This window comes from Chionomys nivalis, chromosome 22, assembly GCF_950005125.1.
Source record: "Chionomys nivalis chromosome 22, mChiNiv1.1, whole genome shotgun sequence".
NCBI classification, from domain to species: Eukaryota; Metazoa; Chordata; class Mammalia; order Rodentia; family Cricetidae; genus Chionomys; species Chionomys nivalis.
In genome coordinates, this window is record NC_080107.1 from 47,747,093 (window position 1) to 47,861,659 (window position 114,567).

At 50.3% G+C, this 114,567-nt stretch overlaps 4 protein-coding genes, 1 long non-coding RNA gene and 1 pseudogene across 6 annotated transcripts; 3 read left to right on the forward strand and 3 right to left on the reverse strand.

The window, feature by feature from the left end:
* Positions 1-994: 994 nt before the first annotated feature.
* Ttc16 (tetratricopeptide repeat domain 16) lies at positions 995-19,825 on the reverse strand. The gene is made up of 16 exons (XM_057755088.1): positions 19,706-19,825; positions 18,051-18,217; positions 17,670-17,760; positions 17,223-17,366; positions 15,637-15,737; positions 15,428-15,557; positions 13,685-13,899; positions 12,744-12,988; positions 12,496-12,637; positions 11,323-11,488; positions 10,856-10,998; positions 10,547-10,700; positions 7,143-7,215; positions 5,819-5,846; positions 1,401-1,434; positions 995-1,258 (listed from the first exon to the last, which is right to left on the reverse strand). The coding sequence occupies exons 1-16, from the start codon at positions 19,721-19,723 to the stop codon at positions 995-997; spliced, it is 2,115 nt and encodes a 704-aa protein (XP_057611071.1). The 5' UTR covers positions 19,724-19,825.
* Positions 19,826-20,039: 214 nt separating this feature from the next.
* On the forward strand, positions 20,040-22,564 carry Ptrh1 (peptidyl-tRNA hydrolase 1 homolog). The gene is made up of 5 exons (XM_057754461.1): positions 20,040-20,156; positions 20,609-20,828; positions 21,007-21,106; positions 21,254-21,299; positions 21,398-22,564. Exons 1-5 carry the CDS (start codon positions 20,061-20,063, stop codon positions 21,578-21,580), a joined length of 645 nt encoding a protein of 214 aa, XP_057610444.1. The 5' UTR covers positions 20,040-20,060; the 3' UTR covers positions 21,581-22,564.
* Positions 21,685-28,840, reverse strand: Cfap157 (cilia and flagella associated protein 157). Its single transcript, XM_057755115.1, has 9 exons — positions 28,668-28,840; positions 25,238-25,509; positions 24,548-24,701; positions 23,830-24,097; positions 23,414-23,544; positions 23,132-23,282; positions 22,438-22,604; positions 22,134-22,326; positions 21,685-21,847 (listed from the first exon to the last, which is right to left on the reverse strand). The coding sequence occupies exons 1-9, from the start codon at positions 28,838-28,840 to the stop codon at positions 21,776-21,778; spliced, it is 1,581 nt and encodes a 526-aa protein (XP_057611098.1). The 3' UTR covers positions 21,685-21,775.
* Positions 28,841-32,606: 3,766 nt separating this feature from the next.
* Positions 32,607-94,208, reverse strand: Stxbp1 (syntaxin binding protein 1). Of its 2 annotated transcripts, XM_057754487.1 has the most exons (20): positions 93,993-94,208; positions 68,037-68,086; positions 66,638-66,719; positions 64,647-64,723; positions 63,501-63,579; positions 61,822-61,925; positions 59,179-59,327; positions 56,806-56,890; positions 55,903-56,033; positions 54,106-54,213; positions 52,655-52,715; positions 51,271-51,336; positions 50,562-50,642; positions 47,261-47,399; positions 46,542-46,651; positions 44,619-44,720; positions 41,778-41,863; positions 40,085-40,239; positions 38,409-38,531; positions 32,607-34,321 (listed from the first exon to the last, which is right to left on the reverse strand). In XM_057754487.1, exons 1-19 carry the CDS (start codon positions 94,027-94,029, stop codon positions 38,422-38,424), a joined length of 1,812 nt encoding a protein of 603 aa, XP_057610470.1. In that variant the 5' UTR covers positions 94,030-94,208; the 3' UTR covers positions 32,607-34,321; positions 38,409-38,421. The 2 variants fall into 2 exon arrangements, with proteins under 2 accessions (XP_057610470.1, XP_057610472.1); XM_057754489.1 differs by lacking the exon at positions 38,409-38,531 and having other exon boundaries at positions 93,993-94,207.
* Positions 80,194-80,582, forward strand: LOC130864305 (ubiquitin-conjugating enzyme E2 C-like; annotated as a pseudogene).
* Positions 93,188-109,815, forward strand: LOC130864306 (uncharacterized). Its single transcript, XR_009055974.1, has 4 exons — positions 93,188-93,374; positions 104,611-104,801; positions 104,925-105,249; positions 108,125-109,815. It is a non-coding gene; the product is annotated as an uncharacterized LOC130864306 (long non-coding RNA).
* The last annotated feature ends 4,752 nt before the right edge of the window (positions 109,816-114,567 follow it).

Below are 114,567 nucleotides of genomic sequence, written 5' to 3' on the forward strand. Positions count from 1 at the left end.
TAAGACCCCTCACCTCAAAAAAATAATCTTCAGAAAAAGGATCCCTGTTTCCTGTAGAGACTGACACGTGGTGGGAGAAGGGACTTTTCCTGAGGCATAACAGAATAGGCAAGCAGATGAGGAAGTATGGGCTGACGGTGATCTTAGGTCAAGCCTCAGACCCCCGGAACCTGTTCACCTTTAATCCCAGCACTCGGGAGGTGGGGCCGGCAGATCTCCGTGAGTTCGAGGCCAGGCTGATCTACAGAGCAAGTTCCAGGACAGCCAGGGCTACACAGAGAAACCCTGTCTGGAAAAATATGAGAGACAGAAGGAAGAAAAAGGAAAGTTACATTTTTTAAAATTACCCAGACTTAGGAAATTGCTGCTTTTTAATTTACTTATTTATCCATTTAGTCTGTGTTTGCATGTACGTGTGGATATCAGAGGACAGTTTGCAGGAAATGGTTCTCTCTTTCCAGCAGGCAGGCTCTGGAGATTGACCTCAGGCTTGGTGACAAGCATCTTTAGCCACTGAGCCGTCTCGCGAGCCCTGCTGACTTTCTTCTGAGCAAAAGCACTTAACGTGACCGCATCTCACTGAATATCACTTCCCTGGATATAGCAGGTGTTGTTACATGATGTGTATGGCACCTGACAGGCAGAGTGACGCTCTCAGAAAACCTAAGCTAGCACGCTTTGTTACATAATTTTTTTTAAAGAGCTTGGAAAAGGCGCCCATCAAAGTGTAAGGTTCCGCACAAGTTTTTGTTATTATCGTTGCGTCACCCTCTTCACAATCCTTTATTCTTTCTGAGGTAGGGTGATGGGCCCTAGTTATCCTTGACCACGAAACGCGGGCTACAGCCTCAGATTAGGCGGTTCGCTGGCTCCCCCTGGCGGCCAATTTTTGGTACTAGACCACTCCGGGTTTTAGAGACGCGAGAAAGGAGAGCCGGGAGTTGTAGGCAGTGGGCGTGGCTGCTGCGGAGCGGTGCGCACCGGGAGCTGTAGTTTACAGGTCCAGGCGATGGGCGGCCTCAGGCCGAAATTGGGACTGAACCGGATGGCTGTTGCTAGGCGAGGCTGCTGGCCCCGGGGCTCGATCCTCGGGCTGCTCGGACTGGTCTTTGCCACCGCCACCGCCTGGGACGTGGCTTCTCTGTACTGCAGCTTCAGCTCGTTCTGCGAATGCGACTTCAGGCCGGACTTGCCGGGTGAGGGGTGGGAGCCAAGACGGAGGGGTGGGCAGCCGGGAGCTCGCATGGGGTCGAAGCGGCTGCAGCCGGGGCCGGCGGGGGGTGGATCAGAGAGCCTCCGGCACAGTCCTGAGGCAAGGGTTTGTGGGTGCCCTGTGGAGAGGGGCGCCTGGTGGCTTATGGTAGGCCTCCCTTGAGGGAACTTGTCGCCGGGGGAGAAACCTGCCGGCGGCCCGGATCTGGCCTGTACCTGAGGCTGGCACTCACTCGGGGCTGGTGCAATCCAGGGAACCCCCGCTAGGGGGCGCTGCCGCAAGGCTCTTGCTGAAGTGGCTTCTCGGTCTCTCCTTTGGACAAATATCCCAGAGGCCTCGGACATGCCTTTCCTCTTTGCCTTGATGGTTTTTTTTTTTTTTTTTTTTAAATTATTTTATTGGTGTTTTTAATCCTGTACGTATATCTGTGTGAGGGTGCTGTTGTAAGCTGCCATATGGGTGCTGGGAATTGAACCCTGGCCCTCTAGAAGAGCAGTCAGTGCTCTTAACCACTGAGCCATCTCTCTCCAGCCCCCGTTGTTTTGTTTTGTTTTTTGTTTGGTTTTTTTGCTGTTTTTTTTTCTTTTTAAAAAAAACTTTTTTTTTTTATTGAGCTCTACATTTTTCTCTGCTCCCCTCCTTCCTCTCCCCTCCCCTTCAACCCTCTCCTATAGTCCCCATGCTCACAATTTACTCAGGAGATCTTGTCTTTTTCTACTTCCCATGTAGATTAGATCTATGTATGTCTCTCTTAAGAGTCCTCGTTGTTGTCTAGGTTCTCTGGCATTGTGATTTGTAGGCTGGTTTTCTTTGCTTTATGTTTAAAAACCACTTATGAGTACATGTGACAATTGTCTTTCTGGGTTTGGGTTACCTCACTCAAAGTGATGTTTTCTAGTTCCATCGATTTGCCTGCAAAATTCAAAATGTTATTTTATTTTTTTTTTGCTGTGTAGTACTCCATTGTGTAAATGTATCACATTTTCCTTATCCATTCTTCGGTCGAGGGGAAATTTTTTTTTGTTTTTGAGACAGGGTTTTTCTACATAGTGCTGACTGTCTTGGAACTCTGTAGACCAGGCTGGCCTCAAACTCCCAGAGATCCACTTGGCTCTGCCTCCAGAGGGCTGGGATTAAGGGTTTGTGCCACCATGTCCAGCTGATTTTTCTTTTCCCTTTCCCTCCCTCCCTCCCTCCCTCCCTCCCTCCCTCCCTCCCTTCCTTCCTTTCTCTTTCTTCCTATCTTTATTTACCTTTTTTTGAGGCAGTATCTCACCATGTAAGTCTTCTTGGCTTGGAATTCATTGTATAATCCAAGCTGGCCTATACAGAGATTCCCTGCCTTTGCCTCCCAAGTGCTAGGATTAAAGGCGTGTTGGAACTCACCGGAAGCCCGGGCTAGCCTTTGATTAGCTGGACTGCTGCTGTTTCTGCCTCCCAAGTGTTGAGATTACAGACATGAGTCACCAGCCCTGCCATCTGCCTTGACATCTTGCCTTCTGTGGCCCTAGGTCTGGAGTGTGACCTGGCCCAGCACCTGGCTGGCCAGCACCTGGCCAAGGCCCTGGTGGGGAAGTCGCTGAAGGCCTTTATCCAGAACCCAGCCCCCAGCAAACCACTGGTCCTTTCCCTGCATGGCTGGACAGGCACCGGCAAGTCCTACGTCAGCTCCCTGCTGGCACAGTACCTCTTCCGGGGCGGCCTCCGCAGCCCTCATGTGCACCACTTCTCCCCCATCATCCACTTCCCACATCCCAGCCACACCGAGCAGTACAAGGTACGGTGGGTGTGTCTGGGCCCCTTTCCCAGCCCTAACCCGGAGAGGGCTCCAGACCACACAGGGCTCACTGTGGTGTCAAGGAGGAACTTGTTTTCTCTGATACTGGAGGGGAGGCATCAAGAGAGACTAGGGACCCACAGGGCACATAGTACAGAGTATCTGTGTCTGCATTCTTGGGGCCCCTTAGCTCTTAGCCCCGATTTGGTGCCAGCTCTGATTACTGCTGCTCCTGATCCATCTTAGCTGTCAACACTGTGGGGCAGGTTCAGCTTCCTTGTCATACAAATCAGTAGCTGTCACGAACTGGCAACTGGGTCACTGCTTGCCTGTTAATTGGCTGTGTGACCTTGGACAAGTCTTGGAGCCTCTCTGGGCTACGCTTTTACAATCTGTCTCAAGGGGTTGGTGTTCTCTGGAAACAGATCATCTCTCTGGGGAGTTTTTCTTGGTTTGGGGTTGGGGGCAAGTCTTGCATTTCTTTGGAACTCCTGTTTCTACCCCCACAGAAGGAACTTAAGAGCTGGGTCCAGGGGAACCTCACAGCCTGTGGCAGGTCTCTCTTCCTCTTTGATGAGGTGGACAAGCTGCCCCCTGGCCTGATGGAGGTCCTGCAGCCCTTCCTGGGCCCCTCCTGGGTTGTGTACGGGACCAACTATCGCAAAGCCATTTTCATCTTTATCAGGTGGGTTCAGCATGGGAGCAGGCACAGGGGACACTGGTCAGAGGGTTAGCTGTCCAACTTGGGCCTGTGGAGCCCCTCACACTGTCCCTGGCGACTGTCATCAGAGGTGGCTGACTTCCCTCAGACTTTTAGGTCCCTGCTGCTGTGCGGAACCCCTGCCTGGCCATCCCTCTTTGGTAGCTGAGAGGACACAGGCCTGGGAGAAAAGGACCAGTGGCCCCTCATCTTCTAACCCCAGCCCTGTTCCTAAGCCATGACTCCTTAGGCCAAACTGCTGAGCCTCTTTGAGTACCGCCTTCTGCTTCAGAAGCTCGATCAGTGCTAATGCCCCACTGGCCCCTTGGGGAAAGCTACTTAAAGGGGAAATACATAGACCAAAGGACGCTGTAGCCTGAGTGGGATGGCGCACACTTGTAATCCAGTCAGGAGGATGGCTTCAGTAGCCAGACACTGTCAACCCCACCTCCCATTTGGTCTGTGAATTGCAAAGTACGTGGCACATGCATGCTACAGAGACTTGGTTGTCATAGGAACTGGGAGGAGGAGGACAAGAACCACTCTGCTTACTGAGTCATGTTAGGTGTCACTCTCTAGCCCCTCAATGAGTCTCAGTCTGGTGCTTGTGATTTTAGCAACACTGGTGGCGAGCAGATCAACCAGGTTGCCCTGGAGGCATGGCGCAGCCACAGGGACAGGGAAGAAATCAGCCTGCAGGAGCTGGAGCCAGCAGTCTCCCGAGCTGTGTTGGACAACCCTCACTGTAAGTCAGCTCTGGGACATCCTCGTGGGCTAGACCTGAGTGTCTGAAGTGGTGTCATTGCACCATAGTTGTTCCCCCAGGCCTCTGCACACCCCGCTGTCACCTGAGCACCCCACTCACTCAGCTTGCCCCCCCACTCCATGGGGCATGAATTCCTGACTTGAAAAGCTCACCAGGCTTCCATGCCTACCTGCCCTTCCTGCAGATGGCTTCTGGCGGTCTGGCAACATGGAGGAACATCTGATCGATGCTGTGGTACCCTTCCTCCCACTCCAGCGGCATCACGTGCGCCACTGTATCCTCAATGAACTGGCTCAGCTGGGCCTGGAGCCCCAGGAGGCAGTGGTGCAGGCTGTGCTGGACAGCATCACCTACTTCCCGGAGGGCGAACAGCTCTTCTCCTCCAACGGCTGCAAGACAGTGGCCTCCCGAGTCACCTTTTTCCTCTGAGAACCCAGGTGGCATCACCGCCTCCTCTGTCTAGATGGACAAACAGGAAAGGCCTGGGTCTCCTGAAGGGGTTCTCTCCTAAGCCGACTGGCAAGCGGGACCTCGAGCACAGATGAAGATGAAGAAGGGTGTTGGCCAGGCCAAGGAAGAAAGGCCTAGAAGGCATCTTCACCAGGAAACTCCTGGGCACCCCAGAACCTCACAGCCTTGCCACTGCCCTGCAGCCTGAGCCTTCTCAATGTGAACCGCACCTCAGGGATGACGGCTTGTGGCTGCTCCCACCCACGGCTTTTACCTGCACACCTTGCCGGCCAGGTTCCACGCGAGATCTCAGCCTGTGGCTGGACCTGGAAATCTAGCAAGGCCGGACTGGAATCTCACAGTTGGACCAAATGGAGGGCTCGAGCTGCCACCTGGGCCTGGACTTCAGTTTTTAATTTTATACAAGAGAACAGGGTTAATAAACATAGCCATGGGATCGGAACATTGACGAGGGTTTCTTGTTGCCCTTGGAGGAGGCAGCTTTTCTGAAAGCTAGGGTGTTGAGAAAATCTGTCCTCCCCTCAGCAAGGCCTTCTCATTGGCCCGTTCAGGGGGCAGCAGATTGGCTAGGGGTGGGTGAAAGCTCCGCCTTGCTGGAGCTCAGATTCTGGTCCTGGGGATCCTGGGCTTTGTGGAGCTGCAGGCTCAGCTCCAGGAGGGGGTCAGTCTTGTTGGAGCTCAGGTTCCCGTCCTGGGGATCCTGGGCTTTGCGGAGCTGCAGGCTCGGCTCTGGGAGAGAGTCGGTCTTGCTGGAGCTTGATGTGCTCGTACTGGAGCTTGAGGTGTCCTCAGAGCTGCTGGGCCCTGGACTCTGGTCCTGGACCTCACTGGAACTACTGCTGCTTCCGCCATGGGAAACGGTCTCGCTGGAAGTCTTTGTTGACTTCTGGCTGTGGATCTGGGACCTGGGTTTCCAGCTCTGGGCACGAACAGCCTTGGCTCTTCTGAGCCTCTGCTTCGGGGTCAGGGCAGGCCTGTTCTTTCTAGGCTTTGGATCCACAGTGGCTTCTGTCACTCTGGATTTCTGCCTGGGGCGTTGTCTTCCTGGGCTTTGCATGGCTTCTGCCTTGCTGGATTGGCGTCTTTGACCATAGGCAGGTGTGGTCTCACGCAAGTTCTGGTCTGGGTTCTCAGAGGCCTGGGTGACGTTGGGGGCCCTGCTCAGGCCTAGTTTCTCCCTGTTCTTCCTGGGGTCTGAGGACTGAGGCCTTGAGTGTCCAGACAACATCACAGCTGTGTTGGAAGTGCTCCTATACTCCTGACTGTCTGATACCTCCATTCCCGAGGTGCTCAGGCTCAGGACTGGCAAAGAATGGAGAGCGGCTGTTAGGCCTGCCTGCCTTTCCAGACAGCTCCAGGAAAAGGGGCTTCCAGGCCACCTCCAGGCCGTAGCTGGAGTCTCCCACCTCCTCCCTGTGCCTGGGCTGTGCACAGGGTGAGCAGCTGCCTGCACACTGCTGACCCACCCAGCCGCTCTCCAGGCTCTCCCCAGCCCTGTTCTCCCACCAGACTCTGAACTCTGGTCCAGCAGTGCCCTGCTCATCCCCAGCCCTGCTTATACACAGCTATCTCCTGCCCTTCCTTCAGCTCCTTGAGGTCTACCTTGAGCTCTTGAAAGGTCTAATCACACCCCTGCCCGCTGAGCCCCAGTCCCATGCGCTTGGCTGGCTGTTCCCCTCACTGACTTGGACAAGGACTGGGCCACTTACCCGTTACCAGTTGTTAGGCACAAGCCTGTCTCCGGGCACTTGGAGCATCACAGAGCGGTTTGGAGAGGATAACCAAATGGAATAAAGGGGACTAATTCTACCACCCTGCACCAAGGAGCAGTGGGGACACCCTTTCTGCTGCTACCACCTCACACCAGGGCTCTTGGGAAGCGGCTTTCTTGCTTTGCCCTTTCATCCCCTCTTAGCTGGTGATAGGAAAATTGTTGGGTATACATGAGGTGTGTGGCTCAGTTCAGGGACACACTAAGGAGCAGAGAGGAAAAGGGGCAGGTTTTGGAGGGAGAAGGGGGAAATTGGCCTGAGGGTAACCGGTCCCTGCCCTGTGCCGGACACCATCCCACTGAGTCCTTACAGTGCTGCTTCTAACTGAAGAGTCACCGTACAGGGTCAGAGCTGTCCAGGGCAGAACCCAAGCTTCAGCACTTGACCTCTGACCTCTCTGCTGCTTTGGTCTATTAGGCTGAGCAGGAGCTTCAAGGACTTACTGCTGAAGACTGAGCCCGAGGAGGTCTGGTCCACGTAGCTGTCTGACAGGGATATCACCTTGCGGGGCTTCACCTATAACAAGAGTCAAGCTGGGGAGCTACAGATTGGGAGACCCTTGCTGCACCCACAGCTATGTGTCTGGAAGGTCACATGACAGTCCAGCCATCTCTCCCCCACCATCCCCAAATAGGGTTTCTCTGTGTAGCCTTGGCCTTGAACTCAAGAGAGCTACCTACCTCGGCGTCCACATTGCTGGGATTAAAAGCATGTGCCACCACTACCTGGCTTATTTTCTGCTTTTGAAAATGTGTATGCACGCCCTGCGGTGGTGGCACACACCTTTAATCCCAGCACTTGGGAGGCAGAGGCAGGTGGATCTCTGTGAGTTTGAGACCAGCCTGGTCTACAAGAGCTAGTTCCAGGACAGGCTCCAAAACCACAGAGAACCCTGTCTGGGGTGGGGAGAGGGGGGAAGAGTATGCACAAGTGATTGTGTGTACACAAGAGTGGCAGGTGCCCACAGAGGCCAGGAGAGGGCATCAGATAACCTGGAGCTGGATTTCCAGGCAGCTGTGAGCTGCCCACTGGGTGCTGGAACCCACACTCAAGTCCTCTACAAAAGCAGTATTGACTTTAACCACCCAGCCATATCTCCAGCTTTTTTTCCACTCCAGCACTCTGTCTCCCTGGCTTAGAGTTCCTCACAGACTCTGGGATGGATGGGAGCACCCAGGGGCTAAGACTGCAGGCGGGAGAGTAGAACATCGGTTCACATGGGGCCAGGCTTCTGCAAACTGAGCCCCGCGGAGTGCGTGTGGGAGCTGAGGAGCCTCTGTTTCTCATATTCCATTCTTCCATCCACCCAGGAGGTGCTTCTACTACAACTATTTCTCTTTTCTTAACATTATTTAATGATTTATTTATTCTTATTTTATGTGCACTGGTGTTTTGCCTGCATGTATGTCTGTATGAAGGTATCAGATCCCCTGGAGTTACAGACAATTGTGAGCTGCTATGTGGGTGTTGGGAATTGAACCCGGGTCCTCTGGAAGAGCAGCCAGTGTTATTAGCCACTGAGCCATCCCTCCAGCTCCACGACTATTTCATAGTTGAGAGAACAGAACTCTGAGCACATAAGCAGCCTGCTGTGGCCACTTGTTGCTGCGGAGAAAGCAAGTTTTGTGTCTAGCAGGACCTATGGCCTCCTCCACCCACAGGGGTCACCTGTTGGCCATCCCTTGCCCCTGGGGCTCTCCACTGTGCCCCCGTGAGCATTTCCCACAGACGATGCCCACAATGACGAGTGGGTACATGAACGCACATCTCTTCTCCCTATTTGGGGAACTAGGAAGGACACTGGTGCCGCACTCACGATGGCTGCACAATGTAATTGACTACAATACAGCTGTACTTGATATTTGTGGGCAGCAAAATTGATTGATAGACCAAGTGAGCCATTCCTTAGGGGAACTGTATAAAAGGAACCAGAGATAGGACAGCAGGCCATACTTATTCATGAAAAAAAAAAAAAAAAAAAAAAGGATTTAGGAAGTGGAGCAGCCTTGTGCAGAAGTCGGGAGGGGGCAGGGGCCTAGGAAGATGCATGCACAAAGGGCCTTCTGGGAGCTGAGAATGTGTTTGTTCACCTTGTGATGAGGCCATGGCAGACTAGCCTTTCATTTAAGACTTGTATACTTGAAACTGGGTGTGATGGTTCATGCCTATAGTCCCAGCACTTTGGAAGCTAAGGTAGGAGGATTGCTGAAAGTTTGTGGCTAGCCTAAGCTACATAACGAGTTCTAAGCCAGCTGGGCTACATAGCAAGACACCGACTCTAAAACAGACTAGGGGCCAGGTGTGGCGGCACTCACCTTTAGTCTTAGCTCTAGAGAGGCAGAGGCAGGCCAGTCTCTGAGTTTGAAGGCAGCTTTGTCTATTAGTGAGTTCATGCTAGCTAGGGCTATGTAGTGAGAGCCTGTCTTGCAAAGCAATAACAACAACGGTAGGAGATGAGTGCTTGCTGTGCACGTGTGAGCCCTGAGCGGAGACCCCACACCTATGTGCAGTCTGGGGACGATGGCTGTGTGCGCCTGGAGCATCTGCACTGGAGGGAGTGGAGACGGGAGGGTTTCTGAGGCTATCTTATTCTCAGTAAGGTGAAACATGGTAGAGAAGGAAGGATACCTAACGTCCTCTGGCTTCCACGTGGGCATGTGTCCTGCACAGACAGCATAGATATAACACAAGACACACACACACACACACACACACACACACACACTTTGTATACTTGTCTATGCTACATTCAATGAAAAGACTTTTTTGTTTTGTTTTTTTGAGACAGGGTTTCTCTGCAGCTTTGGAGCCTGTCCTGGAGCTAGCTCTTGTAAACCAGGTTGGTCTCGAACTCACAGAGATCTGCCTGCCTCTGCCTCCCAAGTGCTGGGATTAAAGGCGTGCGCCACCACCGCCCGGCGGGAGGTTCTTATATATACTGAAGGGGCAGAACAAACTCCATTTTGAGAAAGATCTCCATTTTAGACAGGACCTAACCTTACAGTCTGAGTTAGCTAGCTTGTAATCAATAAACCCCAGTGTATTCGCATCGAATACCGGCTCTGTAGTGTGACACAGGCACATGAAGTTGCCTGTGCTCACAGGGCGCATACACCTCAGCCCTTATCACTCGAATTGCCTTTTGCACGGTAGTCCAGCCTTCTTGAGTGAGTACCCAAGAATTTCTGCAGTGAACCTAGCACCATTCCCCCTCCACCTGGCTCCTGCTGCATCCACCATCTCTATGGGGGAGGCCCACGGGCCAGAGCCACATCCTCAGCCCCATGGATGAAGTTCTAGAAGCAGTCCAGAGTAACCCCATAAAAAGCAAATCTGAGCCAGGTGTGGTGGCACACATGTTTAATTCCAGCACTCAGGAGGCAGAGACAGGCAGATCTATGAGTTTGAGGCCAACTTGGTTTCAGAGCAAGTTCTAGGACAGCCAGGGCTGCACAGAGAAACCTTGTGGGGTGGAGGGGTAGAGGGGAAGCAAGTCTGACCATATCGCCCTCCTGCTGCGAAAACCATCACAACCGTCGGGCGGTGGTGGCGCACGCCTTTAATCCCAGCACTCGGGAGGCAGAGGCAGGCGGATCTCTGTGAGTTCGAGACCAGCCTGGTCTACAAGAGCTAGTTCCAGGACAGGCTCCAAAACCACAGAGAAACCCTGTCTCGAAAAACCAAAAAAAAAAAAAAAAAAAAAAAAAAAAAGAAAAAAAAAAAGAAAAGAAAAAAGAAAACCATCACACATCACAACCACAGGGCACCCTTGCTGTGGCTCCCCATCTTAGGTGCGGTCAGCCACACTAGACTCCAGGGCATGGGCCCTAGAATAAGTTCCACTCACCTTTTTATCCTCTGCTCCTCTTCTCTCGAGTTCAGTCTTTCCTTGCAAGGTCGGAGGAGTAGCCAGTTCCTCTTCCAGGTTCCCCGTGAAAGTATATTCCCGATTCCAGGACTCCATCAAGGCTCGGGCTTTCTGACGTTCCATTAACCTCTGCCTGTCAAGTCATGGTCCCAGCCCTGGATCAGTCTCTGGAATTTAGCCTGCTGTCCTCAGGGACCAGACAGTGCAGGCCTTATGAGGCAACTAGACGAGAGGAGTTGTGTGTCCCCACCTGCCTCCCACGGCAAGCCAGAGGTCCCACAAGCTTACATCACAATGCTTTGTGGGTGGATGGCCTTCGGACCACTTTCTAGCATCCGACTTAGCTGGAGCTTGGCCAGTTGGGCCACTTGGCTCTTAAGCACGTCCTCCACAGTCATGCCAGGAAAGAGGTTGGTCATCAGTGGGGCCATCTGCCGGGGTGGCACAGTGAGCAGGGGGTTGGTGCTACCTTGCCCTCAAGGGACCAACAGGGAAGGCTTCTGCAAACTTTCTAGACTGGGGCCTTTTGCCCCTGAAGGAGCAGGTGATCCAGAGAAACAGACCGTTCTCTAATGGGGAGCAGGACCTAACCTCAGAGCAGCTGGGCCTGTATTGAGTCTCCCTCTGTACCTGTGGGTGGATGGAGGGAGGGGATGCCAGTGGGCAGGAGGGCGAGAAGGAGTAGCAGCTCATTGTCACTGATTTCTTTTAACAGTGGCCAGGGTGTGAACCTTCCTGGCCCAGTAGGAGCCCACCTTTGGATAGTTGGGGTTCAGGAGCAACACAGTGGCAACATCCTGGCGGGCCCCCAAAATGTTCTGCAGGAGCTGTCGGCTCTTGGCCCGGTGCAGGTAGTACTGGGCCTTCTCAGGGTTGTGCTTGATGGCTGTTGAGAAGTGGTCCTCTGCTGTCTGGAACTGCCTGAGGGACATGCCCAAGGCTGCCATGAGCTGGGCCACCCGTAAGAGATGGGCACCGAGGAGGTGAAGGAAAAGTAGGGGCCTCTGCTCCTGCCCACCATGCTCCTCCCTCCCATTCCTGTCAGCCACTCTCTTGAAGAACCTGACACTTGCATACTATGACTTTGGTGGACCTAATATCGTTCTCTCGTTCTCTCTCTCCCTCTCCCTCTCTCTCTCCTTTTCTCTGTAGCTTTGGAGCCTGTCTTGGAACTAGCTTGTAGACCAGGCTGGCCTTGAACTGGGATTAAAGGCAGGCACCACCACTGCCTGGCTTTGTTTTGTTTCTCAAGACAGGTAAAACAGGGTCGCACTGTGCAGTCTTGGCTTTACTGGAATTTGATATGTAGACCAGGCTGGCCTAAACTCTCAGATGCACCTGTCTCTGCCTCCCAAGCACTAGTATTAAATAAAGATGTGGGTCACTACATCCAGTGCTAACATTTTCAAAATGTGTATGGGTGTTTTGCCTGCATGTATGTTTGGGAACCATTTACATGCCTGATCACTTGGGACTGGGGTAACAGATGGCTGTGAGTTGCTACGTGGGTGCTGGAAATCAACCTAAGTCCTGGAGGAATCTAGAGGGAGGCTCATGGGCAGGTAGACAGGCCTTTGAAATACATTCTAAGGCTAATGGTGGTGGCACACGCCTTTAATCCCAGTATTCAGGAGGCAGAGGTAGAAAGAGCTCTGTGAGTTCAAGGCTAGCCTGATCGACAGAGCTAATTCCGGGACAGCCAGGGCTACACAAAGAAACTGTCTCAAAACCAAACAAAAAAGTCATTCTGAATCATACATTATTGAATAATTTTTTCATTAAAAAGCTTAATTTCCAATATCATCAAATGAAACTATTTGTGGTGAAGATGTGAATAAAACCTCTGTCCAGAAGACAACTAGCAGGTGGCTTCTGGTGAACCCTGCCTGCCACCCTCCCTGGCCACACCCCTCCCCACCCCCAGACACCTGCGTGTCTGCTCACAGAATCCCATCTTCTCCTGCAGCACACCCATGCGTAGGTTGGCTCCCTCATCCTGCGGGCTCAGTGCCAGTGCCTGCTTGTAGTCCGCCTCCGCGAAGGCCAGGTTGCCCAGCTGGAAGAAGCAGTCTAGGACCCGAGGGCAAGGGCTGAGTGCATCCCCAACTCCTGGAGCTAAACCAGGACCCAATCTGGCCACCTCGGACGTTCTCAGGGGCCTGACCACCCAGCTCACCCCCACGGTTGATGTACAGGCTCTTCTCGTTCTGCTCGTCCCTGATCGCCTTGTTCAGCAGCAGCACGCCCTCCTGATAGGAGCCCTGGGTGTAGCAGTGCACAGCAAAGTCGTTGTAGGTCAGCAGCAGCTGGCGCTGTGCCTTCTGCACCAGGCTGTCCTGGCTGTCAGTCACCATGTCCAGCGCCTTCAGGAAGTCTTCCACAGCTGGGTCAAATTGCTGGAGCCGTCTGTACATGGTCCCCCTATGGTGGTGGACATGGCAGGTAGCAGGCAGACACAAGAACCAAAGCATCCCACTTGACTAGAAAGCCACTGCCCACCCTGGGCCTTCAATCCATGACCTTTGACTATAGCTATGAATTCTGCCTCAAGCCCCAGGTCTGATTTGGTGCTGGCCGAGTTGCTGCCAGGATAACCCAGGATAACCTATTAGTCACCAGCATCTTTTACTTCTTAAGCACAGTTTCCCATTTTGGGAAGAGCTATGTGCAAGCCTCTATGTTCAGGACAACTTTGTGGTCAGTTCTCTCCGCCCACATTTATACAGGTCCTGGGACTTGAACTCAGGTCGACAGGCTTGTTTTGCAACCTACTACTCTACACACTGAACCATCTCATGTGCCCTGTTCAGGCCTTTGTACACACACACTTTAGCCAAGTGTTTAGATGAGAAAACACAGAATTAGGGAGATTGAATGGTACCAAATTCTTGAGGGACCAGATACAACCAACCCCTAATCTCATGCCCTCTGAGCAGGAACTACTCAGCAGGCCTGGCTGGGGTACTGGGAGACCACCTCGATGGTGCCAGGACCCCAGCTGAAGGCAGGTGAAGGTTCTTGGCACTAGAGAGAAACTGAAGCCTGGGGAGGGCCAGAGACTCTTTGGAGACCACACGACAGATTTGCAGGAGGAGCAGCCCCTCTCCACCCTAGTACCGGAAGAGGAAGAGGTTGGGGTCCAGGGGGTTGTTCTCAATGGCACAGCAGATACGCTTCAGTGCACGGTGCAGCTTGCCCTGCACGGCCAGGATGCTAGCGTCTTGAAAGGACTGCTTGGCCTGGTTCACCATCATCTGGAGTAGCCCTTTGGCCTGTGGGTGCTTGGGATCGAAGAGCAAGGCGCTTCGAAGGTCCTGATAGCAGAGCTTGGGCTGCAGGTGGAGGGGTGGCATGCTGGGGTGGTACTGTCCCAGTAGGGGGTAAAGAAGGGCAGGCCTCTAGGTGACAAGTTAGCACCACTCCATCCCTCCTGTCTCCCCTGCAGTATTGGTCTACATTTTTCGCCTCTTGAACGAGGCAGGAAGCACTGGGGGGAAAATCCACCCCCAGCCTCAACAATAACAGCTCCTTTCCAGGTGGAACCTCCTTGACCCCGGACTGGGTACAGGCAGAGCACATCCCTAGGCAGCCGCCTGCCTTCCACTGCTGTGCAGGTTGGCCAGTCGCTCCACATTCTTAGCAAGCACCCCATTCTCCTTTGGGTAACTGGTTGAAGGAGATACTGGGAGGACTGGGCAATGGTGGGAGGGAGTGGCTGATTGGACTCGGGCTGGAGATCTGGCTGTATGGCCTCGCTCAATCATTCACCTTCCTCCAAGGGTTCCCAGCAGTCTTGGGAATGAACCTGGACAAAGATCTGGGTTTGGAAGAGCCGCACACAGGACACGAGTGGAGGCATGAGTCAGCAATAAAGAGTGGTGATGAACACACTCGTGCCTTTGAGTCACCACCGGCACACTGAAGCCCAGCCCCTGACCACAGCCTGTCTGGGTAGCCTTAGTCAGCCATGCTCCCTCCTTGCCAGGCCCTCCCCACCTTGTTGCCAACACCCAACTCACCTGGAATGCTGCCCTGCTCCCTTTTCTCTCCCACTGTGTCAGCACTGCAGGACCCTCTCCTCAGCCCCTCTCCCCTCCTGTAGCACTCTGCCTCCTCGCAGCGGGAGCCATCCCCTAGGGGTTCCCTGCCCCAGGGAACACTCTCTCCCTGAAGACTGAAGGCCCCTCCTCTCTGCCTAGTTCTTCTTAACCTGTGACCCAGTATCCCTTGTCCCCAAGCTGTCCCCTATACTCTCTGTGCCCCTGCTGGGCCCAGCAGGGAATCACGGAGCTTTACAACTTTCCACTGTGCAAATAAGAAAAGAAAGCAGGATACCGGGCATAGTGACCCACGTCTTTAATCCCAGCAGAGGCAGAAGGATCTCTAAATTAGAGACCAGCCTGATCTACAGAGTGAGCTCCAAGACAGCCTTGTCTCAGAAAAAAACCAAAGACCCTCCTCCTTACCCCTCCCCCAGAAAAAAGAAAGAAGGCACAGAGAGCACGGAAGGAAGGACTCTACATCTCTAATGTGTACAGTGTCCTGGATGCCACACATCTGAGGGCTCAGTCAGTAGACGCTTCCTACACAGGCTTGAGGAGCACAGCTTGGATCCCCAGGACCCATGTCTCAGTCCAGAGCTCTGAAGACAACAGGGATAGTGTGACATACTCATTCCCCACCCCTTTTGTGGTTACCATGGAGACTAGTACAGTCTGGCACAGAGCCAGGCCTGAGTGATGAAGGACAGCTACCTTAGCAGGCAGGGTCCCCAGGGATAAGACTTCCAGCTGGCCTTGCCTCCTCTATAATCTTTGGGCACACTGGGGCCACACGTCTGCCCTGCCCACTGTGCACTACCTTCTGGAAGAAGTTGTAGATCCGAGCCCGGAGGATGTAGACATCGGCACTGGCCCTGCCCTGCTTCACCTCCCTGGTGACGAGTGAGAGGCAGTCCTGATGTCGATTGAGGGCCAGCAGGCAGGCTATGCTGGGGGCGGAGGGTAGGGGTGCACTCAGCCTGGGACAGTAAGAGGCTGCAGGGAGGGGGGGCAGTGCGCCACACTCACCAGCGGTAACTGAAGGAAGGGTTCTGGGGCTGGAGGTCAGAGGCTTGCAAGAAGACATACAGGGCTTCCTGGAAGTCACACAGCTCGTACAAGCACTGGCCCTGAGGAGACGGGCACTGTCAGTTCTGCTCCAGCTCTGGGGACTCCACCGCTGGCAGAGGACAGGGAGAGACCTGAACAGACTCCAAGAGACAAGGATGGAAAGAGATGCAGAGCTGAGCAGAGACAGAGCGGGACAGTGGGTGACAGCAGCGGGGCTCGCTCAGAGAGGCAAAGTGACTTTCCCCGAGCTCAGGCAGGAAGTGAGATGGCAGGACAGTTATCTGAGTGCCCGGAGGAGTCTCCCCTTCTTCTCAGGTGTGTTTGTTTGGTTAGCTAGTGTTTCCACACTGGAGTGTAGTACACTGACCTTGAACTCAGAACAAGCTTCCTGCCTGAAGCTGAAGTGCTGGGATTGCAAACCTGAGCCACCTCGTCAGGCCCAATGTCTCTTTTCTATTTTATCTATCTATCTATCTATCTATCTATCTATCTATCTATCTATCTATCTATCTAATCTATCTATTTACTTTTTTTGAGACAGGGTTTCTCCGTAGCTTTCTTCGGAGCCTGTCCTGGAACTAGCTCTGTAGACCAGGCTGGCCTTGAACTCACAGAGATCCACCTGCCTCTGCCTCCTAAATGCTGGGATTAAAGGCGTGCCACCACCGCCTGGCGCTTCTATTTATTTTGTAGAAGAGGGCAGGCCCCTGTTGCAGCACACTTATGGAAGGCCTAGATAACTTGCAGGAGTCAGTTCTCTTACCATGTAGGTCTCAGATATCAAATTTGAGTTGTTAGGCTTAGAGGCAAGCACCCTTACCCGCTGAGCCCTCTCACTGGCCCCAAAGCTTCTTTGTAAGAACTGAATGATCTGGTGTCTTGTGGTATTAGGGCTCTGACTCAGGCCCCTGCTGTACCAGGGAAAAGGTCTACCACTGCTATACTCCAACTCAACTTCTACCCAATATCTGCCCTTCAAAAAAAAAAAAAAAAACCAGACAATGCTGGGTGGAGGTGCACACCTTTAATCCTAGCACTCAGGAGGCAGAGGGAGGTGAATCTTGGCCTACAGAGCAAGTTCCAGGACAGTCAACACTACACAGAGAAAAACCTGTCAAAAAAAAAAAAAAAAAAGCCAAAAACAAAAAACAGATCTTGAGGGCTGAGGGTAGTGAGATGACTCACTGGGAAGATAACCTGAGTTTGATGCCCAGAGCCCACATGGGACAAAGAGACAACTGATTCAATAGTTGGATAAATAATTATAAATGTATAAATAAATGGGAAAGTAAATGTTGAGCAGTTAACCTTTTACTTGGTACTAGGATAGTGCCCAGGGCCCCTGTATGCAAGGCGGGTGTCCTGGCACCGAACAACACCCCTACCGATGCACATAAATTGAATCTAAAATTGAGTTGTAATACTTGCCACATTTTGATAACTCAACATTTCCGTGTGGCTGATGGCGACCCTACTGGCCAGAGGGCAGGCCTATGGCTGGTGTGTGGTGTGCACTCCTCTGTGGGCGGGAGCCGCCTAGGCACCTGTAGGTAGAGTATAAAGGCCAGCCGCTCCAGGTATTTGCTGTTCTCTGGCTGGTAGGTGTAGGCCCTGCGCAGGTTCTGCAGGGCGGAGGAGAAATCGCAGAGCTGGATGAAGGCCTCGGCTCGGAAAACATAGAAGTCTGCCTGAAAGCAGAGAGACCCAAGCTGCTGAGTCCTCTCCATCGTTTGCCCCTTGGCTTAAAACAATTTGCTGGGCGGTGGTGGTGCACGCCTTTAATCCTAGCACGTGAGAGGCAGATGCTGGCAGATCTCTGTGAGGTTCAGCTGGTCTACAGAGCTAGTTCCAGGATAGGGTACAAAGCTACACAGAGAAAGCCCATCTCGGGGGCGGGGAAGGGAATTTGAGGGGTCCAGGGAGGAAGGGTCTAGCAGGTATGTCGTGAGGGAGGGGCTTCCGGAGGCCGCGGTGACTCACCCTCCTCTTACCATGTTGGGGTTCAGGTGGAGAGCGCGGGAGAAGAAGAGCACGGCATTCTCCCAGTCCTCTTGTTCTAGGCACTGATGGCCTTGGTGATAGCTGTGAGGACAGGAGGGTTCAGGCAGTGGGGCTGGCCTTGATCTTGGACCAGCCCAGGATATTATCAGGGCTACACGGGGCAGGTGGGAGGGAGGGTTGAGGTAAAGAGGCTGGAGAAGCAAGCAGTGTTCCGGGGAGGGCAGGCTGGCCTTCTTGGAGCTCTTCAGGCTCTTTTTATCCTTTTATCCATTAGTGTCCGCTGAGGCCCAGAAGGGACAGCAGCCCAGCTGTACTCCATGTTAATGGTTGTGGAAGCAGAAACTGGGGCTGGGGACCTGGAAGTCACTCACTACTCTCTGACTTTGACAGGTACTGTTGATCCTCCTGTCCTTGGTTTCCTATCATTGCTGTAGAACACCTGGCTTGTCCCAAAGATACGTTGCAGGGTCTTCTCTCGGTCTTCAGGAGCATGAACACGTAGCTTTGGAATTTTCTTCGAGGGGGCATTGTCAGGCACCTAGGAACGAATCGGGCAGGAAGCTTGGAAGGCCTCAGGAGGCACCTTACATCACTTCCACTCTTTTCCCAGGGACTTTGCCTGGTGGAGGAGGTGTGGGAACGGCCCCTGGGAGAAGGAACACCCAGTCTGGGATTCAGCTGTGTTCCAGCATCTCTCTAGCCCTGCCTCTCTCAACCTCTCCTGTGGTCAAGCTCAGGGGGATGAGGGTCCTTGTAGCCCCTGCACCTGCACCCTCTGCTCTCTCCTTGTGCTGTATATAGATGTCCATTATTCTCAGCGCCCCAGCTCAGACCCTGGTCCACATCTGGGCTTTAAGGTTCCTTGTAAATCCCCTGGGACTCTCACACCCTGCAGGCCACACTGAGCAAACCCGTCCCCTGACCTCTCACTTCTGTGTGGTTACCCTTCCCATCATCACCAGAATCAGGGCTGGGTGGTGGTGGCACACACCTTTAATACCACTGTAGGTTGAAAAGGGCCTAGAGAACACACCCCGCCCCTGACCAGACCCTCAGTAGACCTGGGCCAAGGAAAAACATCCTGACCTGAACTTTACTCCAAAACCAGGGCTTGAAATCCCACCAATCGCTGAACATGAAATCCCACCAATCCCTGAGCTTGCTCCAGAACCAGGCTACAAAGATGCATCAATCCCAAGTCACCCTGGAAAGTTCTGCTCGCCCCCCAAGAAGCCTCATGTAAACTGTTCCCTGTTCAGTTTTGCGGCTGCCCCTCATCCTAAAGGGAGCCACTTCCCTGGATTTTCTCTTCCCACTCTTGAGTGAGGTTTGTAGTGAGGGGTGACATTTTTACCAGAGCAGAGCCCAGCTGTAACAGCTTTAGTCAGAGCTGGAGCAGAATTGTAACATTTTCGCTGGGGAAACTTCCCCTGACAGAGCAGAGTTGTTACATGGGGTTGGGGAAGGGGTGGGGTGTTACAGAAGGGAACCTGGACACCTAAGCTAAACAGAGCTAGAATACTTGGCTGCAGCAGAACTGTAACCCTTTCACTGCCGAAACTTCATTCGGAACAGCTGTTACACTTGCACTGGGAAAACCTGGAGCACAGCTGTGAACTGCTATGCTTTCCGTGACGTGGTATTCCTTGGCTCCCGACTCCCAGGATACTTTACCATTTGAGCTCCAACACTAACAACCCGAGTCAGAGGCAGGCAGATTTCTCTGAGTAATTGGCCAGCCTGGTCTATGGTCTACGTAATGAAACCCTGTCTATCAAAAACAAAACAAGCAGGGCGGTGGTGGCACACGCCCTTTATCCCAGCATTCAGGAGGCAGAGGCAGGCGGATCTCTGAGTTAGAAAGCCAGCCTGGTCTACAGAGCGAGTTCCACGGCAGCCAGGGCTACAAAGGGAAATCCTGTCTCGAAAATTCAAAACAACAATTAAAAGCCTCTCCGTCCTCTCCTTTGGGAGTAGGCGGCCACATTTCCCTGAAGGGCTTGACCGGCTTCACCCCAGCCCTCACCTGGCTGTGGTCAGTCATGACCGGCTGAGCTAACTCCCTGGTTCCTTGTCTCCGCTGTTGCTAGGCACCTGCTCCAGGATGCCCAGAGGCTCCGCCCATTTAGCTACGCCTCAAGAGTCTGTAGAAAATTAGTTGGGCGGGTCAAGGCCTACGTCAAGCGAAGAACGAGCCGGCGCTCGAGCCGAAGGCTGAGCAAAGGCTCGGGGTGGCCCGTGCCCCGCCTACTTCCGCCCCGCAGAAACATGGAGGCCGCCTAACTCGGTCCGGATTGGTCGTCGCTGGACAGGCTGCGATGCTATTGGCTTAGGGCTGCCCGACGTCAGGGGGCGGGGTCCTGGCCGTGAATTGGGGCGGCATGTTGCGGTCCGGCCTTTTTCGCTCCGGGATGCGGCGGAGTTGGGCTTTGAGACAGTGCGTTTCGGAGGCTCGGTTCCCCGGGAAGCGGTGGCTGGTGAGTGGGGCGTGGGTGACCCGGCTCCGATGCTGCCCCACTGTGTTCCTTGTCAGCCGCCCCCTTTTTTAACATTTAAAATTTCAGGTTACATTTATTTGTGCGTGCAAGTGCCGTATGGCTGTCAGAGGGCAACTTGGGAGTTGGGTCCCGGAGATCGAACCTAGGTTGTCAGGACAGCAAGTGCACTATCTTCTGAACCATCTTGCCGAACTTCTTGTCAGTTTTTCTACTTAGTTAAATAGGTGATCGGCAATATTGACTGACTCCAAACTTTTAGGAGTTCTGCCTCCGCACCAGGGGTGCGGCACCACCAGTTTTGTGGGGGCCTCCAGGAGTTCCCAGGCCCATAAACGCTCCTTCCCGACCCTGGCTCTCTTCTCTGTTTCCTGACCACTGTTTAGGGTCCTATGTGAGATTATCGGATCTGTTTTCTATGGTGTTGCCTGCAGGTGGCTGGCCTGGGGAACCATGGAATGCCTGGCACACGGCACAGCGTGGGCATGGCGGTGCTGGGGCAAATAGCGCGGCGACTAGGAGTGGCGGAGAGCTGGGCTCGTGACTCTCGCTGCGCTGCTGACCTCGCCCTGGCCCCGTTTGGAGATGCCCAGCTGGTACTGCTCCGGCCACGGCACCTCATGAATGTCAACGGGCGCAGTGTGGCCCAAGCTGGTGAGTTGTGGGCTTCATGGGTAAGAGGGCACAGGGAGCAGAGAGAGGTTTCAACTGTGACAAGTGCCTGGTGAGCCCCGCTTACTACGCTGAGGACTTGGAAGCCTGTTTCTCCGTGGGGGTCGTTGTAGTCCCTCTGAGCAGATAGGCAATAACTAGGATGTTTCCGTGTGCCAAGCGGAGCTGTTTGGACTGACTGCGGAGGAGATCTATCTGGTGCATGATGAACTTGACAAGCCCCTGGGAAAGCTGGCTCTGAAGCTAGGGGGCAGCGCAAGGTGAGGCTCACCTGTGCTCAGGTTTGGGTAAGGGATGCTGGCCTCTGTTGGGGTGGAGTAGGGTTGCTGAGCCTAACTCTGCTGGAGGCCTGGGCAAGGGAAGGGGGCTGCCTCAGCAGTACTAACGGTTCCTCACATTCCTCCAAGGGGCCACAATGGAGTCCGTTCCTGCATTAGCTGTCTGAACTCCAGTGTGAGTCTACCCCTCTGCCCTGCCCTGGGTGGGGGTGGCCAGCATGGGCTCCCCAGTTTATGTCACCAAGGCCCCCTCATTCCTCTGGCACCCCACAGGCAATGCTGAGACTTCGGGTAGGCATCGGGCGCCCCACACACCCTAGTATGGTGCAAGCCCATGTCCTGGGCTGCTTCTCCCCTGAGGAGCAGGAGCTACTGTCCCCCTTGCTGGATCAGGCCACTGACCTGCTTCTGGACCACATCCGTGCTCGAAGCCAGGGGCCACCATCGAGCCTCTGAGACCAGTGGACATGTCTGCCTGTTTGACTGCCTGCCGATGCCCCGAAGCCCAGACACAGCCACAGGACTGCTACGACACATGTGGTGGTACCCACTGTTTATATAATTTTTGGGTTGCCCCAGGTCACTTGCAGATTGAAAGAGGAACACTGGCCACCATAGTCTGTTTCTGCGGTGGCTTGGTCTCTCCGTGCACTACTTACGTTGTAGGAAAGGCTTAGGAATGGTCAACTTTCTGAATCTTTTGAGAGCGCCAGATGGATAGCTCTGTGAGATTAAAAGATGCTTGCTTGAAATCTGCAGTCTCCTGGGGGCCGGGGACTAAGCCCTTAACCCATTCCTTACCAATGGGGTGGGGACAGAAGGGTCTCACAAACCCTTTCCCAGTGGTAGCATAGGTATGCCTTAGCCCGTTTTCGTCAGGCCATTTTATAGGTGGGGAGGATCAGCAAGGTCCCACCATGTCCGTGAAGCCACCCAGCTACAGCATGGAAAAACTAGGGCCAGCTGTCCCTAGTTAGCTTGCTGTCCCCAGGGTCCCTGGCACTCCTACCTCATTAGTGTTCTGTAACTGGCAGATCCCCATTCTGGTGACATATGAGAGCAACCTGAGGTCCTGAGGGTTGGGTGGGATGTGGACCCGACGAGGCACTAGCCCTAGATCCCCAGGCTTGTAGGTTGTGATGGTGGAGAGCTTCTGTAGCAGGGACGTGGCCGCCTTCTTGGATACCTGGGTGCTGAGTTGGCTGTGGGAAGGAACTTGGGGTTATCACCTCCATCTCCACAAGAGGAGGCTGAGAATCTGAGAGATTGGAGAGCCGGGGTCTGCTAAGTCCCTAACAGGGCTATCTGCTCACCTCTCTTTGGGTGGGCCTTGGGGCTGCTGGTCCTGGTGGCGACCCACACTGAACTGTGCTTTTGAAAACACGGCTGAGCTGAGCAGAGCCAGCAATTGCTGCAGCATCTCCTTGCGCTGCAGTTGGAACACCACGTCAAAGTCACCGTCTTCTGCATCTGTTCGCATCTGTTGGCGTGATATAAGATGGTTAAAGACCAGTGGCCCAGATACCCACCCTCCCAAGTGCTAGATTAAGGGTGTGCACTGCCGTACCTGGCCTTGTTATTTTAGGACACTGAGTTGCCCAGGCTGGCCTTGAACTTAATCTGTAGCCCCAGTCAGGTCTTGAATTTGGAATTCTGCCTCAGCCTCCTCAGTATGATCAGACCAAACTTTTTTTTTTCTTTTTTTTTTTCTCTCGAGACAGGGTTTCTCTTTGTATCTTTGACTGTCCTGGAACTCAGTAGACCAGGCTTGCCTTGAACTCAGAGATCTGCCTGCCTCCAAGTGCTGGGATTAAAGGCGTGAACCACCACCGCCTGGTCAGAGCCACGTCTTGGATGGATCTTTGAGGTCCAGCATCAGAAAAAGAGTCAGTCCTTGAGTCTCTCAGGAAAGAGGCCCTCTAAGCTTAGACCCCGAGGCCAAATTTCTTGGGGTCAACTTCTGTCCTTGGTCCACTGGCCTCTTGGTGTCTCCTGCCACTTGCTCACCTGTACAATGTCCTGTAGGAGCGCGGTGGCCTGGGCCAGGACTGTTTCCAGGCTGGCCCGAACCTTCTTTTCCTCAGTCAGCTTCTCTTGTAGCAGATTCACCTCCGCCCGCTGGTCCCTCAGCTGCTGTTCTAGCTGGTCCTTGTCACTCCTGGTCCAGGACAAGAAAAAGCCCACAACTGGCCCCATCTGCTGGCAGTGGCCGGCACCACCTCTTCCCTGGGCCCTAAATCCGGTCTTCAGCTTGTCTGATATTCCCCGGCAGGCTTTCACCAAAGTCACCTCAGGGTCTGGTTGTCGTTCTGTAGCTGCTGGAAGTTCTGTTCCAGTTGGGACAGCAGGAGGCGCAGCTGCTCTGCCTCCTCTGTGCCCTGCTTCTGCTGGCGGCACTTCTCTGTCAGCATGAGGATGACCTGCAGCAGTGGGCAGGTGTCTAGCCCTAGATCCCCGGGCTTGTAGGTTGTGATGGCCTCCCCTCCCTCCCTCCTGGAGATACAGCAGGCCGGCACCACCTCTGGACAACAGCTAGGAGGTGGACTCCACTCAGTTATAGGGGATGTAAGACAAACAGATTCCAGAGCTAGGGCCAGCATCCTCACAAGGAAAGCCTGAGCCCTTGCTGCAAACCCTCCCCACCTCATGACTTGGCTCTGGCATGGGGTCCACCCTCATTTCATATGCGGGCATGGTGGTCATACCTTCTGATGGCCTTTGCTGTTTCTGGCCATGATCTCTTGGGTGTTCTCCAGCAGCTCCACCTGTTGGTACAGTTTATCCTTGATGCTCCTGAGCTGCTCATTCTCCTGAAGGAGTTGCACACCTTGCTGGGTCACCCAGGACAGCTGCAAAGTCACACTGTTGTTCTCTAGGATGGCCCGCCTGGTTGTCTCCCACATCTGGTTAGTGGCCACTTTGCGGAACTCAGTGGCCACCAGGTTTACACGTTGGATGATCTCTTTCCTTAGCCTGACCGGGAGGGTGGGATTGGAAGGAAGAGTCAAGCAGATGGGTATACGTCTTGTTACCCCCTTTTTGGGTGAGAATCTAAAAGTACCCAGGCATAGCCGGGTGTGGTGGTGCACACCTTTAATCCCAGCACTTAGGAAGCAGAGGCAGGTGGATCTCTGAGTTTCAGGATAGCCAAAGACATGCAGAGAAACCCTGTCTTTTCCTCAGGGAATCTCTGCACCTTTGGATTTGAACCATTGAAACACACTTATTAAATAAAGGCAATGAAAGCGACACGTGGCCAAGACTGCTCAGTGCTGGGGCCGGGAACTGGCTGGAAGCTCTTTCCTCCTCCATAAATCCCGGCCAGGGTTTTGAGGACAATCTGGGGAGTGTGTGATGCCCTTCTAGAGAGTGTGAGAGCTGGAGACTGCTGTGTGGGCCCCAGCAGGTCCCCAGCCTGCCCACCTGTCCTTATCCAGCACAGACTTCTTCTCCAGGTTGTACACATAGTCCTTGTATTCGCTCTCCTGCTTCCGCAGCTGCTCCTCCAGCACCAGGTACTTGTCTGTGAGCTCCTCTTTCTGCAGCCGAAATTCTTCCAGGGCAGCCAGCTTTCCCCCTACCCATCAAGGGCCACAGGCTGGTGAGGAGCAGCGTCTGAGCGCCATGAGTTACACCCTCCGAGGTCTCAACTTTGTCTGTGTCTTCCTGCCCACCCCTCCCCCCACCGTGCTTTCTGTTCCAACAGGACTAGGCTGCATGCACCGGAGCGGGCCCTGCACACACACAGCCTTTCTTTGGAGCGCCCCCCCCCCCCCCTTTGCTAGTCTCACCAAGCCTTGTTCAGCCCATCTCAAGATACCTCCCCACAGGAGAGTAATGTGGGCATGTAACCGCTGCAGCTGAACCTGGGCAGACAAGTCTCAGTGCCCTCCATCTTTTTGAAGTGCTTCCTCATCTACAGACTGGGGAAGGGACATTTCTGCCCTTGGGAATGTGCGGACAGTTAAGGCAGATAGTGTTTGAAGTAGCTGTAAGCTGTTATCCCCAATCCCCAGGTGAGGCCCCATCTCAGTGACAGCTGTGGCTTTGGGCCTTGCAACCCTCAGTGGCCAATTCACACAGGTGTGCTGGCTGGTCCCCTGGTCCCCTCACCAAGGGCGATGTTCTCTGTGGTGAGCTGGTCCTTGGTCTCCTGGAATTCGTGGCGCACCTGGGCCAGCTGTGCCTCGAAAGCATCCTTCTCCATCTCCTTTGCCAGCTGGAGGCTCTGCAGCTGGTCATTGAGTTCCGTGATCTCATCCACCCTCTGGTTGAGCGTGCGCTTGAGGAAGGCCACAATCTCTTTCTTGTTATTGGCCAGCTGCTCGAACTCCTGGCGGAAGATCTTCTCCTGCACAGCCAGCTCATCCCACTTCCGTTGATACCTGGGGTGGGGTGGAGATGCCGGGTCAGGCCTTGCCAGGCCCGGTCACAGGCACCATCGAACCTGCTCTTCCAGACCCTCCTTTCCATCAGGGGCCATTTGGAGTTTCTCTTTGCATGGTCTGAAAAGAGCTGTGCGTGCGTGCGTGTCCACAGAAACCCTTGGTCGATATTGAGTGTCTCTTTGATAGCCCTCCACCTTTAGTTTCCGAGGCAGAGACTCAGTCTAGAGAGTAACAGTTTGGCTAGGCTGGTGAGCCAGTGAGCTCCAGAGAGCCGCCAGTCCTCTCCCATCAGAAGCAGGGTTTAAGGGACTCTGCCATGCGTGACTTTGTTTTCAAGGCTTCTAGGGGCCCGAACTCTAGTTAGTTCTGCTTGTCAGGACTTCACTGTCTCATCTCCCCAGCCAGCATTTTATATTTATTACCTCACTCAATTTTTTTTTTTTTTTTTTAGAATATATAGTTCTGACTGCCCTGGAACTCACCATGTAGACCAGGCTGGCCTCGAACTCACAGAGATCTGCCTGCCTCTGCCTCCTGAGTGCTGGGATTAAAGATGTGCGCCACTGCTCCTGGTTACCTCACTTGAATGGAAGTCCTGTGGGGACTAAGCCCGCCCTCTGCTCACAGTGGTAACGGATGTTCCTACCTGTGTCTGGTTCACAGGAAGTCTGCATTTGTCCCCAGCAACACAGATGAGGAAACCAGAAAGCGACAAGACTAGAACTTTAGCCCAAGCAAATCTGACCTAGAAGTTAAGGCTTTTACCCATAATGCCTGTCCCTGCAATCAGCCCATTCAAGCTGGCTAAGCCCTTCTGCATTTGGCACCCCTGCCCCTCTATCTCAGGACCTAACAGCTTGGCAGATACTTAAGCACCGAATAACCTTTTCCTGATACAATTTCACCTGTTGTGTTAGGTCAAGGGACATGTGTACATTTTAAGAATACCGTGTTTACTGGTTTCAGTGGGAGAATTAAAGCATTTGGAGAGTTGTTTGATTCCTAAGTGTTTTAAGTATTCATAAGTCTTCTGAATGAATTCTGTGTACAAGGCGTTTTTAGGGTATGGGTTCCTGTGTGGGGAGAGAACTCAGCCTCCTCAGGAGTCAGAGAGGCCAGGGCTGTCACTCTGCTTCCTCCTCTTCCTGGGGTGACTCTGAGCCTCAGGATCTGTCTGCGCTCTCTGCTGGGACTGGAAGGAAACAGGGAGACAGCAGAGGGCTTCCCGAGTGCACAGACTCAGCACCAGCTGAGATTTTTCTGCAGCATCAATCATGAACAGCTCGGCCTTCTTGTATTTCCCTATATGTTTACTTACTAAGATGTGTGGTATTCATGAATGGATGCATATTCACATGTGTGTGTGTGTGTGTGTGTGTGTGTGTGTGTGTGGAGGTCAGAGGTTGACATTTACTGAGATCCCCAATGACATGTAAGGATGCAGATGCTGTGATGATTATACCCATTTTATAGATAAGGAAAGTGAGACTCTCCACTGTATATATTGAAGCAGGGTCTTCTACTTGAACCCAGAACTCAGTTCACAGTCTAGCTGGTTCGTTCCTAGGGGACCCTTTATCTCTGCCTCCCAGGGACTGGGATTACACCTATTCGTTTGTATGGGTGCTGAGGATTCAAATTCCAGCCTTCACATTTGAGTGGCAGGCTGGTGCTTTAGCCATCTCCCCAGCCACATACATTTCTTTCTAAGTGGGAGTGTGACTCTGGCACTGGAGCAGGAGCTTCATAGTCAGCAAGGTAGCTTTTTCTGGCGGTGGGGGGGGGGGCGTTCAAGATAGGGTTTCTCTGTGTAGCCCTGGCTGCCCTGGAACTTACTCTGTAGACCAGGCTGGTTTTGAACTCAGAGATCTGCCTCTGCCTCCTGAGTGCTAGGATTTAAGGTGTGCACCACCACCGCACGGCAGAAGCTATATTTTTACAAACATTCTTATCGTATTTTATTTATTGACTTGTATGTGTATGCATGTGGCCATTGTGTGCAGGAGTTAGTTCTCCATCTGAATCCTGGGGATGAGCGGCAAGTGCCACTAAGCAATCTTACTAGCCCTAAAAACTAGTTTTTTTTTTTAAATTTATTTACTTTTGTTTAATTTCCATTGGTATTTTGCCTTCTATGAGGGTATCAGATCTTGGAGTTACTGACAGTTGTGGGTACTGGGAATTGAACCTGGATCCTCTGGAACTGCAGTCAGTGCTCTTAACCACTGAGCCATCACTTCAGCCCCCAAAATTAGCTTTAAAGTAAGAAAACTGAGCAAATGCAATGTCTATTATTAAATATTAAGAGGGTCCTTTCATACAAACCCAGCCTTAAGTAGAACCCCCCCCTTTTTTTTTTTTTTTGGTTTTTCGAGACAGGGTTTCTCTCTGTAGCTTTGGAGCCTGTCCTGGAACTAGCTCTGTAGACCAGGCTGGCCTTGAACTCACAGAGACCCACCTGCCTCTCTGCCTCCTGAGTGCGGGATTAAAGGCGTGCGCCCACCACCGCCCAGTCAGAATCCCCTTTAGTTCCCATTTAGGGCCCTTTAGTGGTTCACAGTTGTAACCTCAACTTGTGGGAGGCTGAGGCAGGCGGATTAACATGAGTTCAAAGCTACCCTGGGCTACAGAGTAAGACCCTGTCTATAAAACGAAGCAAATACGCGTAGGGAAACAGCCCCAGCCTAGAGAAACAAACACTGGATTTTGGCATAAAGAAAGAGGAAATAAGTGACCTTCTTGGCCACCAGGGGGAGCTATTTCTAATGTATTCCACTAATTAAAATACAAATGCTTAAGATCCTTTCTGAACCGGCCCTTGGGAGGCAAAGGTAGACGGATCTGGTTGAGTTCGAGGCCAGCCTGGTCTACAGAGCAAGTGTCAAAACAGCCAAGGCTACACAGAGAAACCCTGTCTCAAAAAAGCAAAAGCCAATCAAACAAAAAGTTCCCATCCTGCTGAGGTAGGGGCTGAGGGGGTTACCTGGGACGTAACGTGTACAAGCCAAGCGCTGGAGCTGAGAAGGGGTGGGGAGATCCGTTCACCTTCTAAGGTGGTACCTGTTTACTTGAGGCCAGAACCCAGCTCTAAGGCCCCTGTCTGAGCCTGTGTGGGCTTCTGGCCTGGCACACTAGCATCCCTGCCACCCACCCACCGGGCCAGCCGGTCCTCCAGGTCTTGGATCTGTTTGTGGTAGAATTCCTTCAGCTCCTCCACCAGCGTGGACTCCCCAGACTTCACGCCTGCACTTGTGTCCTTCTTGCCCCCTTTCCTCTTCTTGCCCTCAAACTCTTTGCCGCCTTTGTTCAGCTTCTTTTTAGGAGCCATGGCCGATGGCAACCACTGTTTCCAAGTCCCCTTTAAGAAGCCAGGTGGTTGCTAAGGAAGTTGGATCTATACATAGCAACAGCCTAACTGAGGGAGACTGGGTTTTAAAGGGGCACTGTCCTCTTGTGGGCAGGGAGCCTGTATCTGTTCAGGGCCTAGCCTTTCAGAGCAGGGTGCCAGGCTCGTGGGCACAAATTTGTTTTCCATGAAGAGCTTTCCTTCTCCCAAATGGAAATAATGTGATATATTGATTACAGTCATCAAGAGCCCTAGAAATCACTAGCCTGTCACTTTGAGACTTTGGGTAATCAGAAGTTGGAGGTCTAGTCAGGTGGATCCTCCTCATAGACTCTTAGCAAGGACAAGAAGACTTAATCACTGGGCCCCGTGCTCGGAAGCGCCTCCCCTAGACCATCCTGCCAATCCTTTAGTGACACAGCCATAGGGCATCTTCTAGTGGAGGCTCCAAGGCTGAAGTCTTGGGATATCCTTAAAGCTTAGTGGCAGGGTGCATCTGTTCGCTGCTACCCCAGGCAGATGAAATTCCTTCAGTAGCTTTGGTCTTGGCTGTGCTGTGATAGGGAGGGAAAGCCCCTGGAGTCAAGGAGACAGCATGCAAGCATGGGACTGGGGACAGTAGGTATCCAGCTAGCAGATGCCCTGCTGGCCCCTCGGGTCTCTGTTCTTTCAGCAATGAGCCATCTTATCAGTCACATTGGGCTCTTTTCAGTTCGTGTTTGTCTGCTCTTTAGTCCCTAGGCATGTCTGGGGCCCGTCATCTTCAGTGATGACTGAGACTTAGTGGGTTCACTATGAGGGGGGCTCAACTTTGGGGATGTTACAGGAGGGACCATCCATCATAAGCAGAGGACTAGAGGGGATTCCACTCAGCTACGGTCATTCTGACTCGGTGGGTGTGAACGCCTGGTGTCACACACAGCTGGGCACCTGGAAGGACAGGCACCTGGAAGGACAACTCGTGGCCTGGGTTCCAGGGTTACTGGGCTGGTGGCTCGTGCTTTGGCTTGCTGCAGTGTTGAAGATACACTCCAGCTTTTGGAGGAGTGACCAAGGCTCCCTCCGAGCCCTGGGATGCTGGGCACTAGGGCTGCGGCAGGACACAGCACCGCTTTGCTGCCTGGTGGGATTAGGGCAGAGAGGAATGAAAAAAAGCCTGGGCCAAGGGAAGTCGGGGAAAAAAAAAAACAGAACAGAAAACACAAGAGAGTAGCCAAGTGTGGACATGCACACCTGTGATCTTAGCGGCTTGAGGGGTGAAGGCAGGGGGAACACAAGTTCAAGGTCAGCCTGGGCAACTCAGCGAGGCTCTGTCTCAAAATAAGAAAACATGGGCCAGCAATTTGCTCAGTAAAGCATATATGAGCTTTCTGTGCCCAGAACCCCGGTGGAGGAAGAGGGACTCTTTGAAGGGGTTCTCTGAGTGCCTCCTGCACGCCAGTGCACATGCACACAACAACATGAGAACAGCGGCCCTGAAATCCATCAGAAAGAGGCTAAAGAGCCATTCCCATTGTGAGGGGACAGGTGACCCCTGGGAGAAGGAATAATTGGTATTTACTCTGCTGCTACAGTTACTCTGTGTAGAATTCAAGTCCCTTGATCTTATTCCAGGCACTCTGCTGTCAGGACATGCTGGCTGGCTGAAGTCTTCTAGGAGCGAACATTGTGAAACAGTGTATCCCCCAAGCTTCAGCTTCCACACCTGCGAAGCAGCAGGGACCAAGGAACCAGCTAACACATGCCTAGGAGAGGCCTGGCTAGTCTTGCTGGAGCTGGTGGGATGTGCCATGGACTGTCCTCCAAGCCAAACTGCCTCCATTTCAGGCCTGCTTGCAAAGATCATTTTAGCTGAGCTCGTTGACTGTTGACCTTCCCTCACAGGAGGAGATGGGGGGTCACTGGACCCACCTGTGCAGCCACCCCCCCAAGCAGCTGTATGCAATTCTGCCCTAACTGCACGTGGCCTCAGGATCTTGGGAAGGGGCTAGCATAGACAGGCCGAGGAAGAGTAGGCAAGGGCTCCATCTCTGTAGCCTTGGAGGTCATCCATTCCATCTCATTTCCGGGGAGGCTGCTTTGGGTTTCCCCACGCTCTCGTTTGTGAGCTCCGACTCAGGCTCTGCCAGTACGCCCAACAAACTCCCTGGTTCCTGGGGGTGGGTGACCTTTGGTAGAATCAAACTTGGGTTTGTCATTGGGACCTTAGAGACGTGGGTAGTTGTTGCCTAGTCTGATCCCCTACCTCCACCACCCTGGGCAAAAATACTTGGTACATATGCAAGATCTACAAAGTAGCCTTGAGTTGATACATTCCTCCCTGCAGTGAAGGTATCATTTTCTGTTACCCAGGCAAGATAATGTATACAGGGGTTTATGTAGTTGACTTAAAAAGATTTATTTTGTGTATATGGATGTTTTGCCTGAATGTCTATGCGCAGTGCTGATGGATGCCAGAAGAGGGATCAGATCCCTGGGAACTGGAGTTACAGGAAGTGTTGACTCACCCTGTGGGTGCTGGGACTCCAACTCCAGCCCTCTGAATAATGAGTGTGCCTAACTGTGGGGCCGGCTTCCGGGCACTAATTGGCTGCCTTTCACTGTGGTTTGTGGTGCTGGGATGAAGCCTCACACACCAGGCTAATGTTCTGGCTGGCTTTGGACACAACTTTCAAGTTCTTATCTTTCAGTCTTGAAAGAGGGTCTCACTAAGGCTGACTTTGACCTTGCTCTGTAGTCTAGGCAGCCCTAGAATGAAAATTTCTTCTCTCTCAGCTTCTTAAACAGCAGGGGTGGTAAGCCTGTGCCCCTGGGGCTGGCACAGTCAGCTGCTGATGGAGGTCCAGGGCCTCGCACTTGATGGCTGATTCCTGGAGGTGTGAGCGGGGTCTGCTGAGAGACTCGGAGATGGAGGCAGTAAGAGGCCGGGCTTGACTACAGAACAGCCCTCTGGCAGGAACCCAGTACCCTCAGCAACCCAGTCATTTCCCTCCATCTTTGCCAGGACTGCCACCTGAGAGCCAAGCTCCCAGCACATGAATGTCTAGGGACAAGCCATATCCATACCTCAGCAGAGAGCATTTAATGAGCCCACGACTCTGTGCCCTGAGTCCTTGGTTTATGGGTAATGTTGACCTGGTGTCTACTCCCCTCTGGGCCAGCCTCATAGCAGACTCCCCAGGTCACAGGACACCCAGCTTCCAAACTGGAGGAAGCACTTCCTACATGTGGGCGGGGGCAGGGGCAGTGACATCAATGGACATCTCAGTGCTCTAAATGCACTGGGACCTCCACTCAAGTTGGGACCGGGTCCTGCAGTGTCTGAGGCAGAGGCGTTCTAGAAAGGAACAGGCTGAAGAGCAGCTCCCCTCACGTCTAGGCAGGCCTTATTTATTTTTACTTGTTCATTTGAGACAGTATCTCACTGTTGCCTTGGCCGGACCTGACCTGGAACTCTGTAGATCAGGAATTTATGTAGATCTGGCTGGCTGAACTCAAGAGATCCCCCCTGCCTCTGCCTCCCAAGTGTTGGGACTAAAGGTGACTGTTACTATGCCAGCGGAGGCAGCACTGCCTTCCTGCCTGAGGCTAGATACAAGTGTTGTCCCCAATGGGGAGGCAGGTACGTTGTGCTGTGATGCAAGTCACAATCCCCTGGATCCAGCGCACCCCCAAACCACAGCTGTGGGGTGGCCGGCCTCTGTTCTCCCCAAGGTAAAACCAGCTTCAGGCGGCCCGGGCACCATGGTGAGCGCTGATGTCTTTATTAACGCAAATGCTGCGGTACAGGACGGTACAGAGTGGTACACAGCTGCGCTTCCATACTTAAAACACTGAGATTCAAGAGTTTCAAGTTAACAAGTTTCAAGACAGACTAGCTTTTTTTTTAAATATCCTTTTGAGAAATTATTTATATAAATAACATAAAGGAAACCCCACATGTTCGACAAACAAGGTCCTGAAGCATGAGCATTGCTTGACCGGTGGGAAGGGACGGAGAAGCGGCTCCAGGAGAAATCAACCAGTGCTACTAGGGTTGGTCCTAAGGAAGAGGGTTGCTGGAGGGAGAAGGGTGGGGCTGAACTCATGAGAGAGGAGAGAGCACAGGTCACCACATCTGCCAAGACAGCACGAGACACAGTAATACACACAAGTCTGCGGGAGGGGGCTGGGCTGGGACGTTTTTGTGACTTCCACTGCCTGTGTTTCACGACTGCAGCAGCACAGCGAGAGGCGCTCAGCGAGCTGCTGCGTCCTGAGGATGAAAACCATCCTTCCAGCATCTGCTTCTGCAATTTCTGCTTTATAGCTAGCTAGGTTTTATACAGCGATGATTTCAATATAAAGAATAAAATGATCATTTTTCTCATAGAACCACAATGGCACACGACTGTACATTACACAAAATTATGATTGATTGATGAGCCATCTTAAACCCAGGGTACTCTGACTGGTATCACTCGCAGAGTGGGGACTCCATCAGTGGTGCCCCCATGCCTCAGGCCTGCCTACAATCCTTCTCTAGCAAAGCACCCTTTGATCAGAGTACCACACCCGCATCTTCCAGTCCATTCCTGACCCTTGACCTCTATCCAGGCTGACCCCATTCAAGTGAAGCCCGAGGAAAGAAGGCGGCTGGTTGTGCCTAACTCCTCTCTTGAGGAACTGAGGGTGCAAGGCATGCTGAGCTAGGTTGGAGGACTTAACTCAGGGTACAGCACTGTGGACACAGGTCAGGGGAGTAGTGCCAGGCTCTGGCAACAACACTGGCTGGCACCCAGACTGGCTTCCTGTGGACATCCTAAGTCCCCCTCCCCCCAGCTGCAACACCAGGCAAAGAGGCCTGTTTCATGCTGGCCTCTGGAGGTGTCTGCTCACCGCCATTTCCAGCCTCTGTGCCTGAGAACAGGCGGTGAGCAGGGACTGGAGAGAGAAATGTGGACCACCTGGGGCACAGACACCTTACAATTCCCATCAAGAACAGAAATGCGCCCAAACAGGCTTTGAGAAACACCCACACATCTACCTTTCTAAACTCAAGCAATGTGCGCACAGGGCATAGGACTATATACAGTCATGGGGTCATAAATAAGGAGAGAGTCCACTTGGTCTAGAGTTCTGACGCGTCTGCAGTGTGGCGCTCGCATGGGAACATCTTGTGGGATACGTACAGAAGATACTCATTTTGAAAAAACAACACATTACTCTCTTGCTTTTCAAAGGACAAGATAGAATGTCTTCGCACGGGAGAACTCAGCGTGGCAACGGGGTGGCCAGGGCGTGCAGGGCTGGGGAGGCAGCAGAGCAAACGAGGCGTCGCGCTGGGGAGCTGCAGGGCACTGTGGGAAGGGAGCCAGGATTTGAGGGGCAGCTTATGTTTTTAACTGCTTATTTCTTCATCTGTTTTATTCAGCTTCTTCAGCGTGTCCAGGAGTTTCTGTGGGGTGAGAATGTGCGTGGATCCTGGGAAGGCAGAGAAGATAGTAAGCCCACTCACCTACTGCAGCCTGGAGACTTCTTTCCCCGATTCTCCATCCCCCAACCCTCATCTGGGTCCAGTGGAAGCTGGGAGGGGGTGGGATGGAACCCGTGGGCCCTGTCGGAAAAGACTTAAGAGGCATTTAGGCTCAGCTGGGTCCCAGGCTGAACCTAGGAACCACCTCTCAATCAGAGCCCAGCGCCAGCGGCCAGGTGAGGCAGCTCTGTTTTCTATATTATTTCTTGAAGTCAAGATGAAGCCAGGAAGAGAAATTTCAAATATGACAAGGGACAGTGGCTAAGGGCAGAGGCTGGTAGGCGTCTCTGGGTGGAGAGAATGGTGCCTTTTGGGCATGGGGACCCACTGAAGTCTGGGAGGCACAGTGGGGACCTCAGGTGTGAGAGGGAAAGGGCGGGGACCTGAGGCCTTACCTTGTGGAGACCTGCATTGTAAGAGATTAAAAATGCTTGCAAAAGTTTAAGCTAATGGAATCAGATATACTTCTAGAGCAAAGATAAAAAAAAAAACCAACAAAAAAACCATTTAAAAATGAAGGCCTTTTCACAGAGATGTAGGCGCACTAAAATGATGCATGGGTTGAGTGTGTGGACATGGGCTTAAACAGAATGGAGGTGATGGTGGTGTGAGCATGAGGCGTGCATGCACGCAGCAGTGGGTGCAAAGCAGGGTCCTGGTGGGACAGGAGAACTAAACAAAAGATCCAGTCTTGAAAATGTGCCTCCCTGGGGACCTGGAAGCAATAGGCTCTGTGGGAGTGGGGCGCTGAGACCCTCCAGACATCCATTCCAAGGGCAGGCACAAGGCGGGGGGGGTTGGTGTCTGCACCTCTGACCACCACCTGCTCAGTGACCTGGAAGCTTCCTGGTCATCTGGACCAGCAGAAAAGCAACACTTTGAGAGCCATCTCCCAGTGTCTTGTTCCTGCCTGTATTCACTGTTCTGAGCGAGGAGTCCATGCCTGGCTATTTCCCAAGTGTTCTCCCTGTTCTGGGGCTCTACACTTTAAGGCTGTTTTGTTATTCGGCCAACCTGCAGCTCCTTAAGCACGCTGGCTTCAGTGAGCTTGCCAGACTTCCTAGGAGCCCTGAGGCAGCAGGAGCCAGTATCAGAAGGAGGGTCTCCCAGATCTCCACTCCATGCAGTCCGGCTCTGGGTTTCCTTTAGTCAACAGGGAGCATACTGGCCAGAGAGTGCCCTGCTCGCCATCCTGGACGCTAGTCCACGAACCTGGAAGGCTGCTTTGATCAGGCCTATTCCAAAGTGTTTCCCCACTTCTCACATGTGCATTCAGACATTCAGGAAGGTCAGAGAAAGGTCAGGAACCTATGCTCTAGAATTTTCTGATGCTATCATATTCCTAACCATTGGACATTGCTTGTCTTTAAAGAAGAACCCAAGTGGAGAACAACCTTGGAGAGCCAGGTCATACAAAGCCAGTTCCTGACATCTGACAAGCTGAACGTTTCAGTCCTGCAGATGGAGCTTGGTGCCATCAATACTGCAAAGTGGGTGAGACGAGCCATGAGCCGCAGGTTGGTCCCCAAGAGGCTGGCTATGTTGGCCTTCTGCTCTCTCAGTCCACAACTGGTGAGTATGAAATTCAGCATGGCCTCCAAAGATGAAGTTGAGGCCTATTCAAATGACCAACTCATGCATCAAAGTGCTAGGATTAAAGTTATGTGACACCATACCTTGCTTATTTATTTAGCTTTAGACACACTCTGCCTTGAACTAAAGACCCTGGTGCCTGAGGTTTAGGCTGACAGAAGTGCAGTTTTCTGCTCTGTGTCCTATTGACCTGCTTCCAAGGGAAATGCACAGGGAAGGAGTGGAGGTCCAGGGCCATGGCCAACTCAATTTTCTTGGCTCATAACTATTGTCCTGGAGATGACACCCCTCTACTGAGGAAACAGGGATACATGGAGTAGCCTACTGCTTCTTGTTTCAACAGGAAAACCACACTAAGCAAGCCAGCTTCTGGTGCTGTATAGTCCCACTTGGGAAGGGCCATGCCCTGAGATTCAGTAGGAGGATCGAGTGTGGCTTGAGGCCTGCATCTGGCCTATGAATTAGCCTGGCTCAAGGGAGTCTTGGTGCGCTGACCCAGCATCCCTGTGTTCGTATTCTATTGAAAGACCCTACAGAGCCCCTCCTCAGAACCTGTAGCTAGCAGGCTCCCCGGGAGAACGTCCTGTTTGCTTGAAAGATTCTCAGGATCAGCAGCTAGCCTGCTCTCGTGAGAGGAAAACAGGATATCTATAAGATAGGACATCTACAAAGCAAGATGGCTGCAAAGTAGGATATCTATAAGATAAGAGCAGGATGTCTGCTGCCAGACATCCATGCTGGGAGAGGAAAACCATTCATGCCCCCCGCCTCATTCCGATAACCAAGCTTCTGCTTCTGTAAATTGCTTTTTGCTGCCCTCTTTCCTATAAAAAGTCCTCCTCCCAGTCTGCAGGTGCGCAAGTCCTCCGAAAGACTTTGCCGCCCGCAGGTACCTGTGTCTACCTAATAAACCTCTTGCAGTTTGCATCCGACTCGTGGTCTCGGCCTGGTCTGTGGGTCCGGGGTCTCCGCCTGAGGGACGGTCCCTACCGGGGTCTTTCACTACGGCCAGGGAATGTGAGTGGCCACCTTGGTCGCCCAGTCCTGGCTACCAGTCCAGGTCTCTTGCTACTGCTTCCAGGCTATTCCAACTTGCTGTCTCACGGGGTCACATGTCAATTATGGTGAAAGGACATTTTTGGGCCCATGATCAAACAGGTGTAAACACTGGGGAATTCCTAGCACAGGAGGTTCCCAACACACTTAAGGATGGCTAAGGAGGAGGGTGTGGAAGAAGAGAGTCTGGTAGGCCAAACAGACAAGGTACTCCCAAGGAACAAGCTGGAGGGTGTCAAGGGATTTCTCCTGAGGGCTCTAGAGCTCACTAAGAGGCCTCAGTGAGAGAGAGACGCGACTGTTCAACTCTAAAAGATCTGACACTGATATAAAAGCAGTTTCTTCCCCCTTCCCCCTTCCCTCCTTCCTCCCACGCCTCACTCACGGCAGACAAGCAGTCTACCACGAGGCTACATCCCGGCCCTCTTCTTACTTTTTATTTTAATTAAGCGTAAGTGTGTGAGCATGTGTTCATACATGCAGGTGCCCATAGAGGTCAAAGACATCAGATTCCCTGTACCTGGAGTTACAGGTAGCTGTGAGCTGCTGAATGTGGGTACTGGGGACAGAAGTACCGCAGGAGTACTATGTGTCCTTAACCACTGAGCCATCTCTCCAGCCCTCTTTTTACTTTTTACTGTTTACTAGTTTTACTATTGAGACATTGTCCTGTTAAGTTGCTCAGGCTGGTCTGTAACTCCCTCTGTGGCCTAGGTGCCCTGGCCCTGCCTCTGCCTGCTGGGTAGCTGGGATCACAGCCTGCCCAGGAATAAAAGAGTGCACTTTCTGTAGAAAGCAGAGTGTCGTGAGCAGTGGTGTCGCCAAGCCGACAGCACCCGGAGGGTGGCATCCCTCCACACTCATGCCCTCACCGTGCCTCGTCTGGGTAAAGGTGCTCATTCCTCAGTCTTTCACTGGCCTGGAGTCCCTCTGATGCTCCCTGCCGCTCCTTTCTCACATTAGGTGCTATGTGCATCTCTCAAGTTTGGCCTTGTACACATGGCCACCCTGAATGTCACTGGCCTCACTCAGGCGTGCATGCTCTGTGGGAGCCTACATTTCACCCTGGGCAGCAGGCTTGGGCGCCGTGCCTCAGACATCCCTCAACTCCTTAGTTTCACAGCTACAGTCCCTTGTCTTCACCCCAGTGGCCGGCAGCTGCCTATGCAGCGCTCACCCACGGCTGCAGAGAGCGGGCAGGCGGAGCCCAGGGCGTGAAGGCTGGACACATTTTCAATCGGCGTTAAGAACTGCAAGCATTTTCTTGGAAAAAAGAAAAATCATAGAAATGAAAAGAAAAAAGAGAAAAAGAAAGAACGAGTGGCGGGAAAACAAAGAAAGCCCTTCAGAGCGGAAGAGTTTCTTTCTGGAATAAGCCGCTTTTACTTTGTCTCTGCTCTCACTCCACTGTTGGAGCCTGATCCTCAAAAGATACCCTAGAGGACTCCCTGAAGTCGGGGTGTCTCAGGTCCATGAGGAATTTGGTGGGAGTGAGAATGTGAGTAGAACCTGTGGGAGAATAGAGGCCAGCTGAACAGAGGCACCCCTGGACATGCCAACAGAGGCCCCAGCGCCCGCAGCCAGAGAGGCGTCGAGAGGCGAAGCATGCACGGGCACATGCACACAAGCGTGCACGCATGCAGGCAGCACGGTATTGGCATGCGTGAAGCACACGAGGCCACACGGTGAAGGGTGGCTGTCTGCGGGAAGCCCCTCCATGAACCCACACGGGCAGCTCTCTGTCCCCGGGTCTCCACCCTCCCCCTGCACAAGGAACCTTAAGGAAGGTCCAAAGGAGAAAAGGAAAGTCCACACCCACAGCCTGGCTGAGACAGATGCTGTCCAGGAGAGCTGCTCTGAGCTCAGGTCCTCTAACACATTCATGCAACACACGCAAGCAGTGAGCAGGGAACACGCATGGGACCTATGTCACAGACAGAAAACAGGCATGAAAACTGGATCATGGATGCCTTGGAGAGCAGGGACAGGGTGTACAGTCTCCCCCCACCCCAGCTGTGTGAAGGGAAGGACCCTTTCATGCCTGTCTTGGTAAACCCAGAAGCAGCTATGGCACTGCTCTAAGGAGCCTGCCTGCTTGGACAGCTTGGAGGTACTGTGAGTTGGTCATCCAAATCGGATAAACGGAAGTGCCACTGGTTAAGATGACTGAGCTGAGGGAGCCTTGCTGGCTGGGCACGTAAGGACCTCCTTTCCAGCAGTACATATGCAGATGGCCCACGTGGCACTCCAGGGCCCTAAAGAGGATCATTTCCACAGGGTGCCCAGCATACTCCTACACCCACAGTCTCTGGCCTTGCACTGTACCCACAAGTGCTCCCACAGAGGGTGAGCCCAAACGGGGCAGCGTCTGTGACAGCAATCTCACAACTGGTGGCACAACTAACAACCTGGGGTCGAAAGGAAGGCATCTGGAAGAACCCAGATTTCTCTCCCTCAATCGTCTGCCAGCCTTAGAGGCTACAGATGACCCTGGAGACAAGCAGGAAGAGCCTCCTGCTGCAATAGACCAGCTTCTACGAGCTGCTTCTGCTCTCTGGGAAGTGAACAGGAAGCAGGGTGTGGCAGACCGGAAGGTAGTAGGGACTGGCTAAGGAATCCTTATGACAGCTACCAGGCCAGTGGGCTTCAGCAGTATCTATGGACACATTCTCTCCAGCCGAGGGGTAGAGCAGGACAGGCGTGGTTCAAGGCCTTGGAAATATGCAACTCCCCTCTCAGCCCTGCTCTAGGCTGCAAGTAGCTGCTACAAACCCTGAACAGTATGGCTTTGGAGAGGTCCGCTCTTGCTCAAGGTGACTCCACTTGGCAGTGCCAGTGTACAGATTTGAGACTATGACCAAACTCTTTCCATCCCAAGACGCTGTCTTTCAGCAAGAGACACAGTAGGGCAGAGATCCCTAGCTTCTGCCAGTCACAAACTCTCATCCAGGGCTAAGGCTTGCTGTGGTGAGGGAGGACGAGGACAGAATGCGACACAAAGCATGGGATGGAGTGGCAGCGCAGTGGGGCAGCAACTCCTGCAGCATGCATGCCCTGCTCACCTATCAGCACTTCCCATTTGCCGTTGGCCTGGGTCACTTCATAAGCGCAGCGCATCTCATTCAGGCTCACGCCTCCAAGGATGAAAATAATGAGGCGGGGGCCACTTCGGTATTCCCCGGGGGCCTTATTCTTGTGCCAGTGTCCGTAGCGGGCGCTGAGGGAGAGAGAGCAGTTACAGGTGACTTGTCCGTGCTGGCGAGCTGAGGTGTACTGCAGGTGCCCGAGCCATGACCGTCACTCTCTCAGAAACACCGAGGTACCGCACCGGCTCATCTCAGCAGCTGTGCCTATGTGGCTCTCATCCAGATGTCTCTTTCAGATCAGGCCTGGTCCTGAGCTTGCCTGAGACTCTGCAGCACTAAGCGGCATGGAAGGGGAGGCAGAGAGCCCCATCAGGTTGGCACACTGACCGCAAGCAAATGTGCTAATGAGGCCTTGTTTGTGCCAGGCTTCCTGGTACTGTACCCCCAGGGAAAGACAGCACTTGCCCTCCAAGAAGTTAGACTATAGCAGGATGGGAACCGCTGAGTGCCATGGGACAGAACGGCCACAGAGCACTGCTCAGGCCTTACCAGGGAGGGAGAAGGCACACGGCCTGAGCAGCACAGCTCTTCTCTAGCAGGCCTCCCCTGTCCCTAACTTCCTCAGTAGAGACCTGGACTCTGGCACAGGGGAGACGGGTTGTCCAGGCTCCCTCCCTCACGGCAATCCTGGAAGCACTTGGGCACTATTGCTCTCTTCCGCACAGCCGCCTAGCCAGGACAGAACTCGGTGGCTGTAGTCTATTCCACATGGGAAGTGGCCTTTTCAACTTTGCTGCTATCAGATGACATGCCAGTGCCGCAGGAGACACTGCAGACCTCTGGCCCAGCCCCAGGCTACGGGCAGGAGTGAAGATGGAAAGAAGAAAAGCCAGAGACAACCGGAGAAAAGGGACAGTGCTCCTACTCTACAGTGCTGCTGCTCACAGGGGCGCACGGGGGGCGGGGGTGGGGGGAGAGGAAGGCAGATCTCAGAGAGTTCCAGGCCAGCCTGGTCTACAGAGCAAGTTCCAGGACAGATAGGGCTACACAGAGAGACCCTGTCTCAAAAACCAACAAAACAAAACAAACAAACAAACAAAACCCAAAGGAAACTGAACAAGGGCTGGAGGAGTGCCGACCCTGGGAGGCACAGCTGGCGGCCACATCTGCAGCCTCGGCTGCTCTCCAGGCCCCCGGCTCAGCTCCAGTTCCTGGGAGTCACTGTCTAACACCTGTCAGCTGGCAGGCACCTGGGTCGTTCCCACACCAGGCTGCATGAACATAATGGCTGGGAACACTGGGGTCTCATGATTAAACAGATGCTTAGGGAAGATCAAAGAGGAACATTAATAAATGAAGACCTACAGAACAAAGGGGGGCTGCGTAGTTTATCTGGCTGCAGATGGGGTGGGGGTAAATGCAGTAGGCCTGGCATGTTCAAGGATGAACAAGGAGGTAGTGGCGGAGACAGACAGGGTGCACGAAAGAAGAAGGGGGTGAGTTCTTGCAGGGCTGGGAGCCAAAGGGAGGACGGTATGGCCTGCTGTGAGCCTGGGCCTGCTGTACCCTGACCATCATGGGTGATGTGGGAGGGTCCTGATGGCACATGCCAGTCACAGTCAGATCACACAGACTCACAGTGCCCCCTGCTTTCCCCACATCTACCCACCTGACAGCCGTGGTGCTGAAGGAAGCAGAGGAGCGGGTCGAGATGTACGGGTAGTGCTTTGTATCCAGTTTGTCTTCAATAGTGTCCTGGAGAGGAGAGGACAGAGGTCACTGTTTAAAGAGGCTGACAGGAGCGAAGGCAAGAGGATGTGAAGGAAAAGTCAGGCAATGTCCACATCTGCAGCAGGCCTTCCCCATGCCTGCTGCAGCTACTAGGGGCCAGCACAGGCCAGGGGCGATGGCACTTGCTAGACTCCTGGCCCTGCGGGCTACCCCAACTGTCCAACATGACAAAGCACCCATTTTCCCTCATCCGTGCAATGGACTCCAGTGTATACGCCACTGAGTCCACTAAACCCGGCATGTGCTGTCAGCCTGGTGACAAGCGGGTTTAGGGAGAGCCTCCCCTGCAGTTTGTCAAGGGGTCAATTGTCTGGTGGGCGGATCCCTGCTATCTCCTGCCACTTGGAAATCCATACCCCTCTTAGGAGCTGAGAAGCCTACACAGACCTCCTTAGAGAGCAGGTGTGGAGGGACAGAGAAACAGGGGCGATGCACTAGTGAGCTGCTTCCTCAGTCCCAGCACCAGAGACAGGCACTTGGTTCCTGGGTGTTTCACAGCCACCTATCCTTTTGGTTTGCGGGTTTTAAAAATAGGACCCTGACTCACCCTACATAAATGCACTCCTAGGATATAATTCCTGAACCAACTCAGGCAGACGAGACAGGCCTATTCTCTAGCCTCCCTTTTATTTGCCTATCAAGTGAAGAAGTTGAGCAGACTGTCTCCTCCAACCTCAAACACCTCCTGGCATAGGACTCTGCAGGGCTCCCGCTGTGAGGGCGAGGGTTGGGAGTCACAGCACAAGAGCTGTGGCACAGCCCACTGCCTTGCATCCCTTCACAGCCAACAAACATGGTGCCCCAGCTTAGTGTGAGGCTCTCCGTACCATGGACATAGGGCACAGAGTGACAGAATCATCCCATTAGAAGATAAACCCTGGGTGGGCTGGGGGGTAGGGGCATACACCTTTAGTCCCAGCACTCGAGAGGCAGAAGAACTCAGAATCTCTGAGTTCAAATAAGTCCAGTCTACATAGTGAGCTCCAGGACAGCCAGAGTGCCACAGGGAAACTCTGTTTGAGAAAGAAAGAAAGAAAGAAAGAAAGAGAGAGAGAGAGAGAGAGAGAGAGAGACAGAGACAGAGAGAGAGAGAGACAGAGAGAGAGAGGAGAGAAGAGAAGAGAAGAGAAGAGAAGAGAAGAGAAGAGAAGAGAAGAGAAGAGAAGAGAACCCTAGGGGTTGTGGTTCAGTTGGTAGAGTATTTGCCCCGGTTGATCCCTGGCACTGCATAAACTGGACATAGTGGTGTATGCCTTTAATCCTGCACTTTGGCACTAAAGCAGGAAGATCAGAAGTGCATGGTCATCCTTGGCTACATCCTAAGTTCATGGTTAGCCTGGGCTTGAGACCCAATCTCAAACACAAAAGAGGGCCTGCAACCGGGCAGCAAGGATATACGTAAATAGTATTGCTGACCAGAGTCTGGGGATTGGGAACGCAACAGGCTCTGTGATGTCAGAGGGTCAGACATATGGGGGCTGGAGACCATGTGAGATCTTGTAGAGAAGGAGGAAGCAGGATGTGGGAAGTGGAGATAAGGACAAGGGTATTCCAAGGGACCAGTTGGAGGCACAGAGCCCAGCTGTGTCTGCTGGCAGGGGAAGGTATGAAGGTTGTAGCCTCCTGCTGAGGCCTTCCCACAGCTGCCTGAGGTGTCCCTAGCAGAGTGTGTGCTCGTTCCTCATTTGACTTGGCATGCTGACTTAGCCTGGCCCTTTCGGGTACTGTACCCGAGGCACCTTACAGCATGGGACTATTCCCCCGAGACTGCAACAGCGGGCAAATGGATCCTGAGGTCTCCATGTGTCAGTCTTTCCTGGTTAGCTTTTCCTGACAGGAGAGGAGGGAACCCTAATTGAGAAAATGCCTCCTTAAGATCAGGTTGTAGGCAAGTTGATAGGGCATTTTCTTAATTAGTGATTGATGTAGGAAGGGACAGATTTCTGTGGGTGAGGCCATCCCTGGGCTGACATTCCTGGGTGCTGTAAGAAAGTAGGCTGAGCAAGCCATGAGAAGCAAGGCAGTAAGCGGCACCCCTCCATGGCCTCTGCATCAGCTCCTGCCTCCAGGTTCCTGCCTGTTTTGAGTTCCTGTCCTGAACGCCTTTGATGATGAACAACGATAAAGCAAAAGCAAATAAACCCCTCCCTTGCCAAGTTACTCTTATCATGGTGTTTCTTTTTTTTTTAAATTAATTAATTAATTTATTATGTATACAACATTCTGTCTGTGTGTATGCCTGCAGTACAGAAGAGGGCACCAGACCCCATTATAGATGGTTGTGAGCCACCATGTGGTTGCTGGGAATTGAACTCAGGACCTTTGGAAGAGCAGGCAATGCTCTTAACCTCTGAGCCATCTCTCCAGCCCCATTTTTTTGTTTTTTGTTTGTGTTTTGAGACAGGGTTTCTCTATGCAATGGTCCTGGATGTCTAGAACTCACTCTATACACCAGGCTGGTCTTGAACTCACACAGAGCCCCTGCCTCTGCCTCCTGAGTGCAGGAGTGTGTTTCACCACGGCAACAGTGATGCAGTCTCATGGATGCTGATGAGTCCTCAGAGCTGGCTGCTTGGGGGGACTGACAGAGCCCTGAGGTCTGGGTACTCACCCTATAGGAACTAAATGACAGGATGTCACTGCTACCCGAGAACAGGGGTGCTGGAACCTGGACCACCTGAAGAGCAGCCCTGGCTCCTGCTGCTATACTCCAACTGACCTCCATGATGTCCTTAATGACCGGGGTCCATCGTGAGAGCTGGTAGGTCTGCTCACTGATGCGCTCCTTCCGCTCCGGCTTGCTTCTGCGGCGTAGTGTGGACTGAAAGCAAGCACACATTCATCGGTCAGGATCCAGCCAGAACCATCTGGGGCTCAGTGACCTCTGGAAATTCCTTCAAGGACCCTCTTCAGAATTAGCATTGGCAATGAGAATTAAAGGAGAGGCTCTGCCTAGTGTAGCCCCCAAGATGAACCTCTTTAAGAAACTCTGAAAACAAGGGGTACTTGAGAAAATGTGCTTCTATTTTGTTGTTGGTGTTCTACTGTTTTGTTTAGTAACACAGGGGTTCTCTGTGAAACAGCTCTGGCTATCCTGGAACTCACTTTGTAGACCTGGCCTCGAACTCACAGAGATCTGCCTGCCTCTGCCTCCCAAGTGCTGGGATTAAGGATGAGGTATTAAAGCCACCATGCCCAGCTCAAAGCATGGACCTTTAACCATGAAGAGCGGCAAATGGGGCTGTGGTGGTCTGAATCAGAACGGTCATATATTTGAATGCTTAGGTACCAGGGAGTGTCGCTATTTGAAAAACTTAGAAGGATTACGAGTTATTGCCTTGTTGGAGGAAGTGTGTGTGTCACTGACTGTAGCCTTTGCGGTCTCAAGATTCCATGCCAGAGCCCTCCTCTAACTCAGCCCCTGAGTCAGCTACTTCTCCAGCACCAGGCATGCCTGCCGCCTTGGTCCCTGCTATGATGACAATGCACTAAACCTCTGAAATTGTAAGCCAGCTTCCACTTGAATGCTCTCTTTCATGAGTTGCCTTGATCATGGCGTCTCTTCACAGCAACAAAACAGTGACTAAAGCAGGAGTTCAAACATGTAAATGCTGTGACCAAAAACATCTTAAAAATCCACACTGGCATGGTGACTCACACCTGGAATCCCAACACTGGGAGGCCGAAGTCAGGGTATTATTATGAATTCAAGTCCAGTCCTGGGCTACAGAGTGAGACTCTGTCTCAAAACAAACAAACAAACAAACAAACAAACAAAAATGTAGTTAAAAATAATTTGCTAGTTTGGTGGTAGTGGTGCATGCCTTTAATCCCAGCATTTGGGAGGCAGAGGCAGGTGGATCTTTGTGAGTTCGAGGCCAGCCTGGTCTACAGAGCAAGTTTCAGTACAGCCAGGGCTACACAGAGAAACCCTGTCTTAAAAAGCAAAACAAAACAAAATTAGCTGTCTATTAATGAGAACACACTAGTTGGGCATGACTTGGGTTTCCACTTCGTGCCAGCAGCATGACTGCTCTAGGTGAATCAGTTCCACTGTTTTAAGCCTTTGTGACCCAAGTTATAAAGACACCTGCCAGCTGCAGTCACTGTCAGGTGAACCCAGTCCCTCTTAAGATCCCAGTTGGTTTTGCCAGCCCTGCTCCATGAGTTGTCTGCCTCCAGGGGGAGATACACAGTGGGTGCCTACCTTCTGAACCTTCTGCCTGATGTCACTCTCAGTCACCTCACTGACACAGGCTAGTGTGAGCAACGGGCTCACCTGATCAGGTGATGCTGCCACCCTCACAGGGGGTGATGAGGCAAGGTCACATGAGCTGTGACGGGAAACTGGGTGGCCCATTTCAGATGAGTTCAGAGATGGCTCAGTTTAGAGATCGTGTGACTCCCGGACACACGTCTAGTTCCTGACTTTGAATCCATTGTCCTTTCTGCCCTCATCTCTGATTCTGTCTTCCTATTCTCTCTTCCGTCTTCCCCCTCCCTCTCCCTTTTTCCCCTTTCTTGGTGCTAAGGTGGTACACGGCCACATCGTGGGGGCTGTCAATCATGAATGTAGAGAATCCTCTCTGCATTACAATATGCCAACCTCCCACAACCTCCCTGCCTACAAACTGGTCCTTACGTCCGTGACGATGGGCACACCAAGGTGAGCCATGTTGGTGATGATCTCACTGTCCTCCGGGGGGATCTGGGCATGCTGGATGAGTTTGTTTAGGTTCTCCTCAGTGATGCCTGAAAAACAAGACTCCTGTCACACACCTAGCCCTGCCGTTCCACCCAATGGCTTCCCTTCTCCTTCTCAGAGTTCCAGGCAGTGCTCTGCCAGCCATATCTACGGTAGGCTCAAAATAAGCTTGCACCCTACTTCAGCCCCTGTGATGACTTGGGGATCGGCTCCCCCCTCCGTCTGTTCCCATCCACTTGCCTTCCCAGCAGTCCTTCCTCACTTTCACCCTGACCAAAGTCACACGAGGCAAGAAAGCCTCATTACCCATTTTTTGTACAATGGCATGGGTGAACAACTGTTTTAGATAGGGTCTCTTGCCGCCTAGGCTGCCCTTGAACTCCTGATACCCCTGCCTCTACCTCACAAAGGATTGCAGACTTGAATACCAGGTGTTACAGGAAGGTCTCAACTACTAATGAGAGGCCACCTGGAAACACCTGGCAGACTGAGCGCTAGCAAACTGTCAGGACAAGTCAGACGGCTCTGTCTGTGTCACCTGCTTCTTGTGCATCAGGCTGCTGAGCAGGCTCAGTCTGTGATGCTCCTGACCTGGTCCCACTGCAGTTCCCCCGCCCGTTCTCCCCGCCCAGGGTGCCTCTTCCTCCCGCTCCTACCGTTCTTCAGGAAGATGTAGAGGAGGATGATGCGGATTTTGTCATAAGTGCTGACGTTCGCATCCAGAAGGATGGGGACAATGGCTCTCATGGGGTCCTTGATTTTCTCCCCCTCGGCATCTGTGCCCATCGCCAGGTCCTGGAGAAAACACACCTAGCTGGCCCTATTTCTGGTGACAGTCTGGGCAAGTGGTGATTCTCAGAAAGTTTGTCATCTATAAATGCCAACTGTGGTGTGGCTGGGGCAGGCTGTGTGCAGGGATCCTCCAGCAACGGGCTGGCAGAAGCCAGGATGGCTGTGCACAGGAGCCCTGAGAGAGCAGGCTTGGGAACTGGTCACACTGGAGTAAAAGTGTGCTGTTTCCTGCAAGGGGACGCCAGGGGACCTAAACCTGATAGACACCTGACCCTGTGAGGGATTAGGGCTCGTTTCCCACCCACGGAAACTGACATCTCAAGGTGCCGCTACATGGCTGGATTCTACAGCCCGACTCCTGGCACAGAAGAGCACGCTGAGTCATGAGTTTCACCCCGGTTTTCATCTTCATCCAGCTTTTCAAGGCGAGGAGAAAAATGAGGGAAGGACTCCCAATGCTGGGAGGACAGAAAGGGTTATGGGAAACAGACGGAAAGGCTGGAATGGGCACAGGCACCGGTGCCACTCACAGCCCGAGTGTGAGGAGCAACAGGAGCACCCGTTCCTGTTCTTACATAGCCACAGCATGCTCGGTAGCCAGGATGGTACCGGGGGCTCCTTTTCCTCTCAGGACCCCAGGAGTTTACACAAACGGTGACCTCACATTCAGGTGTGGTCTGAGGAAGACAGGACTCCTCTCTCTGGCCTCTCACCAGTGCTCAGCAGGAAGAAAGCAGATTGGGTCTCACCACGTAACTCTGGCTGAACTGGGACTACTATCTAGCCCAGGCTTGTCTTGAACTCAAGAAATCCTCCTGCCTCTCCTTCCTTAATGCTGAGATTAAAAGTGTGAACCATACCCAGTCTCGTTTTTAAACACACACACACACACACTCACACAACACACACTCTCACACACACACACTCACACATGCTCATAAATATGCTCACACACACATGCTCACAGACACACACACTCATATACACACATGCACACACAACACACACACTCACTCATACACACTCACACTCACTCACACACACACACGTTTATGTGTCATGTTAGTGTGAGTGCCATGGTGCACAGTGGAGGTCAGAGGACAGCTTGTGAGGTTCATTCTCCTTCCATCACCTCGGTTCCAGGGACTGAACTCAGGCTGCCAGGCTGGCAGTAAGCACTTCTATCTGCTGGGCCATTCTGCCAGTCCTAGGCATATTCTCTAAGCTCAGGGAAACGCAACTCGCAACTAATTCAATCTTTTTTTATTTTTTAAAAATTTATTTATTAAGTATACAGTGTTCCGTCTGCATGTATGTCTGCAGGCTAGAAGAGGGCACCAGATCTCATTACAGATGGTTGTGAGTCACCATGTGGTTGCTGGGAATTGAATTTAGCACCTTTAGAAGAGCAGGTAATGCTCTTAACCACTGAGCCGTTACCAAATTTTGCCTTTGCTTTTTTGTTTTTTGAGATAGGGTTTCTCAGTGTAGCCCTGGCTGTCCTGGAACTAGCTCTTGTAGACCAGGCTGGCCTTGAACTCACAGAGATCCACCTACCTCTGCCTTCTGAGTGCTGGGACTAAAGGCATGCATTGCCGCCACCACCCGGCCCTTTTTTTTTTTTTTTTTTTTTTTTTTTTTTTTTTTTTAGTTTTTAGAGACAGGGTCTCACTATATATAGCTCTGGCTGTCCTAGAATGCATGTAGACTAGACTGGCCTCAAGCCCATAGAGATCCACCTGCCTCTGCCTCCTGAGTACTAGGATTTCAAGTATGCACCACTGGTTATTAACCATATGGTTATTAACCATAACCAGCTTAATACTTCTTAATATTTTTAAGTACTTCAAAAAAATTGTGCTCCCAAAGTTAATCTGGACTTGCTTTTTTATTTTTTCTTTCTTTCTTTCCCCCTTTTTTTTGATTTTTCAAGACAGGATTTCTTTGTGTAACCCTGGCCTGAACTTGTTTCTTACTGACGAGCTATAATTTGCTTTCTGGATGGCTGAGCTCTTGGGGAGGGGATGCGTTTGTGGAGACTGCCTGAGAAATGGGTGCAGTTGGAGGGAGGGTTGCTTCCCTTCTAACCCAGTCAACACTACTGGACAGGGCATGCAAACCTATACTGCGCCTCTCACACCGAGCCAAGAGGATGATCTCAGCCCCACACTGAGCACGAGATGATGTTTTTCTATAAAATGAGACTCTCAGCTAAGCCTTCAGAATGGCTTTGGTGGGGGTGGTCTCACTAAACTGTCCAGGCTGCCCTGAAACCTATGCTCCTCTTGGCTCAGCCTCCTAGGCAGCTGTGGTTAGAGGCCTATGCCACCAAGTCTGGCACTTCAAATCTTCCAGTGTCCTCTTCCTTCCTTAGAAGCTGACAGGCTAGGAGAATGGCTCAGAGTTCAGGGCTGTTGGTCTATGTGAGACCTGGATCTGAGCTGAGACCGCTAACCCAGTGGCTGGAAATAGAAGCTGGCACAGGGCTAGGAGAATGGCTCAGAGCACAAGGGCTGTTGGTCTTTGTGAGGAGTGGATCTGAGCTGAGACCACTAACCAAGGGGCTGGAAATCAGTGACAAAACAGCTGTCACACAGCTTAGTGGCTTTGCCACGTTTCTGGTTTGGGTACTCTACACAGGAGAAATTGATGTCTGTGCTGAGTTAGCCGGTAGGGAAAAGGATGCAGAGGACACCAAACACACCAGCAATGGCAGAAGTCTGTCTAAACTCAACCCCCAGGCCTGTGACTAGCAACGTTTAGAGAGGACTCAGGCCCTGCTGCAGCATTGGCACCCCAGGCTCCCAAACTGGTCTCATCATAGCGGAACCAGGACGCAGGAGAACACAAACATGAGCTGGCCCCGCCAGGCTCACAACTCCTCAGGACTGTCTTCTGCCATTCTAGGAAAAGCAGAGCCTTTGGAAAGAGCCAGGCATGCAAAATCCAAATGGCACAGCACTCCAGATGCATCTAGGCCCTACCCGCCAGAGTGGAGCCAATATGGCTCCACAGCTGAGACAGCCGGGCTCATAGGCTCTCCTTCTCTAGATCCTATGGTTCTGCAAGATGTTTGAGGTCAGAGGTTAACACTGTGGGGTGAATCACAATCACACTGCAGGGCAGGAGTTCTGCCAAGCAAAAAGGAAAGGAAGACAGCCCTACCTGCTCCACACGACAGAGCTTGTCCACGGTGCCTTGGTAATGCTTCATACAGTCCTCAGCAAGGTGCAGGTGGGTCGAATACTAGGGAAAGCACAAGACTCAGTGAAGGGACAGTCACTGACTCACGGGACACTGAGCGTCCTCACAAAAGACTCCAATGCCCACAGCTACAACAGAAAATGTATTATTGGGAGAGTGGTGGAGTGGGGTAATCCACGGCCTACAGGTGAGAAAGAGAAATCTTTTAGGGGGTGGGGTGGCATGAGGCACACCTCCCTCTAGAAGCAGCTCCCTGAGCACGGGACAGGTGCAGCGCGGGTAAGCGATACGGGTTCACCTTTACAATCAGGACACAGAAGCCCTGAGGCTCCCCTGGCCCTCTCTCTGATCAGCCACTCTGAGGGAAGCCAGAGCTGTGTGAGGACACAGTGTGTCAGCACCGGCTAAGGCCTGTGTGGTGAGGAACTGAGGCCTCCAGTCAACAGCAAGGGAGAAGAAAGAAGGAAAAGAAGAGGGCAGGGACAGGAAATGAGGTTTCAGCCTTTCTTCAGTCTCCCTTTCCTTCCTCTCCTAATGCAGATTTCCATGAATGGACTTGGTCAGCAGGGCGTGGGAAATCCTGCAGCTGGGCTCCTCCCAGTCAGACGGTATGGGCAGGGGTGGGGAGTGGGAGGTGGGGGGTGAGAGAAAGGGGGGGGCGTCTCCATACCTTGCTGAGCTCCTTCTGGTACTGGGGCATTTTCTTCAGCATTTGGGACAGGTCTCGCATGGTGGTCTGTGGGGAAGGAAGCACGGTGTCACTAGACCTAACGGAGCCTTGTGAAGCTGGAGGACACGTGACAGGACAGCAGCCACTTTAGACTCCACAAGGGTCCACTCAAGGACACAAATATTGGCTGGGTGGTGGTGGCGCACACCTTCAATCCCAGTACTCGGGAGGCAGGGGCAGGTGGAGCTCTGCGAGTTTGAGGCCAGCCTGGTCTACAAGAGCTAGTTCCAGGACAGGAACCAAAGCTACAGAGAAACCCTGTCTCGAAAAACAAACAAAAACCAAAACCAAACAACAACAACAAAAAAGGTCACAAATGTAGTCACAACTGTCAACAGGTGGAGAATTAAATCTTGATGTCTAGCTATAAATTTTTTAAATTAGATATGTTTTTTATTTTTATTGAATATTCGTAAAAGATTTATACAACTACATGTCTGAGTGTGGGTTTATGCACATTTGAATTCGGGTGTCAGTGGAGGCCAGAAGAAGGCATTGGATCCTCTGGATCTGAAGTTACAGACAGTTGTGAGTCGATGTGGGTTCTGAGAACTGCATTTGGGTCCTCTGCAAGAGCAGTAAGTGCTCTTAATGACTGAGCCGTCTCTCCAACCTTTTAAGCTATACTTTAATCAGTCAGTCTGTGGCAAGTGCACATACACTAACACCACAGCACACTTAGAGCAATTTGGGGACAGCTTGCAGGAGTCAGTTTTCTCCTGACACGTGGCTTCCACGAACTAAACGCTTAGGTTGTCAGGCTTGGCAGCACGTGCCTCCACCTGCTGAACCATCTTGGTTGGGATTAAAGGCAAGCACCACATCTGGCTGGGCAGGACATTTCTAACACAGTAAAAAGAGGCCAGAGCCGGGGTGACCTCGGTAGGTGAGGTTATGAATTCTAAGTCCACCACAAGCTAAAGCACTCGTGATTCGTCTGGCTTAAGATCAGTTATGCTCCTAAATGGTAAATCCTAATCCTTGGGGTATGAGAAAGCAGCTGTCCACAGACACCGGAAGACAAGGGCTCTTTCAGAAAGATGGGGCCTGTCTGTTGTACTGGAGATCGAACCCAAGGTCTGTGCTGTGAAGCAAGCACTTTATAACTGACCCACATCTCATGCTCCAGATCTCGGTTTTGTTTTGTTTTAAGGTATAAATCTTAAATGTAAAAATAAAGCAGACATTTAGTGAGGGAGAAATATGGCCCTGTCCCCTCCCCTAGTGGGACACAGAGAAGACAGGGACTGACCCTCAGGGTATCTGGGCACTGGCATGACTTACTAACCCTCCACCCAGGACTTCTAGACATGAGTGGGCTTACCTTCTCTCCAGTATTCATCCTCTTGCTGGAGGAAAAGTCCTTCAGAGACCGGGTGACCTCCCTGCAAAATGGGGGGAGGCAGCCATGCTCAACACAGGGCCCCGGGCTCTCTGCAGAGACCACTGAAGCCACATGCAGTTTTCCTTGGGACTAGGTGGCAATCTCTTCCCATTGAGGTATGTGTTTAAAGTGAAGGATACATGTATGCCCTCTTCTGGCATACAGGCCTACATGCTCGCTGATCCTCTAAATCACTGGTCTCCAGAGCAGGGTGTGTCAGACGGCTCCAGGGGCAAGGGGGACAGTGCTGGACGTCCATTCATGTTTATTTTCTTTTCCAAATGCACACATATTGAAACATTCATGTTTTATGTTTGGAAAATACAAATCTATGTAGTATACAACTCATCATAAATAAATTTAGTAACAAGAAATGTCGGTCAGGATTTCCTCCCCAGTATTGGGCATGGTGGCATACATCTCTAATCCCAGCAGAGGCAGGGGGAATCTCTGAGTTTGAGACCAGCCTTGTCTACAGAGCGAGTTCTAGGACAGCCAGGGTTACACAGAGAAACCCTGTCTTGAAAAACAACAAGAAAAAAAATCTCCCCCCATTAAAATACTATTTTTGTGGAGCTGGGGGTGGAACCCAGGGCCTTGTCAATGGCAGGAAAAAGCTCTGCCTCTGAGCTGCATCCTAAGCCTAGAGCTCAGTATTTTTTTCCCCCAAGATTGACTGATTGATTGATTGATTATGTATAAAATGTTCTGCCTGCATGTAGGTCTGTATGCCAGAAGAGGGCGCCAGATCTCATTATAGGTACCTGGGAGGTACCATGTTGTTGCTAGGAATTGAACTCAGGTCCTCTGGAAGAACAGCCACTTAACCTCTGAGCCATTTCTCCAGCCCAGCTCAGTATTTCTTAAGGCTGAGTGACCAAAAAGTTTTGGTAACCACTTCCCTAAACATAACCACCAAAGGGACCAAAGCCTTCCTACTTTTCCTCGTGGATTTCATGAGGATACTCCAGCTGAAGGAGACGAGTGTGGCTTTCTGGAAAGGTCTTCCGTCTCCTTCTAACCGTGTTTACACACAGGAACATCCTGAGCTCTCTCTAGGGGTGCCTCAGTTGGAGGACCAGCCGAGACCTGCCTGGCAGCTCCGGGGCAGTCAGTGTGGCTTCAATACTCCATGTTTACGAGGCGCTCCTCTGAGAGTACCACCCATGCTTCCCCAGGGTCCTCAGAATGCCTGTCCTGAGCGGTGGGTGCTTTAAGTTGGGGAAGGTGGAAAAGCACACATGCAAGGAACAGGAAACCAGTCAGTTTCGACAGCATGTCAGCAGCTGTGCCAAGAGGAGGAGTTCATTTGTCAGGCTGCTAGGTGTCCAGAGCCGCTCCCAGCCCAGGGTTAAGGGCCCACCCTGGGGATGGTGCAGCAGGGTTCTTACTGGGACACCTCTGCGATGTGCTTGTGGCGCAGCGCGATCCACAGGTCATCGTCCTCATCCAGAAGCACCTCCTTCACCCGCGCCTCTCCAATGCCGCTGGTCTCGTATCTGCAGGAGAGAGAACCTGGGTGGCCTGGCTCCCCATGGCACCTTCTGGGCCCCCTCTGGATGTTTTGTTGGTTTTATGAGACATGATTTCGTGTATATCCCAGGCCAGCTCCAAGCTAAAATAGCTAAGACAGGCCTTGAACTCTTGATCCTCGAGCCTGCACCTCCCAAGTGCCGGGATCACAGGTATGCACCACCACACCCAGATGTCTCCTTGGGTTCCTAAGGATAACAACTGTGTTCTCAGCTACCAGCTGATTCTGGGCGTGGCTCATAACATCACTGACCACCTGACAGCTGGCCAGGTCACCTGGGACAACACCAAGAGGGCAATTCCCTGGGCAAAGAGAAAGGGCTCTGCCCAAAGCCAACAATCTGGGAGGAAGTCCGGGCAGGAATCCCAGGGAGATTCCAAAAGAGAGAAGGGCTGAAAGCCATGGATATTTTTAGAATATTCATTTTTAAATTGATTAATTAATTAATTGATTAATTAATTGAGACAAGGTGTCTCCATATAGTCCTGGCTACACACTAGAACTTGCTTATGTAGACCAGGCTGGCCTTGAACTCACAGAGATCCTTCTGCTTCTGCCTCTCAGTGCTAGGATTAAAGGCATGCGCCATCACAGACAGAAGAACTTTTATTTTTTTTTAAAAAGATGTGTTAAAAATAAAAAACAAAGATGTGTTTATTTTATATGTGTTTGAGTATTTGCCTGTATGTATGGATATATGTGTAACATGTGTGTGCCTGATGCCCACAGAGGCCAGAAGAATGCATTAGCTCCCCTGGAACTAGAATGACAGACAGTTTTAAGTCTCTTTGTGGGTGCTGGAAACTGAACCCTGTCTTCTGCAAGAGAAGCCAGTGCTCCTAACCACTGAGCCATTTCTCCAGCCCTAGAATCATTTCATTTATTTTTATTTATTTATTTTTGGTTTTTTGAGACAGGGTTTCTCTGTGTAACAGTCCTAGTCGTCCTGGAACTAGCTCTGTAGGCCAGGCTGGCCTAGAACTCACAGAGATCTGCCTGCCTCTGCCTCCCGAGTGCTGGGATTAAAGGCATGCACCACCACTGCCTGGCTCATTTTATATTTATTATGTTTGCGTTTTGCCTGCATTTATGTCCAGGAATCACGTGCATGCCTGGTGGCTGTGGAGGTCAGGAAAGGGCATCAGGTCCCCTGGAACTAGAGTTACAGATAGCTGTGAACTGCCACGTGGGTTCTGGGAATCGAACTCAGGTCCTCTGGAAGAACAACCAGTGCTCTTAACTACTGAGCCATCTCTCCAGCCCCAGAATCTCTATTGTAAGGCCACTCTTTGTCTTGAGACAGGCTCTCACAGTAAGTTGTCCAGATTGGCCTCAAGTTCAGGACCTTTCTGTCTCAGGCTTCTGAGTGCTGAGATTACAGGCAGGTAATATTTTTATAAGGAAGAAAGCAGTTCCACTGCACAGAACAGTCAGTTAGAAACCCTGTTGAAATATTTTACCAGGACTGGAGAGATGGCTCAGTGGTTAAGGGCATATCCCCCCAAATATGCATATCATTATGAGACGCATGCATACTACGCATACACACAAAGGTAAAAAGTGAAAAAGCCACAAACATATCCTTTTCCTTAGGCAGAGGAATCCCAGTCATCTGCAGAGCTCGTCACTGTGGACCCTGTTACTTGCTACTTACTTGTAAACGTCATTTTCGATAGGCAGCAGGTCATAACTCATAGCCTGAAAAGTCAATTCATGAAGTACAGGGGAGCTGGGGTCAAAGCCACGATCCAGGATCAGGAGCTGGGACCGTGCTTTGTCGGGACCCTGGCAAGAAACAGAGAGATACTTCAAAAGCCACACAACCAACTTGAGTGACTCCAATTAAGGGAACCGCTTTGCTACAGAGCTGCAGGAATTGAGCTCAGTGGATGCTGTGCCTGTGCCCGACAAGAGAACCAGTTCCTGCCGGGGATGTGCCAGTTTACCAAGGGCCTCCTGACACAGCCCTGAAGCTATGGCTGGGGCCAAAGAGAGCGTATGCAACAGAGCACAAGTTCATGGGTGACTAACTGGAGTGAGTACCCAACACTGAGAGGGCTAAGTACAAGTCCACAGCACTAACGGAAGAGTTCTGCGTCTGGGATCCGCTAGGGTCTCACACACACTAAATAAGCATGCACTCTGCCCCCAGCTCTGTATCTCAGCAGCAGCGTTGGTTACACAAAACTCCGTATGTGTTAAGAGTGCAGAGAAACGTGCGTATGTGGAGCACACGCATGGACTTGTGGAACCAGTGAGGTGCACTGCATAGACAGAAGAGACTGCCTGCTGTCAACTAGCTGTCTTTGCTAGTCTGCTACTGGAGAGTTCCCTGAGCATTCAGGGCTGAAGCTGGGAGGACAAACAGGACATTCTGAATGCTTCTGCGTCAGCCTGCCTCAGAGGCTCAGGCACATCACTGGAGATCACAGTGCAGGAGAAGGAGAAGCAGCCCTCATGTTCGCTCTGTGAGCTGCAGGGCTATGCCGGCTCAAGGTCGGCCACGTAAACACTGTTTACTCAGAATGAGGGCCTCCCCATCCAAGGTCAGGCTTACCTCCCCCATTGTGGGGTCATCAGCTTTGTAAGCGTCCAGCTTGTCCTGGATCAGCTGAGCCAGCAAGGCATTGTCCTTGTATTCCCTGACCAAAGGAGAAAGACAGGGTAAGCCACCTGTGCATCTAAATAACATGCCAAGAGCCTCTAGGCGGGACGCCATCAGTGCAGAAAAGGTGGGAGCTTCTTCTATGTTAGAATTTTTACCATAAGAATGGACCCATGGATGTGAGGCATGGCAGCTCATGCTTAGAATCCTGGCACTTGGGAGGCTTGGGAAGAATAGCCACCACAAGTTTAAGGCCAGCCTGGGCTACATAGCAAGACCCTGCCTCAAGAACAAGCAAACCCATATGCTACATATGTAGTTTAAAAAGAAAAAATCAAATGCTCTACTTAGTACCTAGCCTGTAAACGATTTTTCTTGTTTCTTCTTCTAGCTGAAGCAGAAGCAGAAATAATCTTCATTTCATTCAATCCCCTTTGCCTTTTAGAAGACAGGCCTGCAATCTGCACTTTAGCAAACCTCAGTGTCCCTGTCGCTCTGTTCCCAGCTCAAGCTCCTGTGTCAGGAAGACAGGCATACCCAAGCCTCAGCAGACCAGTACAGAAGGGCAGGCTCAGTCCATGGCCCTCAGAACCACTCAGAGTCATGCGCTGGCGGCCCTGGCCTGGTGCATCTGTGGGCCTGAGCGGCACAGAGGCCTTGCTCCCTAGACCATAGTCCATCCTTTCTGCCCAGAGCTGCCATCACTCGAGCCCAGGCCTTCAGCTTGCATCTGGTGACCTGGCTTCACGGCCCCCTCCTGCTTCTCCTTGCCCTGATGTGCTCCTCTGTCCCGACCCCTCAGGAGGTCTCATGATAGTAAACCTGTTCTACATGGCTACTATGCCACACTACACGTGCCCTTTGCTTGTGCCAATAGCAGAGTCAATGCCCTCACCCTTTCTTACCCACCTAACTTGCAAGCTGAACCCACTCTTAAGACCTGCCACATGCCCACTCTACAGCCCTACCCTGTCCTAGGCTGGAGGCCTTTGCTCACTCTGGATGCCCCTAGCACTTGGGTCTGCTGCTTGAAGGCACTGGTGAGCAGGGCCTTGGTTGGTGAGCACGTCCCTCACTTACTAGGATCCATCATTACTTGCTTGCTGATCCTCGGGAACATCTAAAAGTGGAACTGTGTCTTTAGCTCTAAGGCCCCCAGCACTCAGGAAGCGACGAGTCAATGATTTTATAAAACCCACAGACTGGGGACTATAGAGATGGCTCAGAGGTTAGGAAGGTAGACTTCTCTTCCAGAGGACTCAAGTTTAATTCCTAGCACCATATACCCCCCCCACACACACATACACACACACATATATTATTATTATTATTTTTTTGAGACAAGGTTTCTCTGTGTATGCCTGGCTGCCCTGAAATTCATTCTGTAGACCAGGCTGGCATCAAACTCAGGAATCCACCTGCCTCTGCCTCCCAAGTGCTGGGATTAAATTAAAGATGTGTGCCACCACACCCAGTACTACATCTTTTTTAAACATTCAAAGACTGGCTGGGCGGTGGCGTACACCATTAATCCTAGCATATGGAGAGGCAGAGGCAGGTGAATCTCCAAGTTTGAGAACAGTCTGGTCTACATAGTGAGTTCCACGACAGTCAGGGCTTTGTAGAGAAACCCTATCTCAAAAAACCCAACACATATATATGTACATGTATATATGTGCATACATATGTGTACACATGTACACACACACATATCTCCAAAGACTGTGCCCTTGAGAGAATTATTCACTGTACCCATCTCCCTCCCTCCCTCCCTCCATCTCTCTCTCTCTCTCTCTCTCTCTCTCTCTCTCTCTCTCTCTCTCTCTATTTTGAATCATGGTCTTATGTAGCCCAGGCTGGCCTCAAACTTGCTGTGTATCTGAGAACAGCTGTGAACTCCTGATCTTTCTGCCTCAGCCACCCATGTGCTAAAATTACAGCTGTCCCCCGTCATGCCTCATTTTGTATTTCACTTTCAAAACCTCTGCAAAGATGATGTTGGATCGAAAACATTCCAAAGAGAATAGAAACCAGGAAATGACTGCAGTGGCACAGGGGTTTATATTTTGATTATTCAGTAACTAAATATACATATGCTCTTTTCTGGGTGTGCTAAGAGGTAAGAGAATTGACAGAATATTTTCATTTGTAATTTTTGTGATATGTGCGTGGAGGCATGTAAGCATGGCGCGTGTGTATGGGTGTGAAGACAACTTTGTGGAGTTGGATCTCTCCTTCCATCTGCTCATGGGCTCCGGGGATTGAACTCAGGTACTTGTGGGACACAAAATACGCCCCCCAGAGCAGCCCAGCATGCTGCCTTACCCCCGATACCGCACAGCTGGGTACTCCTTCAGGGTGGCACACAAGGTTGCAATCTGCTCTGCCAGGCGTTCCAGGATAGGATTCTTCATCTGAGCCTTGTGGGGGCTGTAGAAGCTTTGGAAAGAATCAGCAGAGTCCAGGGAATACACCTACGAGGAAAACACACGCAGGGGCTGTAAGTCCTAATATTGAACTGCTGGAGCATCCTCACCCTGACGGCCTGCTGCCTCTGTGTACCCCAGTGCCAGGTACTTCCACTATTAGTGAGCAAAACATCCCTGCTTCCCGGGAGTCGGACACATACTAGGGGAAGACACATTAAACACAATGAAAAGTAAATTGTATGAGGTCGAGGACTTGATATAAAGTTGAGAAAAGAATGAAGCACGTGAAGGGTGTACTGGACAGCTAGAAGGGGAGGGTGCCTGGACCCATGCAGGAGGATCTCTGAAAAGGGTTTCAAGGAACTGAGGTGTTTCTTGCCAGCAGAAGACTTCCGTGAGGAGGGAAGTGTGATGCCAAGGATCTTAGGGTGTGTGCACCTGGGGCATCCGACTACAATGTTGGGGGAGGTCACTGCAAGGGTTCATAGGTCAGTTTGAGTTTGCTTTCAATAAACAAAGGATGAGCTGGAGATTGTGCCACAATTGTGGGCAAATAAGGGAGCTTTTTATAGGTTTAATAATATCCTGTCTTCGGCAAACGGCTCTAAGTACTCCCTCCTTCTCCCACCCCTTTCGGTGAAGGCTGTGGAAGTGAGAATTCTCTTTAAGACAGAGCATAGCAGCTACCAGAATACTCCCAAGTTCTTACTCATGTAAACTACCTGGACTTCATTTTAAAAGTGGTCACTGTTATTATTATTTTTATTACCATTATTGAGACTAGGACTTGCTCTGTAGTTCAAGATGATTTGGAACTCACTACTTAGCTCAGGCTGGTCTTGGATTTAAGGTAGTTCTCCCTCAGAATCCCAAGTGCTGGAATCATAAGGATGAGACTGTTTACCTTAAATAGTGATTTCATTCACTTATTTAGCTTGAGACAAGGTCTCTCTATGCAGCCCTGGCTGACCTGGAACTCAGTCTATAGACCAGGCTGGCCTCAAATTCACAGAGATCCGCCTGCCTCTGCCTTTAGTCCTAGGATTAAAGGTGTGGGCCACTATGCCTGGCAAAAAAAATGATTTTTTAAACTTACTGTTTCTCTGCTGGGTGGTGGTGCATGCCTTTAATCCCAGCACTTGGGAGATAGAGGCAGGTAGATCTCTGTGAGTTCAAAGCCAACCTGGTCTACAAAGTGAGTTCCAGGACAGCCAGAGCTGTTACACAGAGAAACCCTGTCTTGAAAACCAAATGAAACCAAAAAACTTACTATTTCTCATGTTTTCTGAAATAAAATATGCTGTGTGTGCTAAAGCTGGATTCTGTTTAATTCAGTGATGGTGGGGTTTGAAGTGAAGAGAGTAAATATACACAGCTCTCCAGCAGGAGACAGGCTCAGGACAAGCAAAAGGGCAGTGAGCCAGCTCTACCTCTTCCTGTGCGCGCTCTGTCTCTGTCTCTGTCTCTCTGTCTCTCTGTCTGTCTGTCTGTCTGTCTCTCTCTCTCTCTGGGGCTCATGAAGCCCTGACTCACCTCAAACTTGTTCTATAACTGAGGATAACCTTGAATTCCGGATCCTTCTGCCTCCATTCATGTCCCCAGTGCTAGGAACGCAGACCTGTGGCATCACGCTCAGCTTATAAAAACCCAGTTCAAGGCTTTCTGCATTCTAGGCAAACACTACCAACAGAGCTGCGCCCCTAGGCCCACAGCTCTCTAACACAGGCTCCCCTACAGTTTTTGCAGCTGATCCATAAAGATTCATTAGACATCTTTCATCACCACAGGACGAATATAAACCCTGTGGCTTCTGATGCCTTTTGCCCGGAGGAAACATCTAGACAGGTCCTAAAAATATTCAAATAGATTTTATATCTGCTCTCACAGTCAGCTTCACCTCTGTGAACCTAAAGGCTTCGCTGCTGCTTTTCTTCCCCCCAGGGGAAGGACCTTGCTGTTGGGACCTTTGGGTGAGGCTGAGTGAAATGCTAACAGCTGATGACGGAGGTGACCATCTGTTCTCTCAGCACATGACAAGCTGGGGCTAATGCCAATAAAAACAGACTCCTTTGCGGCAGATGGGTGCTCTGCTCTCTGCCCCTCCTCTCCTCCCTCTTTTAGGAATGGCTACTTTTTTTTTTTCTTTTGGTTTTTAAAGACAGGGTTTCTCTGTAGCTTTGGAGCCTGTCCTGGAACTCCCTTTGTAGACCAGGCTGGCCTCGAACTCACAGAGATCCGCCTGCCTCTGCCTCCCGAGTGCTGGGATTAAAGGCGTGCGCCACCACCGCCTGGCTAGGAATGGCTATTTTGGGTTATTCAAGGAGTCAGTCAAGATGAGTGAGTGGTGATCAATGGTGACAAATACAAGGAACACAGTGACCATTAGCATCAGCAACGGCAGGTGACTGAGGTGACGTGTTGGGCAGACGCATGGAAGGCCATTTCCCTTAAACAAACACCGCACAGAACACCACTTGCTGATTCAGAAAACGATCCCTTCCCCTCCCAACAGACAGAATAATGAGGAAGCAGACCACACCTGGGACTCATAGGGCAGAAACGCAATGTTGATTTCTGTCAGTGTCTTGATGACTTTGGCTGCTCGGGATTTCACCAGCTCATTAAACAGGGCATCTGGACACGCTGCAAGAACAAAGACGACTGTGGGGTTTCTGTCCGTCTGCTGACCCAGCCAACAGCAGCGAAGTCACTGCAGCCCTCGTTCTACTCAGACTTTTAAAAAGGCACCTAGTAAGTTCATCCCATCCTCAAGATATCAGCACCTTGAGGTGTAGAAGTGGAAAACCACCTGCAGGCCCAGCGAACAGACTGAGATATGAGAGCTAACAAAAACTATTTGGGGATCCCGTGGGCAAGAAAAAACTGAGGTCACTAAGAAACGGTGAGGAGGAAAGCTCCCCAGATGGCAGGGGTATGGTGAAGGAAGAAGACACAGGGGCCAAGAGCAGCAGCGCAGGAGGCCCCTGGTGGCCAGCATGCCCTCTAGACCGCAAAGACAGCTGAGGTGCAGGGCATCTTACTGGCTGACGGTCCCCAGTGCTGTCCCCTGCTTCTTTGATCATCTCTAGGTTCTGTTCCTGGCTGCTCCCTTGCTGTATTCTCAGGGTGGCCTATGGGGTTATCCTGAGGGGAGGGTCTATCTGGTGAAGCCTGCCTCTTTATCTCAGTAGCTACTTGGCTCCTGACAGTTTATTAACATACACAAACCGGCACAAAATCAGAAAGCCAACTCTGGGGCGACCACAGCTGCAGAGACAGCAGAAGGGCTGTCTAATGAAGCCCCAAGGTACATTCTTCTCGACAGGAAGCTCTTCGTTCTCAAAGGAGCTCATCACAAAAACTGCCTCTTTTGGTAGAGCATGTGAGTGTGTGAGAGTGTGTGTATGTATGAACATGTGCATGTGCATGAGGAGTCATGTGTGTATGAACATGTGCATGTGTGTGAGCAGTTATGCGTGTGTATGAACACTTGTGCATATGTTTGTGAACGTGTGCGTGTGTGAGCAGTCATGTGGGTGTATGAACATGTGCATGTGTGTGAATAGTCGTGCGTGTGTATGAACATGTGCATGTGTGTAAGCAGTTGTGTGTGTGTGAACACTTGTGCATGTGTGTGTGAGCATTCATGCATGAATGTGTATGAACATGCGCATGTGTGTGAGCAGTTGTGTGTGTGAACACTTGTGCATATGTGTGTGAGCACTCATGCATGTGTGTATGAACATGTGCGTGAGCAGTCATGTGGGTGTATGAACATGTGCATGTATGTGAGCAGTTGTGCATGTGTGTATGAACACGTGCATGTGTGTGAGCAGTCGTGTGTGTATGAACACGTGCATGTGTGTGAGCAGTTGTGTGTATGAACACGTGTGAACAGTCGTGTGGGTGTATGAACACATGCGTGTATGTGAGCAGTCGTGTGTGTATGAACACGTGCATGTGTGTGAGTAGTCGTGTGTGTATGAACGTGTGTGTGAGCAGTCGTGTGGGTGTATGAACACGTGCATGTATGTGAGCAGTTGTGGCGTGTGTGTATGAACACGTGCATGTGTGTGTCTTCCACCGCTCAGTCTCTCAAGGGATAACTAGATAACTACGGTACAGCACATTTCTGCTGCCCTCTTCTTTCATGGCTCGCAGTGGAGCTGTGAGGAAATGCTAACCTGGGCCAGCAGGAGCAGCTCACGAGGTACTTACAGTCTGTGAAGAACACATGGGCGGCCCGGTATTTAGCAGTCGGTGGGTCTTTAAAGTCACTGATGAGGGAGTGGACGGACTGTGAACAGGAACAAATGCCATTCAACTCAGGTTTAGAATTCAGAGTCACCGCTACCTGACCGAGCCAATCTGCACTAGAGCAAGAGCTTCTGACATGTGACCCAGGCACTGAGTTTGATCAGAACCGGGCTCTGAGCATTAAAGGCAGGACCAAATGTTCCAGAATGTGGCTGACTCCAGAACAACAGATCAGTGCCATTGGGATCTGGGCTCCTGAGAACAGACCATGGAACCCTTCAGAACCTTCCAGAAGATTCATGTAGATGACACTCTGGCACATTGGCTACAGAAGCTTACTCAAAAGCCAGTGTGGAAACTAGGGGACTTTTTAATATAAAGAGCCCAAGTCTAAGGGTTTCTATGCTGTGCTGAAACCCCATGGCCACAAGCAGCTTGGGAAGGAAAGGGTTGTTTCAGCTCACTGTTCCATCACTATCTACCGCTGAGGGAAGGAAGGCAGGGTGGGCACCTGGAGGCAGGAGCTGAGGTGGAGGCCATGGAGGGGCGCTGTTGGCTGCCTGCTTTGAAAATACATATTATTCAGGACCACTTGGGCCTAGGAGTGGCACTGCCCACTCTGCGCTGGGCCCTCCCTACAGACTTGCCTATAGCCATCAGGTGGAGGCATTCTCTCAATTGAAGCTCCTTTTCCCAGGTACCTTTTAACTTGCATCAGACTGACAGAAAGCAATCAGTCAAAAGGAGGGAGATGGTGCTTGTATGGATCTGAGCCAAGGAGGACAAATTTGAGTACTAGCTGGATACTGAAGAAATAAACCCTGAAAACAAAGACCAAAGCCTGGAGGTAGAGCTACCTGGAGAGAGCGTGAGGGAGACTAGAACATCAGAGGCGGGGTTCAGAGTCAGCTCTGCCTGCCACTCTGCACCTCCTAAGGCTCAATTCCCTCCTTCTCGCTGCAAGAAGCCCCACCCCACCCACCTCTGACCAACGCTTAAACAGACCAGCGCGTCAAATGCTTACTTAACCTAGAAATGTCAGGCGTCCCATGCCACACAGCCTAAGCCCAACGTTTCAGCCTGAGCTGGGAACACTGGGGGATTTACCTTCTCCGACGGGGTAATGAGGTACACGGCCTCTAGGCTGGGGAGCGGCTCTCTGCGCTTGTTGATATCTTCCACAACTAGACAAAGACACAGTCCACCGTGATTAGGAGAACTAGAGGCGATCTGGCCAGGCCCTCGGACCAGCGCAGGTGACAGCAGACAAGGAGCCCTTGCCCTTCCCTAAGCACCACGTTCCCTGGAGAGGAAGCCCACTGCTTCACTTTGCCTGAGACTTCAGGAACCCTGAAATCTCACCACGGAAGACCCTCCCATCCAGCTTGCGTTCCTTGGCTCATTCTGTGAAGGACAGACTCTCTGCCCCTCCTCATCTAAATGGTCCCCTTGAACTCCATGACTTCATCTGTCAACAACTTTGTTGAGCTGGAGCACAGCCCGGCTGTGCAGAGCACTTGTCAAGGACACGTGTGGCCTGAGGTTCACCCTCCAGCACTGCACACCAGGCCACCAAGCTGCCCTTTCCTGTGTGTCCCTAATGAGGCACGCAAACACATCTCCCACGTGACTGCATTTCCTCCAGCAGCCTCAAGATGAAGCGCAGCCAGAGACTTTGGTTTTCTTTATAGGCACAGGGCAGGTAATGTAGACCAGGCTGGCCTCGAGTGCAGAGATCCTCCTGCCTCTGCCTCCCAAGTGTTGAGATTGTAGATGTGAGCCTCACACCAGGCTAGCCCAGATTATTACGCAGCCGGCACTTTACTGACTGAGCGTCTCCAGCTATTTTCCTTCTATTGCTTGTGTTCATCAGAAGCAGCAGCGCAAATGTGAGCGGGAAGAGGCCACCTGCTGCCACTGCTGAATGGTATGGCCACACCTATTTAACCATCCTACTTTTTGTGACATAGCATCTCACTCATAGCCCAGGCTGGTCCCAAACCTCACTACATAGCCCAGGCTACTCTTGAATTTATGGTAATCCTCTTGATTTCTGAGTGTTGAGATTACAGACATGTGCCACCACATCCAACTACCCAGTCTCTTCTTCTTCTTTTTTTTCTAATTGTTTTATACTTGTCTATTGATCGAGCTGGTATGTGTATGTGTGTATGCATGCATGTGTGTAATGGAAGTCAGAGGAAAACCTATGCAAGTTGGTTCTCTCCATGTGGGTACCAGGAATCAAAGCCATTATCAGACATGGCAGTAATGTCTGTACCCACCAAGCCGTATCACCAGCCCAACCTTCCCATACTTGATAGGTTCTGGCGGCTTTCACATTGGCTCCTGTGAGCAACAGTCTGCACACTCCTGTGCATGTTTGTGGGGCACACGCCTGAGCTGGTTCAGAACACACATGTAACTCTGAGCCTGCTGGGTCACAAGGCATGCATACCTTAAACTTTATCGCATGCTGCCAAGTGCTTTTTAGAGCAGCTGCACTGACAGGCATTCCTTTACACTGGGGACTACATTCTTCTACCAATTCACTGACCTTCGACCCTAATCTGGAGCGCCCAGGTGTCTCACGGCCCTCATCAGAATGAAGGTGAGTTCTTTGCACCCCTGTATCAGCTATTTGGGTCTCTTCTTTATTACATATTTAGGGTTTTTTTCCTATTTGGTAGAGTGCTACCTTGCTTTTAAAAATGCTTAGTTTTAAACAACATATATAGGTGTGTGTCTGTGTGTGGGTTTGTGCACATGAGTGCAGTGCCCATGAAGGCCAGCAGAGGGCACCAGATCCCCTGGTGAGTCACCTAACGTGGTGCTGGGAACTGAACGTGGATCCTCTGAAAGAGCAGTACACACTCTTAACCGCTGAGCCATCTCTCTAGTCCCAGTCTGGCCCTTCTATTTGACATTCATTTAACCTATGTTTAAGGAGCACCCAGCACTGCATTCTGTGAGCTTCAGACACCACAGGGGCTTCCAGTCTTACCACACAGGTTGCTGGAAGCATCTAAATTCACAGGACAGTAACGAATAGGGAGGGTACAGCATGCTGCAAGGGAAGCGGAGAGTGCTGTGCTCACTTGTGATTCCCTCGGTCATGATGTCTGTCATCTTGCAGCAGGAGGACAGCATCCTCATGCTTAACTGGTCCACCACCAGCACCTGGAAGGAAGAGAACCAACCGCTCAGAGCTGCACAGCTTCCGCCCCCATTCTCTCACTGGCTTCCTGTAGGAGGCCATTCCCTGGGGCCTGGAGGTGAGCCAGGGCACACACTTGCCTTCCCTTCCTGACCTCAGCTTCTAGACACTGACTCAGCTTCAGGAACTTTAAAATACTCAGAGGCATGTTCACAAAATCAGACAAAAAGAGGAGGGAGTGGCGGACGGCACCGACGCTCAGAGGCCATCACAGCCGTGGTGTTTTCAGGGGGTAACTTGCTCTCACGGAGACTGAGCAGTGTGCACACGTACAGTGGGTCACAGGGCCCAGTGCAGCTGCCATCAGGGTTCCTACCTTCATCAGCATACATCTGTCCAGACTAGATGCACAAGAATGTTCCACATTTTTCCTAAGTCCCTCCACCCCAGTAGAGAGAAGGAGCCAACCGTGAGAGCAAGGCCTTTCTTCTCCTTCATGGTATAAAGCAGGAGGAGACCACAAGCTGAGCGAGCAGCACAGTCAGCCCTGAGCAGAAAGCTACTGCCGCACAGCAGCCCGAGCCTCACCTGATGAGGAAATTCCCGGGGCTGCAAGTCCTGCCTGATGGAAAGGGTGAAAGAGAGACATGCCTACGAGTTCCCACCAGATGTCCTCTCCTCTAGAACTGTGGGGATCAAAACAGAACCCACAGGGCCATATCTGGGCTTCAATGTCCTTCTGTGCCAATTAGCTCCCAAGTCAATGAACGTGAGCATGTGTGGGCTCTTGACTCCAGGGAAATGCCAGGTTCCAAATGGACAGTGTAGACCCTCACCAGCACGAGGAAGTTCCCGGAGATTCATACCACCTCAGAGAACCTTCATCCACTCAGGTTCCACAGAAAGAGCCTCTGGACCAAGATCACACAGGAAGTCATGCATGGTCCCATGGGATGTTCTCAGTCCTGCCAACTACCCTCCAACTCTGTGTGTAGGTGGGGGACTGTGTTTGCATGTGTGTCTTCATGTGTGTGTGAGAGTGCACATGCTGATGCCACGTGTCCTCTTCAATAGCTCTCCATTTTATTTACTGAGGCAAGCTCTCTGGCTGAACCCAGATCTCACCAATCCTGCTGACCATTCTAGTTAGCCAACTATCACCCGACTGCTGGGGTCGTAAGCACGTCACCATGCTGCCCAGCTTGCTTGTGTGGGTGTGGGTGTGGGATGTGCACGCTGGTCCTTACCCTGGCACAGCATGTAGTCCATCCACTGAGCCATCTCCCCAAACCCTTCACGCAAATGAACTCACCTTTAGGGTCACAAACTGCTCTACTTACCTTCCACTCCCCCTTCTTCTTAACTTTCTTGATCACATCATGCATGATCTCTAGAAAAGGGGGGAGGGGGAGTAAGAGACAAGGGGAGAGGAAGGGAGAGAGAGGGAGGGAAGAAAAGGAAGGTAGAAAGACTGTTACTATAATTTCAAAGACTTTCGTGCCTGCCTATTGGCCTGGGGCATGTGCCCTAGGCCTTGCTCTCGTCAGTTCTGCAGTTCAGTCTGTGGACTGAGACACAGCCACCCACCACAGAGGAAGTTCTCTTCCTGCCTCCATAAACCACTGACTTATAGACGCTTTGATCTCACGGCTTCTTTATGATTCCCAAACAAAAGACCCCAGAGGTTATCTGTACGGGGAACTATCTGCTGGCCTCCAGAGCAAAGCCGAGCCAGGCGTGTGCACACACCTGGAATCCCAGCGTGTGGAGTCTGAATTAGAGGCCAGCCTGGGACTCAAAGGTAGCAGAATGTCAGCCTGGACAATGAAGGGAGATGCTGTCCCCAAAACAAAGTTAAGCTGAGAAGAATGCTCGCCGATTCCCTTCAATAACAACAAACCAGGGCGCAACGACCTGAGTGACACTCTAGCGGATGAGCAGTAACTGTTCTCTCAGTCAAAGAAATCCCAGGGAGAATGCTGAGGTCTACATCTTTGTGGCTCTCCTTAATGTCTGGCTTCATAGCGGACAGCTGTCTGTCCCTTCTGCTTCTGAAGCCAATCTGTCTGGAATCAGGCGACATTGGGAAAGGGCTCAGAAGAGCATGAAAAGGAGAGCAATGACCTCACAGCCTTCCTATGGAGACAGCTGTGACCCGAGTCCTCCCGAGGACGCTAGACTTGGAAACCACTGTTCTAAGTCATTAAAAGGCCTGATCAGGGGGGCTGGAGAGATGGCTCAGAGGTTAAGAGCATTGCCTGCTCTTCCAAAGGTCCCGAGTTCAATTCCCAGCAACCACATGGTGGCTCACAACCATCTGTAATGGGGTCTGGTGCCCTTTTCTGGCCTGCAGGCATACATACAGACAGAATATTGTATACTAAATATATATATATACACACACTTTAGCCGGGTGGTGGTGGCGCACGCCTTTAATCCCAGCACTCGGGAGGCAGAGGCAGGCGGATCTCTGTGAGTTCGAGGCCAGCCTGGTCTACAAAGGGAGTTCCAGGACAGGCTCTAAAGATACAGAGAAACCCTGTCTCGAAAAAACCAAAAAAAAAAAACCAAAAAAAAAAGGCCTGATCAGGTCTCTGGCCCCAGAGATCCCTTCAAATGCTCCAGTCAGCAGGGGCCTGAGGTCTTTCACACTATGAACTCATCTGTGCCATGCTCTCACCCATTGTCATATTGACACACATGTCTAAACGGCCTAGAGGCCTCACACGCAGGTCTGAATGGCCACAGAGGCCTCTCACACGTCTGAATGGCCACGGAGGCCTCACACACATCTGAATGGCCACGGAGGCCTCACACACGTCTGAATGGCCATGGAGGCCTCACACACGTCTGGGCAGCCACAGAGGCCTTGTAGGAAACAGGGATTTTGCTGCTCTGATATCAACATGTAGAAGAATTTGAAAATAGACCCATATCTATCACCATGCACAAAACTCAAGTCCAAATGAATCAAAGACCTCAACACAAAGCCAGCCACATTGAACCTTATAGAAGAGAAAGTAGGAAACACACTTGAACGCGTTGGCACAGGAGATCACTTCCTAAATATAACCCCAGCAGCACAGACACTGAGAGAAACAATTGATAAAATGGGACCTCCTGAAACTGAAAAGCTTCTGTAAAGCAAAGGACACGGTCAACAAGACAAAACGACAGTCTACAGAAAGGGAAAAAAATCTTCACTAACCCCACATCAGACAGACATCTGATCTCCAAAATATATAAAGAACTCAAGAAACTGATCACCAAAAGAACACATAATCAAATTTAAAAAAATGGAGTACAGACCTAAACAGAGAACTCTCAACAGAGGAATCTAAAATGGCTGAAAGACATTTAAGGAAATGTTCAACACCCTTAGTCATCAGAGAAATGCAAATCAAAACAACTCTGAGATTCCATCTTACACCTGTAAGAATGGCCAAGATAAAAAACACTGATGACAATTTATGCTGGAGAGGTTGTGGGGAAAAGGGAACACTTCTGCATTGCTGGTGGGAATGCAAGCTGGTACAACCCCTTTGGATATCAGTGTGGCGATTTCTCAGAAAAATTAGGAAACATCTTACCTCAAGACCCAGTAATACCACTTTTGGGTATATTTCCAAAAGATTCTCAATCATGCCACAAGGACATGTGCTCAACTATGTTCATAGCAGCATTATTTGTTATAGCCAGAATCTGGAAACAACCTAAATGCCCCTTGACCAAAGAATGGATAAGGAAAATGTGGTACATTTACACAATGGAGTTCTACATAGTAGAAAAAAAAATCTTGAACTTTGCAGGAAAATGGATGGAGCTAGAAAACATTATTTTGAGTGAGGTAACTTAGACACAGAAAGACAATTATCACATGTACTCATTCATAGGTGGTTTTTAAACATAAAGCAGAGAAAACCAGCCTACAAACCACAATCCCAGAGACAACAATGAGGACACTAAGAGAGACTTACATAGATCTAATGTACATAGGAAGTAGAAAAAGACAAGATTTCCTGAGTAAATTGGGAACAAGGAGGGGACCTTGGGGGAGGGTTGAAGGGGAGGGAAGAGGCAGGGAGGGTAACAGAGAAAAATGTAGAGCTCAATAAAAATCAATTAAAAAAAAGAAAAACACAGATGGATCAATTTAAAATACCACGTATTACTTTAAAACAAGCACATAATGCTTGTTTCAGGAGGTTGAAGTAGGAAGATGGCATGTCTTTAATCCCAACGCTTGAGAGGTAGAGGCAGGCAGATCTCTGTATACAACATTCTGCCTCCATGTATGCCCACACGCCAGAGGAGGGCACCAGATCTCATTACAGATGGTTGTGAGCCACCATGTGGTTGCTAGAAATTGAACTCAGGACCTCTGGAAGAGCAGCCAGTGCTCTTAACCACTGAGCCATCTCTCCAGCCCTATACTAGCTGTTTTTACGTAACTGAGATCATGTTTCATATTTCTCTTTTATTTATATACTCATTTTCCTGTGCGCATCCTGTGCCGGGCGGTGGTGGCGCACGCCTTTAATCCCAGCACTTGAGAGGCAGAGGTAGGTGGATCCCTGTGAGTTTGAGGTCAGGGTTTCCAGGATAGCCAGAGAAACCCTGTCTTGAAAAACCAAAATATTAATTAATTAATATAGGAGAAATACTTTTAGTTCCTGGAACTTAAATGTCTGTGTTGATTTGGGGAATTGAACTTAGGGCTCCATATACTCAAGGCGAGTGCCCTACCACTGAACTGCAGTTTCAGCGGCTTCCAAGTATCTTAAATAACAATGGTCCACACTGTACTCAAAAACATTTCCAGGCTGGGCAGTGGTGGCGCACACCTTTAATCCCAGTACTTGCAAGGCAGAGGCAGGCTGATCTCTGTGAGTTCAAAGCCAGCCTGGTCTACAGAGCTACAGAGAAACCTTGTCTCGAAAAAAAAAAAAATTCACCAAGTGATGGAGTAAATCAGGTTATATTCCTGTAATAGACTACTGTGCACCCACTGGAAATAATGATATGGAAAACATACACTTATGCCTTCACTCCCTCACTCACTAAGCGCTGGCTGGGGACCCCCACGGTTCCAGATGGGGACCCCCACGGTTCCAGACCTTGTACCACACTGGAGGAACAACACAAGCTCTGACCAGCTCCTGTGGGCTCATGGGCTCATGATAGGAGCAGCACCCAGAGCTTCTCCTATGTGCCCTGAAAATACATGAGGAGCCAGGACAATACAAACAGGCACAGAACAAGGCCATCCCGAGGACACTGGGCCTGACTAGGAGACAGCCACTAGAGAGAGGAGAAAGGAACGCTCACAAAAGCTTGTAAGGGACAAAGAAAAGACACTTGACCTTTGTGAGCGGCAGACGACACAGGGTCCCTGGCCAAGGGTATGATTTTATTTGACGGGTACTGTGAAAGCACGGGAGGTAGGGAGGTAACTGCTGTGCTGTGATGGAGGTGGCAGGAAGCGGGCAGATGTGACACAGTATCTACCAAAACCCCGGTACCAGAAATGGTAACAGAAACCGAGGCAGAGATTACTAGATGGGTATACTAGGAATTCAAGGCTAGCCTGGTCTACGTAGTGAGTTCCAGGAACAGCCAGAGATATGTAGAAGACCCTGTTTTGGGGGGATGTGGAGAATAAGGGGGATGAGAGACAACTAAGGGGGAAGTTTGGGTAGGCAGTCAGAGATAGCGCCCTAGTGTAGAAGAATGGTCTCAGCAGCAGTTACAAACTGGGGAGTTATACAGAAATAGGAGGGGCCTGGAAAGATAGCTCAGCAGTGAGGAGCACTCCCTACTCCCAGCACTCACAAGGAGTGGCTCGAGCAGGGCGGTGGTGGCGCACACCTTTAATCCCAGCACTCGGGAGGCAGAGGCAGGCGGATCTCTCTGAGTTTGAGGCCAGGTTGGTCTACAAGAACTAGTTCTGGGGCAGGCTCCAAAGCTACAGAGAAACCTTGCCTTGAAAAATCAAAACAAATAAACAAAAAAACCAAAAAACAAAAACCACAAGAGTGGCTCACAACCTCCAGTAACTCTGGCTCCAACAGATCAGTGCTTTCTTCTGGCCTCTTCAGGCACCTGCATGAACATGGCACATACATACATGTACATGCACACAGGCACAAATAAAAATAAAAACCAAAGTTAAAAAAAAAAAACAACTACAGAGAGAGAAATAGGAGGTAAGACTGGAGATGTGAGCTTGGCTCTCAGTGAGAGAGAGAGAGGATGGTTGGCAGATAACCTTGGAAGACTTGCGAAAAAGGAGAACAGATAAACTAACAGGAGAGATGGGAATGCAAAGGAGGCTTTGTCTGCTCTGAAAGGTGTGAGAGAAGCAAAGCATTGATGCGGGCAAAAATAAACAGAAGAGAATCCAACAGAGAGGACAACAGGGAGACTGACTCCCTTCTGGGGATGGAGGGATGGAGCCGGGGCACGCAGCACCTGACCTGATGGGGGAGGAGGGACAGTGAACAGTGTTGGTGAAAGAAGGAGCCGTGCATCTTCCCAGAGACCAGCAGAGTGAATTCCTGCATGTTAGCATTTCCGGACAGCTCTAAAAGCCAATTTGGTTTGTGACCACAATTTCAAGTGAAACCAGGAAACCTGGGCAGATTTTCATTTTATTTTGTGAGACTCGTTATGTAGTGCAAGTTGACCTCAAGGTTGCAATGCTCCTGCCTCAGCCTCCTGGGTGCTGAGATTAGAGGGTCGCCGCTGCACCTGGCTTTCCCTCCATCTCTAGAGGGTTCTAGGGGTAGAATTCAGGTCAGGCCACTCAGCCATCTCTCCAGCCCTACAGCTGCCCCACCCCCAATTAATTAATCAGTTAATTAATTATAGTAAATGAAATCACTAGGGCGTTATAATTCTATCTGTTTCATTGAAGGTTAGCATGCCCATGCTCCAAATGCAAACACAACTTGTTTTTGTTGTTGGTTTGCGATCTAAATGATTTGTTCTCTCTGTTCCTTAGCTCCATACCTTCCACCTGGGAATGACTGAGCTCTTGGGAGACTCTTGGGCTTTTTAATTTTTTAATTTATATATTCATTTTGGTATTTCAAGAAAAGGTTTCTCTGTGTAGCTCACAGAGCTCTGCCTGCCTCTGCCTCCCAAGTGCTAGGATTAAAGACATGCACCACCACTGCCTGGTTAATTTATTTTCTGAGATTATAATATTACCTCATTTCTCCCTTTCTTTTCCTCCATCGAAACCCTGCCAAATATCCCTTTGGCTCTAGTCAAATTCGTGGCCTCTTTTTTTCTTTAATGTTGTTACATACAACTGTTTTTCAGAAGCATAGACAAATTGGGAAAATGTAGAGCAAATGTTCTTTTTATGAAATAAAATGATTAGCTTTAATTGCTGATGTGTTCCGATGTCGCTCCATGCTTCTACTAGGAGAAGACAACAACAAAACAAAATAGAGAGGAGCGCTCTGGAACCACTCTGGGGAGGACTCGGCCGCTCTTCTCTGCTGTCTCTGTGAAGAGAGCTTGGGCGTGTGCAGGAGCACGCACGGAATGCACGGTGTCCCGGGCTTCTGTTAAAGCCAGCAGAGCAACCTCAGCTGACTGCAGGACTCTGCCACCAGACAGGATCCTGGCTCCCTACTCCAACAGAAAGGTGTGCTTCCCTGCAGCTGCCTTGGTGCCGTGGACAGCAAGTGCTCTGCCACTGACCTACACACAGTCCGGCCCTCTGCTTTATCTGAACTTAACAAATGACTTGGGCTGGAGGTATCTTTTGCTACCAGTAATTAATTTAAATGCAGTGGAAGACTTTGCCCTTGAGACGTTCCAATTGGGGAAGGTAGTGATACAAGCCAAGCCCAGGTGTTCAAAGTCACACCAGCCTCAGTGACTGCAGTGTGCTCCCTCCCCATGCTCTCGGAGCATATATTTGTCCAGGGTATTCTTAACAGCCAATCCCAGCCCTGCCCTACATTCTGTAATCCAATACCAAAAGGGAAAGATGGATTAGAGCCCATTTTAGCACCAAGAGTCGGTGGCCCAGGCTATTTTCTAGCGTATAATCCCATCTCCGCCTCTACTCTGCAGATCTCCTCTGTGCAGAGAGACCAAGAGCCATCTAGAGCTGGTCAGCTACTCAACCTCCACCTCGGGCCACACAAGCACAAAGACCTGAGCCTGAACCTCTGCAGCCACATACAAAGCCAGGCATGGTGGCATGCATTTGTAATCCAAATGCCGGAAAGACCGACGGGACGGGCTGGCTGGGGCTTGCAGCCTGTTAGTCTTGCTTAGGTGAGCCCCAAGTCCTAATCAGAGACCATCTTAGAAAGACGGTCAGCTCCTGAGGAACAACACCCAACACTGTCCTCTGATGTCCACGTGTGCCCACACACACCCCAGGAGGATACACATACAGGCACGCTCTTACGTCTGTACCTGCTCACGCTGTAATGAACTAGAGTGTGGTTAGGGTTGGGGCTCCGCGGGAAGCATTTTTCAGGCAAGAAAGCAGGTGCAGAGTTGCAGTTAAGATGGAGGGTAGAGGAGTGAGGGACAGACCAACTGGTGAGCGCCATGGAGCTCTGGGAGGACGGCGCAGGGCAGCTCCCTTCCTGTCTGGCACCTCCATCCCTGTCCCATTCATGACATCTAATATGGCATGACAATTTGGCAAAATGCCCACACAGAACCTTCTGGCACAGACGAGTGGAGTTCTGTGATCTATGGTGGGCCTCATAGCTGAAGGGGGTGGCTTGTCCAAGGGTTCTCCACTCTCGCACTGCCCCAGTGTTCAGAAGACCCAGTTCAAATCCTGCCTCTTAAACAGAGGGTTCAGAGGTCTTCCCGCAGAGCCTGCTGGGGAGATCTGTCTCCATTCTTGAAGGACAATACAGGTGAGCAGTGGCTGTCCTGCAGTACAAGCCTGCAAAGCAGATGGGTCAGGAAACTCTTCCCTTAGTCCTCACACAGATGCAGTGAGGACTGTGCGGCCGTGCAAATGCAGAGACACGAGCATTCAGGGAAGAACAGCCACCCGCCATCTTAGAATGTACTGCCTTGCTGGGCTGTTGTTTTGCCCTGGAGACAGATCCAGGATCTTCTGTATGATAAACTCATGCTCTACCCCCAAACTGTACCCCAACACACACACACTACTTTTTTAAGACAGAATCTTACTATGTAGCCCTGGCTATCCAAGAACTCACTATGTAGACCAGGCTGGTAGATCTCTGTGAGTTTCCAGGCCAGCCTGGTCTACACAAAGAAACTCTGTGTTAAAAAATAAAATAAAGTCGGGCAGTGGTAGCACACGCCTTTAAATCCAGCACTTGAGAGGCAGAGGCAGGCGGATCTCTGTGAATTCAAGGCCAGCCTGTCTACAAAGTGAGTTTCAGGACAAGCTCCAAAGCTACAGAGAAACCCCGTCTCAAAAAACTTAAATAAATAAATAAATAAATAAATAAATAAATAAATAAATAAATAAATGTCGATCTGCAGGCACTGATGGCCCCTGAACAGTTTGTGGCTGTTCTTCTGCCTGTCTTCGCAGCGTCCAGATTGGATTGGGGAGTACATCTTACATCTATATGGTCAGAAAGTGACAGATTCATGCTGGAAAAGCTCTTATGTAACATCCTTGTCTTGAAAAAAACAAATTGGAGATTATACTGGACCAATCACTTGTCACCAAAGCTGGCTGCAGCTTACTATCCATGGGACACCAGGACCGAGAACGGTGGTGCTGGTCACCAAAGCCGGCTGCAGCTTACCATCTGTGAGGCACTAGGACCGAGAACGGTGGTGCTGGTCACCAAAGCTGGCTGCAGCTTACCATCTGTGTGGCACCAGGACCGAGAACGGTGGTGCTGGTCACCAAAGTTGGCTGCAGCTTACCATCTGTGTGGCACCAGGACCGAGAACAGTGGTGCTGGTCTCAGCCTGAGCTTTACTTTGGCTGTGATTTATTTGAAGAGGAGACACTGTGGTTTTAAGAAAAGATGTGTCATGTAGGTTGTCTAAAAATAAAGTGTATTAACTTCACTTGGAAAGAAAGAAAAAAAGGAATAAATAATGTGGTTTTTCTTAACATGGGACTGTCAGTCTTCAGATGATGCCCCTCCACTTGCCCTATAAACAGCATTTACCTAAGATTTTAATTTACTATTTGTATCTCAACTGTACTTGCAGATGCAAGAGAAACCAAAATAGAGACCACAAATCATCAGTGACTGCAAGAACATGATGCCCTCTCTGCAACTGCTGAGTGGCTGCAGCCCAGCCATTTACATTTGATTCTGGGGTGGTAGGGAATGGGAGGGAAAAATGGGGCCCAAGGGTGTGAAAGCTGGGTTGATGATGGCTTGATTACCATGGTGAGCACACCCAGATTCTGCATAAGACTTGGATGCCCAGCCAGGCGGTGGTGGCGCACGCCTTTAATCCCAGCACTCGGGAGGCAGAGGCAGGCAGATCACTGTGAGTTCGAGCCCAGCCTGGTCTATAAGTGCTAGTTCCAGGACAGGCTCCAAAGCTACAGAGAAACCCTGTCTATATATATATATAGAAAAGGCGATGACATCCATGACATGGGCCTGAGAGGAGTGCATGCCAGAGAACGTCTGCCATCGGATAGGGAAGCAAGCCCTAACCAAGACCAAAAGGGTGCCAGGCCAAGTCAAGTTACAGAAATGATTTCACTTTCTCTTTCGAGAGACATTCTCCTTACATTTTCCCGTTTCATGAGGTTGAGAGCCAAAAGTTCAAGAAGGTCTCTCAGGCCGAGGATGTCCCTGGGGGCACGGACACAGCCCTGGCTTCAATAATTAGTACCAAAAATAATAGGAGACACAATGATAAGTAAAATAAAGAGAGTGACCTTGTTCTTCCTATGGTCGCCTAAACACAGTTCCCTTGGATAAAGGGAACATTATAAAAATACACACAGGTGGGAAGATCAGCAAAAACAGAAACTACAACAATTCCCATTTTCTTAAAGCCTTATTTTGCTACTTTGAACCAAAATAAAACAACAACAACAAAAAACAAGGAACGCCTGGGTGGAGGGGGCACACCTATAATCCTAATCCTAGTTACTCAGCAGCTAAGGCAGGAGGATTGCAGGTTCCACGCCTATTAGGAAACATACTCCAAGTGTCAACACGTAAAGGGAGGCAGGGCAGCTTAGTGGCCCAGGGTTCAGTCCCTAGCATTATGCATACACACACCGGAGGGGGCGGGGAGAGAAATGGAAAAATAATAACAGTGCCACGGGAGGCAGTTTATATCTGCCCTTCTCTTGCACCACCAGCAGGGGCGCTCATGTACCAATGCCTATTTGGTCTCCAGTCTGAATGCATTTCTCTGCCAAACACTGAGGTCCTTTCAGCACAGACGCTCTGTAAGTCAGCGGAACTGAGATGTGGCCAGCAGACGCATTAGAAGTGGCATCTGTATTTCCCAGAGAGCAACATGAGGGGGAGTACGCTCTGAAGACAGGGAGATGGAATGGAGTGCTTCCTCGGATCTCAGAAATCCGGAGCGGATCGGGCAGTCCAGTGCTTTGAGACAGGGAATGAATCTGCCCCCCGGGGAATATCTTGGCCAGGGAGTGCTAGTAACTGCCTACAATCTGGTCCAAATACCAACAGTACCAAGTTGAGAGCAGTGCCCTAGCTCATCTGATCATGGACTGACAATCCTTCTGGAACCTTCAATACAGACTTTTATAGGTATCACACTGACATGAGAGGGAAGCAGTCTCCCACCAAGAACAAGCACACAGAAAGCTCCGGTTTCAGGAGGACTACTTCCTTTTCCTCAACTCTTACATAAGATACCAGGAAAAGTGGGGCTGGAGCGATTAAGAGCATTTATTGCTCTTGCAGAAGACCCAGGTTTGAGTCCCACAGGATGGTTCACGATTGTCTGTAACTCTGGTTCCAGGGCATCTGAAGGCCTCTCCAGCCTTTGCAGACACCAGGCACACATGTTGTGCACAGACATATACACGGAACACCCATACACGTAAAATAAAAATTAAATAAAGATTAAAAAGGAAAAAGATACCAGGACAAAGAAACATCTTATTTGGGTTGGGGCTTACGATCGAGCTCAGGAAAAGGTGGGGATCCAAGGAGAGAAGATGCTGGCAAGCCAAGAGAAAGGGCGGATGCTCGCTTCCATGGAGTACGCACACCGAGGGATTCTCCAGGCGGTCTTCTGTCTCAGAGATCCTTTCCTAGATTAGCAATGGTACTGTCTGCCGAGGCCAATTCCACTCACTCCTATCTTCATGTTAGCTTTCCTTTAGGCTCTAAGGTCATGATCTTCACAGCTGAGGACACTTAAAATTGCTTTCCCTGCATGTCTTCGTCCAGAACAAACTGGCCTTATGAGCCTTTGCTGTAAAACACTTGCAGACGCTGGGATTGGGGGGAGGTGGGAACGATCTTTGGCTACATAGTGAGCCCTAGGCCAGCTGGGCCTTTATGAGACCCTGTCTCCAAAAACCCAGGAGAGGAAAACCAAACAATTTGTTACTGTTTTGGTTTTTTGAGGCTTTCAAAAAACCGGTTAGTTCCAGCTCAAGGTGTGCACCACCATTCTCCCCCAAAACAACATATTTTTTCAAAGTTCCTACGCAGACATTTTATTGTTCTTTTCCACTTGAAGTGATGGAGGCAGAACTCTGACTTTACATCAGCCGTACGTACTTCCCCAAGTACCTAGGCAGGACTGGAACATTCTGCTGGAGTATGCAGTGGAGGCTGGGTGCTGAGGTGGTCCTGGCTACCTGCCCTCAACTGAGCAGTGGGAAGGTGGCAGAGACTGCCTGTGGAAGTCTCCACACTGTGTGACTGTGCTGAGACGCTATGCCCAAGACTGCTTTGTTGACAATGTACCTTGGAGCTTGGGAAGCTGGCTCGTTATGAGATGGCTGAATTTGGCCTATCTCAAATACTTGCGATTTTTTTTTAAGTAAGTAATTTATTTATTTATTTTTGAGACAGAGTCTCACTATATAACCCTGGCTGTCTTGGAACTGCCTATGTAGACCAGGCTGACTTCAAACTCACAGAGCTCCATCTGCCTCTGCCTCCCAAGTGCCAGGGATTAAAGATATATGCCACCGCACTGGGCCCAAATATTTGTTTTTAACCTGTAGTCAAGCTCTTGCTTACTGCCCACATAATCAGCCCTAAAATGCTGAGATTTATGACTGCTTTATAGGGAGAAAGAAAAAATTACTGGCCAAAGAGTCTGCACTTGCTGTTAGGGGGCTGGGGTATGGTGGATGCGACATCTGTCTGACAGCCCCTTCCTCGTTCCTTTATAGACGGCAGTTCTCCTAAGTGATGTCTCATTTTACACTGAATCTATAGTCTGATTTTTTACAGCAGACACACTAGCTGTCTTTGTATCCATGGAAGCTAAGACCATCCTAGGGCCACGCGGGCAAGAGGCTACAGCAGGAACTGATGACCCCTGTCTGGTGACAAAGGGATGTCCACCTTCCTATTCAAATGGGTAGGGACCAGTCCACGGAGCAGCCGGCGCAGTATATGAAGACCTGAGGTGTAAACTCTCACTAGAGCTCCCCAGTGGCCACCCTTACAACGTACCCGCCATGAAGTTCCTCACACCCTGCTACCACCCCAGTGCAGACACCCAGGGCAGCATCTGCCTGGACATCCTCAAGGATAAGTGGTCCTCACTATATGATGTCAGAACCATCTTGCTCTCTACCCAGAGCTACTAGGAGAACCCAGCATCAACAGCCCTTTGAACACACATGCTGCTGAGCTCTGGAAAAAATGCCAGTGTTTAAGAAGTGCCTGCAAGAGACCTATTCAAAGCAGGTCTCCAGTCAAGAGCCCTGACACAAGATGTCCAGCTTCCCTCTGTGTTGTCTTGTTCCTTAGATGGTCTGTCCTCTCCTTGATTTCCAAGCTGTGGTGTTATTTTTATTTGCTTTTTTTGGGGGGGGGGGCGGTTCGAGACAGGATTTCTCTGTAGCTTTGGAAACTGTCCTGGAACTCACTCTGTAGACCAGGCCTACCTCTGCCTCCTGAGTGCTGGGATTAAAGGTGTGCGTCACCACTGCTGGGCTATATTTGCTTTTTAAATTAAGTTTGCTTGAGCCCTTACAATGTATGTTAAATAAATACATGTTGATTGTTTTTGTATAAAAAATTTATTTGGGCCGGGCGGTGGTGGCGCACGCCTTTAATCCCAGCACTCGGGAGGCAGAGGCAGGCGGATCTCTGTGAGTTCGAGACCAGCCTGGTCTACAAGAGCTAGTTCCAGGACAGGCTCCAAAACCACAGAGAAACTCTGTCTCAAAAAAAAAAAAAATTATTTGGAAGGCCGGGCGGTGGTGGTGCACGCCTTTAATCCCAGCACTCGGGAGGCAGAGGCAGGCGGATCTCTGTGAGTTCGAGGCCAGACTGGTCTACAAGAGCTAGTTCCAGGACAGGCTCCAAAGCTACAGAGAAACCCTGTCTCAAAAATCAAAAAAAAAAAAAAATTCTTTGGAATTCTGATAGAATACAACAGCGGAAACAAAAACTTAAGGGAAAAAAAATACAGAATGATAAATTTGAGGAAACCTAGAAGACACAGTGAAAGCCAGGTAGATAATTGGAAAGAAAAGGAAGTCTGCGCACCATGATGTGGAACAGCCAAGGTACGGAAGCTCCTAACAATGTCTAAAGGACCCAGTGGTGGTGGCCCATGCCTTTAATCCCAGTACTGGGGAGGTGGAAGCAGGTGGATTTCTGTGAGTTTGAGACCAACCTGGTCTGCAAAGTGAGTTCTCTGTTTCACAGAGAAACCCTGTCTCGAAAAACCAACCGACAAGCAATCAGAGTCTAAGGGTAAGCTAAGTGGTAAACTCATGAAGGCATGACTGCTTCATCTTAAAGCCCCAGCCTCTACGCCCGAACAAGGTGAGTCTGCAGGTGGGGTTCTTTATTGTGCACATGTGCCTGTTGCGTTCACACCACAGCACACAGAACTCTGGCTTGGGGGCCAGCACTCTTATCTGCTGAGGGCAAACAAGCTTATAGGTTAAAGACCACAGTGTGAAGTGCAGCCAAATCAGAGCAACCCTTTGCCCAGTTCCCATGCTTCTTTTTTCTCCCGAGAAGAAGAGTGTGTCTCTGGACACTGTCCTGGCTATGCTAAAGACGAAAAGTTAGTTCAGAAGACACGGCAGGGCTTGGTCACTCGCTGCTCCTGAAAACCAACACCTTTAAGTTCTTCCCTCTCTTTGCGCTGCCAGGTAGAAGCAGCTCCGTTCCTCCTGCCATTACAGTGAGACCAGGGGATTGTGCGACTGGATTAGAATCACTAGAAAATCCGACAGATGCTGTATCTCAGCTCAGCGTAAGCTGCCTTTCTGCCCCACTGCCGCAATCCTCGTCCCGGCTCCTGCTTGTCCTTGTGAGTCTGCTGGCATGAAATATGAGTATAGTGCTGCCTGTCCCCAAAGACACAAAGAAGGAAAAGGCCTGGTAAGGCGATCCACGCAACAGACAGAAGAATCTGAGCCCCTACTCTGGGTGAGGGTCCAGTCTGGGGCTTTCTTGATGCCTCCCAGAGCCAGAACCCCATGGCCTGATACCATGCTCACCTAGCACAAAACCTGTCCTTCCTGACACTGAAACTATCCACACTTCCTCCTCTAAGAAACCATAAGCAATGAAGTCAGCACAGACAGCTACTGATCCTAATACAAGGGAAGCACCAGGAGGTGAACAGCCCTCAAGTGACCTGCTACAAAGCCTCCTTGCTGGAGAGCTTGCCCCTGAGCTGAAGAGCTGTCGCTGGCTCTAGATCACTGAGAATTAAGCTCAAGGGTCTGTGAGTGAAGAGACGCAGACACTGCCCGACAGACGAGCCTCCCTGCTGGCTGCTCTGGCGGGGCCTAGCTGTCAAAGTCAGTGTCTCCTTCCTCCACTTTCCCACCCTCTCATCTGACTGTCCCCAATAATTTAGGTCATCTAATGGCCCCCAGCCTGCACCTCTATCATGACTTCTCCCTTTGATGCCCCTACCCACTGGCTCTCAGCACATTCTTGAGACGGTACATAGGTGCCTAGGGAAGCTAACGTTCTCCCAGATCTGTTGTTTCTCTTGCTCTTCGTCTCCCAGAAGGCTAAGGAAGTCCAGCACCCCTCCAGCTTCTCTGTGTCTCCCCTTCCCCAGCTTAGCTATGCTGGGTCCCTCTTTCTTGCCAACCTCAGCTCTTCCAGTGTTTGTTTCTTGGGCCCACTGATACCACCTTCTGCTCGGCTAGCTTCTCCTCTTACAGGCCTCCTTGTCCTCACCTGCTTCCCATGGGTCCCGACATTATCCAGAGTCCCAGTGAGGCAAAGTCACTGCTGTGCTGCTACCACCGCCCTGGACCCCACAAGAACCGGGTCTCCCTAGGTTTGGAAGTACAGGCCTAGAACCCCAGCACGGTGGAGGCCAAGGCAGAAGGACCAGGTTACTCATCTACCACCTTGCTGCATAGCTTCCAGCACCAATATTCTGTCTATATGATGATTAACAAACAAAGCACTGGGCTCCAGACCCCTTGGAGGACACTGAGCGAAACCCAGGTGTGTCCTTAAGTTTTCTGACACCTCCACAGGCCACCATAGAAACACTGGCTTCTGGAGACCAATCGAGCCTGTACCTTCACAACTAGGCTCTGTTGGGAGTTTGTTCTTACTGTTGATTGGTGTTTTGGTTTCTTTTTTGGTTATTTATTTATTTGTTTATTATTGCTTTTTTGAGACAGGCTTTCTCTGTTTAACCCTGGCTGTCCTGGAACTTGTTGTGTAAACCAGGCTGGCCTCAAACTCAGAGATCTGTCTCCTGAAAACTGGGATTAAAGGCCACCACTTTAAGCAGCGCAGGTTGTGTTTGAACTTACATTCACTTATTCGTGTATGTGGGTAGGCACTTGTGTCACAGCGTGCATGTGACAGCAAAGAACAAACTGGGGAATTGTTTCTCTGCAATACCAGATGGATCCAGTTCTGTACAGTGATGGCCAGTGTTATGACCTGTCACAGTGTCTGAGGAGGAGTCCACCACTCTACTCGATGAGCTCATGACTAGAAAAGTGCAGACCCCTTGGTGCTGGCGTCCTGAGCCCCTGAGTGCCAGTGACTTAAAAACTGAGCTTTAGACCTAGGGCTGATAGCTCGGGGCCTGAGAACTGGAGGCTCAGAACCGCAGGTGTCAAAACCAGGGACTTACAGCTCTCATTGCTCAGGTTAGAGTAAGCTCTAGCCCTTCCAAGTTGGAGGTCTATGGTTGGCTCCTGGCTGGAGATGGACATTTCTAGGTGCTCAGGTTAGAGGCTTATTGCCCTGGGCTGGTGTGGAGGTCCTTCTGCCTAAAAAGAACTGATTTGAGCCTATGGCAGGGAAGAACAGAGCTAGGCGGGGAAAACTAAATGGAATGCTGGGAGAAAGGAGGTGGAGTGAGGAGAAGCCATGGAGCCGCCACTGGAGATAGATGTGCTGAAACTTTGCTGGTGATATACAGATGAATAGAAATGGGTTAAATTAAGATATAAGAGTTAGCCAATAAGAAGCTAGAGCTAATGGGCCAAGTAGTGATTTAATGAATACAGTTTCTGTGTGATTATTTCGGGGCTAAGTGGCCGGGAACCAACAGGCAGCACCCTCCTCCAACACTGGGCTTTGAGTGCTAGCAGCCCTGCAGCGGGAGTCACAGCTGCAGAGCTCACTGCAGGTGCTGGAACCCTCAGCTCAAACCACTGATGCTCTCTGAACGCATCCAGCAACCAGGACTTACGGCCTTGGCTCTCCCCAGGCTCTCCCCTTCTACAGTCTCGGCTCTCTGATTCCCCTCCACACACACACACACACACACACACACTTCTGCAGCTGTAGCTTAGTATCTCAGCTCAGCTCCCAAGTTTCTGGTCTTTGCTGCTCTCTACACCTTGACTACTTTGCTGCTGCTGCTGCTGCTTCCATTGCTCCGGCTAAGAGCCCAGGCTCTCACCTGTCACCAACCCAGTCCATGACAACGACCACAAGTGGGGCCTGGCAGGGAGGTACACACTGTAATCCTGGCACTGGCTGCAGGCAGGAGGATTAGGAGCTTGAGGCCGTGGCTGGCTAACCATCAAAGCCAAGGCTAAGCAGAAGACAGAACATAAACAGACTGCTGGGAGGAGGCCTTTCTGGGCCTAACGTTACAATCCCGGGGTTGGGTCACAGGAAAGCAGTTTCCTGGACTGACCAGAAAACAGAGAGAGGCCGTACCTCACATGCTGTATACAGACTGACCAGAAAACAAAGGCTTTGCTTGCTTAAAGACAGCCGGAAGGTGGGCATGAAGCTTCACAAAGCTTCTACTGTCCACAGCCTTGTTTGGACACGGCTCGGGGTTCCAATCACAAGCCTCACTTCTGCACCAATCACAAGCCTGTCTGGACATCGCTCATCAGCATTCTGCCCACTAGCCGCTGGAGAGGGACATCCCCTCCAACCCTAACTGAGAATAGCTCACCGAGGGTCGTGTAGAGGTCACAGAGGCTACTCACAGCAGCACCCATTTCCTGCTCTTCCTTGTAAGTTGTCTGGAGAGGCTGTGCCTAAGCAAGGCCTCCTGAGGTAGACTTTCCTCAAGTTTCCGCGAACTGTTCAAAGCATCTGGGCTGCTGAGAATCTGATTGATTGACAGGGGAAGGGTGGACACTTGCTCTTAACAGCTTCAAATACTCAAAGGAAGCATATTAAGGATGCTTACCATAAAGATCCACCCTGCAGTTAGCATCTCAGTGCATTTCCCAGGGCTTTACCTCTGGCCAAATGCCCTTAGGAGAGCTGGGTCCCTCTGGTCGACTTCAAAGCTGACATCCTGAAAACTGTTCTCCAAGAACAAGCTCAGGACCACCAGGGCTGCTGAACTCCCACAGGTAACTATAAAATTGAGCCTGATCGCTTTGCTAAAGAAAAAATACCTCATTAGCTACCAAACACCTGTGTGTCTCAAAAGCCAGAGGGAAAGCTATTCAATGGACAGCCACCCAGCACTCGGGAGGCAGAGGCAGGCGGATCTCTGTGAGTTCGAGACCAGCCTGGTCTACAAGAGCTAGTTCCAGGACAGGCTCCAAAACCACAGAGAAACCCTGTCTCGAAAAACCAAAAAAAAAAAAAAAAAAAAGATAGTCAATATAATGCAGACAGACAGACGGCAGCCCTAAACCACGGCTCTGGGAAATTCTGCCCCAACTTAAACTATAAATCACATCATTATAAGATGACAACCAGTTCAAGCAAGGAGGGTGATATCTAGAAATAAGCACCACGAAGTTAGGCATAGCTGGATGTGGTGGCACACACCTGTAAACCCAGCTGGTAGGGAGGCTGAGACAGGGAAATGGCTGTGAGCCACACAGGGAGACACTGTCTCAAAGTTTAAAAGTAAATGATAATAAATAAAATAAACTGGGAACAAAGACACAATGAGATCATCCCAAAATATATTTTACAGTCAGGCAATGATGGACATACCTTTAATGATGACACTTGGGAGGCAGAGGCAGGCAGATCTCTGTGAGTTTGAGGTCAGCCTAATCTACAAAGTGAGTTCCAGGACAGCCAGGGCTACACAGAAAAACTCTGTGTTGAAAAATCAAAATAATAATAATAATAAATATACTTTTTACATTTTAAATAAATGTCTAAAAAGACATGAAATCATAACTATTATATCAAAAAAGTTATTTTTATTTTTAAAAATATTCAAAGAAAGGAGAAGGAACAGTTGAGCCTAAGAATTGAGTTTAGCCTGGAACAAATAGATCCTATCAAAGAATAGAAGGGGAGGAGGGGCAGGGGAGGAGGGGAGCAAGCCTTGGCAGGGGATTTGTAGAACTTTAGCCTCAGACACTTGAGGAAAGGGGAGCTGGTGAGGCGGTGCAGCGGCTTTGGGGGCTCTTCAGGAAGTTGAATTCTGAGGGCTGGCAAGACATGGTGAAGAGTTGGGGATTGAACTGGGATTGTCAGGTGTGGGACAAAGCACCTTTACCTGCTAGGCACGTAGGTAGCCATATCATAGCATACAATCCATCAATCCTAACCCTAGGCACGTAGGTAGTCATACGATATCATACAATCCATCAGTCCTAACCCTAGGCACGTAGGTAATCATACAATATCATACAATCCATCAATCCTAACCCTAGGCACGTAGGTAGTCATACGATATCATACAATCCATTAGTCCTAACCCTAGGCATGTAGGTAGTCATACGATATCATACAATCCATCAATCCTAACCCTAGGCACGTAGGTAGTCGTACGATATCATATAATCCATCAGTCCTAACCCTAGGCACGTAGGTAGTCATACGATATCATACAATCCATCAATCCTAACCCTAGGCATGTAGGTAGTCATACGATATCATACAATCCATCAATCCTAACCCTAGGCACGTAGGTAGTCGTACGATATCATATAATCCATCAGTCCTAACCCTAGGCACGTAGGTAGTCATACGATATCATACAATCCATCAGTCCTAACCCTAGGCACGTAGGTAATCATACAATATCATACAATCCATCAATCCTAACCCTAGGCACGTAGGTAGTCATACGATATCATACAATCCATCAGTCCTAACCCTAGGCATGTAGGTAGTCATACGATATCATACAATCCATCAATCCTAACCCTAGGCACGTAGGTAGTCGTACGATATCATATAATCCATCAGTCCTAACCCTAGGCACGTAGGTAGTCATACGATATCATACAATCCATCAATCCTAACCCTAGGCATGTAGGTAGTCATACGATATCATACAATCCATCAATCCTAACCCTAGGCACATAGGTAGTCATACGATACGTTCACAGAAACATCTGTGGGTATATGTCAGCGAAACGGCTCAGTGTTAAAGGTGCTTGTCACGAAGCCAGATGACCCTAAATTCCCAGGACCCACATGGTGGAGGGAGAGAGCCAACTGTGGACTTCCACATTTGCCATGGTATGCATTTACACATATACACACACAAAGTAAAATAAATAAGTGCGATAATTTTTTTAAAAATTTGTGGGCGATTGCTTAACTGTAAATAACTCAAAGGTCCTTGATCTGGAGGATGGAGGACATCCATATGAGTCAGTGATGAAAAGCCAAACACCAAACACACACAACACAGCAGTAAAGGCAATGCACTATGCGAAGGAAGTCACTTAGGGAAGACAGGGAAATTATGACAGGGGAAGTTGCGACAGGGTCTCACGTGGCCCTGGCTTGCCTTGAACTTTTCATGCAGTTTAGTGTAGCCTAGAACTTGCTGCAATCCTCCTGCCTCTGCACCCTAGTGTTGAGATTGCCAGCATGTACTACTACCACACTGAGTGAAAGAAAGTTTTTAAAAATGTATATATGGACCAGGCGGTGGTGGCGCATGCCTTTAATCCCAGCACTCGGGAGGGAGAGGCAGGCGGATCTCTGTGAGTTCCAGGCTAGCCTGGTCTACAAGAGCTAGTTCCAGGACAGGCTCCAAAGCTACAGAGAAACCGTGTCTTGAAAAACAAAACAACAACAACAAAAGTATATATGTTGTGTATACATGTTTGTGTATGTACAGTTGTGCGTGAAAATACATGTTTGTATGAACTGGAGCCAACATTGGTGTCTCCTGCTATTCCTATCTCCCTTAACTTGTGGAAGAGTTTCTGTACCTACAGCTCAGATTTAGAGACTGCCTGGCCAGCACGGCCCAGGGATCCAAGTGTTTCCTCTACCCACTCCCTTCGAGCTAGGGTTACAGACACACGTGACCACACCTGGCACTTTTACCCGGGTGCTGGGATCTGAACTCAGGTCCTCATGCTTGCACCGCAGGCAGTTTACCCACTGAGCCATCTAGTCCCAGAAATCACATTTTAAAAGCTGGGTGAGGTGGGGCACACCTTCAGTACCCACACTGGAGGCAGAGGCAGGAGGATCTCTGTGAGTTCAAGGCCATCCTGGTCTATATAGTAAGTTCCAGGACAGCCAGGGCTACACAGAAAAACCCTGTCTTAAAAAACAAGACAAAAAGCCGGGCGGTGGTGGCGCATGCCTTTAATCCCAGCACTCGGGAGGCAGAGGCAGGCGGATCTCTGTGAGTTCGAGACCAGCCTGGTCTACAAGAGCTAGTTCCAGGACAGGCTCCAAAACCACAGAGAAACCAAAAAAAAAAAAAAAAAAAAAAAAAAAAAAAAAAACAAAACAAAAGAAAAAGAGCTACATGTTCTATCCCATTGACATGGTATTCTAGAAGGAGCAAAGCTAAAGGTAATGGAAAAAGTTCAGTGGTTGCCAGGAGCTGAGAGTGGGAGAAGAAACTGTCCATAGGGAACAGCACGAGAAAATTTATAATTTGCTGGGGTTTTTTGTTTTTTGTTCTTTCTTTCTTTTCTTTTCTTTCTTTTCTTTTTCTTTCTTTTTTTTTTTTTTTTTTTTGATGATAGGGTTTCTGATGAAGCTGGCCTTGAACTTACAGAGATTCTCCCACTGGAATTTTTGTTTGTTTGTTTGTCTATCTGTTTACTGAGACAGGATCTTCCAGAGAACCTGCATTTGATTCCCAGCGTCCACATTTGGTGACTCACAACCAGCTGTAATTCAGCCCAGAGATCTGACACCCTCTCAGGATTCCACAGGCACCTATACACTCAGGCACACAAAAATAAATCTTAAAAAAAAAAAGTTAAAGGGGGCTGGAGAGATCCCTCAGAGGCTGAGAGCACTGGCTATTCCTCCAGGGGACCCGGGTTCAATTCCCAGCAACCACATGGCAACTGTCATAACTGTCTGTAACTCTAGTTCTAGGGGATCTGACATCTTCACAAAGACAAATAAGCAGGCAAAATATGAATGTATATGAAATAAACATAAATAAATTATTTTTTAAAAAAAGAACTGAAAACCATAGCCCTGAGTTAGTAAGATGGCTCAGTGGACAAGGGTATTTGCAGCCAACCCTGACCTGGGTCTGATCCCCGGGACTCACATGGTGAAAGAAAAGAATGATCCCTGAAAGCCCTCTACAAGCCTCAACGGCACACTTGCTCCCAAACAAGTAAATAAATGTATTTCTAAAATTAAAGTCCTGAAACAAACAAATAGAAAGATAAGAAAATAAATAAATAAATAGCCCTATAGATTCGGGAGATGGCTCAGCTAGTAAACCCTTGCTGGGCAAGCAGAAGGCCCTGAACTTATCTCCAGTAAAAAGCTGGCACATGGGCACAAGAACCCATAATCCCAGCAGGCAAAGGGTCTGAATTTTCCCCACAATTCTAGCTAAGTCTATTTTCTTTCTCATTAGTTATTGGTGCAGCATTAACTGGGTGCCAGCCCCAAATCATGCACTGAGGACAGACATAAGAACAAGACACCTATACTCTCCCCTGAAGAAACTTAGGACTGGTTGGGCAAGACCGGCATACACAAGTGCAATAGATTGAGCGCATCCTGAAGTGTGCTGGGGAAGTAACAGAAAGCTTCCCGGAGGGCTGTCTGTCACAATCGTGTAACTATTTTGCTGTGGTTTTGTTGTTTCTTTCTGAGACAGGGCCTCACGATGTAGCCCGGCTGGCCTGAAACTTGCAGAGATCTGCCTGTCTCTGTCTCCGAAGTACAGGAACTAAATAAAGGCATGCGCCACCACGCTTGCTTGGCGCAGACCCATGTTTAATTCAGTTTCCAGCTTGAAACGCCATAGCTCGAGCAAGCTCTAAACAAATGTCTGTAGAATAAGTTGCCAAGTCAAGCCACAGCCTCTTCTGCCCACAGCTGTGGGCTATCCGAAGATGCTCAACTCTGAAGGGACTAGGGGGGCACTGGGACTGGCACAACGCAAGTGCCAGACTGCGTTAGATTGGGGCAGACGACAGGGGAAGGAAGGGTTCAAACTACATTTGTTTACTTCGATCCTTTCTTTGTTTTTTGTTTTGTTTTGTTTTTGAGACAGGGTTTCTCTGTGAAACAGTCCTGGAACTCACGCTGTAGACTAGGCTGGTCTTGAACTCACAGAGATCTACCTGCCTCTGCCTCCCAAGAGCTGGGATTCAAGGCATGCGCCACCACCGCCCAGCTACATTTGTTTCCTTTTATTCATAACCTAAATGACATTGTTCATTCAGCAAATGTGGGCCTCCCCCAAGCAAAACAATCAAAGAAAAACAAACAAGATCATTTTTTACTTATGAACAGCTGACAGTGATGGTGCTGGCTAGTCTTCGATCAACGCGGCACAAGCTGGAGCCACCAGAGAGGAGGAGGTCTCGATTAAGAAAATGCCTCTGATCTGGGCGGTGGTGGACACCTTTAATCCCAGCACTCAGGAGGCAGAGGCAGGCGGATCTCTGTGAGTTCGAGGCCAGCCTGGTCTACAAGAGCTAGTTCCAGGACAGGAACCAAAAAGCTACGGAGAAACCTTGTCTCGAAAATCCAATAAATAAATAAATAAAATAAAAAAAATAAAGAAAATGCCTCTGATCTGGGCGGTGGTGGACACCTTTAATCCCAGCACTTGGGAGGCAGAGGCAGGCAGATCTCTGTGAGTTCAAGACCAGCCTGGTCTACAGAGTGAGTTCCAGGATAAGCTCCAAAGCTACACAGGGAAACCTTGTCTCGAGGGGGTAGGGGAGCAGCTTTAGGTGTAGATGTAGAGTAGAGGGTAGAGGCCTTGGGGTTCAATCCCCAACATTGCTTAGAATGAAACCCTCCAGAGGCTGAAGGGGATCAGTACTTAGTTCATCCTCAGCTGCCCAGGTTCACCTGGGCTACGTGAGTCTCGCGACTGCTAAAAAGAAAAAAAAAGCCTCTTTATTTCACTCTTATTGTTGGAAGAAAAAAGTCGAAGTAGAAACCTCACCAAAAATTAGGAGGCAGCATTAAAACAGGATTCAAGATGCATTTTCCTAAAGCACACGCCTAACTCAACTGTCACAGAAATAGAAGCCTGTTCACACATTCACAGGTTTTTTTGTAAAACTGCGTTTATTTTTGTACACCACGGTTTCACTTTGTTTCAAAAGAAATTCTGGCCATATTGCATACTGATTTTTTTTTTTTTTATCTTGACGCTTACTTCTAAAAGAGACAAGGCAAGGGGTTATGGTGACAATTGACAGGGGTCTTGGCAAAAGGATGCAAAGACCCTGCTTCTGAGCTGGGTATGGTGGTGCAAGCCTGTATTCCCAGCATTTTGGTAGACTGAAGCAGGAGGATTACCATGAACTCAAAGCCAGCTCGCACTGGGTAGTAAGTACCAGGCTAGCCAAGGCTACAAAATGAGACCTTGTCTCAAACAAACAAACAAAAAAGATGGACGGGGTGACTCATACCTATAATCTCAACATTTGTGAAGCTGAGGCTGGAGGATTAAGATAAATTTAAAGCCAGTGGAGGTTACACAGTGTCTTCTGGCCAGTAGCTTGGACTACAGAGACTCTATCTTGTGTGGGGGGGGAGGGGTGTTCTATAATAAGTATTTTATTTTCGAATTAGTATTCAAATATAACACCTGGACGGAGTGAGGCATGACATTCCACCCCACACCTCTAACCCTTGAAAAGGAGGTATTAAGAGGAAACTATACATAGAAAGCAAGGGAATTATTTTTTACTTAAGTTGCAAGAAAATGGATACCAGGTTTTAAAAAAATTAATTAGCAATGATTTCACCAAGTCATTTAACTGCTCCAAACCTCAATATCTTTCCCATGGGTGAAAATGAAGATGTTGACATTAGCAAATCCCTGTGGATCCTCCCAGCCTTAAACACTGACTTCCCTCAGCAAACAGTTCAAGTAACCTTGGGTGCTAGTGTGAGCATTTAAAAAAAAAAAAAAATGTCCACTTTAGGTTTTTTGTAACAATTTCTTCTGATATACCCAAGCAGGAAACGCTGTACACGGCTAGATTCCACCAAGAGTGCTGTCCATATACCACTCAAAAAATAAGGGGAGGGCAGCTGCGCCACTCAACAGTTATGCTGCATGGGGGGAGGGGGGGAGGAAACTATCCTGAGAGGCTCACTGAAAAAGGAAACTGTAAATTTCCACCTCTCCTACAGGGAAAAGGCACTTTCATTTTCTCTTACTCTAAAAAGACAGCGAAAGCCACACAACCCTCACACGTTTTCATTATAAAAACGTGCCAAAATATTGAAGAGGCACTATTTTTCTACCTAGGTCACCCATCTTATTTGAGAACGCCGTATTTAAATACCCACAAGACACTCTCACGTCGACGCTCACCGTTCAATAAAAATAAATTGAAAAATGTCTGCTGGGCCTTTCATGCAAACCCATAAACAACCATATCTTTTCCGCAGCGACGCCCGGGGCCGAGCCCCGCAAGCAGCGCAAGCAGCGAGACTGCAGACTGCGGCGCTGGCGGGGCCACTCCTCCCGCGACACTATGAGGCTCCTTTCTCCCTCCGGATTTCGAAGGGTTCCGGACCCCGCTAAGACCCCGCCCTTGAAGTCCAGCCCCGGGAAGGGGAGGCGGAGAGAACCCCGCGGCCCCAGTCCGGCGGGAGCAGCGCCGCAGGAAAACCCTGCGTCCCCTCCCCAGCTGGCAGGAGTAGCCCCGGCGGCGTGCGCCCAGCAGCTCCCAGGTGGGTCTCTGCAGCGGGGGACAGCGCCCTGCTCTCCGGAGAGGGAGACAGGGAGGGAGGAGGACACAGGCCAGGCTTCGTTCGTCACGATTCACGAGGGAGGGTGGGAAAGAGGGAGGGATTGGAGACAGGGGGGTGGAAAGGGGAGGGGGAGCGGAATCAGGAGCTCTGAAAATGCAGAAGGCAAAGAAGGGAGACGGGAGAAAAGGAATGAGTGGAGAAGAGTTGGGTGCAGAAGGGTGATGCTGCAGAGGAGGCTAACGGGCTGGAGGGGATAAAGGTGCGGATGGGGGAGGGAGAGACGTGGTCTGGGGTGAAGAGGCAGAGAGAGGGGACGGGATGGGATGAAGGAGACATGGCGTGATGGAGATAAAAAGGAAAACGGGATGTTTATGAAGGCGAGGTGTGAGGTGGAGGAGGAGGGACGGGATGAAAATGAGATGGAGGAATAGAGACTGAGGAGGCGTCTAGGGTGAGAAGGACCGAGGTGAAGAGGGGATCGGGGAGAAGCGTGAGTCAGGGAAGCCTGCTGGCAGCAGCAAGCCAGAGGAGCTTCCCTCCTGGGAGGGCGACGCCTGGCTAACGGGTCCCACCGGCCAGCACCCCGATGCCACTTACTCTCTCCGACCACCGCCTTAAGGCCAATGGGGGCCATGGCGTTGTGCGAGTCTCCGGGCTCCGACGCTCCTCCCGCGACACCGTCACCTCCCCCGGGCCGCGCGCCCCGCTGTCTGCAGCTTGTCGCCCCGCAGCCGCACTGGGGACCGACTGACGCGCGGACTCGGCGCGGGGGCGCGACTCGGGCCAGAGCGAGGCTGCCTAGCGGCCACGGCGCGCGGTAGGGGCGGGGCGGCAGGGGCGGGGCCTCGCGTCAGCCGTCATCGTCACCCGCCGGCGCCCGCCAATCGTAGCACGGCCCGGGCGTGAAAGCCCCGCCCTCTAGGATGCGGATGGGCTCCAGGCGCGTCCTCCCCTGCGCTTTATGCGCGCTCCCGGGGCTCAGGGTCCTAAAATCCCCTGCATCAGCTCTGCCCTGGCAGCCAGGCCATGGGAATCTCCGGAAAGCCTGTGATGCTCTTTCTGTTTTCTGGGAGCCTTCCATCTGAACCCATTTCTGGCCACAACATAGGCTCACGGTATATTGAAACTATCCCTGTGTCTATTTACCCATCATTGATGGAGCGCTAAACTCTGTGCCACGCACCTTTCAGGCAACATTTCTTTTTTTCTTTTCTTTTCTTTTCTTTCTTTCCTTTTTTTTTTTTTTTTTTGTTTTGTTTGTTTGTTTTAAGACAGGGTTTCTCTGTGTAACAGCCCTAGCTGTCTGTCCTGGAACTAGCTTTTATAGACAAGGTTGGCCTCGAATTCACGAATGCTGGGATTAAAAACATGCGCCACTACCACCCAACGAAGATTGCTTTTGAAATATAAAAAAAGAGTGGGAGATGCATCTCAGTGTAGGACATTTGCTTGTTATATGTAAGGCCTCGAGTTTGAGGCCTGACAGTGAGAAATAAAACAAAATGCAATGGGCGTCAAAGAAAAACTTAACAAGCCCAGCTAATTTAAAAATTACAAAGGATGGGGCTAGAGAGATGGCTCCGTGGTTAAGAGCACTGACTGCTCTTCCGGAGGACCTGAGTTCAATTCCCAGTGCCCACAAGGTGGTCACAGCTGTCTTTGACTGTTGTCTGATGGTACCTAATACATACCCTCTTCTGGTGTGCATACATGCATATGAAACACCATATACAGTACATATATAAATAAATCTCTTTTTTTAATTTTTAAAGAAAAAGAAAAATCACAAAGAGCCTGGTGTGGTGGCACACACCTTTAATCTCAGCACTTGGAAGACAGAGACAGGAGGATCCCTGAATTTGATGTCAGCCTGTTCTACAGAACAAGTTCCAGGACAGCCAGGGCTACACAGAGAAGCCCTGTCTTGAAAAACCAAAATAATAATAACAATAAATATATATCACAAAGCTAGGTATAGTGGCGCACGCCTTTAATTCCAGCACTTGGGAGGCAGAGGCAGGTGGATCTCTGTGATTCCAGGACAGCTGGAGCTACATAGATCCCGTTTCAAAAAAAAAATCACAAAAGAGCAGCCTTTGAGATGGCTCAGTGGGTAAAGGCTCTTGTCATCTAGTCTGACAATCTAAGTTTGATCCCCAGAATCCACTTGGAGCAAAGAGAGAACATACTCCCACAAGCTGCCCTCTGACCTACACACACACACACACACACACACACACACACACACACACAGGCACTTGGTGCCACACACTAAGTAAATATAACAAAATTTTTACAACAGTTCTCTGGAACTGTTGTGCTATAGCATGTACACACACAACATACTCGTATATACACAATAATGACAAATTAATTTTTGTTTTTGTTTTTCAAGACAGGGTTTCTCTGTGGCTTTGGAGCCTGTACTGGAACTAGCTCTTGTAGACCAGGCTGGCCTCGAACTCACAGAGATCCGCTGGAATTAAAGGGGAGCACCACCACCGCCTGGCCCAACAAATTAATTTTTTAACCATAAAGGAGAGCTAGACATGGTGGGAAACATCTGTAATCCCAGCATCTAAGAGGTGGAGGCAGGAGACTTTCTGTGAATTTTGGCCAGCTTAAGCTACATGGTAATCCCCTGTCTCAAAAAAGCAAAACAAGTGGGCCTCCCAAAGTATGGCTCAGTGGGTAAAGGCATTTCCCAGCAGACCTGATAACACCGGAGCCCACATAAGGAGACAAGGTGAGAAATGACTCCACAAAGTTGTTCTCTGACCACACACCATGACAAGCATGAGACTCTTCATACATGATAACAATAAACACAAGCCAGCCAAAAACCAGGAGACACAGGAGTGAATCAGGGAATGTCCCATCAATGTAAACAGCCCTGTGATTGGGCCCTTTCTGCAGATCACTCAGAAAACAAGTGATTACTTCACCAACAAGGGGGCAGGAGAGATGGCTCAGCAGTTAAGAGCACTGGTTGTTCTTCCAGAGGACCAGGATTCAATTCCCAGCACCCACATAGTGGCTCACAACTGTCTGTAGCTCCAGTTCCAGGGAATCAGGCAGTTTCACACATGCTGGCAAAACACCAAGGCACATAAAAATAGATAAAAATCTTTAAAAAAAAAAAGACAGACAAGGACCCAGAGATTCAGAGAAATTTCATTGAGTAGTGACCAACTAGTAGCCCAAGTATTTTTAAAACAAATATTGTATTTATTTAGACAGGGTCTCACTATGTAGCACTGACTGGTCTGGAATTTACAGAAATACACCTGCTTCTGCCTCCTAGGTGCTGGGATTAAAGGTGTATACTACCACCCCCTGACATGTGATAATTTTTTTTAAACGGGGCTCTTGTAGCTCAGGCTGGCCTTCAGCTTGGTGTGTAGCTCAGGATAACCTTCAATCTCTCAGTCTCCTGTTGCCACGTCCCAGAAGCTGGGATTATAGGCCAGCACCACCATACCTGATTTACGTCACACTCAAGAACAATGCTACTGGAGAGATGGCTCAGCGGTTAAGAACACTGACTGTTCTTCCAGAGGTCCTGAGTTCAATTCCCAGCAATCACATGGTGGCTCACAACCATCTGTAATGAGATCTGGTGCCCTCTTCTGGGGTGCAGGTATGCACACAGGCAGAACACTGATTACATAATAAATAAATAAATCTTTAAAAAAAAAAAAAAGAACAATGCTAAGCAATCAGTTGACCAACTGAGCAAGAGCCCCTAATAATACAAGGCTGTAATTTGAATTCCGCACCACTGTCCCATACTGTACAACAAGAAAAGAAGCTAAACCCTAAGGAGGAATGTTCTAAGGTCATAAAGTAAACTGTGGCTAAACCTAAGGGACAGTATGTTCTAGTTCAAGACACCAGTGCCAGGGTGAGATTTGACCCTGTGCTCATATAGTGTTGGTAGGATCATCTTGATTAGGTTGGCCTCTGGGCACGCCTGTGACTAGTTTAACTGATATGGGAAGGCCCATGTTGTAGGGAGGCCAATAGTTTGTTTCTGGGCCGCCTGGCAGCTCAGACCCGAAATAATCACACAGAAAATATTAATTAAATCACTGCTTGGCCCATTAGCTCTAGCTTCTTACTGGCTAACTCTTGCATATTAATTTAACCCATTTCCATTCATCTGTGTATCACCATGTGGCAGTGGCTTACTGGGTAAAGTTCCCCAGAGTCTGTCTGGGGCGGGGAGGGGGAGGATATGGTTTCTCTCTGACTCTGCCTTCTTCCTCCCAGCATTCAGCTTAGTTTTCCCTGCCTACCTAAGTTCTGCCCTATCAACAGGCCAAGGCAATTTCTTTATTCACCAATGGTATTCACAACATACAGAGGGGAATCCCACATCAGGCCACCCACTGTGGGTGGCACCATCCCGTAGGCTGTGAGCTAAGGGCAAATATTCACTGCTTTCTGCCTCCTGGCTGTGGCCACAATGTGACCAGCCATCTTTAGCTCCTACCATTTTGCCTACACTGCCCTCATGGACTTCCCCTTGAATTGAGTCAAAATAAATCTCTTCCTTAAATTCACTTCGTCAGCTATTTAACCACAGCAACAGGAAGAGGAACCCAGACATTTGGCCTCTATCCTTAAGAACCTTTTCCTTCCTTCCTTGGGGGAAGGTACAATATGTCTTCCCTCCAAGTCTCAGTTCTGCTTGGCTTACAGAACACATTGGTAGATTGTGGGTGCATCTGGAGAAGGAGATAGTGTGTGTAACTTGAGGGAACCCCGGGTACAGTTGTGAGACCACATGCTCCTTCCTTAGCCAGCTGGCATGGAAACGTCACAGTTAATGCGTCTACCACAGAGGCATGAAGTAGAAGCTTGAGAAACCCTTATTCTTAAGGAGCAGGAACGTTGGGACTCCACTGCCATTCATCCAGTCAAGTGGGCCAGTAAGGGTTAACTGAGAGCCATCAGATGCCCAAGCCAGGTGCTGTACACGAGGCGAGGCGTGAGGCCTGCCCTTGAGGGACTGGTGGCAAGGACAGATAGCATTGGAAGAGTTCGTGCATTCTGAAAAATGCTGGAACAGAAACAGTGTCTGTGACCAAGGAACTGGCGAGGCTGCAACCAGAGTGGGCTCCCTGAGCCAAGGAAAAGGGAGGAGGGGGTAGGAGAGCATCCTGGCAAAGGCACGGTAGGTGCAAAAGCCCAGCAACAGAAAGGAACTTGGCTTCTCCAGGAAAGGGGGGTCTGTTGTGACTATATCAGAGAGTTTGAGGGTCAGGCTGGAAGGCGGAGCTCCAGGGGTGGACCTGGCTGCTGTGCTCAGAGATGTCCAGGAGGCGTGGTCTTCTGTGCCAGGGACCTCCTCAAATACGGCAAATAGCTCCTTATTTTCCATAGGAGGAGAGACCAAAAAAGACTGTTCTCTGCAGGTGTGTATACCTGGGAAGTCACTTGGTGATGGCTAACGTCAGAATGGGTGCTAGTTTCAAAATGATAGTTCAAAGGGCAAATGGAAAGACAAACTGTAAACTCCCCAAGGAGCCCTGACTTTGGTGGGTGCCGGCTCCTATAATCCCAGCACTTGGGAGGTGGTGGAGGCAAAGGAAGGGAAGAAACAAGAGTTTGGGGTGATCCTTTTATTCTTGGCTACATAGCAAGTTTGAAGGCAGCCGGAACTTATATACAATCCTATCAGAAAAATAAAGATCTCTACCCTGACTTTGAGATCATGCTGAACATAGAATCTATCACCTGGCCACGACTTCCTGACATCTCTGAGCCTCAGTTTCCCCATCTGTGAAGCCTCTCAAGGCGCCTCTGAGGATCCAGGACAATGACAAACACAAAAATGTCCAATCAATCCCAGGCAGACAACACACACTCTATATTTAGTGGGGAGAGTGTGGAGACAAAGTCTCCCTAGGTAACCCAAGCTGGCCTCAAACTTCTGCTTCAGGCTCTTGAGGCCTGGGATTGTGGACCCAGCTGTCTGCATTCTGCGTTGGCTGAGAGTTCCACACCGCACAAAACAGACTGGTGTCCAGTGGGGCTCTGATCCTGTGGCCCCGTGGAGGACTGCAGAGCCCAGAACGCAGTCCCAAAGCCCTAGCGGAAGCAGGGGTTTGGTTATGCGGGCAGCTTGTTATGAGTTCATCAGCAACGACAACCAGATCACCTCGGGAGTTTGGGCCCAATTAGCTTCACTGTCCATCGCTTCATCTTAGCCCTGGACCAGACCGGGCTGATTCCGCGGGACGCTTAGAGGTCTGACCTCCCCCGCCAGCAGAGGCGCAGGTGCGCCTACAATTACGCATGCGTGGCCCGCAGCCTCTGCAGAGCCTTCTGCAGACCTGCAGCTGGCGTGGGAAGAATCTTATGATTTACGCTCGGGTCACGTGATGGGGAAGAGCTGGCCAGATGAACAGGATGCTAGGAGGTGAAGAGGTTGGGGCTGAGGGCAGTTTACGAGGGAGCTGCCTGGAGGATCCGAGAGTAAGAAAACACATTAGCAAGAAATAGGAATGGGTGAATTAAAGAGAGAAGCAACCGCGTGCAGCGGTATAGATCAAGCCCTGAGTGCAGAGTGTGAGCCACTTCTCTCGCCGCCACCTGGGGCTTACTCCTGCCTGCCTCTGTCGCCAGCTGCGTTCTTTTGTGCCCACTCCACCTCTCCCTCTGACTGCTGTCACCATTCCCAGCACCGGTTTTTGCTTTTTCTCCTCTGCACCGTTTTAGCAACAATTTCTTTCTTTAAAAAAAATACACACATTTATTTATTTGTTTATTTATTCATTCATTCGTGTGTGTGTGTGTGTGTGTGTGTGTGTGTCCTCGCAGGTGCATTTGTGGGGTTCAGGAGATAGCTTGTGTGAACTGGTTTACTCTTCCACCATGTGGGATCAAGGAATCCAAAAGGTTAGCAGATAGGGCTACAAATGCCTTTACCGATGGAGCCATCTTTCTGGCCTAGGAGCAGTCTCTCAAGCCAAGGGGAGAGGGCTGGAGAGACGGCCCAGCAGTTAATAGCAGGGGCTGCTCTTCTGGAAGGCGGGGGTTTGATTCCCAGCACCCACACACCAGCATATACCCCTCTGTAAGTCCAGTTCCAGGGGATCTGATGACTTCCAACCTCCTCTGACTCCTGCATGTTCCTGGTGCACATGCATGCACTCAGACACATACACATAAAATAAATGGTTCTTGGTTGTTTGTTTTTCTGTTTTAGAGACAGGGTTTCTCTGTGTAGCCCTGGCTGTCCTGGAACTTGCTCCGTAGACTAGACTGGCCTTGAACTCACAGAGATCTGCCTGCCTCTGCATCCGAGTGCTGGGATTAAAGACTTGCTCCACCACTGCCCAGCTAAAATAAATGTATTAAGAAGGAAAACATAATGTCTCAGCCTTGTCACCCACTCATACACATACACACAGACCTGCAAAGAAGAGCTGGGCCTGTGGCTCTGGAGACTGGGACTTTGCCCTCAGGCTGACAAGCGTGTGTGTGTGCGTGTGTGTGTGTGTGTGTGTGTGTGTGTGTAAGAGTAAAAGGGGGAGAGGGAGGGAAAGAGAGAGAGGGAGAGACGGAGGGAAGGAGAGAGAGAGAGATTAAGATGAAATATCATATTTTCAAGAACCTAGGGCAGGATCTCAAGTTCAAAGGACTGCAGAGGCCAGGCAGCTGTGAATGACAGGGTAGATGTGACCCACCTCAGAGTATATGCTTTGCCTAGGCAACAATCCTAATTTCCACAGAGATTGTAAAAGAAACTATCTAACACCTCTGGATGTTTAAATGTTGCAGTAGATGGGTGGAGGGCAGATAGACAGTGTCTCATGCTACCTAGGGCTGACCTTGAACTTTCTATGCAGTAAAGTTAAACTTGAACTCCAAAGCTTCCTTCCTTCACCTCCCAAGTGCTGGGATTATCAGTGTGGGCCACCACATCCAGGCATGCAATGGGATTTTTAGATTTTTTTTTCTAAAAGCATTTAATCAGCCAGGTGGTGGTGTCGCACACCTTTAATCTCAGCACTCAGGAGGCAGAGGCAGGTGGATCTCTGTGAGTTTGAGGCCAAGCTGGTCTACAAGAGCTAGTTCCAGGACAGCCAAGGCTACACACAGAAACCCTGTCTCAAACAAACAAAACACTGAATTACACGTATGTGTATGTCTATGTATGGTTCTGTGCATGTGAGTGCAGGTGCCCTCAGAGGCCAGAGGAATCAGATTTCCCTGCGTCTGGAGTGACAGGTAACTGTGAGTCACCTGGAAACCAACTTTAGAGTCCTTTGCAAAACCAGTAACTGATTTTAACAGCTGAGCTATTTATTTAGCCCTTGCTAGAGAGATGGAAACAGTGCAAGATCCCCCAGCCCTGTACCCTTCAAATTCAAATGTTGATACTACTGGGGGGGGGGCAAACACATCAGAGAGTCACATTCATCCCAAGGCTACCTGCTTTAAAACTCAGGGGACTGGAAGGCTTCCTTCTGAAGGAAGAGAAGCCAGTAACTGATAAACCCAATTCACACAGCGCCCCCTGGTGGGCACAGCTTTGCAGACGCGTGAGATGTGACAAGCTCGTGGTCCCTCTGCTCAGCCTGGCCCTGGCTAGGGACAGTGGGGCCAGCACTTTGCGTGTACTGAGGACTAAGTCTATAGACACGGGTAGCTCACTTTTGCCTGAGACAAACCCCAGAACAAGGAGAAGCAGAAAGAAAAAGGAAACGTGCAAAAGCCACACATTAGAAGTCTCAGTGGACTCCACCACAGAAGGCTTAAAGCTGTTTTACTGGTTTGGAAAAATTAACTTGGCAGGTTTTACACCTTGGGTATCAAAAAACAATTCCTGTCTTTTACATCGATGAACTCGTTGAGTCCCTGAGGAAGTTTGCTTTCCAAGAGAAGGAAATGGTTTTGTTTTCTTCTTCTGTGTTTTATTTCTGATCATTTTGGCATTTGAAATGAGCCTGGACACTGAGAACAAGAGGAAGTCAAATCTAATCAATAATAAAATAATTGTTGTTGTTGTTGCTGGAGACAGGGTTCCTCAGCATAGCCCTGACTGTCCTGAAACTCACCCCGTAGCCCTCGAACTCGGAGGTCCTCCTGCCTCTGCCCCCTGAGCGTAGGGATTAAAGGCGCACACCACCACCGCCAAGTTTATTTATTTTTTTTTTTGGTGTGTGTGTACAAACCCACCACAGCAAGTGTTCAGAGGTCAGAGGACAACTTGCAGAAGCTGGTTCTCTCCTTCACCGTAAGTGTCCTGATAATCAAACTCAGGGCATCAGGCTTGGTGCGAGCACCCCTTACCCACTAAGTCATTTCACTGCCCGAGTTCTTATTGATTTTTTAACTCTCACTTTATATGTATGGGTGTTTTGCCTGGTGTCTGAGCCAAGCCCAGAGAGGGTATCAGATCCCCTAAAATGAGAGTTACAGATGGTTGTGAGTCACCTTGTGGGGCACTGGGGTTCAAAGCCTGGTCCTCTGGAAAGAGCAGCCAGTGCTCTTAACCTCTGAGTCATTTTTCCAGCCCCCCAAATCTTATTTTATTTTGGTGTTTCATTTTTTGTTTGTTTGTCTTTGTTTTTGTCCCAACTACTATATGACCGTGCTATTCCTAGATATCTCTTGATATCTCTTTTGGTTTAAGAGCGTTCTGGAAAAACAACTGAAACACAAAGGCAGCCATGTGTGAACACCTCAGTGGAGGCTAAATGTATTTCCTGGATTGTTGGTGTGTGGCCTTTTCTTCCCTGACTATTGCACTTTCCTTCCCTTCCACAATTGCCTGTTGTGCCGCCCCAACTTCCCTCATAACTCTGACATCAACAGTCCCCTCCCCATCTCTCAGAATGACAGTCCTTAAATAACCCTGATTTGGTGCTGTGCAAAAGGTAAACATCCATGTATTGTTTTAATCTTGACAGTGATCGAAAATAGAAGTGTCAGGAATGAAGGATCCTGCTGGTCACACAGGAGGTGGCTTAGGCGAGGTCATCAGCCTCATTGCTCCCACCTCCCTCTCAGGAACGGGTAGGACTTGGGTGACAGAGGATGAGAAGACCACATGGAGGCTGGCCCACTATACAGTAGGCCAGGCTCCTAATTTTGGTGTTCTTTTCGAGGGAGCCCCCAAATTATTGAAGCTCTAAGATCCCCCAAACCTGACTTTGCCCTGGCTCTGTGTGTCTCTGTGAGGAGGAGGAGAGATTGTATAACCGTTTCCTCCATGACTGAAACTCTCCACCCTTCAGGGAAGCTCCTGAAGCAAGAAGGCAAACAACTCAAAATAGCTTCAGGAAGTCCCTGAAATGGACCAGAATCACTAGGCCCCGTCCTGCCAGAGTAAGCAATAGAAGCTGAGAGTTCCTGAGACTTGCTGATATAGGTGCCAAGACTCTCAGAGGTGGAAGGTCGCCCAGCTCCCTGGAGGAGTAACCAGCAGAGCTGCTGGGGACAGATTTAGACCACAGTCACTTGGAAAGGACACTCCTTCCTGTTGTGCAGCCTGCAGGCTGTGCAGTGTGCTCCAGATTTCCCACCCTTTGTGAGCCACCCCCATGCTGGGGTGGGCCTTGGTGGAGAAGCTGTCTTTGTGTCATTTCTGCTCCTGTAAGAAACCCACCCCAGTGGAACTCTGGTTCACCAAGCCATACTTCAGTCTGTCGTGAGTTCCCTGTCCGGGGTAATTAGATGTGTGTGTGCATCTGCCTAGGAAGGGTTTTGTCACACAACAGTGTCCCCATTACACCCAGAAGGCATCACTGTAATCAGAAGACGATCATCAACACTGCTAACCCTCTCTTCGGCAACCCAGGCATGTGGATACATCACCCGCCCCCTTCCCACTCCCCTCTCCTAGCTCTGTGTCCTGAAAAGCTCTCAGCACACCCAGGGAAGAAAGGTTCCTCCCGACAGCACTAAACACAGGCTGCCTTTCTAGCCCCCTACAGGCTTCCCGACTCCCCCACACTCCTCCTTCCCTCCCTTCAGTCTTTGTCTCCGTGTTCCCACCTCTGCTTTCCACTCATCCATGCCGTCTTCTCTCTCACTGCTCACCCCGGAGCCAGGAGCCAGGCCCAGCTGGGGATGTGGCAGAGGGTTCCCTGCCCACAGGCAGGCAGAGATCTGGGGCCCCCTTAGCTCTCTGGGAACCGATGCTCTGGGTTTGCCTCTGTGTTTTGATTGAACCTGGCCAGTTCTTTCTTCCTTCTAGAAAGGACTTTCTCCGTGTGCAGAGACCTGGGCCCTGGGCTCCTTGGCCTACTGGTTTCTCTCCCGGAATCAGGAAAAGACAGACAGAGGACATTCCTAGAGACCATGAGTGTGGCCCAGTACTCATCCTCCCTACTCGCTTCACTGGACGTGTCTTAGGTCCTGCCTTAGGTCCTGCCACTGGGAGAGCAGGTGAGAAGGCTTTGGGTCCCTGTCTGGTTGTCCGTTACTGGCAGCTGGCTGCCCCTTGTGCATCTCCACCCTCCTCCTATGCTGCCCTCCTAATTCCCAAGGCACTCACTCCCTTCTTTCCAGGTTGTGGTATTAAGCTCCCTTGAAAACATCACAGCCTCGCCCTGGGTCCCCAGAGAAGCTGCTAGGACAGATGTTTGGTTCCCAGAGCAAAAGTAGCGGCCAAAGAACAGAATGGATTCCCAACAATCTGAAGACATCTGTTTGCTGCATCTCACCCAGGGGCTTCCCGCGCCTTCAGGAGCATCAGCAGACCACCCAGGAGCTGTTTCAGGAAGTTTAAAACTGGTTCTCCACCAGGACTCACTGATAGCCTCAGGATATTCCTCTAACCTCAACTTCCTGTGCTGAGGCCCGTGAAGAAGGAAGGAAGAAGACTGAATCCCAGGTCAGGCCCATCTCTTTCCCCCGTGTTTTCTGTACTTGCTTTACTTGTTTATTTTGGTGTATGTGTATGCATGTTCATACACAAATGCACATAGGGTGGCGTGTGCTTTTGGAGGCCAGTGATTTACGTCCTGTCTTCCTCAATTATTCTCTGCCTTTCCCTTTGGAGACAGGGTCTCTCACTAAACCCAGAGCAGACTGGCTGGCCACCACGCTCCGGGAATTCTCCTGTCTCCACCTCCCCGGCACTGGGATTACAGCACTGCACCACCAAATGCGACCTTTCATTCTTTTCCTTCTGAGATCTCGCTGTACAACCCTGGTGGGTCTGGAGCTCCTATGTAGACCAGGCTGGCCTCAAACTCATGAAGATCCACCCCCACCCCACCCCATGCTACCTCTGCCTCCCGAGTGCTGAGATTAAAGGCGTTCAACTCTATGCTCTATTCTGAACCCAAAGTGAGTTCAGAACCCTAACTTAGGCCCTCATACCTACCAGCAAACACCTTACTGACAGCCATCTCCAGAGCCTGATCATTTATTTGTCATATATGTGAAAGGTCTTACCATACAGCCTGGGGTAGCAGTGAACTCTGAATCCTCCTGCCTCAGCCTCCTCCTGGAGTGCTGGATGATAGATGTGAGAATATATATATATATAGTTTTTTGTTTGTTTGGCTGGTTGGGGGTTGGTTGAGGTTTGTTGTTTCGAGACAGAATATCGCCACGTAGCCCTGGCTGGCCAGAACTCACTATGTAGAGAATGCTGGCCTTGGCCTTGAGCTGCTTTCTTCCTTTAAAAAAAAAAAAGAGAGAGAGAGAGAGAGAGACTTTTAAATTTTCTGTGTATGAGGACTGGAGAGATGACTCAGCAGACTCAGCAGTCAAGAGCACTCACTGCTCTTCCAGAGAAGCCAGGTTCAATTCCCAGCACCCACATGGCAGCTAGCAACACCTGTAACTCCGGGATCTGATGCCCTCACACAGACACACGTGCAGACAAAACACTAGTGCACCTGTAACTCCGGGATCTGATGCCCTCACACAGACACACGTGCAGACAAAACACTAGTGCACCTGTAACTCTAGGATCTGATGCCCTCACACAGACACACGTGCAGACAAAACACTAGTGCACCTGTAACTCTAGGATCTGATGCCCTCACACAGACACACGTGCAGACAAAACACTAGTGCACCTGTAACTCCGGGATCTGATGCCCTCACACAGACACACATGCAGACAAAACACTAGTGCACCTGTAACTCTGGGATCTGATGCCCTCACATAGACACACGCGCAGGCAAAACACTAGTGCACATAAAATAAAAATAAATTATTTTTAAATTTATGTGTATGAATGTTTTACTCACATGTATGTCTGTGTATCATGTACACCCTAGAAGTGGAGTTATGGACAGTAATGAGCTGCCGTGTAAGTGTTGGGAATCAAATACAGGTCCACTGCAAGAACAATACCTATGCCGGGCAGTGGTGGCACACGCTTTTAATCCCAGCACTTGGGAGGGAGAGGCAGACAGATCTCAGTGAGTTTGAGGCCAGCCTGATCTACAAAGCAAGTTCCAGGACAGCCAGGACTGTTACACAGAGAAACCCTGTCTCAAAAAACCAACAAAAATTAAGAGTCCAAGGACAACTTTGGCTACCTAGTGAGTTCAGGACTAGCACAAAACATTGTTTGAACGTACAAAAAAACTAAATAATAGTAAAATATAAGCAGCTATAACATCAGGGTGACAATAAGACAGAACGTCTCTGTGTTAAAAACTCATAGGCCTCTTTCATTCTGGTGTCTGGTTCTTCTAAATGGGTGGATAGATACTAAGGGTGACAGAGAAGTCGAAAGAGGAAATCTGAGACCCTCCACTTTTTACGGGGAGAGGGGGATGACTAGCCTATCCCTGGAACCATATCAGCATTCTCTTTCACAGCTCTGGAAAGAGGAGACCCAGTGGGAAACCACTGTCCAGACGTAGGCTGACTCTGCCATCTGCTGGTGGCAGGAGGAACGGCAGGAGCTTGAGGGCTTCTCGGACCCTTGGGAACTAAGTAGAATCTCAGGCTTCACCACTGGGCGGCGCACTCAGTCCTTGTGTTACATTTTTTACTGTTCCATCCATCAACCCATGTGCTGCAGGCTGGGACTGTCTCAGGTGGCCACACTTCTCCTGGTCCTTCAGTTCCTTCAGGCCTCTGGAGGCCGACTTGACCGTGACAGCAGAGGTGGTGATGTAGGCCCAGGACCCCACCAGGCACCGTTTTCATGCAAACCCCGGAAACAGGTGCTGCACATGGCCCTGTCTTCTCTTACCAGAGAAGAGGCAACCGTACTTGGCTTGCTGGCCAATTTCGAGTTTCTTCACCATTCTCCAGAAGGAGGCACCATGGCTGGTCCTGTATTTCCCTGCCGTACTTCTTGATGTATTTCGCCATGTCACTGGGACACAAGAGAAAACCTGTGACATCCTTTTCTGAGTCTGGCTTATTCCAGATAACAGGATGATCACCAGTCTATTCTACTTCCTCTCTGGTTCCATTGTGCTGCCTGCAAAGGACAGGATTTTGTTCTTTATGGCTGAAAAAGAGTTCATTGAGGGGCTGGCAAGACGTCTCGGCAGGTGAAGGTGCTGTATTCATTTTTTAGTGGACACTGCAACTGGTTCCATACCTCGTATTTGAGTTGTTCTATATAAACATGGACACACAGGTGTCTCTGTAGCACGTTGACATAAATTCCTTTAGGTAATAGGGGTTATTACTAATAATTTTAGCTTTTGAAAATATTAGTTCACCAGATAGTTTTTCAGGTTCTGGCACTTGAAGCCAACACTGACAACTTTAATTCTGTCTCCAGGACCCACACGGCAGAGGGAGAGAACCAGAGAACCGACTTCTGCAAGTCTCCTCTGACGTAGGCACTGATGCCACGACATGTTTGTGGCCACACAAGTACATACACACAAAATACATACACACAAAATAAGTCAATAAATAAATAAATACATAGCTTTAAAAAATTATTGCCAGGTGGTGCTGGTGCACACCTTTAATCCCAGCCCTCGGGAGGTAGAGGCAGGTGGATCTCTGTGAGTTTGAGGCAAGTGTGGTCTACAGAGTGAGTTCCAGGACAGGCTCCAAAGCTACAATGAGAAACACTGTCTCAAAAAAAAAAAAAAAAAGAGGAAACAATAAATTTTTATGCATATGGATGTTTTGTCTAGATGTAAGTCTGGGCATCACTTGCCTGGCACCTAGGGAAGTGTATTTGGCCTCCTGGAACTGGAGTTACTGCCCATGTAGGTGATGAGAACTTGAACCCAGGACTGAAAGAGCAACCAGGGCTCTTAACCACTCAGTCATCTCTCCAGCTAGCAGTTCCACAATTTTGGCCTAGTATTCATGACCTGGGTTTGTATCTCCAGCACTGCAATATGCTGTGTATTATGAATACATTTTGCATTAGATAATTATTTGTCTTGACTACTGAGGTTTTGCCACACTCCCTCAAATTTTGCACCCTAAATGTTAGGCACCTCTCTTGCTTCCTTTTCCTACAACTTCACTCGGTATGTATCTGTTTATTATTGGGACAGGGTCCCATGTAGCCCAGGCTGACCTCAAACTTAATATGTACTTGAGGATGACTTAAATTCCTGACCCTCTTACCTACCCCTGGGATTATGGCCTGAGCCACCTTGCCCAACTCTCCTATAGCTTTGTCCTCCTAAGGTCTGGACTCTTCACCTCCTTTCTCACCTCGTCAGAGGGCCTTACCTCTGCCATGCAGCCATCAGCAAAAATCCCTCTCCTTTTCCTTTTTGATCTGGGCCAGGCAGCTTTGCTACCAGATCAGAGAGTCGCTGCCCTTGGGCAGCTGCTAAATAAGAAGGCACACGATGGCATAGTTACAAGACCTGTTGCTGTCTTTAGCCAAAATCTCACTGTGTATTTCATCCTCCTGCCTCAGCATCCTTAACGCTGGGGTTACAGGTGTCTAGGCCACCTGTGACTGCTGTAGAATTCTGATGACCCTAGGAAGGGACCCATCTGGGGTTGTAGGGACAAAGAACCTGGAAGGCCTCTGCCTCAGTTCCCATCCATGTAATCTGCTGCGTCCATGCCTGAACAAGTCCTAAGTCACTGTTGCTAAAATTCCTGGGGGAGACTTAAATGATGGGTCCCTCCCCTCAAGTTCTCAACAGCAAACCAAGGTGTGAGGCCATCAAAGTTCTCGCTGGCACCAATGATGAGTTTGTCTGACTTACAGAGTGCATTTGAGAGGTCACACCTTCCTGGTCTAGGAGGCAGCCTGAAGTTGGACACTGGACTGGGGAAGAGCACGATTCACACAACAATGGTCTCCTGGGACATTGCTGCAGCCTGGTGCCCAGGTGGCCTCAGACTTCAAGGCCATGCAGGAGGGGAAAGTGAATTGTAAATCAAACCCTGGGTACCTGGAATCTGAAAATCTGGACTCTGATCTTATTTATTTATTTATGCTCTTTTAGATTTATTCATTTTACATGCATATGTGTGTGAGCCAGCTTGGGTTTATGTGTATTCCATGTGTGTGCAGGAACCTGTAGCAGTCAGAAGAGGATTCTGATCCCCTGAACTGAACTTACAGGTAGTTGTGAGCTGTCCACTGTGGGTGCTTGGTATGAACTACATACAGGTCCTGTGCAAGAACCATGAATAAGCTAAAAAGCTGAGCCGTCTCTACAGGCTCCATTATTATTCATTTGTTTATTTAAATTTTATTTATGGGGCTGGAGATGGAGAGATGGCTCAGAGGTTAAGAGCACTGACTGCTCTTCCAGAGGTCCTGAGTTCAATTCCCAGCAACCACATGGTGGCTCACAACCGTCTGTAATGGTGCCCTCTTCTGGCCTACAGGCATACATGCAGACAGAACACTGTATACATACATACATACATACATACATACATACATACATACATACACAAATAAATAAATCTTTAAAAAATTATTTATTCTATGTAGATGAGTGCTCTATCTGCATGTACACCTGCATGCCATAGATGATTATGAGCCATCTTGCTGGCTCAGGGCTCTATTGTTTCCTTAGTCTTTTTCTGCTTAGGATGTTGCCAGGCTTCTGACCATAGTCCTTGGGTCTCTCGTGGGCAGCCCCCACTTCAGCTTCCACCATCTTAGTGGCCTCTGTGCTACCCAGCCTGCCTTGGGGGATGGCCAGGACTTCACACTAAAGTTTGTCCCTCCCCCACCCATTGGACATCCTGAGCACCTCTGAGGGTCCTTGCTGTCCTATATTCTCCTGCCTCTCTTCCAAGTCAGTCTGTCTGGCTGATCCTTTGGCTCCTTTGTAGCATGGATTAGAAACTGTTGCTAAATGAATGAGAGAAGGCTTGGGTGAAGCTTGGTGCTATGGCCCTTGCCTGGCATGTGTGAGGCGTGGGTTCGATCCCTAACACCTCAGACATATATGTGTAGTAACTAGCCAGATGTGGCAGTACATCTGGATCAGGAATTTAAGGTCATCCTTCATCCACCCCAATATAGGGACTTTATACTAACCTGGGATACACGAGACCTTGAAAACAACAGGTGGGGGGGGGGGCAGAGTCAGCGTGAAGTGCACTGCTTGCCCTCAGAGGAGCTAGCACGAACGGCCCACAGTGACGAAGCCTGGAAGGTATATGGAGCAGCTAGAGGGATCGTGCAGCATTCATGTGGACGTGAGGTAGGACAGGCATTTGGAAAAGAAGTTTGGTGATTTCTAGTAACACAAGTACTTCCTCTATGAGCAAAAATTTCCATCCTTGGCTCTTGATGCAAGACAGATGAAAATGTGCTCATCATAAGACTTCTAGACACATAGTCACGAAGTATTCATAGCTCCAAACCTAAATATCCAACAGGAGACTAGATCTAGAGAGACTCTGTAGTGTGTCCACACAGGAGAACGCTAAAGCAATGGGAAGGAGGGGACTACCAGCAGGCAGCAGCATGCATTCCCCTCAGGAACACTGTTGGGCAAGAGGCCAGCCAGGACAAAACAGCCAGGTGTGGTGGCCCGCGCCCTGAATCCCAGCCTTCAGGAGGCAGAGGCAGAATGGATCTCTGTGAGTTTGCGGACAGTCTGATATACTTAGGGAGTTCCAGGCTAGCTAGGGCTACACAGTGAAACCCTGTCTCCCAAAATATATAATAATAGCATTGCATTATTGTTTAATCCTATTTATATGAACTTCTAGGACAAACAAAATTGTTTTATTATGATAAATGTCAAAAGAGTGGTTATCTCAGCCGGGCTGGGATGTCGCACGCCTTTAATCCCAGCACTTGGGAGGCAGAGACAGGCGGATCTCTGTGACTTTGAGGCCAACCTGGTCTACAGAGTGAGTTCCAGCACAGCCAGGACTGTTACACAGAGAAACCATGTCTCTAAAATCCCTCCCCCCAAAAAGAGTGGTTATCTCCAGACATATAATTCAATTTTAGCACACTGGAGGCTGAGGCAGGTGGGTCTCTGTGAGTTCAAAACCAGTCTGTTCTATACAGCAAGTTCTAAAACAGCCATAAAGACCCTATTCTTTTTTTTAATTAAAATATTATTTTATGTATATGAGTGTTTTTCTTGCATGTATGTCTATACCACGTGTATGCCTGGTGCTCATGGAAGCCAGAAGAGAGCATTGGATCACCTCAACTAGAGTTACAGACGGTGATGAGCTGCTATGTGGGTGTGGGAATTGAACCCAAGTCCTTTGGAAGAGCAGACAGTGCTCTTAACCACTGAGCCCTTTCCCCAGCCCTAAGACCCTATTTTTTTTTTAAGATTTTATTTATTATGTATACAATACAGTGTTCAGCCTCCATGTAGGACTGCAGACCAGAAGAGGGCACCAAATCTCATTGTAGATGGTTGTGAGCCACCATGTGGTTGCTGGGAATTGAACTCAGCACCTTTGGAAGAGCAGTCAGCGTCTTTAACCTCTGAGCCATCTCTCCAGCCCCCAAGACCCTATTCTTAAAAAATAAAAAAAATTTAAAAGAAGATTATCTTTGAAGCAATGTAGCCTGTCAGGGAGAACTTTCTGTTTTCTGGAAGTGTTTTATACAAGCAGAAGAGATAACATGATAGACACATGCATGTACACATAAAACAGGTAGCTTGTAACCCAGGCTGTCCTGGAAGTCACTACACAGCCCAAGCTGGCCTCTGTCTTTCAATGATCCTCCTGCCCCAACTTCCCAAAATATGTGCCACTACACCCAGCCCAAATCATGCTTTTAAGACTCTCTGAGAAGGGCTGGGTGTTGTGGTAGAGTATTTGCCTAGCGTGCCCAGCACTGGGGAGGTAGGGACGGGAGAATCATCTTGGTTAACTGCTAAGTCTGAAGTCAGCCTGAGCTACATGAGCCCCTGACTACCAACCTGCTACCTACTGAAAGCTGGGCCTGTTTGTGAAAGCAAACAAAAGAAAGAGAAAGGGAACAAATGCACGGAGTGTCTGACCTTGTTTCCCAGGTCGCCTCTGGCCTACTGGGAGCAGCCTCAGGGAGGATTTTCACAAATCAGGCCTTCAGTTTAGCTGGTGCACCTGTGGCTCAGCTTCTCTCCCTGGTGGCCTGTTTTGCATGCTGCTACCTCCCCCAATGCCATCCTGCCTTGAGATATGCCCTCCCAGTAAGGGACCCCAGTCAGGGCCCTTTCTGCCCTCCAGCTGCCAGCATTAGCATCTGGCAGGGCTGGAGCTCTGTGGTGGAGTGCCTGCCTCATGTGGAGGGGTTCTAGCTGTACCTCCAAGTTAGACCTTAGAACCTGCACCCCTGAGTTGTCATCAGTGGCTGGCCCAGGGTCCTATAGTGAGGAGTTCAGACGGACTTCTGGGTCCATTTATACAAACCAAAGTCCAGAATCAACCAGTCAGTATAGCTGATGGTCTCCTAGGTACCAGAGAGGGATGATTTCTAGTCTCTGGGACTCTTTGAAGGTCCAGGGAGATATGTGACAGGGACCCAGGGGGATTGCTGTGAAGGTCAGAGGTGCTGCTTAGCAGGAAGGTAGGCAGCCCTTGGTGTTGTGTCGCGGTGGGAAGGATGCTGACTGATAAGCTAAAACGCCGAGGTCTGCGTGTCTTCACGGTGATGGGCTGGGGAGCAGTCCTTCTGCCTGCATTGTCAAGCCGGTTCCACATGCATTAAATGGATCAAAGTTTTGTCCCACCAGCCAGGGCCTAAGGGTCAGAAAACTGAGACTTCCTGATTCCCCACCCCCGCGACCCATATCCCTGCCCTCAGCATCAGTTTCTCCATCTGCAGAATGGGACTGATGAAAGTAACAACACATCTGAGAGCCTGAGAGATGGCTCAGTGGTTGGGGGCATGGCTGCTCCTGCAGAGGACCTGGGTTCGGTTCCCAGCACCCACGTGGCAGCTCCCAACAACCTGTAACTCCAGTTCCAGGGAATGTGACATGTAGCCTTCTGACCTACGAGGGAAACAGGCACCCCTGTGGTGCACACATATACATGCAGACACGCTCACAGACATAAAATAAAATAACTCTAGAAACTAAAACCAAGAGCAAGTCCCAAAGGCCGGCACGCGAGGCTGCTCAGTGTCATCCCCATGTCAGCGTGGCAAGATCACTATGGGGCTGGCCTCTTAGTAAATGCACACATAGCATTCCTCGTTTCGGATCCAGCAGTGCAACCAGCATGCCCTCCAGTGCATGGTCCCCTGCAACAGTAACGACCCAAACAGCCCGAGAAGCCATTTCTAAATGTCTCCCAGAAGGTGTTAACCCAAGGCACCCTGGACGAGTGTGACTGGAGGAGCGGGTGACAGGGGCTGAGTCCCGCCTGCCGCACTTGTCAATCCAGCTGGGGCCCTGGGACCAGACTGGCCCAGATTCTTGGCCCTGTATTTCCCAGTTCTCACAGAGACATCATGTAGGGGAAGGGTGTGGTCCAGCCCTTGCCAGCTTCCTAGTCCTGAATCCCACCCAGTCATTTACACTGGGGCTAGGGGCTCTCCCTGCCACCTCTCTCCCACTTGCCCTTTGCCTTCTCCGAAAAGATAGTATCCATCCAGTCTCGGTCCCAGTCTTAGGACATTGGGTGCTAGGGAAAAACTTTTTGGAATGAAGATTGTCCTCATTCTATGAAGAAGGCCAAGGCCCAGAAGGCAGAAATCAGCAAACCAAAGGAATAAGAGGAAGGAGGGCCAGGATGGTAGAGGAGCCCCGCCTGCCCCGGGAGCTCAGCCCGGCTTTACCACAAGCTTAGTCACCCACCCAGAGGGCT

Coding starts and splice junctions, on each gene's coding strand:
- Cfap157 (XM_057755115.1), bottom strand. CDS start 28,840: ATGGCTCCTAAAAAGAAGCTGAACAAAGGCGGCAAAGAGTTTGAGGGC. Junction 24,702..25,237: donor CACAGAGAACATCGCCCTTG/GTGAGGGGACCA, acceptor CTTGATGGGTAG/GGGGAAAGCTGGCTGCCCTG. Junction 21,848..22,133: donor AGTTACAGAACACTAATGAG/GTAGGAGTGCCA, acceptor TTAATCTCACAG/AGCTATCCATCTGGCGCTCT.
- Stxbp1 (XM_057754487.1), bottom strand. CDS start 94,029: ATGGCCCCCATTGGCCTTAAGGCGGTGGTCGGAGAGA. Junction 63,580..64,646: donor TCATTACCCCGTCGGAGAAG/GTAAATCCCCCA, acceptor TCCTGTTCACAG/TCCGTCCACTCCCTCATCAG. Junction 56,034..56,805: donor ATGACCCCACAATGGGGGAG/GTAAGCCTGACC, acceptor GTTTCTTGCCAG/GGTCCCGACAAAGCACGGTC.
- Ptrh1 (XM_057754461.1), top strand. CDS start 20,061: ATGTTGCGGTCCGGCCTTTTTCGCTCCGGGATGCGGCGGAGTTGGGCT. Junction 21,107..21,253: donor AAGCTAGGGGGCAGCGCAAG/GTGAGGCTCACC, acceptor CATTCCTCCAAG/GGGCCACAATGGAGTCCGTT. Junction 21,300..21,397: donor TTAGCTGTCTGAACTCCAGT/GTGAGTCTACCC, acceptor GGCACCCCACAG/GCAATGCTGAGACTTCGGGT.
- Ttc16 (XM_057755088.1), bottom strand. Junction 10,701..10,855: donor CACCCACAAAGCATTGTGAT/GTAAGCTTGTGG, acceptor ATGACTTGACAG/GCAGAGGTTAATGGAACGTC. Junction 1,435..5,818: donor ACCCAGGTCCCAGATCCACA/GCCAGAAGTCAA, acceptor AGTGAGTGCCAG/CCTCAGGTACAGGCCAGATC.